Source organism: Ambystoma mexicanum, chromosome 4q (assembly GCF_040938575.1).
Source record: "Ambystoma mexicanum isolate Mex_15411 chromosome 4q, UKY_AmexF1_1, whole genome shotgun sequence".
Taxonomy (NCBI): domain Eukaryota; kingdom Metazoa; phylum Chordata; class Amphibia; order Caudata; family Ambystomatidae; genus Ambystoma; species Ambystoma mexicanum.
Window position 1 is genome coordinate 1294002740 of NC_090928.1, and position 144179 is coordinate 1294146918.

The following is a 144179-nucleotide window of genomic DNA, read 5'->3' on the forward strand; positions in this document are numbered from 1 at the left end:
CAGCATATTGTCATATGCTGACAAGTCTTTGATGATTTCCAAGACAGATAGGCAAGCGAAAATAGCTGGAGTTTGTCTTAGAGATTTGTAATGAAAGGAAGTTAAAAATAAATCGTTCTGGAATAACGGTGATGGTCACAAGATGAAGGCATAATATATAGGTATTGCAGGTGATTTGTTTCAGGGGGTATATTTTTTTACGATTATCTGGGAATAAGGTTCCACAATGAAGGCAAATGTCACCCAATGCAACAAAAACAATTTGGACACTAAAAAAGACGTTCTGTATTCTCGGTACACTGCGCTGCCACCTTGGAAAAGGCTCCCATTAACAGCCCTAAACGTTTACAAAGCCCAAGATTAACCTGCTGCCCTTTATGACAGCGAACTCTGGGGCTTTGCAAAATCAAACCCTTTAGCAGTAGTGGAAAACATATTTGTTAATCAAATGTCTACCGCTACAATCCCACTGGTGATGGAGCCGGGATAAAGATCAATTAGCGTTGCATTTTCTTGCAAACCAATATTGTACTTTCTGCATCTTATACATTTGAAAACTTGAGCCCGGATACAAACAGATATGTGGGACGTCATACTTGCGCGCGGGGAATACTTCAAGCACATTGCTACTGCTCTGGCTAAGAAAGAACTGAGAAATGCATTGAAGAAAGATGCTAACATTGCAGAGGACATCTTAAGGAGCATTAGGAGCAAGTTAGATATCTTGGGTCTGGAGACCCTAATGCTGGGCTCAGTGAACCATACAAGGTTCCCAAGTAATAACCAAAATATCCCAAACCCCAATCCAGTAATCCAGTTGAATGTGGAAATGTCATTCTCCCGATTCCCATGAAAATGACTGGCTCCCAAGCTATCCTAAACATTGGCATGTAAGGAGGCAAGCTATCATGCAACACCGGCTCGCCCATCCATCTAGGGCTGGGCCCGAGAAGCACGTGCGCCCAGATAGAGACAGCTGAGCGACCGCGCATGCGCAGTGCAAGGCCCTCCCTTCCCTCCGTGCATCTCCCACAGGCCGGCGACGCGCAACCGCTGGAGGACGTTCTCAGGAGACGTGGCGTGCATGCTCCAAGTCACGTGATGAGAGCACGCTTGCCAGGGTCCGTTTCTCGAATAGAGGTGGGCCTAGTTGGTGCAGAGTCGGCTGCAAGCTGCGATAGTGTGTATGGAGGAGTGGTGTGGGAAATGGGGCTTTTCGGTGTCTGTGGATAAAAGTGTGAGTATGGTTTTCTCGAGGAAAAGGGTGCAGCAGGAGTTAGAATTGGTTTTGAAATGTGTGAGGGTGAAGAGCGTAGAAGAGTTTCGGTACTTGGGGGTGATTCTGGATAGGAAGTTGAACTGGAATTTGCAGCTGGATGGTGCGGTTGATAAGTGTAAACGTAGGTTGAATTTGTTGCGGGCGGTGTCTGGGAAAGAGTGGGGTGCGCAGCAGAAGTGTTTACGAATGTTGTATAAGGGGTTGATTTTGAGTGTGATGGATTTTGGATGTCAGGTGGCAGTGGGTTTCACAGCGAATCCGAAGTTGTGGTTGGATAGGGTGCAGGCGAGGGCATTGAGGGTGTGTTCGGGTGTGATGAGGTCCTCTCCAGTGAATGCGGTGCAGGTGCTTGTGGGGGAGATGCCGTTGGGGTTGAGTAGGGATGCGTTGAATATGAGGTGGTGGGTGAAGTGCAGTGCGAACAGTGTGGCTCATCCGGTGCGTGAATGTTTGAAGTATAATTGGAGGTTTGACTACTATAGGGACCGGTGGAGGAGGAAGGGGGGCACTTTGGGATTTCATATGTGGGAGAAGGGGTGAAGTGGGGTGTAGGCAAGTTGTTGGCTGTGACGGGTATGGATTTGGTGAGATGGCCGATGTGCATGATGGGGTCTCCAAAGGTGTGTTTAGAGTTGGCGAGTGTGGTGTCGAAGAAGCGAGGTTTGCGGGGTGAGATCAAGGCTTTGGGTCAGGCGTATGTGGCAGGGAAGGAAGGATGCAAGGTGTTCACGGACGGTTCCAAAGATCCTGTGTCTGGGAGAGTGGGTATGGCTTATTATTTGGAAAACACTGGGGAGTATGAAGTTGGGCGACTGACGAATGATGTGTCTATTTGTACGGCTGAGTTGGTGGCGATTGCATTGGCAATTGATAGGGTGTGCGAGTTGGGGTATGAGAAGGTGGTAGTGTTCTCGGATTCATTGAGTGGGTTGCAGGCGATTGTGGCAGGGGATGGTGATAGGAAGGATGTGATTTTGGATATCAGGAGGAAGATTGATCAGTGTGTGCGTGGGGGAATGGATTTGGAGTTGGCGTGGGTCCCCAGTCACAGTGGCATTTTGGGTAATGAGTTGGTGGATCTGGCGGCGGGTGAAGGTATGAAGAGGGGAACGGTTGATGTGAGGTTGCCTTTGAGTGTGGATGAGGTGAAGGCTGTGGTGGTGAGACGGGTCATGGATGAGTGGCAGGAGAGGTGGGTGAGTGGGGTGAAGGGCAGGTGGATGTTTGGTGTCCGTGGGAAAGTGTCGGTGAAGGTGGATGCGGGGAGTCTGGAATGGAGGAGTGGGAGGAGATGATGCTGAATCGGTTGAGGATAGGGCATGTGGGGCTGAATGACTGTCTGCATCGAGTGGGGAAGCGTGAATCAAGGGACTGTGCGGTGTGTGGGGTGCCTGAGACTGTGGGACATTTTTTGCTTAGGTGTGAGAGACATGTTGAGGAGAGAGAATTGATGAGGGTTCGGTTGACTGCGCTAGGTGTGGCTGAGCGGAGTGGGAGGACTTTGCTGGGAGGTGACGGGGTGAGAGGCAGGAGGAGGAGCAGTGTGATGTAGGATTTTGTGAGGCAGACGGGGCGGTGGGAGGAGTTGTGAGTTTATGTAAGCTAAGTATTGATTGGTGGGTCTGGTGCACATCATCCTTTAGGATGGGGAAGCGCCTGCGTGGGTCCACCCATGCCTCCGATAATTGAAAGAAAGAAAGAAAGAAAGGTGGGCCTACCGTCGCATAACCCCTCGCAGGCTCTTCAGTTGCTCTGGGGCTGAGGAGAAAAGACAGAGCCGGAGACTTCGGTGCAAAAGTCTCCTCAGTGCCACAGGTGTCGCTGGTGAGTGCTGTGCCACGCGGAGGGGCACTGCCATAACAAGGCCTTTATATTTAGGGTGACCAGAATTCAAAAGTGAAAAACCGGTACAGGGTAACTGACATAAAAGTAGGACTAACCCTTGAAAGTGGCTGTCAAGGCGCTATACTTCAGTAGAGGCTGGAGGAGAAGGGGTGTAAGTGTTACTGTTCACATAAGCACATGCTATAATGAATTTATCAACAACTAACACGATCTTAAGTTGTAAAATGCAGCATTTCTTCTGTGTGAGATTGTGCATTCCCGCCTGGCAGCTACGAAGACCTACGGCCAAAAACAGGGACCACTGCACTTTCCAATGGAAACATAATCTTCAGACTGGGACGGAGCACCAAAAACCGGGACCACTGCACTTTCCAATGGGAACATAATCTTGAGAAAGGGGGACAGAGCCCCAAAAATCGGGACCACTGCACTTTCCAATGGAAACATAATCTTCAGAAAGGGGGACAGAGCCCCAAAAACCAGGACCGCTGTACTTTCCAATGGGAACATAATCTTGAGAAAGGGGGACAGAGCACCAAAAACCGGGACCACTGCACTTTCCAATGGGAACATAATCTTCAGAAAGGGGGACAGAGCACCAAAAACCGGGACCACTGCACTTTCCAATGGAAACATAATCTTGAGAAAGGGGGACAGAGCACCAAAAACCGGGACTGCTGCACTTTCCAATGGGAATTTAATCTTGAGAAAGGGGGACAGTGCACCAAAAACCGGGACCGCTGCACTTTTCAATGGGAACATAATCTTCAGACAGGGGGATAGAGCACCAAAAACCGTGACCGCTGCACTTTCCAATGGGAACATAATCTTGACAAAGGGGGACAGAGCACCAGAAACCGGGACCGCTGCACTTTCCAATGGGAATATAATCTTGAGAAAGGGGGACCGTGCACCAAAAACCGGGACCGCTGCACTTTTCAATGGGAACATAATCTTCAGACAGGGGGATAGAGCAACAAAAACCGGGACCGCTGCAGTTTCCAATGGGAACATAATCTTGAGAAAGGGAGACAGAGCTCCAAAAAACGGGACCACTGCACTTTCCAATGGGAACATAATCTTCAGACAGGGGGACAGAGCACCAAAAACCAGGACCACTGCAGTTTCCAATGAGAACATAATCTTCAGAAAGGGGGACAGAGCACCAAAAACCGGGACCACTGCAGTTTCCAATGGGAACATAATCTTCAGAAAGGGGGACAGAGCACCAAAAACCGGGACCACTGCAGTTTCCAATGAGAACAAAATCTTCAGAAAGGGGGCAGAGCACCAAAAACCGGGAGCACAGCAGTTTCCAATGAGATCATAATCTTGAGAAAGGGGGACAGAGCACCAAAAACCGGGACCACTGCAGTTTCCAATGGAAACATAATCTTGAGAAAGGGGGACAGAGCACCAAAAACCGGGACCACTGCACTTTCCAATGGGAACATAATCTTCAGAAAGGGGGACAGAGCACCAAAAACCCCGACCACTGCACTTTCCAATGAGAACATAATTGTTGAGAAAGGGGGACAGAGCACCAAAAACCTGGATCACTGCAGTTTCCAATGGAAACATAACCGTTGAGAAAGGGGGACATCACCAAAAACTGGGACTGTTGCACTTTCCAATGGGAACATAATCTTCAGAAAGGGGGGCAGAGCACCAAAAACCGGGACCGCTGCAGTTTCCAATGGGAACATAATCTTCAGAAAGGGGGACAGAGCACCAAAAACCGGGACCGCTGCACTTTCCAATGGGAACATAATCTTCAGAAAGGGGGACAGAACATAACCGTTGAGAAAGGGGGACAGAGCACCAAAAACCTGGATCACTGCAGTTTCCAATGGAAACATAATCGTTGAGAAAGGGGGACATCACCAAAAACTGGGACTGCTGCACTTTCCAATGGGAACATAATCTTCAGAAAGGGGGGCAGAGCACCAAAAACCGGGACCGCTGCAGTTTCCAATGGGAACATAATCTTCAGAAAGGGGGACAGAGCACCAAAAACCGGGACCGATGCACTTTCCAATGGGAACATAATCTTCAGAAAGGGGGACAGAGCACCAAAAACCAGGACCGCTGCACTTTCCAATGGGAACATAATCTTGAGAAAGGGGGACAGAGCACCAAAAACCGGGACCGCTGCACTTTCCATGGGAACATAATCTTCAGAAAGGGGGACAGAGCACCAAAAAGCGGGACCGCAGCACTTTCCAATGGGAACATAATCTTCAGAAAGGGGGACAGAGCACCAAAAAGCGAGACCGCTGCAGTTTCCAATGGGAACATAATCTTGAGAAAGGGGTACAGAGCACCAAAAACCGGAACCGCTGCACTTTCCAATGGGAACATAATCTTCAGAAAGAGGGACAGAGCACCAAAAACCCCGACCACTGCACTTTCCAATGAGAACATAATCGTTGAGAAAGGGGGACAGAGCACCAAAAACCTGGATCACTGCAGTTTCCAATGGAAACATAACCGTTGAGAAAGGGGGACATCACCAAAAACTGGGACTGCTGCACTTTCCAATGGGAACATAATCTTCAGAAAGGGGGGCAGAGCACCAAAAACCGGGACAGCTGCAGTTTCCAATGGGAACATACTCTTCAGAAAGGGGGACAGAGCACCAAAAACCGGGACCGCTGCACTTTCCAATGGGAACATAATCTTCAGAAAGGGGGACAGAGCATAACCGTTGAGAAAGGGGGACAGAGCACCAAAAACCTGGATCACTGCAGTTTCCAATGGAAACATAACCGTTGAGAAAGGGGGACATCACCAAAAACTGGGACTGCTGCACTTTCCAATGGGAACATAATCTTCAGAAAGGGGGGCAGAGCACCAAAAACCGGGACCGCTGCAGTTTCCAATGGGAACATAATCTTCAGAAAGGGGGACAGAGCACCAAAAACCGGGACCGCTGCACTTTCCAATGGGAACATAATCTTCAGAAAGGGGGACAGAGCACCAAAAACCAGGACCGCTGCACTTTCCAATGGGAACATAATCTTGAGAAAGGGAGACAGAGCACCAAAAACCGGGACCGCTGCACTTTCCATGGGAACATAATCTTCAGAAAGGGGGACAGAGCACCAAAAAGCGGGACCGCAGCACTTTCCAATGGGAACATAATCTTCAGAAAGGGGGACAGAGCACCAAAAAGCGAGACCGCTGCAGTTTCCAATGGGAACATAATCTTGAGAAAGTGGTACAGAGCACCAAAAACCGGAACCGCTGCACTTTCCAATGGGAACATAATCTTCAGACAGGGGGACAGAGCACCAAAAACCGGAACCGCTGCACTTTCCAATGGGAACATAATCTTCAGACAGGGGGACAGAGCACCAAAAACCGGGACCACTGCACTTTCCAATGGGAACATAATCTTCAGCCAGGGGGACAGAGAAACAAAAACCGGGACCGCTGCATTTTCCAATGGGAACATAATCTTGAGAAAGGGGGACAGAGCACCAAAAACCGGGACCGCTGCACTTTCCAATGGGAATTTAATCTTGAGAAAGGGGACAGTGCACCAAAAACCGGGACCGCTGCACTTTTCAATGGGAACATAATCTTCAGACAGGGGGATAGAGCACCAAAAACCGTGACCGCTGCACTTTCCAATGGGAACATAATCTTGACAAAGGGGGACAGAGCACCAGAAACCGGGACCGCTGCACTTTCCAATGGGAATATAATCTTGAGAAAGGGGGACAGTGCACCAAAAACCGGGACCGCTGCACTTTTCAATGGGAACATAATCTTCAGACAGGGGGATAGAGCAACAAAAACCGGGACCGCTGCAGTTTCCAATGGGAACATAATCTTGAGAAAGGGAGACAGAGCTCCAAAAAACGGGACCACTGCACTTTCCAATGGGAACATAATCTTCAGACAGGGGGACAGAGCACCAAAAACCGGGACCACTGCAGTTTCCAATGAGAACATAATCTTCAGAAAGGGGGACAGAGCACCAAAAGCCGGGACCACTGCAGTTTCCAATGGAAACATAATCTTGAGAAAGGGGGACAGAGCACCAAAAACCGGGACCACTGCAGTTTCCAATGGGAACATAATCTTCAGAAATGGGGACAGAGCACCAAAAACCGGGACCACTGCAGTTTCCAATGAGAACAAAATCTTCAGAAAGGGGGGCAGAGCACCAAAAACCGGGACCACAGCAGTTTCCAATGAGATCATAATCTTGAGAAAGGGGGACAGAGCACCAAAAACCGGGACCACTGCAGTTTCCAATGGAAACATAATCTTGAGAAAGGGGGACAGAGCACCAAAAACCGGGACCACTGCAGTTTCCAATGGAAACATAATCTTGGGAAAGGGGGACAAAGCACCAAAAACCGGGACCACTGCAGTTTCCAATGGGATCATAATCTTGAGAAAGGGGGACAGAGCACCAAAAACCTGGACCACTGCAGTTTCCAATCGAAACATAATCTTGAGAAAGGGGGATAGAGCACCAAAAACCGGGACCACTGGACCACTGCAGTTTCCAGTGGAAACATAATCTTGAGTAAGGGGGACAGAGCACCAAAAAACGGGACCACCGCAGTTTCCAATGGGAACATAATCTTGAGAAAGGGGGACAGAGCACCAAAAACCAGGACCGCTGCACTTTCCAATGGGAACATAATCTTGAGAAAGGGGGACAGAGCACCAAAAACCGGGACCGCTGCACTTTCCATGGGAACATAATCTTCAGAAAGGGGGAAAGAGCACCAAAAAGCGGGACCGCAGCACTTTCCAATGGGAACATAATCTTCAGAAAGGGGGACAGAGCACCAAAAAGCGAGACCGCTGCAGTTTCCAATGGGAACATAATCTTGAGAAAGGGGTACAGAGCACAAAAACCGGAACCGCTGCACTTTCCAATGGGAACATAATCTTCAGAAAGAGGGACAGAGCACCAAAAACCCCGACCACTGCACTTTCCAATGAGAACATAATCGTTGAGAAAGGGGGACAGAGCACCAAAAACCTGGATCACTGCAGTTTCCAATGGAAACATACTCTTCAGAAAGGGGGACAGAGCACCAAAAACCGAGACCGCTGCACTTTCCAATGGGAACATAATCTTCAGAAAGGGGGACAGAGCATAACCGTTGAGAAAGGGGGACAGAGCACCAAAAACCTGGATCACTGCAGTTTCCAATGGAAACATAACCGTTGAGAAAGGGGGACATCACCAAAAACTGGGACTGCTGCACTTTCCAATGGGAACATAATCTTCAGAAAGGGGGGCAGAGCACCAAAAACCGGGACCGCTGCAGTTTCCAATGGGAACATAATCTTCAGAAAGGGGGACAGAGCACCAAAAACCGGGGCCGCTGCACTTTCCAATGGGAACATAATCTTCAGAAAGGGGGACAGAGCACCAAAAACCAGGACCGCTGCACTTTCCAATGGGAACATAATCTTGAGAAAGGGAGACAGAGCACCAAAAACCGGGACCGCTGCACTTTCCATGGGAACATAATCTTCAGAAAGGGGGACAGAGCACCAAAAAGCGGGACCGCAGTACTTTCCAATGGGAACATAATCTTCAGAAAGGGGGACAGAGCACCAAAAAGCGAGACCGCTGCAGTTTCCAATGGGAACATAATCTTGAGAAAGTGGTACAGAGCACCAAAAACCGGAACCGCTGCACTTTCCAATGGGAACATAATCTTCAGAAAGGGGGACAGAGCACCAAAAACCGGAACCGCTGCACTTTCCAATGGGAACATAATCTTCAGACAGGGGGACAGAGCACCAAAAACCGGGACCACTGCACTTTCCAATGGGAACATAATCTTCAGCCAGGGGGACAGAGAAACAAAAACCGGGACCGCTGCATTTTCCAATGGGAACATAATCTTGAGAAAGGGGGACAGAGCACCAAAAACCGGGACCGCTGCACTTTCCAATGGGAATTTAATCTTGAGAAAGGGGGACAGTGCACCAAAAACCGGGACCGCTGCACTTTTCAATGGGAACATAATCTTCAGACAGGGGGATAGAGCACCAAAAACCGTGACCGCTGCACTTTCCAATGGGAACATAATCTTGACAAAGGGGGACAGAGCACCAGAAACCGGGACCGCTGCACTTTCCAATGGGAATATAATCTTGAGAAAGGGGGACAGTGCACCAAAAACCGGGACCGCTGCACTTTTCAATGGGAACATAATCTTCAGACAGGGGGATAGAGCAACAAAAACCGGGACCGCTGCAGTTTCCAATGGGAACATAATCTTGAGAAAGGGAGACAGAGCTCCAAAAAACGGGACCACTGCACTTTCCAATGGGAACATAATCTTCAGACAGGGGGACAGAGCACCAAAAACCGGGACCACTGCAGTTTCCAATGAGAACATAATCTTCAGAAAGGGGGACAGAGCACCAAAAAGCGGGACCGCAGCACTTTCCAATGGGAACATAATCTTCAGAAAGGGGGACAGAGCACCAAAAAGCGAGACCGCTGCAGTTTCCAATGGGAACATAATCTTGAGAAAGGGGTACAGAGCACCAAAAACCGGAACCGCTGCACTTTCCAATGGGAACATAATCTTCAGAAAGAGGGACAGAGCACCAAAAACCCCGACCACTGCACTTTCCAATGAGAACATAATCGTTGAGAAAGGGGGACAGAGCACCAAAAACCTGGATCACTGCAGTTTCCAATGGAAACATAACCGTTGAGAAAGGGGGACATCACCAAAAACTGGGACTGCTGCACTTTCCAATGGGAACATAATCTTCAGAAAGGGGGGCAGAGCACCAAAAACCGGGACAGCTGCAGTTTCCAATGGGAACATACTCTTCAGAAAGGGGGACAGAGCACCAAAAACCGGGACCGCTGCACTTTCCAATGGGAACATAATCTTCAGAAAGGGGGACAGAGCATAACCGTTGAGAAAGGGGGACAGAGCACCAAAAACCTGGATCACTGCAGTTTCCAATGGAAACATAACCGTTGAGAAAGGGGGACATCACCAAAAACTGGGACTGCTGCACTTTCCAATGGGAACATAATCTTCAGAAAGGGGGGCAGAGCACCAAAAACCGGGACCGCTGCAGTTTCCAATGGGAACATAATCTTCAGAAAGGGGGACAGAGCACCAAAAACCGGGACCGCTGCACTTTCCAATGGGAACATAATCTTCAGAAAGGGGAACAGAGCACCAAAAACCGGAACCGCTGCACTTTCCAATGGGAACATAATCTTCAGACAGGGGGACAGAGCACCAAAAACCGGGACCGCTGCACTTTCCAATGGGAACATAATCTTCAGACAGGGGGACAGAGCACCAAAAACCGGGACCACTGCACTTTCCAATGGGAACATAATCTTCAGCCAGGGGACAGAGAAACAAAAACCGGGACCGCTGCATTTTCCAATGGGAACATAATCTTGAGAAAGGGGGACAGAGCACCAAAAACCGGGACCGCTGCACTTTCCAATGGGAATTTAATCTTGAGAAAGGGGACAGTGCACCAAAAACCGGGACCGCTGCACTTTTCAATGGGAACATAATCTTCAGACAGGGGGATAGAGCACCAAAAACTGTGACCGCTGCACTTTCCAATGGGAACATAATCTTGACAAAGGGGGACAGAGCACCAGAAACCGGGACCGCTGCACTTTCCAATGGGAATATAATCTCTAGAAAGGGGGACAGTGCACCAAAAACCGGGACCGCTGCACTTTTCAATGGGAACATAATCTTCAGACAGGGGGATAGAGCAACAAAAACCGGGACCGCTGCAGTTTCCAATGGGAACATAATCTTGAGAAAGGGAGACAGAGCTCCAAAAAACGGGACCACTGCACTTTCCAATGGGAACATAATCTTCAGACAGGGGGACAGAGCACCAAAAACCGGGACCACTGCAGTTTCCAATGAGAACATAATCTTCAGAAAGGGGGACAGAGCACCAAAAGCCGGGACCACTGCAGTTTCCAATGGAAACATAATCTTGAGAAAGGGGGACAGAGCACCAAAAACCGGGACCACTGCAGTTTCCAATGGGAACATAATCTTCAGAAATGGGGACAGAGCACCAAAAACCGGGACCACTGCAGTTTCCAATGAGAACAAAATCTTCAGAAAGGGGGGCAGAGCACCAAAAACCGGGACCACAGCAGTTTCCAATGAGATCATAATCTTGAGAAAGGGGGACAGAGCACCAAAAACCGGGACCACTGCAGTTTCCAATGGAAACATAATCTTGAGAAAGGGGGACAGAGCACCAAAAACCGGGACCACTGCAGTTTCCAATGGAAACATAATCTTGAGAAAGGGGGACAAAGCACCAAAAACCGGGACCACTGCAGTTTCCAATGGGATCATAATCTTGAGAAAGGGGGACAGAGCACCAAAAACCTGGACCACTGCAGTTTCCAATCGAAACATAATCTTGAGAAAGGGGGATAGAGCACCAAAAACCGGGACCACTGGACCACTGCAGTTTCCAGTGGAAACATAATCTTGAGTAAGGGGGACAGAGCACCAAAAAACGGGACCACCGCAGTTTCCAATGGGAACATAATCTTGAGAAAGGGGGACAGAGCACCAAAAACCAGGACCGCTGCACTTTCCAATGGGAACATAATCTTGAGAAAGGGGGACAGAGCACCAAAAACCGGGACCGCTGCACTTTCCATGGGAACATAATCTTCAGAAAGGGGGACAGAGCACCAAAAAGCGGGACCGCAGCACTTTCCAATGGGAACATAATCTTCAGAAAGGGGGACAGAGCACCAAAAAGCGAGACCGCTGCAGTTTCCAATGGGAACATAATCTTGAGAAAGGGGGAAAGAGCACAAAAACCGGAACCGCTGCACTTTCCAATGGGAACATAATCTTCAGAAAGAGGGACAGAGCACCAAAAACCCAGACCACTGCAGTTTCCAATGGAAACATAACCGTTGAGAAAGGGGGACATCACCAAAAACTGGGACTGCTGCACTTTCCAATGGGAACATAATCTTCAGAAAGGGGGGCAGAGCACCAAAAACCGGGACAGCTGCAGTTTCCAATGGGAACATACTCTTCAGAAAGGGGGACAGAGCACCAAAAACCGGGACCACTGCACTTTCCAATGGGAACATAATCTTCAGAAAGGGGGACAGAGCACCAAAAACCGGGACCACTGCACTTTCCAATGGAAACATAATCTTGAGAAAGGGGGACAGAGCACCAAAAACCGGGACCGCTGCACTTTCCAATGGGAATTTAATCTTGAGAAAGGGGGACAGTGCACCAAAAACCGGGACCGCTGCACTTTTCAATGGGAACATAATCTTCAGACAGGGGGATAGAGCACCAAAAACCGTGACCGCTGCACTTTCCAATGGGAACATAATCTTGACAAAGGGGGACAGAGCACCAGAAACCGGGACCGCTGCACTTTCCAATGGGAATATAATCTTGAGAAAGGGGGACCGTGCACCAAAAACCGGGACCGCTGCACTTTTCAATGGGAACATAATCTTCAGACAGGGGGATAGAGCAACAAAAACCGGGACCGCTGCAGTTTCCAATGGCAACATAATCTTGAGAAAGGGAGACAGAGCTCCAAAAAACGGGACCACTGCACTTTCCAATGGGAACATAATCTTCAGACAGGGGGACAGAGCACCAAAAACCGGGACCACTGCAGTTTCCAATGAGAACATAATCTTCAGAAAGGGGGACAGAGCACCAAAAACCAGGACCGCTGCACTTTCCAATGGGAACATAATCTTGAGAAAGGGGGACAGAGCACCAAAAACCGGGACCGCTGCACTTTCCATGGGAACATAATCTTCAGAAAGGGGGACAGAGCACCAAAAAGCGGGACCGCAGCACTTTCCAATGGGAACATAATCTTCAGAAAGGGGGACAGAGCACCAAAAAGCGAGACCGCTGCAGTTTCCAATGGGAACATAATCTTGAGAAAGGGGTACAGAGCACAAAAACCGGAACCACTGCACTTTCCAATGAGAACATAATCGTTGAGAAAGGGGGACAGAGCACCAAAAACCTGGATCACTGCAGTTTCCAATGGAAACATAACCGTTGAGAAAGGGGGACATCACCAAAAACTGGGACTGCTGCACTTTCCAATGGGAACATAATCTTCAGAAAGGGGGGCAGAGCACCAAAAACCGGGACAGCTGCAGTTTCCAATGGGAACATACTCTTCAGAAAGGGGGACAGAGCACCAAAAACCGGGACCACTGCACTTTCCAATGGGAACATAATCTTCAGAAAGGGGGACAGAGCACCAAAAACCGGGACCACTGCACTTTCCAATGGAAACATAATCTTGAGAAAGGGGGACAGAGCACCAAAAACCGGGACCGCTGCACTTTCCAATGGGAATTTAATCTTGAGAAAGGGGGACAGTGCACCAAAAACCGGGACCGCTGCACTTTTCAATGGGAACATAATCTTCAGACAGGGGGATAGAGCACCAAAAACCGTGACCGCTGCACTTTCCAATGGGAACATAATCTTGACAAAGGGGGACAGAGCACCAGAAACCGGGACCGCTGCACTTTCCAATGGGAATATAATCTTGAGAAAGGGGGACCGTGCACCAAAAACCGGGACCGCTGCACTTTTCAATGGGAACATAATCTTCAGACAGGGGGATAGAGCAACAAAAACCGGGACCGCTGCAGTTTCCAATGGCAACATAATCTTGAGAAAGGGAGACAGAGCTCCAAAAAACGGGACCACTGCACTTTCCAATGGGAACATAATCTTCAGACAGGGGGACAGAGCACCAAAAACCGGGACCACTGCAGTTTCCAATGAGAACATAATCTTCAGAAAGGGGGACAGAGCACCAAAAGCCGGGACCACTGCAGTTTCCAAGGGAAACATAATCTTGAGAAAGGGGGACAGAGCACCAAAAACCGGGACCACTGCAGTTTCCAATGGGAACATAATCTTCAGAAAGGGGGACAGAGCACCAAAAACCGGGACCACTGCAGTTTCCAATGAGAACAAAATCTTCAGAAAGGGGGCAGAGCACCAAAAACCGGGAGCACAGCAGTTTCCAATGAGATCATAATCTTGAGAAAGGGGGACAGAGCACCAAAAACCGGGACCACTGCAGTTTCCAATGGAAACATAATCTTGAGAAAGGGGGACAGAGCACCAAAAACCAGGACCACTGCACTTTCCAATGGGAACATAATCTTCAGAAAGGGGGACAGAGCACCAAAAACCGGGACCACTGCACTTTCCAATGGAAACATAATCTTGAGAAAGGGGGACAGAGCACCAAAAACCGGGACCGCTGCACTTTCCAATGGGAACATAATCTTCAGAAAGGGGGACAGAGCACCAAAAACCCTGACCACTGCACTTTCAAATGAGAACATAATTGTTGAGAAAGGGGGACAGAGCACCAAAAACCTGGATCACTGCAGTTTCCAATGGAAACATAACCGTTGAGAAAGGGGGACATCACCAAAAACTGGGACTGTTGCACTTTCCAATGGGAACATAATCTTCAGAAAGGGGGGCAGAGCACCAAAAACCGGGACCGCTGCAGTTTCCAATGGGAACATAATCTTCAGAAAGGGGGACAGAGCACCAAAAACCGGGACCGCTGCACTTTCCAATGGGAACATAATCTTCAGAAAGGGGGACAGAACATAACCGTTGAGAAAGGGGGACAGAGCACCAAAAACCTGGATCACTGCAGTTTCCAATGGAAACATAATCGTTGAGAAAGGGGGACATCACCAAAAACTGGGACTGCTGCACTTTCCAATGGGAACATAATCTTCAGAAAAGGGGGCAGAGCACCAAAAACCGGGACCGCTGCAGTTTCCAATGGGAACATAATCTTCAGAAAGGGGGACAGAGCACCAAAAACCGGGACCGATGCACTTTCCAATGGGAACATAATCTTCAGAAAGGGGGACAGAGCACCAAAAACCAGGACCGCTGCACTTTCCAATGGGAACATAATCTTGAGAAAGGGGGACAGAGCACCAAAAACCGGGACCGCTGCACTTTCCATGGGAACATAATCTTCAGAAAGGGGGACAGAGCACCAAAAAGCGGGACCGCAGCACTTTCCAATGGGAACATAATCTTCAGAAAGGGGGACAGAGCACCAAAAAGCGAGACCGCTGCAGTTTCCAATGGGAACATAATCTTGAGAAAGGGGTACAGAGCACCAAAAACCGGAACCGCTGCACTTTCCAATGGGAACATAATCTTCAGAAAGAGCGACAGAGCACCAAAAACCCCGACCACTGCACTTTCCAATGAGAACATAATCGTTGAGAAAGGGGGACAGAGCACCAAAACCCTGGATCACTGCAGTTTCCAATGGAAACATAACCGTTGAGAAAGGGGGACATCACCAAAAACTGGGACTGCTGCACTTTCCAATGGGAACATAATCTTCAGAAAGGGGGGCAGAGCACCAAAAACCGGGACAGCTGTAGTTTCCAATGGGAACATACTCTTCAGAAAGGGGGACAGAGCACCAAAAACCGGGACCGCTGCACTTTCCAATGGGAACATAATCTTCAGAAAGGGGGACAGAGCATAACCGTTGAGAAAGGGGGACAGAGCACCAAAAACCTGGATCACTGCAGTTTCCAATGGAAACATAACCGTTGAGAAAGGGGGACATCACCAAAAACTGGGACTGCTGCACTTTCCAATGGGAACATAATCTTCAGAAAGGGGGGCAGAGCACCAAAAACCGGGACCGCTGCAGTTTCCAATGGGAACATAATCTTCAGAAAGGGGGACAGAGCACCAAAAACCGGGACCGCTGCACTTTCCAATGGGAACATAATCTTCAGAAAGGGGGACAGAGCACCAAAAACCAGGACCGCTGCACTTTCCAATGGGAACATAATCTTGAGAAAGGGAGACAGAGCACCAAAAACCGGGACCGCTGCACTTTCCATGGGAACATAATCTTCAGAAAGGGGGACAGAGCACCAAAAAGCGGGACCGCAGCACTTTCCAATGGGAACATAATCTTCAGAAAGGGGGACAGAGCACCAAAAAGCGAGACCGATGCAGTTTCCAATGGGAACATAATCTTGAGAAAGTGGTACAGAGCACCAAAAACCGGAACCGCTGCACTTTCCAATGGGAACATAATCTTCAGACAGGGGGACAGAGCACCAAAAACCGGAACCGCTGCACTTTCCAATGGGAACATAATCTTCAGACAGGGGGACAGAGCACCAAAAACCGGGACCACTGCACTTTCCAATGGGAACATAATCTTCAGCCAGGGGGACAGAGAAACAAAAACCGGGACCGCTGCATTTTCCAATGGGAACATAATCTTGAGAAAGGGGGACAGAGCACCAAAAACCGGGACCGCTGCACTTTCCAATGGGAATTTAATCTTGAGAAAGGGGACAGTGCACCAAAAACCGGGACCGCTGCACTTTTCAATGGGAACATAATCTTCAGACAGGGGGATAGAGCACCAAAAACCGTGACCGCTGCACTTTCCAATGGGAACATAATCTTGACAAAGGGGGACAGAGCACCAGAAACCGGGACCGCTGCACTTTCCAATGGGAATATAATCTTGAGAAAGGGGGACAGTGCACCAAAAACCGGGACCGCTGCACTTTTCAATGGGAACATAATCTTCAGACAGGGGGATAGAGCAACAAAAACCGGGACCGCTGCAGTTTCCAATGGGAACATAATCTTGAGAAAGGGAGACAGAGCTCCAAAAAACGGGACCACTGCACTTTCCAATGGGAACATAATCTTCAGACAGGGGGACAGAGCACCAAAAACCGGGACCACTGCAGTTTCCAATGAGAACATAATCTTCAGAAAGGGGGACAGAGCACCAAAAGCCGGGACCACTGCAGTTTCCAATGGAAACATAATCTTAAGAAAGGGGGACAGAGCACCAAAAACCGGGACCACTGCAGTTTCCAATGGGAACATAATCTTCAGAAATGGGGACAGAGCACCAAAAACCGGGACCACTGCAGTTTCCAATGAGAACAAAATCTTCAGAAAGGGGGGCAGAGCACCAAAAACCGGGACCACAGCAGTTTCCAATGAGATCATAATCTTGAGAAAGGGGGACAGAGCACCAAAAACCGGGACCACTGCAGTTTCCAATGGAAACATAATCTTGAGAAAGGGGGACAGAGCACCAAAAACCGGGACCACTGCAGTTTCCAATGGAAACATAATCTTGGGAAAGGGGGACAAAGCACCAAAAACCGGGACCACTGCAGTTTCCAATGGGATCATAATCTTGAGAAAGGGGGACAGAGCACCAAAAACCTGGACCACTGCAGTTTCCAATCGAAACATAATCTTGAGAAAGGGGGATAGAGCACCAAAAACCGGGACCACTGGACCACTGCAGTTTCCAGTGGAAACATAATCTTGAGTAAGGGGGACAGAGCACCAAAAAACGGGACCACCGCAGTTTCCAATGGGAACATAATCTTGAGAAAGGGGGACAGAGCACCAAAAACCAGGACCGCTGCACTTTCCAATGGGAACATAATCTTGAGAAAGGGGGACAGAGCACCAAAAACCGGGACCGCTGCACTTTCCATGGGAACATAATCTTCAGAAAGGGGGACAGAGCACCAAAAAGCGGGACCGCAGCACTTTCCAATGGGAACATAATCTTCAGAAAGGGGGACAGAGCACCAAAAAGCGAGACCGCTGCAGTTTCCAATGGGAACATAATCTTGAGAAAGGGGTACAGAGCACAAAAACCGGAACCGCTGCACTTTACAATGGGAACATAATCTTCAGAAAGAGGGACAGAGCACCAAAAACCCCGACCACTGCACTTTCCAATGAGAACATAATCGTTGAGAAAGGGGGACAGAGCACCAAAAACCTGGATCACTGCAGTTTCCAATGGAAACATAACCGTTGAGAAAGGGGGACATCACCAAAAACTGGGACTGCTGCACTTTCCAATGGGAACATAATCTTCAGAAAGGGGGGCAGAGCACCAAAAACCGGGACAGCTGCAGTTTCCAATGGGAACATACTCTTCAGAAAGGGGGACAGAGCACCAAAAACCGGGACCGCTGCACTTTCCAATGGGAACATAATCTTCAGAAAGGGGGACAGAGCATAACCGTTGAGAAAGGGGGACAGAGCACCAAAAACCTGGATCACTGCAGTTTCCAATGGAAACATAACCGTTGAGAAAGGGGGACATCACCAAAAACTGGGACTGCTGCACTTTCCAATGGGAACATAATCTTCAGAAAGGGGGGCAGAGCACCAAAAACCGGGACCGCTGCAGTTTCCAATGGGAACATAATCTTCAGAAAGGGGGACAGAGCACCAAAAACCGGGGCCGCTGCACTTTCCAATGGGAACATAATCTTCAGAAAGGGGGACAGAGCACCAAAAACCAGGACCGCTGCACTTTCCAATGGGAACATAATCTTGAGAAAGGGAGACAGAGCACCAAAAACCGGGACCGCTGCACTTTCCATGGGAACATAATCTTCAGAAAGGGGGACAGAGCACCAAAAAGCGGGACCGCTGCACTTTCCAATGGGAACATAATCTTGAGAAAGGGAGACAGAGCACCAAAAACCGGGACCGCTGCACTTTCCAATGGGAACATAATCTTCAGAAAGGGGGACAGAGCACCAAAAAGCGAGACCGCTGCAGTTTCCAATGGGAACATAATCTTGAGAAAGTGGTACAGAGCACCAAAAACCGGAACCGCTGCACTTTCCAATGGGAACATAATCTTCAGACAGGGGGACAGAGCACCAAAAACCGGAACCGCTGCACTTTCCAATGGGAACATAATCTTCAGACAGGGGGACAGAGCACCAAAAACCGGGACCACTGCACTTTCCAATGGGAACATAATCTTCAGCCAGGGGGACAGAGAAACAAAAACCGGGACCGCTGCATTTTCCAATGGGAACATAATCTTGAGAAAGGGGGACAGAGCACCAAAAACCGGGACCGCTGCACTTTCCAATGGGAATTTAATCTTGAGAAAGGGGGACAGTGCACCAAAAACCGGGACCGCTGCACTTTTCAATGGGAACATAATCTTCAGACAGGGGGATAGAGCACCAAAAACCGTGACCGCTGCACTTTCCAATGGGAACATAATCTTGACAAAGGGGGACAGAGCACCAGAAACCGGGACCGCTGCACTTTCCAATGGGAATATAATCTTGAGAAAGGGGGACAGTGCACCAAAAACCGGGACCGCTGCACTTTTCAATGGGAACATAATCTTCAGACAGGGGGATAGAGCAACAAAAACCGGGACCGCTGCAGTTTCCAATGGGAACATAATCTTGAGAAAGGGAGACAGAGCTCCAAAAAACGGGACCACTGCACTTTCCAATGGGAACATAATCTTCAGACAGGGGGACAGAGCACCAAAAACCGGGACCACTGCAGTTTCCAATGAGAACATAATCTTCAGAAAGGGGGACAGAGCACCAAAAAGCGGGACCGCAGCACTTTCCAATGGGAACATAATCTTCAGAAAGGGGGACAGAGCACCAAAAAGCGAGACCGCTGCAGTTTCCAATGGGAACATAATCTTGAGAAAGGGGTACAGAGCACCAAAAACCGGAACCGCTGCACTTTCCAATGGGAACATAATCTTCAGAAAGAGGGACAGAGCACCAAAAACCCCGACCACTGCACTTTCCAATGAGAACATAATCGTTGAGAAAGGGGGACAGAGCACCAAAAACCTGGATCACTGCAGTTTCCAATGGAAACATAACCGTTGAGAAAGGGGGACATCACCAAAAACTGGGACTGCTGCACTTTCCAATGGGAACATAATCTTCAGAAAGGGGGGCAGAGCACCAAAAACCGGGACAGCTGCAGTTTCCAATGGGAACATACTCTTCAGAAAGGGGGACAGAGCACCAAAAACCGGGACCGCTGCACTTTCCAATGGGAACATAATCTTCAGAAAGGGGGACAGAGCACCAAAAACCGGAACCGCTGCACTTTCCAATGGGAACATAATCTTCAGACAGGGGGACAGAGCACCAAAAACCGGGACCGCTGCACTTTCCAATGGGAACATAATCTTCAGACAGGGGGACAGAGCACCAAAAACCGGGACCACTGCACTTTCCAATGGGAACATAATCTTCAGCCAGGGGGACAGAGAAACAAAAACCGGGACCGCTGCATTTTCCAATGGGAACATAATCTTGAGAAAGGGGGACAGAGCACCAAAAACCGGGACTGCTGCACTTTCCAATAGGAATTTAATCTTGAGAAAGGGGACAGTGCACCAAAAACCGGGACCGCTGCACTTTTCAATGGGAACATAATCTTCCGACAGGGGGATAGAGCACCAAAAACTGTGACCGCTGCACTTTCCAATGGGAACATAATCTTGACAAAGGGGGACAGAGCACCAGAAACCGGGACCGCTGCACTTTCCAATGGGAATATAATCTTGAGAAAGGGGGACAGTGCACCAAAAACCGGGACCGCTGCACTTTTCAATGGGAACATAATCTTCAGACAGGGGGATAGAGCAACAAAAACCGGGACCGCTGCAGTTTCCAATGGGAACATAATCTTGAGAAAGGGAGACAGAGCTCCAAAAAACGGGACCACTGCACTTTCCAATGGGAACATAATCTTCAGACAGGGGGACAGAGCACCAAAAACCGGGACCACTGCAGTTTCCAATGAGAACATAATCTTCAGAAAGGGGGACAGAGCACCAAAAGCCGGGACCACTGCAGTTTCCAATGGAAACATAATCTTGAGAAAGGGGGACAGAGCACCAAAAACCGGGACCACTGCAGTTTCCAATGGGAACATAATCTTCAGAAATGGGGACAGAGCACCAAAAACCGGGACCACTGCAGTTTCCAATGAGAACAAAATCTTCAGAAAGGGGGGCAGAGCACCAAAAACCGGGACCACAGCAGTTTCCAATGAGATCATAATCTTGAGAAAGGGGGACAGAGCACCAAAAACCGGGACCACTGCAGTTTCCAATGGAAACATAATCTTGAGAAAGGGGGACAGAGCACCAAAAACCGGGACCACTGCAGTTTCCAATGGAAACATAATCTTGGGAAAGGGGGACAAAGCACCAAAAACCGGGACCACTGCAGTTTCCAATGGGATCATAATCTTGAGAAAGGGGGACAGAGCACCAAAAACCTGGACCACTGCAGTTTCCAATCGAAACATAATCTTGAGAAAGGGGGATAGAGCACCAAAAACCGGGACCACTGGACCACTGCAGTTTGCAGTGGAAACATAATCTTGAGTAAGGGGGACAGAGCACCAAAAAACGGGACCACCGCAGTTTCCAATGGGAACATAATCTTGAGAAAGGGGGACAGAGCACCAAAAACCAGGACCGCTGCACTTTCCAATGGGAACATAATCTTGAGAAAGGGGGACAGAGCACCAAAAACCGGGACCGCTGCACTTTCCATGGGAACATAATCTTCAGAAAGGGGGACAGAGCACCAAAAAGCGGGACCGCAGCACTTTCCAATGGGAACATAATCTTGAGAAAGGGAGACAGAGCTCCAAAAAACGGGACCACTGCACTTTCCAATGGGAACATAATCTTCAGACAGGGGGACAGAGCACCAAAAACCGGGACCACTGCAGTTTCCAATGAGAACATAATCTTCAGAAAGGGGGACAGAGCACCAAAAGCCGGGACCACTGCAGTTTCCAATGGAAACATAATCTTGAGAAAGGGGGACAGAGCACCAAAAACCGGGACCACTGCAGTTTCCAATGGGAACATAATCTTCAGAAATGGGGACAGAGCACCAAAAACCGGGACCACTGCAGTTTCCAATGAGAACAAAATCTTCAGAAAGGGGGGCAGAGCACCAAAAACCGGGACCACAGCAGTTTCCAATGAGATCATAATCTTGAGAAAGGGGGACAGAGCACCAAAAACCGGGACCACTGCAGTTTCCAATGGAAACATAATCTTGAGAAAGGGGGACAGAGCACCAAAAACCGGGACCACTGCAGTTTCCAATGGAAACATAATCTTGGGAAAGGGGGACAAAGCACCAAAAACCGGGACCACTGCAGTTTCCAATGGGATCATAATCTTGAGAAAGGGGGACAGAGCACCAAAAACCTGGACCACTGCAGTTTCCAATCGAAACATAATCTTGAGAAAGGGGGATAGAGCACCAAAAACCGGGACCACTGGACCACTGCAGTTTCCAGTGGAAACATAATCTTGAGTAAGGGGGACAGAGCACCAAAAAACGGGACCACCGCAGTTTCCAATGGGAACATAATCTTGAGAAAGGGGGACAGAGCACCAAAAACCAGGACCGCTGCACTTTCCAATGGGAACATAATCTTGAGAAAGGGGGACAGAGCACCAAAAACCGGGACCGCTGCACTTTCCATGGGAACATAATCTTCAGAAAGGGGGACAGAGCACCAAAAAGCGGGACCGCAGCACTTTCCAATGGGAACATAATCTTCAGGAAGGGGGACAGAGCACCAAAAAGCGAGACCGCTGCAGTTTCCAATGGGAACATAATCTTGAGAAAGGGGTACAGAGCACAAAAACCAGAACCGCTGCACTTTCCAATGGGAACATAATCTTCAGAAAGAGGGACAGAGCACCAAAAACCCCGACCACTGCACTTTCCAATGAGAACATAATCGTTGAGAAAGGGGGACAGAGCACCAAAAACCTGGATCACTGCAGTTTCCAATGGAAACATAACCGTTGAGAAAGGGGGACATCACCAAAAACTGGGACTGCTGCACTTTCCAATGGGAACATAATCTTCAGAAAGGGGGGCAGAGCACCAAAAACCGGGACAGCTGCAGTTTCCAATGGGAACATACTCTTCAGAAAGGGGGACAGAGCACCAAAAACCGGGACCGCTGCACTTTCCAATGGGAACATAATCTTCAGAAAGGGGGACAGAGCATAACCGTTGAGAAAGGGGGACAGAGCACCAAAAACCTGGATCACTGCAGTTTCCAATGGAAACATAACCGTTGAGAAAGGGGGACATCACCAAAAACTGGGACTGCTGCACTTTCCAATGGGAACATAATCTTCAGAAAGGGGGGCAGAGCACCAAAAACCGGGACCGCTGCAGTTTCCAATGGGAACATAATCTTCAGAAAGGGGGACAGAGCACCAAAAACCGGGGCCGCTGCACTTTCCAATGGGAACATAATCTTCAGAAAGGGGGACAGAGCACCAAAAACCAGGACCGCTGCACTTTCCAATGGGAACATAATCTTGAGAAAGGGAGACAGAGCACCAAAAACCGGGACCGCTGCACTTTCCATGGGAACATAATCTTCAGAAAGGGGGACAGAGCACCAAAAAGCGGGACCGCAGCACTTTCCAATGGGAACATAATCTTCAGAAAGGGGGACAGAGCACCAAAAAGCGAGACCGCTGCAGTTTCCAATGGGAACATAATCTTGAGAAAGTGGTACAGAGCACCAAAAACCGGAACCGCTGCACTTTCCAATGGGAACATAATCTTCAGACAGGGGGACAGAGCACCAAAAACCGGAACCGCTGCACTTTCCAATGGGAACATAATCTTCAGACAGGGGGACAGAGAAACAAAAACCGGGACCGCTGCATTTTCCAAAGGGAACATAATCTTGAGAAAGGGGGACAGAGCACCAAAAACCGGGACCGCTGCACTTTCCAATGGGAATTTAATCTTGAGAAAGGGGGACAGTGCACCAAAAACCGGGACCGCTGCACTTTTCAATGGGAACATAATCTTCAGACAGGGGGATAGAGCACCAAAAACCGTGACCGCTGCACTTTCCAATGGGAACATAATCTTGACAAAGGGGGACAGAGCACCAGAAACCGGGACCGCTGCACTTTCCAATGGGAATATAATCTTGAGAAAGGGGGACAGTGCACCAAAAACCGGGACCGCTGCACTTTTCAATGGGAACATAATCTTCAGACAGGGGGATAGAGCAACAAAAACCGGGACCGCTGCAGTTTCCAATGGGAACATAATCTTGAGAAAGGGAGACAGAGCTCCAAAAAACGGGACCACTGCACTTTCCAATGGGAACATAATCTTCAGACAGGGGGACAGAGCACCAAAAACCGGGACCACTGCAGTTTCCAATGAGAACATAATCTTCAGAAAGGGGGACAGAGCACCAAAAAGCGGGACCGCAGCACTTTCCAATGGGAACATAATCTTCAGAAAGGGGGACAGAGCACCAAAAAGAGAGACCGCTGCAGTTTCCAATGGGAACATAATCTTGAGAAAGGGGTACAGAGCACCAAAAACCGGAACCGCTGCACTTTCCAATGGGAACATAATCTTCAGAAAGAGGGACAGAGCACCAAAAACCCCGACCACTGCACTTTCCAATGAGAACATAATCGTTGAGAAAGGGGGACAGAGCACCAAAAACCTGGATCACTGCAGTTTCCAATGGAAACATAACCGTTGAGAAAGGGGGACATCACCAAAAACTGGGACTGCTGCACTTTCCAATGGGAACATAATCTTCAGAAAGGGGGGCAGAGCACCAAAAACCGGGACAGCTGCAGTTTCCAATGGGAACATACTCTTCAGAAAGGGGGACAGAGCACCAAAAACCGGGACCGCTGCACTTTCCAATGGGAACATAATCTTCAGAAAGGGGGACAGAGCATAACCGTTGAGAAAGGGGGACAGAGCACCAAAAACCTGGATCACTGCAGTTTCCAATGGAAACATAACCGTTGAGAAAGGGGGACATCACCAAAAACTGGGACTGCTGCACTTTCCAATGGGAACATAATCTTCAGAAAGGGGGGCAGAGCACCAAAAACCGGGACCGCTGCAGTTTCCAATGGGAACATAATCTTCAGAAAGGGGGACAGAGCACCAAAAACCGGGACCGCTGCACTTTCCAATGGGAACATAATCTTCAGAAAGGGGGACAGAGCACCAAAAACCGGAACCGCTGCACTTTCCAATGGGAACATAATCTTCAGACAGGGGGACAGAGCACCAAAAACCGGGACCGCTGCACTTTCCAATGGGAACATAATCTTCAGACAGGGGGACAGAGCACCAAAAACCGGGACCACTGCACTTTCCAATGGGAACATAATCTTCAGCCAGGGGGACAGAGAAACAAAAACCGGGACCGCTGCATTTTCCAATGGGAACATAATCTTGAGAAAGGGGGACAGAGCACCAAAAACCGGGACCGCTGCACTTTCCAATAGGAATTTAATCTTGAGAAAGGGGACAGTGCACCAAAAACCGGGACCGCTGCACTTTTCAATGGGAACATAATCTTCCGACAGGGGGATAGAGCACCAAAAACTGTGACCGCTGCACTTTCCAATGGGAACATAATCTTGACAAAGGGGGACAGAGCACCAGAAACCGGGACCGCTGCACTTTCCAATGGGAATATAATCTTGAGAAAGGGGGACAGTGCACCAAAAACCGGGACCGCTGCACTTTTCAATGGGAACATAATCTTCAGACAGGTGAATAGAGCAACAAAAACCGGGACCGCTGCAGTTTCCAATGGGAACATAATCTTGAGAAAGGGAGACAGAGCTCCAAAAAACGGGACCACTGCACTTTCCAATGGGAACATAATCTTCAGACAGGGGGACAGAGCACCAAAAACCGGGACCACTGCAGTTTCCAATGAGAACATAATCTTCAGAAAGGGGGACAGAGCACCAAAAGCCGGGACCACTGCAGTTTCCAATGGAAACATAATCTTGAGAAAGGGGGACAGAGCACCAAAAACCGGGACCACTGCAGTTTCCAATGGGAACATAATCTTCAGAAATGGGGACAGAGCACCAAAAACCGGGACCACTGCAGTTTCCAATGAGAACAAAATCTTCAGAAAGGGGGGCAGAGCACCAAAAACCGGGACCACAGCAGTTTCCAATGAGATCATAATCTTGAGAAAGGGGGACAGGGCACCAAAAACCGGGACCACTGCAGTTTCCAATGGAAACATAATCTTGAGAAAGGGGGACAGAGCACCAAAAACCGGGACCACTGCAGTTTCCAATGGAAACATAATCTTGGGAAAGGGGGACAAAGCACCAAAAACCGGGACCACTGCAGTTTCCAATGGGATCATAATCTTGAGAAAGGGGGACAGAGCACCAAAAACCTGGACCACTGCAGTTTCCAATCGAAACATAATCTTGAGAAAGGGGGATAGAGCACCAAAAACCGGGACCACTGGACCACTGCAGTTTCCAGTGGAAACATAATCTTGAGTAAGGGGGACAGAGCACAAAAAACGGGACCACCGCAGTTTCCAATGGGAACATAATCTTGAGAAAGGGGGACAGAGCACCAAAAACCAGGACCGCTGCACTTTCTAATGGGAACATAATCTTGAGAAAGGGGGACAGAGCACCAAAAACCGGGACCGCTGCACTTTCCATGGGAACATAATCTTCAGAAAGGGGGACAGAGCACCAAAAAGCGGGACCGCAGCACTTTCCAATGGGAACATAATCTTCAGAAAGGGGGACAGAGCACCAAAAAGCGAGACCGCTGCAGTTTCCAATGGGAACATAATCTTGAGAAAGGGGTACAGAGCACAAAAACCGGAACCGCTGCACTTTCCAATGGGAACATAATCTTCAGAAAGAGGGACAGAGCACCAAAAACCCCGACCACTGCACTTTCCAATGAGAACATAATCGTTGAGAAAGGGGGACATCACCAAAAACTGGGACTGCTGCACTTTCCAATGGGAACATAATCTTCAGAAAGGGGGGCAGAGCACCAAAAACCGGGACCGCTGCAGTTTCCAATGGGAACATAATCTTCAGAGAGGGGGACAGAGCACCAAAAACCGGGGCCGCTGCACTTTCCAATGGGAACATAATCTTCAGAAAGGGGGACAGAGCACCAAAAACCAGGACCGCTGCACTTTCCAATGGGAACATAATCTTGAGAAAGGGAGACAGAGCACCAAAAACCGGGACCGCTGCACTTTCCATGGGAACATAATCTTCAGAAAGGGGGACAGAGCACCAAAAAGCGGGACCGCAGCACTTTCCAATGGGAACATAATCTTCAGAAAGGGGGACAGAGCACCAAAAAGCGAGACCGCTGCAGTTTCCAATGGGAACATAATCTTGAGAAAGTGGTACAGAGCACCAAAAACCGGAACCGCTGCACTTTCCAATGGGAACATAATCTTCAGACAGGGGGACAGAGCACCAAAAACCGGAACCGCTGCACTTTCCAATGGGAACATAATCTTCAGACAGGGGGACAGAGAAACAAAAACCGGGACCGCTGCATTTTCCAAAGGGAACATAATCTTGAGAAAGGGGGACAGAGCACCAAAAACCGGGACCGCTGCACTTTCCAATGGGAATTTAATCTTGAGAAAGGGGGACAGTGCACCAAAAACCGGGACCGCTGCACTTTTCAATGGGAACATAATCTTCAGACAGGGGGATAGAGCACCAAAAACCGTGACCGCTGCACTTTCCAATGGGAACATAATCTTGACAAAGGGGGACAGAGCACCAGAAACCGGGACCGCTGCACTTTCCAATGGGAATATAATCTTGAGAAAGGGGGACAGTGCACCAAAAACCGGGACCGCTGCACTTTTCAATGGGAACATAATCTTCAGACAGGGGGATAGAGCAACAAAAACCGGGACCGCTGCAGTTTCCAATGGGAACATAATCTTGAGAAAGGGAGACAGAGCTCCAAAAAACGGGACCACTGCACTTTCCAATGGGAACATAATCTTCAGACAGGGGGACAGAGCACCAAAAACCGGGACCACTGCAGTTTCCAATGAGAACATAATCTTCAGAAAGGGGGACAGAGCACCAAAAAGCGGGACCGCAGCACTTTCCAATGGGAACATAATCTTCAGAAAGGGGGACAGAGCACCAAAAAGAGAGACCGCTGCAGTTTCCAATGGGAACATAATCTTGAGAAAGGGGTACAGAGCACCAAAAACCGGAACCGCTGCACTTTCCAATGGGAACATAATCTTCAGAAAGAGGGACAGAGCACCAAAAACCCCGACCACTGCACTTTCCAATGAGAACATAATCGTTGAGAAAGGGGGACAGAGCACCAAAAACCTGGATCACTGCAGTTTCCAATGGAAACATAACCGTTGAGAAAGGGGGACATCACCAAAAACTGGGACTGCTGCACTTTCCAATGGGAACATAATCTTCAGAAAGGGGGGCAGAGCACCAAAAACCGGGACAGCTGCAGTTTCCAATGGGAACATACTCTTCAGAAAGGGGGACAGAGCACCAAAAACCGGGACCGCTGCACTTTCCAATGGGAACATAATCTTCAGAAAGGGGGACAGAGCATAACCGTTGAGAAAGGGGGACAGAGCACCAAAAACCTGGATCACTGCAGTTTCCAATGGAAACATAACCGTTGAGAAAGGGGGACATCACCAAAAACTGGGACTGCTGCACTTTCCAATGGGAACATAATCTTCAGAAAGGGGGGCAGAGCACCAAAAACCGGGACCGCTGCAGTTTCCAATGGGAACATAATCTTCAGAAAGGGGGACAGAGCACCAAAAACCGGGACCGCTGCACTTTCCAATGGGAACATAATCTTCAGAAAGGGGGACAGAGCACCAAAAACCGGAACCGCTGCACTTTCCAATGGGAACATAATCTTCAGACAGGGGGACAGAGCACCAAAAACCGGGACCGCTGCACTTTCCAATGGGAACATAATCTTCAGACAGGGGGACAGAGCACCAAAAACCGGGACCACTGCACTTTCCAATGGGAACATAATCTTCAGCCAGGGGGACAGAGAAACAAAAACCGGGACCGCTGCATTTTCCAATGGGAACATAATCTTGAGAAAGGGGGACAGAGCACCAAAAACCGGGACCGCTGCACTTTCCAATAGGAATTTAATCTTGAGAAAGGGGACAGTGCACCAAAAACCGGGACCGCTGCACTTTTCAATGGGAACATAATCTTCCGACAGGGGGATAGAGCACCAAAAACTGTGACCGCTGCACTTTCCAATGGGAACATAATCTTGACAAAGGGGGACAGAGCACCAGAAACCGGGACCGCTGCACTTTCCAATGGGAATATAATCTTGAGAAAGGGGGACAGTGCACCAAAAACCGGGACCGCTGCACTTTTCAATGGGAACATAATCTTCAGACAGGTGAATAGAGCAACAAAAACCGGGACCGCTGCAGTTTCCAATGGGAACATAATCTTGAGAAAGGGAGACAGAGCTCCAAAAAACGGGACCACTGCACTTTCCAATGGGAACATAATCTTCAGACAGGGGGACAGAGCACCAAAAACCGGGACCACTGCAGTTTCCAATGAGAACATAATCTTCAGAAAGGGGGACAGAGCACCAAAAGCCGGGACCACTGCAGTTTCCAATGGAAACATAATCTTGAGAAAGGGGGACAGAGCACCAAAAACCGGGACCACTGCAGTTTCCAATGGGAACATAATCTTCAGAAATGGGGACAGAGCACCAAAAACCGGGACCACTGCAGTTTCCAATGAGAACAAAATCTTCAGAAAGGGGGGCAGAGCACCAAAAACCGGGACCACAGCAGTTTCCAATGAGATCATAATCTTGAGAAAGGGGGACAGGGCACCAAAAACCGGGACCACTGCAGTTTCCAATGGAAACATAATCTTGAGAAAGGGGGACAGAGCACCAAAAACCGGGACCACTGCAGTTTCCAATGGAAACATAATCTTGGGAAAGGGGGACAAAGCACCAAAAACCGGGACCACTGCAGTTTCCAATGGGATCATAATCTTGAGAAAGGGGGACAGAGCACCAAAAACCTGGACCACTGCAGTTTCCAATCGAAACATAATCTTGAGAAAGGGGGATAGAGCACCAAAAACCGGGACCACTGGACCACTGCAGTTTCCAGTGGAAACATAATCTTGAGTAAGGGGGACAGAGCACAAAAAACGGGACCACCGCAGTTTCCAATGGGAACATAATCTTGAGAAAGGGGGACAGAGCACCAAAAACCAGGACCGCTGCACTTTCTAATGGGAACATAATCTTGAGAAAGGGGGACAGAGCACCAAAAACCGGGACCGCTGCACTTTCCATGGGAACATAATCTTCAGAAAGGGGGACAGAGCACCAAAAAGCGGGACCGCAGCACTTTCCAATGGGAACATAATCTTCAGAAAGGGGGACAGAGCACCAAAAAGCGAGACCGCTGCAGTTTCCAATGGGAACATAATCTTGAGAAAGGGGTACAGAGCACAAAAACCGGAACCGCTGCACTTTCCAATGGGAACATAATCTTCAGAAAGAGGGACAGAGCACCAAAAACCCCGACCACTGCACTTTCCAATGAGAACATAATCGTTGAGAAAGGGGGACAGAGCACCAAAAACCTGGATCACTGCAGTTTCCAATGGAAACATAACCGTTGAGAAAGGGGGACATCACCAAAAACTGGGACTGCTGCACTTTCCAATGGGAACATAATCTTCAGAAAGGGGGGCAGAGCACCAAAAACCGGGACAGCTGCAGTTTCCAATGGGAACATACTCTTCAGAAAAGGGGACAGAGCACCAAAAACCGGGACCGCTGCACTTTCCAATGGGAACATAATCTTCAGAAAGGGGGACAGAGCATAACCGTTGAGAAAGGGGGACAGAGCACCAAAAACCTGGATCACTGCAGTTTCCAATGGAAACATAACCGTTGAGAAAGGGGGACATCACCAAAAACTGGGACTGCTGCACTTTCCAATGGGAACATAATCTTCAGAAAGGGGGGCAGAGCACCAAAAACCGGGACCGCTGCAGTTTCCAATGGGAACATAATCTTCAGAAAGGGGGACAGAGCACCAAAAACCGGGACCGCTGCACTTTCCAATGGGAACATAATCTTCAGAAAGGGGGACAGAGCACCAAAAACCAGGACCGCTGCACTTTCCAATGGGAACATAATCTTGAGAAAGGGAGACAGAGCACCAAAAACCGGGACCGCTGCACTTTCCATGGGAACATAATCTTCAGAAAGGGGGACAGAGCACCAAAAAGCGGGACCGCAGCACTTTCCAATGGGAACATAATCTTCAGAAAGGGGGACAGAGCACCAAAAAGCGAGACCGCTGCAGTTTCCAATGGGAACATAATCTTGAGAAAGTGGTACAGAGCACCAAAAACCGGAACCGCTGCACTTTCCAATGGGAACATAATCTTCAGACAGGGGGACAGAGCACCAAAAACCGGAACCGCTGCACTTTCCAATGGGAACATAATCTTCAGACAGGGGGACAGAGCACCAAAAACCGGGACCACTGCACTTTCCAATGGGAACATAATCTTCAGCCAGGGGGACAGAGAAACAAAAACCGGGACCGCTGCATTTTCCAATGGGAACATAATCTTGAGAAAGGGGGACAGAGCACCAAAAACCGGGACCGCTGCACTTTCCAATGGGAATTTAATCTTGAGAAAGGGGGACAGTGCACCAAAAACCGGGACCGCTGCACTTTTCAATGGGAACATAATCTTCAGACAGGGGGATAGAGCACCAAAAACCGTGACCGCTGCACTTTCCAATGGGAACATAATCTTGACAAAGGGGGACAGAGCACCAGAAACCGGGACCGCTGCACTTTCCAATGGGAATATAATCTTGAGAAAGGGGGACAGTGCACCAAAAACCGGGACCGCTGCACTTTTCAATGGGAACATAATCTTCAGACAGGGGGACAGAGCACCAAAAACCGGGACCACTGCAGTTTCCAATGAGAACATAATCTTCAGAAAGGGGGACAGAGCACCAAAAGCCGGGACCACTGCAGTTTCCAATGGAAACATAATATCAAGCTCGGGCTGTAATGGTTCCAATTCCTGATCCCCCTGCTCCCATACCTCCTCCTCACCTGGTTTGGATTCCGGTTTTGCTCCGAACCTCTTCCTCCACAGTGTCTTTTCTTTGCTGTGCAGATAAGGCCGGCCGCGAGAGGAAGCCACCCTGAACCCGTTATTAGGAGGTCCAGGAGGGGCACTCCTTCCGCAGCAGGCCGGTCCGGGGAAAAAGCCTTATGGCATAAAAAACCCCTGTCTTGTTGGATGGTAGAGGAGTACTGCAGGAATCCGAGGGTTCCGGTGGAGTAGTTCCTTGGTCGTTCCAGCGGACGTGCACTGGGCGGTATAAAGTACGTTGAAGTCATACAGCAAATAAATGCGGAGATAAGATGGAGGAGTAGGCAGAAGAAGAGAGAGGAGCACTAGAACAACATTGGCAAGGCGGAAAGCAGGAAGGGTGGAAGGGAAGCAAGAGCTAGAGGAAAAACAGCGTGTTAACCCGAAAGCCTAAACGCGAAGGGTTGCAACGCGTCGGCTTCCGGGTTGAACGCAAAGAAATAGGCTAGCGACGGCGTACTCTGAAAAAACTAGACCGTCACAGTACGGCGGATGGGAACGTGGCGGCAATATCAATGGCGACTCATGCGCCAACGGGGCCACAACCGCCAGCTTCCTCGGTTCGTGACAGTATACCCCCCTCCCAAACCTATACCACCAGGTTTACCCGGATGGAGTCTATGGAAGCGTCGGATGAGTATAGGAGCATGAATGTGGGAGACAGGCTCCCAGGAATCCTCCGAACGAGGATAACCTTTCCAAGACACCAGATACTCCAGTCGGCCCTTTCTGTATCTGGAATCTATTATGGCCGATACCTCATACTCTTCTGGGGAGGATGGCACTAACTCTGGTATCCCTTTCTGTGTAGTAGAAGGGGTGTCCGGATCTACCGGACGAAGGAGGGAGGAATGAAATACTGGGTGTATGCGATGCATACTTTTGGGAAGCAGCAGTTTATATGACACGGGGTTAACCCTCTTAGCAATCTTGAAAGGTCCCAAATACCTAGGAGATAATTTGGATGGGTGGAGCCACCGCGGGAGGAACTTAGTAGATAGCCATACTCTATCCCCTTCCTTCCAATCGGGACAGGGGGTACGAGAACGATCCGCCTGTCCCTTGTATCTCCTTCGAGATAAAAGTAAGTTCTGCTGAGCCACCTGGTGGGCTAAGGTTATGTCAGCCAAAATGGATTCTATAGTTGGAATGGTGGAAGGGGGATTATGAACAGGAAGTATGCCACGAGGATGTAATCCATAAGTACAGAAAAAAGGGCTAAGGCCCGTGGCAGTATGTATGGCATTATTATAAGCGAATTCTGCTGTTGATAATAAGGCAACCCAGTTATCCTGCAAGCTATTAGTATAACACCTGAGATATTGTTCCAGAGAGGCATTGAGTCTTTCGGTTTGGCCATTCGTTTGAGGGTGGAAACCAGAGGAGAGGGCCCGCTCAATACCTAATCGCTGACATAAGGCCCCCCAGAAACGAGAAGTAAACTGGCTTCCCCGATCGGATATTATCTTGTCTGGCAGCCCGTGTAACCTAAATATCTCCTTGAGAAACACTTCTGCCATCACCGATGCAGATGGGACTCCTGGAAGCGGAGTGAAGTGAGCCAGTTTCGAGAAAGAATCCACCGTAACCATCAAACAAGAGAACCCCTGGGACGAAGGTAAGTCGACTATGAAGTCTGTTGAAACCTGAGACCATGGACGAACAGGCGCCTCTGATTGCACTAGCAAGCCGTAGGGTTTGTGAGTGGAATATTTACTCTTGGCACAAACCTGACAGGTACGGCAATATTTCTTAACGTCTTGAGTGAGAGAGGGCCAAAAGAAAGAACGGGATATCAGGTCAATGGTACCTCGTATGCCTCTGTGCCCAGAAATAGCATGGTCATGACCCCATATCAGGATCTTTTGTTGGAAAGGCTTGGAAGGGATGCATAATCTTCGGTCAATGAATAAAAGACCCTCAGACCATCTAGCAAGTCTCCGCAGGTTGAGAGGCAGCCTATTTTCCAGCTCCGGGGTAGTAATCGCTTTGACATCCTGGAGGAAGGAGGTAATGACTCCCACCAACCGGTTACGGGGAAACATGTACTCTAACGGTGGAGCCAACTGAGTGGCAGGTGAGTCTCTCCTGGACAGGGCATCTGCTAGACTGTTCTGGGTGCCAGGAATATATGTGATGGAGAAGTCATATTGGCTAAAAAAATGGGCCCAGCGTGCCTGTCTGGAATTGACACATTCCATGTTCCTGAGTACCTGTAAGTTCTTATGGTCGGTGCGCAGTATAACCCGATGGGCACTTCCTTGTAACAGATGTCTCCATTCTTCACACGCTGTCTTAAGGGCCAACAATTCCTTTTCTATTACTGAGTAATTTCTTTGGCTTGCTGACAGGGTCTTTGAGAGATAGGCCACAGGGTGTTCTTCTCCATCTTTGGATTGTAAAAGTACGGCTCCCAAAGCATTTGCAGAGGCATCAGCTTCTACTATAAAAGGTTGGGTCTGGTCTGGCTGAAGCAAGACAGGGGCAGTACAGAACATCTTCTTCAAACTCTGGAAAGCTAGGTTGGCTTGGTCAGTCCATGCAAAGATTCTGGCCTCTTTCTTGAGCAGAGCTGTGATTGGTAGAACAACTTGGGAAAATTTACCGATAAACTTCCTGTAAAAATTTGCCAGACCCAAAAACCTTTCTACATCCTTCTGGGAGGATGGAGCGGGCCATTCCAAGATGGCCGTCACCTTCCTGGGATCCATCGATACGAGGGAGCAGGGGGATCAGGAATCCGATAGTGTGGTAGGTCGGACTATGCGGGCTAGTTCGTCCTTGATCTCCTCCTTGAGACCACGACGAAATATGGTGTATTGAGCCCGTTCTGGCCAACCTGCTTCAGTAGCAAGTCTTTTGAAAGTTGAAATGTACGTAAGTAGATCACTAGAGCCTTGTTGGATGGTAGAGGAGTACTGCAGGAATCCGAGGGTTCCGGTGGAGTAGTTCCTTGGTCGTTCCAGCGGACGTGCACTGGGCGGTATAAAGTACGTTGAAGTCATACAGCAAATAAATGCGGAGATAAGATGGAGGAGTAGGCAGAAGAAGAGAGAGGAGCACTAGAACAACATTGGCAAGGCGGAAAGCAGGAAGGGTGGAAGGGAAGCAAGAGCTAGAGGAAAAACAGCGTGTTAACCCGAAAGCCTAAACGCGAAGGGTTGCAACGCGTCGGCTTCCGGTTTGAACGCAAAGAAATAGGCTAGCGACGGCGTACTCTGAAAAAACTAGACTGTCACAGTACGGCGGATGGGAACGTGGCGGCAATATCAATGGCGACTCATGCGCCAACGGGGCCACAACCGCCAGCTTCCTCGGTTCGTGACACATAATCTTGAGAAAGGGGGACAGAGCACCAAAAACCGGGACCACTGCAGTTTCCAATGGGAACATAATCTTCAGAAATGGGGACAGAGCACCAAAAACCGGGACCACTGCAGTTTCCAATGAGAACAAAATCTTCAGAAAGGGGGGCAGAGCACCAAAAACCGGGACCACAGCAGTTTCCAATGAGATCATAATCTTGAGAAAGGGGGACAGAGCACCAAAAACCGGGACCACTGCAGTTTCCAATGGAAACATAATCTTGAGAAAGGGGGACAGAGCACCAAAAACCGGGACCACTGCAGTTTCCAATGGAAACATAATCTTGGGAAAGGGGGACAAAGCACCAAAAACCGGGACCACTGCAGTTTCCAATGGGATCATAATCTTGAGAAAGGGGGACAGAGCACCAAAAACCTGGACCACTGCAGTTTCCAATCGAAACATAATCTTGAGAAAGGGGGATAGAGCACCAAAAACCGGGACCACTGCACTTTCCAATGGGAACATAATCTTCAGCCAGGGGGACAGAGAAACAAAAACCGGGACCGCTGCATTTTCCAATGGGAACATAATCTTGAGAAAGGGGGACAGAGCACCAAAAACCGGGACCGCTGCACTTTCCAATGGGAATTTAATCTTGAGAAAGGGGGACAGTGCACCAAAAACCGGGACCGCTGCACTTTTCAATGGGAACATAATCTTCAGACAGGGGGATAGAGCACCAAAAACCGTGACCGCTGCACTTTCCAATGGGAACATAATCTTGACAAAGGGGGACAGAGCACCAGAAACCGGGACCGCTGCACTTTCCAATGGGAATATAATCTTGAGAAAGGGGGACAGTGCACCAAAAACCGGGACCGCTGCACTTTTCAATGGGAACATAATCTTCAGACAGGGGGATAGAGCAACAAAAACCGGGACCGCTGCAGTTTCCAATGGGAACATAATCTTGAGAAAGGGAGACAGAGCTCCAAAAAACGGGACCACTGCACTTTCCAATGGGAACATAATCTTCAGACAGGGGGACAGAGCACCAAAAACCGGGACCACTGCAGTTTCCAATGAGAACATAATCTTCAGAAAGGGGGACAGAGCACCAAAAGCCGGGACCACTGCAGTTTCCAATGGAAACATAATCTTGAGAAAGGGGGACAGAGCACCAAAAACCGGGACCACTGCAGTTTCCAATGGGAACATAATCTTCAGAAATGGGGACAGAGCACCAAAAACCGGGACCACTGCAGTTTCCAATGAGAACAAAATCTTCAGAAAGGGGGGCAGAGCACCAAAAACCGGGACCACAGCAGTTTCCAATGAGATCATAATCTTGAGAAAGGGGGACAGAGCACCAAAAACCGGGACCACTGCAGTTTCCAATGGAAACATAATCTTGAGAAAGGGGGACAGAGCACCAAAAACCGGGACCACTGCAGTTTCCAATGGAAACATAATCTTGGGAAAGGGGGACAAAGCACCAAAAACCGGGACCACTGCAGTTTCCAATGGGATCATAATCTTGAGAAAGGGGGACAGAGCACCAAAAACCTGGACCACTGCAGTTTCCAATCGAAACATAATCTTGAGAAAGGGGGATAGAGCACCAAAAACCGGGACCACTGGACCACTGCAGTTTCCAGTGGAAACATAATCTTGAGTAAGGGGGACAGAGCACCAAAAAACAGGACCACCGCAGTTTCCAATGGGAACATAATCTTGACAAAGGGTGAGAGAGCACCAAAAACCGGGACCACTGCAGTTTCCAATGAGAACATAATCTTCAGAAAGGGGGACAGAGCACCAAAAGCCGGGACCACTGCAGTTTCCAATGGAAATATAATCTTGAGAAAGGGGGACAGAGCACCAAAACCGGGACCACTGCAGTTTCCAATGAGAACATAATCTTCAGAAAGGGGGACAGAGCACCAAAAACCGGGACCACTGGACCACTGCAGTTTCCAGTGGAAACATAATCTTGAGTAAGGGGGACAGAGCACCAAAAAACGGGACCACCGCAGTTTCCAATGGGAACATAATCTTGACAAAGGGTGAGAGAGCACCAAAAACCGGGACCACTGCAGTTTCCAATGGGAACATAATCTTGAGAAAGGGGGACCGAGCACCAAAAACTGGGATTGCTGCAGTTTCCATTGGAAACCTAATCTTGAGAAAGGGGGACAGAGCACCAAAAACCGGGACCACCGCAGTTTCCAATGGAAACATAATCTTGAGAAAGGGGGACAGAGCACCAAAAACCGGGACGTCTGGTCGCCCTATTCATATCCTGCGTGTCCCCGCTGGGGAGTGGCAACAGGAGGCACTTTTAGAAACTCTTCACTCTTGTGTCCAGCGCAGCTATTGGATAATGGGCTTCTCAGTTTTATCCCTTTACCACCCAACGCAATTAGGGTTAATAGAAACTCGCTCTGGCGCAATTTGCGCTGGTTTCGGAGTTGGGCGGAGGGGCTGGGGGGTCTGGTGGTAAGTCCCCATTCCCATTGGACCCAATCGGTTTGGGAGGCGGCTATTACAGCCGGCGGTAATAGCGCCATGGTCTCAGAGCTGGAAGGGAATGCCCCAGAACACAGGATTGGGCGGAGAGGTAAATGCATCAGTAAAAGTGTTTCCGCTGCGTTTTACTGCTCCACCCAACTTGTGATGAGGCCCATTGTGATTGCCAATAAATTAAAACTGCACAGGTCCGAAAACCGTACCGGTAGGTACACATTTTCCTATGTGACATGTTTAGGAAGTTCAGGACATCGAACCAGCTATGATAAGTGATGATTTAGTCTTCATTTTAAATTATAACTGTGTCTTTTCTACTTAAGAAATATTTTCATGTGTAAATTAAAGTGAATGAGCACAACCGAAATTCATTAGTCTGGGCAAGTCTATACAAGTGCACTTTGTACTTGCCAGTAACCATCTGGCTGCAGTCATTTCGATTGCATACAGGCATTGGCAAAGACAACTGTTTTTTATTTTGGGTAGACATGCAATAGGTATTTGCCAGGCAATGTCATAACGGTACTACCTAGCCATAAAATAGAAACAGCTGGAAAATGGTGTTACAATTAGGCATATGCACAAATTAATTATAGCTCAGTGGCCATAAGTTAAATATTGGTACAATATTCGTGAGCATTCAAATCGAAAGTGTGTTTTAATCAGTGCTCCATATAAGGAAGCAGGAGTATTTTACGTCCTATTTTTTTAAAGTTGGGAGTAAAATGCAAGTTAAATTCCCAATGAGAGTATTTTTTAAGCGAGTAAAAATGGTTTAACTGAAAAACAGAAATGTTTTTGTAATATGTATTTCTTTGCACCTAGTTATTCATGCACATTACGGGATACATGTTTACTTCTTAGAATCAAGCAGTTCAATGAGTTTCTTCCCGTGGTACTAGGTGAACTAGTGGTCCAAACATATCCATGGAGCTGTGAGGGTGACAGCAGGGGCACAAGATTCTACATGTCTTTTTCCTATTTATTGTTGGCAGTATATTAACAACCTGTTTTAATTTTTGGGGAGTATTTGCCAATTTTTAGAGAGTAAAAGTGGCAGATACAACCCGTGGTGCTGGTTTTAATATAAATCAAGTAAAAAACAGAAGAGGAACAAAGTGAAAGGCCAATGCATTTTGGATCATCCAGATCTTTTAAAGCCAATTTGAAGTAAAAATGCAGCACAGAATGAAGAATACTTTGAGAGCCAGACCCATGTATCAGAGTCGTATCATTTTGGTAAAGTACATAGGTTTTCTGGCTCAGAACTACAGAGTCAGATGAAGTATAGATGCAAAGATGGAACAGAAAAGTTCCCCACAGGGTGTGGTAAAGAAAGAATCATAGGTCCCAAATAGTTCTGAACATGTTAACTCCAAAAACCACCACAAAATGTCCACCCGCAGAGGCCGAATGGATAAAAGTACCACCGCTACACGCACAGGCAAAACCTACCTGTTTGCATTAAAGGAAAACAACCCGGCCTGGCGGGCGGGATGGTATCCAGTCATTCCATCAAATGACAATCCATCTAACACCAAACCATCGAATTTTTACCATCGAAATATCATTCCATAGAATGGCCATTTCATTGAATAAAATTTGATGGCTCCATCGAAATGTAATGTTAGGATTAGGGGTTAGATTAGGGTTAGGGTTGTGCTAGGGTTAGGGTTGGGGCTAGGGTTAGATTAAGGGTTACATTAGGGTTAGGGTTGGGGCTAGGGTTAGCCTAAGGGTTACATTAGGGTTGGGGCTAGGGTTAGAAAAGGATTACATTAGGGTTAGGGATGGGGCTAGGGTTAGCTTATAGGTTACATTATGGTTAGGATTAGGGTTGGGGGTTAGGGTTGGGGCTAGGGTTAGATTAAGGGTTACATTAGGGTTAGGGTTGGAACTCCCCCCCCCCCCCTTCCCCCAATATACAGAAAGACTTAAAAATGTTACAAGGTGCTGGCCAGTGCTGACATTTCAGCACTGGACAGCGTCGTGTAACGTTTAAAAGTTACATAAAAAGCATGGAAATGCTACTTTTTACATGTAAAAGTGCATTTCCATTGAAACCAGTCCATGTATATTGTCGATGGACTGGTCTCGATGGAATTGCACTTTTAGATGTAAAATATAGGTTGTCGATGCTTTGGTATGCAATGGTTTGTATTCGAATGTTTTGCTTGTCGACCCTTTTTTTTTGACATAATCACTATAAAACGGGCGGGATACCCCAAACAGGATTCTGTGTAAAACAAACAAAAAACTACGGGTCAATGTTCAATAACATAGCTTCACCACAACTCTCACAAAAAGTCTAGGTCAGAAGAAGCCTAAGGGCCCAATTCATAGAATCCAGTGCAGAAGTAGCGCAAGAGCTGCGTGCCGAGAAGGTGGGTGCGCCACGCATGCGCCAGTCGTGGCGCAAAACAGCAACTGCGCGCCACGCGTATTCATGGATTTCCCGAGGCATCTGTAGCCGTAGCGCAATGAACAGCAAGCAGCGCCAGTAACGCCCCCAACACGGCCCAGTGCACAGGAAAGAGCCAGTGAAATGCCCAATACAGCGCAAGGCCCCGTGCCATCCATGGCCCAGCACACAGCCCCCACCCCTCGTAATTGTGTGCAAAATCGGAGCGTATCCCGCTTGCGCCAGCCAAATCGCGTGGAAAGGCCCACGCGTAACCCAGTGAAATCGTGTACCCCGCTCGAGCCAGCCAGGAAAAAGCCAGTGGAATTCCCAATACGGCGCAAGGCCCCGTGCCATCCATGGCCCAGCACACATCCCCCCCTCGTAATTGTGTGAAAAATCGGAGCGTATCCCGCTTGCGCCAGTCAAATCGTGTGAAAAGGCCTGCTCGTACCCCAGCAAAATCGCGTACACCGCTCGCACCAGCCAAATAGTGTGGAAAGGCAAGCGCGTTCCTCGCTCGCACCAGCCAAATCGCGTGGAAAGGCCTGCGCGTGCTGCCATCAGCCGTGAACACACCCCGCAGGCAGCCCACACCACAAGGGCCCCCCCAACACCTGTGACCATACCCCGCAGGCAGCCCACACCACATGGGACCCCCATCACCTGTCACTATACCCCGCAGGCAGCCCACACCACAAGGCCCCACCCAACACCCGTGACCATACCCCGCAGGCAGCCCACACCACAAAGGCCCGCCCCAACACCTGTGACCATACCCCGCAGGCAGCCCACACCACATGGGACACCCCATCACCTGTACCTCCCACTGCTGAGGAGCCCACGACCAACTTCACCCTCTTGGGCCTCCCCTCAGCAGCTGCGGCCGGTGACCCAGACGCAGCACCAGTCTCCTCGCTCCCAGAAGATGACAGTGCCTGGGAGGATGACAGGGCCTTGCATCTACACCTGGTGGAGGAATCCCTGCTGCCGGGCTCCACAGCGCCATCTCCGCCCTCTTCCTCCATCGTCGGTGTGGATAGGGAAACATAGAACACATACATCAGGGTACTGGACATTAGTGTGTTTGTAACAATGCAAAAGTACAGAGTTGCCACTGTCAAAGGTCACAACCATCATCACTGTCCACTACACACAGGGAAGTGCCATTCACAAACATGCACAATCACGTCCGTCATTCACACCAGACATTCAAATCCTTGGACAAGGCACTGCCATCACATCCAAATTGTGCATGCACCTCACACGCATCATGGCACATACACATCTCACTCACACACATCACCTGACAGTCATGAAGCAGGCCATGGATCCATCGCGTGAGAGAGCACTTGAGGTGAAATTGGCAGCATGAGGCAATCACACATGCAAAAGTGAAGAGTCACAAAAATCTTGGAGTGTTCGCCACTCACACACTCACTTCTCATACACATGCACATCATGCATGTCCATGATGTTGCCGAATGCACACATGTCACACCTCTGGCATGACACAATCCACACACAGGGATGCAAACATGTGCACGTTGTGACATACATGCGCGCATCACGTATTTCCACCCAGACACCATTGATGTCGCACATGCATCAATGAACTCACATGCAGCTGTGCTTGAGACATGCACACGGACATCTGTACAGTAGGCATGCCAAACATACGAGCAGGGTGCACACACCAACCACACGTCTACATGCACATGCACTATGGTGGACAAGAACACATGGACACTTACCAGTCGACTTCGGACGGAGCTCCAACTCCAAGACTTGGGTGTGAAGTGCTGGGTCGATGCGCTCCAGGACCTTCTTTTCATCAGTGGTCAACTGGCCCCAGCGCCCGACTTGGACAGCCCCAAGCATGAGGAGGCGCTGGGCCTTGTTGAGGGTCCTGGACCTGTAGTCCTCCCAGCGCTTATAGACATGTTGGTAGTCGCGGGGTGCCACCCACTCTGCGTTGATAGCACCCATGATGTCCACCCAGATCTTCCTCCTTCCTTCCTTGTCGTCATAATGCCCCAGGACTTGCTCCACCAGGATGTCAACCTCTTTGGCACTGAAGCTGACAGCCCTCTGCCTCGCTGCCGGGGGGCTGCCACATGCCTCAGATGGTGTGGTGTCAGACATGGCAACCCCCGAGGCAGATGTGGGTGGGCAAGGAGGTCCTGAGGCTGGGCGGTGGAGTAGTGGTATGCAGTCGGGAGTCTTCAGGATCAGCAGATGTGGTCACAACAACAGGATCACTGGCAATGGCTTCAGAGCAGGCAACAAAATGTAGGACACGTTGGCAGCAGGCACACAGAGTGGGCTGGCAGCAGCAGATGGCTCTAGGAGGCAGCTCGGGGCAGTTGGAGGCAGGTAAATGGCCTTGTAGGCAGGAGCGTGGGTCTTCTGTGTTCTTCGCGTTAGCGTGTAATTGGAGGAAAGGCCCTAAGCACGTAAGTTACGTGATGCGTGCTGGACGTTGGGCATTGCTGTTCAGTATCGGGTTAAAGGTCTGTGTAGGACAACAGTGCACTGTATCTGCTTTTTGTGGGGACGGACGCGTGAACTTTACTTCTTTGTGGGTTCGCAAGCAAGTCCTTCACTACTGTGTTAGTGCGTACTTCTTGTTTTGGCGGGGGAGTTGCTCACGCACACATGTACATGTTTTTTTTCTTTCTACGAGGCAGACAGTGAGTCGCACACACGTTTTACATTCTGTGGTTTCCCATGTGTGTCGCGTACCCCATTTTTGGGCTCATAGTAGCCTACGTGTTCCTCGCGTACACATTTTTTGTGTTGCTGGGTGCCACAGCATACTGCGGGACATTTTTTCATCACATGTGGGCTACCAAGAGGTCGCATACACGTTGGTTTTTGTTATTGGGGTGCCTGAGCGTTGTGCGACCTGTCCATTTTCCACCAGGGGTCACACTGAGCCTTGCTGGGGCACGCATGTTTGTTTAACATCACGTACCCTGCCCACTCACTCCAATTACCCAGGTCAATTGTATGCTACACCCCCCATTGCACCAATCCATCTGTGCCATGACTTTGAAGGGAAAAAGTGGGAAGCGAGGAAAAGGTGGCCGATGGGGCCGAGGTGCTGGAGCTGGCAGAGGTGGACGAGGGATCCGGGGTCCCCAGGTCCATGTAGGGAGGGACATGGCCCCCTCTCTACCGGGTCCGGTAGCTGCAGGGGCAGCTGCAGCACCGGCCACCCAGGCTCATGGTCCTCCTGCCATGCCTGTAATGGCCCGGGCCCGGCCCAGGGAGACCATGGGGCACATATCCATGTCACCAAGGCCAAGAGGCGTGGGCTGCAGGCACCTGCCACCAACTCCAGCAAACCAGGGCAAGCAATTCCATCTGGTGGCCTGACCAGCCAGGGTCCGGTAGCTGCAGGGGCAGCTGCAGCGCCAGCCACCCAGGCACAGGGTCCTCCTGCCATGCCTGTAGTGGTCCAGGCCCGGCCCAGGGAGACCAAGGGGCACATGTCCATGTCACCAGGGCCAAGAGGCGTGTGCTGCAGGGACCTGCCACCAGCGCCAGTGACCCAGGGCAAGCAATTCCATCTGCTGGCCTGACCAGCCCGGGTCCGGTAGCTGCAGGGGCAGCTGCAGCGCCGGGAACCGAGGCTCAAAGTCCTCCTGCCATGCCTGTAGTGGTCCAGGCCCCGGCCCAGGGAGACCAAGGGGCACATGTCCATGCCACCAAGGCCAAGAGGCGTGTGCGGCAGGGACCTGCCACCAGCACACAGGGACACATGCCTGCAGGGCCACCTCCACTCACAGCATCAGTGGCTGATGCCTCGGCCCCGGCCACCAGTGCTCCAGCCCCTACTGACCCAAGTGGTCCCAGCCACACATGGACTGCACAACCCTGCAGGAAGGTTAAGCGGCCAGTAGGCAAACAGGCTCAGTCCCGAGGCACGGCACAGGGGACTCGTACACTGAGGAAGAGGAGCTTCAGTGATGCGGAGATCAAGATCCTCTTGGACTACGGCCGGGAACACGAGACTGACATGCTTGTGCGAGCAGGTAGCACTCATACGCGTGCCCAGCGTATGGCCCACTGGCAGTGTGTCGCCGATCGCATCTGCGCACTGGGCATTGAGAGGTGCACAGCTTCTGAGGCAGTGAAGCGCTGGAATGACCTCCGGTGCCGAGCCAAAGGTGAGCTGGGTGCCAACTACTCCTCCACTCTGGTGACTGGAGGTGGACCAGCAGTGCAGGAAGAAGTACTCACTTCACATGAGGACATTGCTAGTCAGATGATTGATGCAGAGCTGATCCAGGGCTTGGGGGACCTTCCAAATTATGAGGCAATGTCTGGTGAGTGGTGATGGGTGTGTGTCAAGGACATGTGTATGTTGCGTCATGGCCATGTGTTGATTGTCTGGCAGTTCTGCATGCATTCACATGACTACCATGGGTGTACAATGTCATGGTGGTCTGACACGTACTTGTTGTCCTGCAGCCTACACATGCACAATGTACTGCACTTCCTGACAATGGACATCTGCCCACCTTCTCAATCCTCCAGTTACACCCTCTGTCCGGGACCTCTTGGCCCTCTTCCTGATCAAACCCGTGATGTCTGATGGGCTGTGACCATATGCCACTCAACATTGTCCCGCTCTCTGCTCATCTCTGACGTCTCTGAATGTTCCCCCTGCCAGCGGAATTTCCGCTGGGGTGGCCTCCCTTTCCCCACGGCAGCCCGCAGTCTCCAGGGGACTGGTCATACATGTGGTGTGGTACTGCAAAGCAAAATATATGTGCTCCTACTCGCTGTGCTCGGCAACTCACCCTGAGCTGGACTGTGTGGGTTGTTCTCTTGTCTTGGGGGCAGGTGTTGCATCTCCATACGACTGTGCTATTGGTATTGGGTCACAGAGGGTACGGCTGTTGATTTCCTTCACGGTGCAATGTCCACAGGGACATTTGAGAGCTATGGGCACACTTACTTCAAATCCATCTTCCGCATTGGCTTACCTATCATGGACCGTTATCATGCCTTCACTGTTCACTCAGGGTCAATCACTTCTCACATTGCAATCAGTTGGTGGTGAGGGTCTCTCTTGACAGTGGTCTGCCTCTGGTACGGGTTCCGTGCCTGATTTGGACTGGAGGTGATCCTTTTCCAGGTCCGGTGCCGCTTATGGTGATTTGACATGTGTTGTGCTGTCACTACTCCTCATCCCTGCTGACGTCCACGATAAATGATGGAATGCACTAGTCACCTGCCCAAACTCTGCCCTCAGGCACAGGCCTCTGAGCAGACAGTTTTACATGTGCACTGCATCAAGCCATATACCACACTCGGTGGAGGTGGGATGTACACCTACAACCCTCTTCACGCTATTGACACATGTTGTATGCACTTCCGCTTGCACCTGGCCACTACATTTCCATGGGTTGTCAGCGTGTTGTGTTTAATTTGTGTGACGTTCCCCTGTGGTGCACGGGCCACTCCCACTTACATCACTGGGATCACCTCCAACGTGCATTTTGACTTGACTGGTGTCGATGTGACATGGACTCATGGGACGTGTGTCCACATTCAACATTTCACTACAGCCTTGCATCTTGCCACCTTGTGGGACTTGTGTGTATGGAGTTTTTGTGTTACATGTCATGTCGTGTCACATCCCTAATTCATGGCTTTGTGACAGTGGTATGCATGTTACTTCTGATGCATTTAGCAGATGAAGGCAAGGCTATGGTACGTGGCATATGTGTGTTTACATCATGGTGTATGGACTATGCCATTCAGGTGCTCCATGGTTGGAGCAGGTGCTGGGCACCATGCACCAAATGTGTTTTTGCCCTTCCCACACATGTCCATGTCTTCTTTCATGCTGTCCATCACTTGCATTGACACTGCGTACGTGTTTGAGATTGTGACAGGGCAGGCTGATGTCTTGCATGTCGACATTGTGGTGGCTATGTATATGGTCTACGCTATTTCCATGACTAATCATGTGTTTTTCTGTCTATGTGCAGGTGATGAGGCACTGGAGGCAGAGGAGGAGGAAGAGGAGGTGGAGGCGGTACAGGATAGTGAACAACGACCAACCACCAGTGGAGGACGTGGGGTGGTAGCCCATGACAATCCACTGGTTTTGCAAGCCATCCTAGACATGACTCCGTCTGAGTCGGCCTCTGAAGATGCCCATGGCTCCGGTGGTGAAACAGACATGGATGCCTCTGTGATGTCACAGGTGAGTGCATGGAGTGTGGATGCTGTTGCATCCCAAGCATTTGAAGGGGGGGGACCCCTCACAGGGCCAGTCTGTGTTGGTGCGTCCGTCTGTGGTGGTTACAGCTGCAGGGCCACGCTCCACAGTCTTGACTCCTGAGCCTGGGCCAGCTGATCAGGAGAGGGATGCAGTTCTGCAGCCACAGGCAGCACCATCACATGAAGGGCCAGGTTCCCTTGGCCGGGGTGGGCGTGGGGTCCGCCAACGCCGTGGCCGTGCATCAACTGGCTTTACTGTGTGGGAGCAGTCCATGTATGCTGTTGCACAACAACAGGCTGCTTCACAAGAAATGTTGGCTCAGGGCATGGATAGAGTGGCCAATTTCATGATCCCCCCGCTAGACAGGTGGAGCACCAGCAGCAGGCATTGCGGTCCACATGCCGCTCACACAGGCTGAACGTGCTGGCCAGCAACAGGAGCCGACGGGCGGACCTGAGGGATCTGCACGCATCCTTGTCTGCAGAGGGTCGGGTCCACAGGGAAGCCCTGAGGACAACATAGGTCCCTCAGGACAACACTGGCTGCAATTGAGGCATCCAGCAGTAGGCGGTCTGAAGAGCAGTCAGTTGCAACTGATTACTCGTGCAATCAAGGAGGAACTGCGTGCATCCCGTGAGGTTTTGCATGGAGACCTCCGAGCCATCAGGTTGCAGCTGCAGGCATCTCAATCCCGCATGGCCACTGCCATCGAGGACCAGACCAGGGCCATACGTGGTGTACCTCCCTCGCCACTTCCACATTCAGATGCACCACCAGAGTATGACGACAGCAGAGACAGGTATCCTGATCCCTGATAGCTGTGTGGGCCATTAACCCATTGAGGGATTTCTTTTTCACGCATCATCCACACATGTGGGTGTTGGTGTGCACCCTCCACCTCCTCCCTCCTGGGTGCCCCCTCCCTCCCCAAGTCCCACATGGGCAATTTTGATTTTTCTCTTTTTTCTTTTTTTTCTTTGTGTCTATTGTGCATTTATGTGACAGTGTGTTGCTTTGTGTGGCATCCAAAGGCATCCACTGTGGTTTTCAGCTGGACCCATGCAGGCTTATCTCTTGTCTTGTGTTGGTAACCTCCTTGTTTGTGCCTTGGGGTCCAGACATATGTGCGCCTCCTGCTTCCCCTTTCCATGGGCTTGCAAGGAGTGCATTGTGTGAAAGTAACTTACACATTGGCAATGGGCTTCCATGATATATGTAGGCAGTCTCAAGTCCAACATGTGTATACACCCCTAGTGGGAATCATGATTGTTTGTCCCTTTTGGTTTGTGCATTTAGTCCCATACTTTGTTGGTGTGTTAACTTCATTTATTTGCTTGTCTGTCTTCATTGGTGTTGGCCTTACGGCTGTATATAATTTGATGATGATCCCTTTGGTTGTCTGGAACACACGTATGTCCAAGGGTGACATGCGCAAGTCGCTGCACATTGTAGCACGAGTGCAGTTGTGTCTGGTCACGGGAGGAGGTCTTCACTGTTGGGTGCTGTGTGTCAATTGTTGTTCCTGTGTACATTGTTGGGTTTAGTTGACATGGTGGGTTGATTCATGGACTTGGCCCGTTGATTGTTGATCACTTTGTGGCAGTGGTGTTATGTGTTGGCCATTTGATTCTCTGCTTGGGAATTGCATGCCATGGAACGTTGCATGGGACAGGTGACATGAATTGTGTGAGGGTTTGGTGACATACCAGCATTTAGATGGTTGCTTTGGCATGGTGGTTGTTGGAAGCTCCTTCTTCCATGAGTCCCTTTTATACACACCAGATTGTGTTGCTTTTAGTGCTAGGGAATGCACACAATGTGGCACTTCCAAGGCTACATTCTCAGGGTGGTAAGACTTGGACAGATGTTTGTCCCTTTGTCATCATTGATTGTGGCCTGGCATGTGCCAGGGCTGTTTTCACTCTGCAGGGGTTGGATTTTAGGTGAGAAATTGTGCCACAAGCTAGGTGCCCTTTCCCCTCACATGCGCAAGGGCCGTGCATGTGGTTGGGGATGTGGGGCCACCACCATGTCCACCGGTACGCCCTGCCATGTTGCAACATTGTGCAGGACACATGCTGGTGGTGGTGCATATAGTAGCTGTCCACCAGAGTGGTCAAGGGAGCAAAAGCATGACTTTAGCACTCCGAATGTGCACTCCACTATGGCCCTAATTGCAATATGGGCTGTGTTGTATCTTACCTGGGGTGGTGTGGTGGGGTTCCGTATTGGCGTCGTCATGTAGGTGCTGAGAGAGTAGGCTCTGTCCCCTGTGGAGGTGAGATGGGTTGAGATGGGTTGTCTGTGATGTGGTTTAGTCTGCTTGAGACATGCATGCAATTGGCGGGCCATTTGTACTCACCAATGAGCCATGTGTTGCCATGCCTCCCAGCTTCCAGGGCCCGGTGTAGGGGTAACATTCTGAATATGAAGCTATCATGGGTGGACCCTGGATAGTTTGCATATACAGAGGTGATGATTCCCTTGGCATCACATGCAACCTGCACCTTGATGGAATGCCAGTGCTTGCAATTGCGATAGATGTGCTCTGTGGCCCTAGGTGGACGTAGGGCCACATGGGCGCAATCAATGGCACCAAGCACTTTGGGAAAGTGTGCCATCCCATTGAAGCCCTGGACCATGGCCTGTTTTTCTGCAGGTGTTCTGGGCATCTATATGTGCCTGCGGACTGAGGGGCTTGCAGTTATGATTGCCAACACCTGGTGTAGGCATCGTGACTGCGTGGCCTGTGAAACCACCCCAACGATGGTTCTATTATATTATACTATATAAAATGTCCGCTGAAATGACCCAGTGGCCATAAAATGCTGTCCATTGAGCACCTTTTCCAAAGGGCTCAGTGCTTGGGAGCACATGTGAGGTCATCCTCCCACTCAGTGACCAGGTCTAGGGTGATATGAGGTGGAAACCTATACTTGCCATAGACCTGGTCCTCAGGCATCCCAAAAAGGCTGGTCGTCTGTAAAAAAATGCGGGGCCTAGCTATCCTCCTCCTCCTGGGGTGTCCCACGATAACTGCTGCGAGGAATGGTACATTCATCATAGCTGTATACACGCGTTAGTGTTCGCGCGTGCTTTTTATGCATTGTTTTAGGTGCGCAGTGACGCTTACGCCTGGCGGGCATGTTTCCGGATTAGCGCGTCCTTTCCTGCGTGCAGGAGAGCCCAGTTCAATTCCATGAATACGTGTTGTTAGTGCGCGTGTGGGCGTTGCTAGTATTTTACGGTGGTACTTCCCACATTTACGCGTGTTGGTCCCCATTCCACGTGTTCCGCCTCCATTTTAGGTGTGTGCGCTGGACGGTGTGCGCCTCTTGCGCAAGGCGTTCGTGTTGTCGCAGTGACGTGTTGGACCTGTGCGGATTCAATGCAGGTCTCAGGCAAGCCAAGCGCAATGTATTCCATGAATCGGAAAACGGGCACTTGCGCGCGTTTTGCACGCAACAGCCACGTATTCGGCGCAGTTTTATTCCATGAATCAGGCCCTAAATGTGAGTTCACAAACAACACAAAGAGCATTTAAAAAAACTAGAATCTGTATTTGAAGCGTTCACGGTAGAAACTGATGTAACCAGGTTTCCCGGGCACGGTGACCACAAGCGCATCTGAGGTCATGCTGTGTTTAAAAGACAGAGTGCACATCCGGTACGAATACAAAAGAATGTGCGTTTGCACTGTAGTGTTCATACAATTCACGGAATTGCTAGTTTCACCATGACACTAATTCGAGGGATGACGTTTTATTTTAAGTTTTAAGATTGAGGCTAAACTATTTGCCAAGGATCACATGCTTTGACTGAACCGGAAATTCAGGGATTGTACCCACTCTGAAATTGAGGTGCTTGACCACATGCCTTCCAATGTTCACTTGGTACAAATATTTAAGTTTTGAATTTCGAGGTTATAAAAATACGGTTTTCATGTACATCCTTATCGAAATATGTTAAGCCAAAAGAATATCCTCCTGAATGGAAAACTGTTATGAATGAACCTGTGTATGGTGAAAGGACGTGAGTCTTTGCTTTGCTTGAGTGATGTCATGTGTGGAATGTTGTTTGGTGTGAGTGTTCAACCCTAGGCAGTTGGAAACCATGTAGCCTTGGTGGGAGCCAGTGGGCTTCCTCCCTGCTCCTATTCTTGTCCTGTTATCATGTGCTCAATGTTACCTAAATAAAGCATGAAGTACTGCCTTAACATAACAAACTGGCGACCAGCTGGTCTTTATCCAGGCCCTGGACGAGAAGGAGAGCAACCCATCTTGTAATGGACACTGAGGTTAATGAGCAGTTGTAGAGTGATAGTGATAGATTGTAGGTTTTTATTAAAGATTTATTTTTAATTCTCAAATCAGCAATGTCCTCTGGTTCCTCCCCAGGAATAACCATCACAGAATTAATGTCCAGATTTAGCGATTGTAAACGTTTCCTGGAGCTCTTTCTAACCTTTTTACTTAATGGAGCCTTCCTGTTGCCCTATTTGGGTGATAAGGTCGGCAAATTCTTAGATTGACTAGATGCTTCAACTTTCGTTATAATTGATGCTGTAGGCATATATTCCAGAGATAATTGACAGTTCTCCAAACACTCTGGATTTTCTTCTTGGCCAATTGTATGAGATGCCAAAATGGATGATTGCTCAAACAAAACAGGACATTGTTGAACATTCTTTGTCCTTTACTCCCTACTAGGCACCCCTATATTCATTGGCCCCATCCACACTGCGGGTTCTCGAATATCCCATCTTTGCATAATTGTTGTTTAATTTCTATTAACAGATGTATATGTTATTTACTCTCCGAAAAAACGTCATAGTCTAACAGATGATTGCAATACTAAGTTTATTTTCGCTAAAGAGTGGGTATCAAGTTCGCCGATCAGACTCACCAAAGGAGTGACTATAGTTACTTCTCTCTGGGCTGCAGGTCTGAGGCTGGGTGTAGTTTCTCTTTGAGCCTCCCTGGAGCAGACACAGCCCTTGGGAGGGAATACTCCCTCTGAATCCTAACTTGGGGGTAGAAAAGGAAGGTCTTTTCTGGGCTGATTTAGTTCCCTTAGAAACCAACCCTTTTTGGGTCTGCCAGCAGCACAGACTATAGTTACTCAGCGTCTCTTCGCGGTTGGAGCAAGCTTCATTAGCACCAGGCGTTGCCCAAGACCTTTTTAAACTCTGAGATAGAGAACTATCCTGGCGCCCAGAGTATTTATCTAACCCTGTTCTTCCAGATGTTAGGTTGAGCCTCCATCTTTCCTCTCCTCATACAGCACTCTTATCCTCTTCCTCTGCATAGAAACAAGTCCTAGCTGATGACATAGTTAGTACTGGTCCTGAACTGTACCTTCCAGAAAGGTGTAAGGGACCCTAGGTAGGAGAGGGGGGATTAGTTGTAATACATGAAAAACCTTCAAGTCCCAGTAATCTACAACCTGTCTAGAAATACACACCTGGCAGTAAGAATATGAAGTATACACTATTTGCTACAATAAACCGCACAGGCAGTCCCTCTGCGGAGTGTGAGAACGAGGCTGATCAGTGGCGTGCAAGGCCCACGTTCCTCTTTTGGTTCTGTGTTCGCGCCTTTCTACGCGCATATTTGCTGCATCTCTGAACCACTCTGGGTGGCTCAGAGGGACTTGCACTTCTCCTGTAACCGCGCCCTGCCCGAGCACTGCCGTGGCACCGAGGTATGTAAAGCAAAACCGACCCCTGTGAAGCCAGGCGCTCTGTGTGTGCCATGTTCCTTCCACTGCTGCCATCTGCCAGAGATCCCACGGGTGGGAAGCGCCAGGTGAGAAGAGGGGTACCGGCTATCCGTACATGCTACTTAAATGCACCTAATGAACCAAACCGAGTTGGGGTGAATAGATACGGGTCCAGGGAGTGTCCTCTGAGTAGAGGAGCTGGGCAGCAGGTGTGTCCTCTCTGCCTTTGGACTTTCTCAATGGTGACGGATTCTCTTGCAGAATGGATCTGGTTAGATCCCATTCGTGGTGGATTTGCTTTGCCCACAGTGTGGGGAATAGAAGATCCATGTATGTAGATGCCCTGTTGATATACCTTGGAGAACCCGATGTTTTATTGCCCGTGGTGATGAACACCATCGAGGCGTTTGCGATCCCTAGTGGCCTGCAAATGAATTGGGCAAAGTTGATTTGTTTTGTTGCATAGGCACATCATGGTGCTGGCTTGTTCAGGATGAAGTTTACGTTATTTAGCTATGTATGATTCCTGATAAAGGGTGTGGCACTTTTTAGGAATGTATTGCTTCAGCCATGGTGGGGCAATGTTGCACTCTCAGAACCGCAGAAAGTCCCAGGCTAGGCTATATTCACTTTAGGTGATGCCCTTTAAGGAGGCTTTCCCTTGGGGAGAAGGGGGCTATTTCAATACTTTCAGGTCTGACATGCACTCTATTCCAAGATGAGGGGATTTCGACCTCCCAGCTTCCTCCCTATTAGAGAGAGAGAGAATTGATTGAACGCAGAACAGCATGTCCACATTCTATACAATGGTTTCCAGTGGCACTACTTTGCCTCTGCAACTGCGTGTTAAGGCTGAGGAGGATTAGATGGAGGACCTGCGTGCTCCTCTTGTGCAGGGACTCTGGTCGATACTGCCTACGTATGTATGCAGTGTGCAAACTTTGCACTAGCCTTTGGCTAGTGATAACACTCTTTGTGAATAGAAAGTGGTATGTTATGTGTATGTATAGAAATGAGGCGGCAAGCTACTTTTTTATGGCTGGTTAGTAGCTTCAACTTGAACGCTCGACCCCTGATGCATGTGTGTATGGAATTCATAAAGCACAAACCAAACTAGGAAGCAACAGAGCACTTTACATAGGGGATGCCCCCAGGGCTTACAGTTTGATGCAAGGGTGTGTGACGGGCCAGAAAAGAGAAGCGGACAAAAAGTTATAATTTTCTCATTGACAGACATTTTTATTAAACAGAAATGTGTTGGATAAACTCTTCTCTGATCCTACCCCAAAGAAGTCTAATCTGACCCTCACACAAGAAACAAATAACTAAGGGGTGCAAGGAACTGTCTAAGACTTATGTTTAGTAACATAAATCCAACAGAAAGTTTTTCCATGGAGAAACCCTTTGTTCAAGAGGGTGGTTCCCTTCCCGTGGATATTTAAGTCGAATGGCAAAAGTGTCTCTTTCGAACAACAGTTTCTTGGTATCATAAAGTGTCTCTTTACAAAGATGAATCCAACACTTCCTTGGTTTCTTTGTACTGGTTTCACAGAGTTACTAGATTCACAAAGATTTTATTCATATAATAAATTCTACAATAAGCTTTCTTTAACTTCTCTTGTACTTCAGCAGATTATCTGGTGTACTCCTCTACCAGAATCCTTTTGTGAGCTCTTCAGATCTCCTGGTACACTCTCCTGCCAGGTATCCTGTCACAGTGTTAAGTCTTTGAATTACTCCAAGTGCCTGGTGCATCTACTTACCAGGACTACTTTCATATGCTTCTTAATTTCCTTGGTATACTTCCCTGCAGGCACTTTGTAACATGGTTAAACGTTGCTCTACAATCTTGGGTGGAACTCCTGCTATACTCTCCTGCCAGGGATCCCTTTTGTGAGTTCTTCAGATCCCCTGGTGTACTCCCCTGCTGGGTATCTTCCCACAGCTTTATACTTTTCTTTACAGATTTGGTGGATTGCCTGGTATAGTCCTGCCAGGAATCCTCCTATGGGTTCTGCAGATTCCCTGGTATACTTCCCTGTGAAGTATTTCACCCCAGTTTTGAAGTTATTATATGGTTTCAAAATGCCTGGTATATTTGGTTACCAGGACAACTTTTTATAGACTTATTAGATCCCCTGGTATACATCCCTGCCAGGTATCTTGGCACAATGTTAGAGACTTTCTGCAACTTTGGTGGATTGCCTGGTATACTCCTTTGCCAGAAATCCGTCTCTGGGGTCCAGCAGATCCCCAGGTATACTTCCTTTCCAGGTATATTTCCACAAATGTCAACTGCCTGGTGTATTCCTGGTCCCCATCAAGTTTAGGCGGAATCACCAGGTTTTCTTAGCACCTCCGATGCGGTTCGCGTATTGGTGGGATGATCCTTCATTCTTCAGCTTGGAGTGTGCGCACGTCCCTCTAGCTGACCGCGTGGCTCCGTGGTTACAGGTTGGCCTGCCTCTATTCGGTCCAGAATAAGAATTGATGTATTGTCGAGCAGGCCGCCACCTGGGAGCTTCTGCTTTGCTCCCAATGCTTTCGGAACCTGACATGCTCGTCCGCGCTGTCACTTCCACAGCACTGGCAGCCTTCTTGGATCCTGTTTGCTTTGCTTGCATCGGTGAGCCTCCAACTGGGACCTGACGTCCTCTCCTGCACTATCTCCTCCAAAAGTGCGGCTTCTGTTTTTTAAAGGTCCCGCATACTTCAGGGTTTGGAAAACAACTCGTTTTCTTGTTGTTCTTTAAGCTTTTGTCGATCTGTATCAAATTCTTCCTCCTTCGTCTCAGTACTTGAAGCTATATGGGAGCAGAAGTCCATATATGTTATTGGATTTCTGAAGTGATGTTGTTCAAATGTTTTAGACAGAGAAATGTCAGAAGCAGGAGATGTTATATGTGTGATGTGTGTGTTTGAGGAATACATTGAATTTTTGTCCAGTGACATAAAGAAAGGGGTTTCTGGCTTTTACAATAAGGGTTGATTTGTGAGTTGAGAGCAAGCCATCAAGAACTTGACGCGAATACTGTGGTCTTGTCTGATGGAGTTACTACCTCCTTCCGAAAGCTGTCTCCTCTCATGTGATCCTCCCTCATTCCCACCCCCAGGGTCAGGTAGCGGCTGCCGTGCCCTGGCCACATGGGAGGAGGCCACTGCTGTGGAATCGGATTCATCACAGTTATTAGAGCTAGGATGAGTAGGGGAATCGGGGTAGGAGGACAACTCCAAGTGGCAGCTATCCTTGATTGATAAGGGTTTTTTTGAAGAGTGGGAGGGGGGTTCTTCAGGTCTTTCCTGAATAGTAGGAAGGAGGAGGACAGTCTTATCTGCATTGGTTGCTTGTTCCAGAGACCTGGTGCTTCATAGCAGAAAAATACCTGTTTAAATAATAAAATACAAAGCTGTTGTGTCTTTAGGGGGTATGCTGGCCTCTGTGTTTCTTGGTCAAGCAGAGTGGTGTTTCATTTGCGATTGCTATTCTAGGATTTGCAAGCAGTCTAGAATATGCCAGTGCAGCTCCTTGAGAGTGGGGGTGATGTGGTCAAGCAGAGTGGTGTTTCAGTTGCGATTGCTATTCTAGGTCATGCAAGCAGTCTAAAATATGCCAGTGCAGCTCCTTGAGAGTGGGGGTGATGTGGTCAAGCAGAGTGGTGTTTCAGTTGCGATTGCTATTCTAGGTCATGCAAGCAGTCTAGAATATGCCAGTGCAGCTCCTTGAGAGTGGGGGTGATGTGGTCAAGCAGAGTGGTGTTTCAGTTGCGATTGCTATTCTAGGTCATGCAAGCAGTCTAGAATATGCCAGTGCAGCTCCTTGAGAGTGGGGGTGATGTGGTCAAGCAGAGTGGTGTTTCAGTTGCGATTGCTATTCTAGGTCATGCAAGCAGTCTAGAATATGCCAGTGCAGCTCCTTGAGAGTGGGGGTGATGTGGTCAAGCAGAGTGGTGTTTCAGTTGCGATTGCTATTCTAGGATTTGCAAGCAGTCTAGAATATGCCAGTGCAGCTCCTTGAGAGTGGGGGTGATGTGGTCAAGCAGAGTGGTGTTTCAGTTGCGATTGCTATTCTAGGTCATGCAAGCAGTCTAGAATATGCCAGTGCAGCTCCTTGAGAGTGGGGGTGATGTGGTCAAGCAGAGTGGTGTTTCAGTTGCGATTGCTATTCTAGGTCATGCAAGCAGTCTAGAATATGCCAGTGCAGCTCCTTGAGAGTGGGGGTGATGTGGTCAAGCAGAGTGGTGTTTCAGTTGCGATTGCTATTCTAGGTCATGCAAGCAGTCTAGAATATGCCAGTGCAGCTCCTTGAGAGTGGGGGTGATGTGGCAAGCAGAGTGGTGTTTCAGTTGCGATTGCTATTCTAGGTCATGCAAGCAGTCTAGAATATGCCAGTGCAGCTCCTTGAGAGTGGGGGTGATGTGGTCAAGCAGAGTGGTGTTTCAGTTGCGATTGCTATTCTAGGTCATGCAAGCAGTCTAGAATATGCCAGTGCAGCTCCTTGAGAGTGGGGGTGATGTGGTCAAGCAGAGTGGTGTTTCAGTTGCGATTGCTATTCTAGGTCATGCAAGCAGTCTAGAATATGCCAGTGCAGCTCCTTGAGAGTGGGGGTGATGTGGTCAAGCAGAGTGGTGTTTCAGTTGCGATTGCTATTCTAGGTCATGCAAGCAGTCTAGAATATGCCAGTGCAGCTCCTTGAGAGTGGGGGTGATGTGGTCAAGCAGAGTGGTGTTTCAGTTGCGATTGCTATTCTAGGTCATGCAAGCAGTCTAGAATATGCCAGTGCAGCTCCTTGAGAGTGGGGGTGATGTGGTCAAGCAGAGTGGTGTTTCAGTTGCGATTGCTATTCTAGGTCATGCAAGCAGTCTAGAATATGCCAGTGCAGCTCCTTGAGAGTGGGGGTGATGTGGTCAAGCAGAGTGGTGTTTCAGTTGCGATTGCTATTCTAGGTCATGCAAGCAGTCTAGACTATGCCAGTGCAGCTCCTTGAGAGTGGGGGTGATGTGGTCAAGCAGAGTGGTGTTTCAGTTGCGATTGCTATTCTAGGTCATGCAAGCAGTCTAGAATATGCCAGTGCAGCTCCTTGAGAGTGGGGGTGATGTGGTCAAGCAGAGTGGTGTTTCAGTTGCGATTGCTATTCTAGGTCATGCAAGCAGTCTAGAATATGCCAGTGCAGCTCCTTGAGAGTGGGGGTGATGTGGTCAAGCAGAGTGGTGTTTCAGTTGCGATTGCTATTCTAGGTCATGCAAGCAGTCTAGAATATTCCAGTAGAGCTCCTTGAGAGTGGGGGTGATGTGGTCAAGCAGAGTGGTGTTTCAGTTGCGATTGCTATTCTAGGTCATGCAAGCAGTCTAGACTATGCCAGTGCAGCTCCTTGAGAGTGGGGGTGATGTGGTCAAGCAGAGTGGTGTTTCAGTTGCGATTGCTATTCTAGGTCATGCAAGCAGTCTAGAATATGCCAGTGCAGCTCCTTGAGAGTGGGGGTGATGTGGTCAAGCAGAGTGGTGTTTCAGTTGCGATTGCTATTCTAGGATTTGCAAGCAGTCTAGAATATGCCAGTGCAGCTCCTTGAGAGTGGGGGTGATGTGGTCAAGCAGAGTGGTGTTTCAGTTGCGATTGCTATTCTAGGTCATGCAAGCAGTCTAGAATATGCCAGTGCAGCTCCTTGAGAGTGGGGGTGATGTGGTCAAGCAGAGTGGTGTTTCAGTTGCGATTGCTATTCTAGGTCATGCAAGCAGTCTAGAATATGCCAGTGCAGCTCCTTGAGAGTGGGGGTGATGTGGTCAAGCAGAGTGGTGTTTCAGTTGCGATTGCTATTCTAGGTCATGCAAGCAGTCTAGAATATGCCAGTGCAGCTCCTTGAGAGTGGGGGTGATGTGGCAAGCAGAGTGGTGTTTCAGTTGCGATTGCTATTCTAGGTCATGCAAGCAGTCTAGAATATGCCAGTGCAGCTCCTTGAGAGTGGGGGTGATGTGGTCAAGCAGAGTGGTGTTTCAGTTGCGATTGCTATTCTAGGTCATGCAAGCAGTCTAGAATATGCCAGTGCAGCTCCTTGAGAGTGGGGGTGATGTGGTCAAGCAGAGTGGTGTTTCAGTTGCGATTGCTATTCTAGGTCATGCAAGCAGTCTAGAATATGCCAGTGCAGCTCCTTGAGAGTGGGGGTGATGTGGTCAAGCAGAGTGGTGTTTCAGTTGCGATTGCTATTCTAGGTCATGCAAGCAGTCTAGAATATGCCAGTGCAGCTCCTTGAGAGTGGGGGTGATGTGGTCAAGCAGAGTGGTGTTTCAGTTGCGATTGCTATTCTAGGTCATGCAAGCAGTCTAGACTATGCCAGTGCAGCTCCTTGAGAGTGGGGGTGATGTGGTCAAGCAGAGTGGTGTTTCAGTTGCGATTGCTATTCTAGGTCATGCAAGCAGTCTAGACTATGCCAGTGCAGCTCCTTGAGAGTGGGGGTGATGTGGTCAAGCAGAGTGGTGTTTCAGTTGCGATTGATATTCTAGGTCATGCAAGCAGTCTAGAATATGCCAGTGCAGCTCTTTGAGAGCGGGAGGGCGATGTGGTTACATTTTCTTCTTTCTGTGATGGGGCGTGCTGCAGCTTGCTTGTCAGTTTACAGGGTGCCAAAGGTGTTATCTGGTACTCCTGCAAGTAGGTTGTGGGTGTTGCCCAGGGCATCACAAGCTGTTCTGAAACTCTGGGCAGCGATGAAAGGCTTGACCTTGCGGAGGAGTGCAAGCTTGTACCATGTCTCTTGGGTCTTTTTGGTGCTTTCTTTTAGAGGTCCTATTCGATAGTAAAGCAGAGAGATCCTGCACTGGGTGAGAGGGGAGGCGTTGCTCCATCAGCCAGTTCTGGACTTTGGCATGCTTGGTGGGGTTTTCTAGGAGAATCAGTTTGGTTTTACATAGGAGTTGGTATGCTCCAGATTTATTAATAAAGCTGAGGAGGAGTGAGGGCTCAATTTGCCCAAGATTTGGGGTCGATTAGGTACTTTAGATCTGGTTTGGTCCTGATCCCGACTATTATAGGACTGGAAGGAAATTCTGGATGAAAATCATCAGGGCCCCGGCGCAGGGCCTAGCCATTGTGCCGAATGTGGTCTTCCTTTGGTCTAGGTAAGGTTAACCTGCTCCATGTATGACAGAATGTCAGTCATAGTCAAATTGATAGCGGCATAGAGGAACGTTGCTAAGTGATGGAGAGTCGTGGACATACAGAAGGCCCAGGTTTGGCGTTCATGGACTGGTTTTAAAATAAGGGGATGCGTATTGAAACATGGCAAAATATGAGGACAGTGGCAGATGGCATATTTGGAAGCTCTCCTGGGCAGTACGGGTACACTCCACATTCCGCTTGAGTTAATGCCCCCCCCCTTGATCCTCGCCTACGAATTTAATCATTTCCTATTTTACCATTGGGAGCGGGGCGTGGGATAGGAGTGGAATGGAAGTTATTGTGTGTTCATTTTGTGGAAAAAACAATAAAGCTGTCAATAAAAATGAAAATAGGAATTTTTATTTGCAAGATACAGCAATATCAAAGACTTCCAATGTTAGCTAATGGATGGGTGCACACGGTTTAACTCCTACTACCAGCTTCCCTGTGTGGCTGTTTTCTGGCTTCTTTGGCACCTCACAGGTTTGAAATCTAAAACTGAATTGCAAGTAATTGTGCTTGGTGTGCACCTGAACTACACATTCCAAGTTATTCTGCGTGACTGGAAGCTTGAGCTGAGCCTGGCACCTCGAAGATGTATGGTCCAGTGCTCCACTGTCTGAGCTGATTGTTCTCCATGTGAAAGTCAGAGCACAAGTTACAAGGCATTCAAAAGGAGCAATGCTTCCTATTGGGAGGCGGGTCTCATTCTGTAAGAGAAATGCTCTTTGCGAGGTAGTCGCTGGCGCTCACATTACTTGTGCCAAGAAGAACACATGGCCCACTTGATCCAGCAAGCCCCAAACATACCACCATTGCTCTGCATTTGCTCTGCATTCTGAAGAGTGCAGCGCCTTTCCTGCCTTTTCCTCATCAAAGAGCTCTGATGCACCATGAACTCTGTCGCTTTTACAGTATTGCAGTCACAATGCCCTGTGATCGCCATCTATTCTGCCACCTGCTCCAGGAGCAAAGCACAATAGGAAAGCTTGCTCAATGGAGCCAGGGGTGCCCAGAACCCATGCTTGAAGAAAAGAGGGTATGCTGCTGCTTAGTGCTTTTCAGGGTATACCTAAAGTAGGGAGTTGATCGAACTCCCCACTCGTTTCGTGTTAGGGAATTAAGCCAGCAGGGGGGTTTGCAACCTTTGACTCCCCAGATGTTAGACTACAGCTCCTGTAGACCCTACCCATCACAGTCCATGGTGAGAGATCATGGGAGACGTAGTCCAAAGCATCTGGTGAACCGCAGGTTGTGGAACCCTGTCCTGGTGGATTGAAGAGGTGGGAGTCCGAAGGTTTGCTGTCCCCCCACTCCCCACCATAGAGACACCAAAATATAGTGGGTATTTCCCTGCAGAATACAAATCCGTAAAACTCCATTGGACAATGTGCCTTGCAGAAATAGGGGAGATGGCAGGATATGGCAAGACATGCATATGCAGATCAAGTATATGAGTTTGCAAAATCTGGGATTTCAAGAACTTCAGATTACTCTGAGAAAGCTCACCGAGGTGCGGCATGCCGTCATACAGGCGAGAGCTTCTAAAGCACCAGTCACGAGTTCCAGAGGAACAGAGGTGCAGCCGATCTCTAATCTGGAGAGAAATCCAAAATGGCACTGCACACTGCAGGTACATTGAAAAGCTTGCAGGCTCACACCAACAACCGTACAAATATAAAGGATGTAGAGCAATGCCGAGGCCATACCAATAGCCAATAATCACCCCTACAATAATTAAATTAGCTTGTAGAATGCAAACCTGGATAGCCAAGCCCCAAGGGGAAGCGTACAAGGGAGCTGGAACTGGTGTTTGAGGGACTCCTGGTAGTGGAGGGTGATTGCCTATGATGTAGTTGTGACCACAAGCCCCTTATCTCCACCTCTTGCGAGGCTCTGAAAAATTGACCCCTAATCATCGGTCATTCATGTCTAAAACATCCTAGGCAGTGTCCCTGTGCCAAAGGACACGCAGGCCTAGGCTCGGGTGTTACGAACATGATTAAACATATACACTGAGGGAATGAAGGTTCTTGACTCACTCAGAGATAACATTCTGACTTGTTGCATTTAAATATACACTTGACAAAAGAGTTACCATTTCAATGCATTTTAATATGATCCCCTATCTTCTGAGGGTTCCTCTCCTCATTAAACAAGCCAGAGCAAAAGCAGATATAACATATTGTACCTATTACCAAGATTGTCATGTAAGCAAAGAGCAGGTTGAATATTCAAGTAATGGAACAAGTGGTGTTTAGTTCAAAAGCACGGGAGACGCATATCTCCTGCTAAGCTACACAGTACTACACGCCTCTCGTACTTTACGGCAGCAGGGGAATCAATGAGTTACTCGCATCCTAGAGAGGAAATGGAATCAACCGGCATCTGCTCCTTTGGACCTGGCTGTGTGTGTCTCTTCTCCCCAGCCCCCCCTCTGCAAGTCTGCTGATCTTTTATGTGTGCGCCCTCTGCTGTGCTAGGTCATATATTTATTAACAGTAAAATGGCTGCCCGGCACGTGTGGATTTGCCACTTCCTTTATCAGAGGTAGAAATCTGTAACATTACAGAAACAGAATCCCGTTCTTCTGCTAGCTATGTTAGAAGATGTTCTGCATCAAAAGGTGAAATCTCCTTAACTGTTACCAACCGCTTCTCACTGCAAGCTATGAGACCCGGGTTTGTACATTTGGAAAGTGCCCATTGAAAACCTTTTGCGTCAACTGGCGACTTCCTGTTCTTGAGTGTATCAGAAAACAATTAGCCGTGCAATGCTAAAAGAACGCTTGTGGTTTGCCGGCTGGCTGAGACAGCAAACGCACCATTTCCTTATTCTTAGCTAAGCTGGAGAACGTACAAACGCTTTGCAAGTTTGGGGCCCTGTCCCACCCCTGCTTGGCTATAGCACTAAAACAACATAGCACACATTGGGCCTCACTCCGACCCTGGCGGTAGCCGTTCCCTTATTAAGGCACGGCTGCCGCTGGTTATTATTTTTTGCAGGGTCCCAGAAAAGGGCAATAACCTGGTCATGCCGACCTTGGCGGACCCGGTAATTGCCCTTTTCTGGGAAAAATGAATCCCCATTCCCATTTGTGCCCCTTGGGCTCAATGGGAATTGGCCGGATGCTAACAACGGCTCTGTTAATGATGGGTCCCGCAGCAGTCCTCGTAATAGGGCAGCCCGTAATGAACGGGGCCGGTCCCGTACTGGTACCGTTCATTACGTGGCCGCCTGCCCATTGTGTGCACCCTTAAAGTGTTTGCCCCATACGGACAGTGCACAGGTTGTATGGGTTATGAAGACTGTCATAAATTGAGTTCCAAGATGTGGAGACGACTCCTGGAGGAGGAAAACTTGCCTGTTGGCGAAGTTAGGGAGCCACTCTCACCAAATCTGTAATCCAGCTGTTCCAGCTAAGAAACCTTGGCTCAAGTTAAGGAAAGCCATGGAGAAAGCCATCTTGACCCTGCAACCCGGGAAGAAGGAGCTGTCAAGCTTCTTGACCCTACCTGGAGCTACCCAGATGGCTAAAGTCCGAGGCACTAAAAGGTATAAGGCAAGGCATAAATTAGTTTTGCAAAATTGATTAGTTGAGATTGCTAATTTCTATTTTGGATTAGCAATCTAATTTTTTATTTATTTTGTATTTATTTTACTTCTACAACTGTTACAATATTTTACATAAAATTCACATTTAAATTATTTAAATTAATTACAATACAAACATATATAGACAATTCAAAGTAGTAAAGTACTATAGTGTTATATACATTTTCCAATACAGACATTTCCGATAATTTAATGGCATCACGCCATCAAGTTCTAATTAGCACTTCAGAATAAGAGCAATGTAGCCTGGTTAATGTGGAGCTATAAACTGTAAACTAACCGCATCCCATGATCTCGGACATGAGGCAGCATTACTTCTACATGAGCAAATGTAATACTTGAATATTTTATTAAATTAAGTGCACAGTTTTGATTGTATCATACTGATATACATACCGGCCGTAGGTAGACATGTATATCGACGCTAAAGCCGGGAACTCGGTGAGAACATGCCTTACTGTCTCAAAGTTATTACTGCATTTGCAAATAAGACAGAACCGCTGCTTCATAGACAGTTGCCATTGGGCACCACATATTGCCCTAACTGGGAGCTGGTTTGCCCTCATCAGCAGTAGAAATGTATGCACCGCTTGATTTGGACATCGAAGGAGATAGGTTTGTGGGAGGAAGTATGAGTGGATAGTTCCCTCGATTTGGGGGTAATTATGAAGTAAACTCATGTGTTTATAATTGCTTTCCCAATCGCATTTTTACAGCTTTTTTAACTGCAAATTTGATGTATTTATATCGGCCAGAGCGAGCCACATATCTTGACCATTGTAGTTGAGTATACAGCTCTATACGCAAATCATGATACATAGTAGAAGAATTGGACTCCTTCAGATTATTGATGGTATTACCTATGGTTCTTAACATTTGGCATTCTGGGTGAGTAATTGCCTTCAGGGAAAGTAAACCTCTCCGCAGCAGGATGGTGGCTTTAAGTGATAGGCCAAGTTCGACCCTCACATATTGGATTGGGCATGATGAAGGAAGGCAGAGAACAGTTCGCCAGAAATATCCTTCCACCCTATCCAACAAGGATAGATTTCTAATAGAGAGAAAGCCTATGGACCATAAACTATCACAGGGATAAGCCGCTGGGTATATAACATCATAATCCCTAATATACATCATTAGTACACTTGTATAGACTTACTTTCAACCAGGGCTGACACAAGGCATGTGTCCCCTGTAAGGCAGCACAGTGCCCGATGGCCTTGCAGCCCTACTTTGCCACTAGAGCTATGATGAATAGATGCCTTTACTAAAATGTCACTGGGCACCACTACCCTATGAATTCAGCCGGAATTCCCACTAGGACCTTGTCCACATTTAACACTTGCTCTGCGTTTGGCAGATCATTTAAGTGGGAAGCTCCTTTGAAACTGCCTCACCTTTTAATGATGTGTCCATGGCACATACAAATAATGTCATTCTGTTTTGGGAAACCTCACACATCCTTCACATAATAGGTAATAGCAAGCGGCAGTATCGCCAGTAGGTGACCCTTACATACAGTGCAGGGTTTGAAATGGCTGGGAACTATTTAGCTGCTCCTTCTGTCCCTGAGGAGCCTGAGTAGCCTGGCACCAACAGCAACCAGGAGCTACTTCTGGCTCTTACAGAAACCCTACCTATAGCCTCCTCCCAGGTGGCCAGGGGAAGGCAGCCACTACCTGATCCTAACCCTGGGGGTGGTATTAGCAGGGTAGATCACCTGGGAGAAGAAGAGTCCCAAGGGAGTAGGAGGGCTCCATCGGAGAGAGGCAGTATTTGTCTTCCTCTGATACAGATATTTCCATGATACCAGAATATCTTATGGTTTGTTGTCAAAGTGAGACTTCCCTTTTCAAAACTACCCACTTTGGTAATAGTAAGAACTGTTATGATCAACATGGGAGAGTTATATATAGCAGAGCCTTAATACCTTGGCTTCCGATAATTATGATTTTCACTTACGTTTGAGCTATGAAGTTAAGGACCATCTGTTTCCTCCTCTAAAATCTTTCCCTAAAGTTGTATTTAATAAACAGAGGGAACTAAATAAGGTTGGACTTGAAATTTGTGATATAAAAAGTAATCAGAGCATTGGGGACTTCAAAGCCCACATTTCCATACGTACTGGGATGAGGAAGAGGAGCTCCGACGTGCCTAACTGCAACATGCAGTCTAGTGGTTCCAATGGCCCACACCTGAGCGGGACTTTTGAATATTTAAGGCTCCCTCAGATGCAGGCCATTAGAACAGAAAGGTCTAGTAGCAGAAGAAGTGTGCAACTGCCGTTGCAGCAGCAGAAACTGAAAACTGAAGATGCCGCTGCCACTGCTATTGCTGAGGTGGGTGCCGGCCCTGAGAGGGTCTTTGAGGCAGAGGTCACGCAGCCGGAAGCAGTGTTTTTGTAAGCTGTCACCTACGAGAGAGAAGCTCTCATTGTTTCGCACCTTGTTTCGGGAGCAGGCCACAGGAGTACGATCACAGCTGCCAGAGGTTCAGGAAACAAGAATAGAAGCGGCAGCGGATCGAGCGGACACGTGGAGAGAGACCAGGGAGTTATCTGTTCCTAGGTAACCAAGGGATGCTCCGTAATCGATCGCTGACTGCTAACATAGATTTTGAATACTGAACTGATGTAAGAAAGTCGCATTGGCTTTGTATGAACTTTAAAGGAAGGCAAAAGAAGAAATGTTACAACTACTGTTGCCAAGACAAGGAGGGGGCAATATTAAACCAAGTTAGGCCCCCGCAATGCCTAAGTTAAGAGGGGGCAATACTGAGGACAACGTATAACCATCATGTGAAGAGGGGCTAAAACCTTAGAGAGTATAACCAGCATTGCCTAAGTAAAGAGACCACAATATTGCATTAAGATTGTGACCTTTTATTCCCAGAGTGAAGAAGAGGCAATAGTTGAGCCAAACTCCAACAAGCATTGTCAAAGCCAAAAGGCAAATACATAAAGAGACCCTGTAAGTAGTTATTTGGTGTGCAAGTGGAAAGTCAAAATTTGCAGCAGTGGAGCCGTCCTTGCGAAATGTGTTGTGGAGGAGAGGAAAGAAACCTGCATTGCCCAAGGCAGATAAATCAATGAACAAACGGCATCAATGTGTACTGTGTATTTAACAAAGAAGTTGTTGATCTCAATGTGATTGGAAGTCAATGTTGTTGAAGCAAGCCTCACCACAGGCTATTAGTAGTAGTGTTAGGAGTTTTGTTCCTGGTAAGCAAGTATACTAGGAAAGGAAATGCTGGTGGCAGTTCTGGCAGATTAGTGAACCAGGAAGGAGACATTGAAGTACTATTGTGGTTATGTAGGAAAGGAAGTGGCAAAGCCACAATTGTGCTGGATGAACTGTGGTAAAAATCATCCTGACAAAACATTGTTATAAATCATGAACTTTGTGGAAGTATTTTGTTTTCCAAGACGAAGTGATATTGAGATATTGACTATCAGTTGGAAATGTACTAGCTGAGACTAGAACTTTTGGAGCAAGAAGAACTTTATGAACAGAACTTGGTTACAAAAAGGAACCTTTCTAATTTTGAACTTTGGTTGGAAATCATGCTTTGAACTTGGGGAACGGGATCCAACCGAGGTTCTAAGGATATATAGTTATTAGGTTTATGTTGAACATAACTTTTTTGTGAAACCTGAAATGCAATGTTCTACCTTTTGTCTTTAATGTATGTACAAGTGTGAGGGACAAACAGATTCCTTTTATTAGTGTTTTCCTTTAGCTCTGTTTTTATAGACAGGGAAATCCTATTTCGGTTGGCCATAGCAAGGAGTTTATCACACCCTTATGAGTTAATACAGTGGCTAATTTGAAAAACCTTTACCATGTTGGCTGATAGGCATTTCTGACCCCTCACACTCCAGAGGCCAACTGGTACCATACGAACATGCCTGTGTGGCATTAGCTTTCTGTAGTTGGGAACATGTATAATGCAATATTTAAAGCATGGATTGTATATAATGGACACAAAGCTAAAATGTGCATCTCATGAAAGTGAGATTTCTGTCAGGCTATGTACTTGCCCCTGGTTCTCTAGGGGTAGCTCCTGCCTAGTAGGCGGTGCCAATAGCCAGGAGCTAGTGGTAGCTCCTGCTCATGAAATCCGAATATCAACCTCTGCAGTGACTTTCATTGTTTGCTGAAGTCTTTAACGGATGCTACCCATACCCAGAGGAAGTGTTTTAGCTTTACATTAGTTTGCATTCTGGTACTTGCAGTTTTCCATCCATTCAAGAATGGGAAAATAAAGCTACATCCATGCTCTGTGTGATTAGGTATTTCTATATGGGTTTATTTATTTGTGCTGTTGGTTAAATCGCTATAAAACGTTGTTTGTGAACACCCATTTCTACCAACTACAGCTGGGGAGATAGTACCATGGTTGCAGACTGGTCTCAAATCCTAGTTCCACTTAACTAAAGTGTACGATCCTGGGCACCTCATTTTATTTCACACTGCGTTACCTGCCAGAATTCGTAGTCCCCATTAACCGATCACTTTGCACCATTCATATGAAGCCTTCCTCATGACATTGGTTCATAGATGATGATTGGTGAACTCGATACATTGCGTATCAGGTATTTATTGCTTGGCTAACTTGCGGCAATGTCTTTTTAATTTTAACTTTCTATGATCGCCATAGAATATCAGACACCTTGTAATGTCCCTCTCTGTGATATATAATATAGTTATTAAAATGTATACCACACAACGCTGCCATTTTCATTGTCTCCAGGTGTCCAGGCAGATCTGTAAAGGAAGGAGGTTTGGTGAGGCTTAGTGAGATTGAGAGGGAAAAAGCAAAAGAGAGGTTTGATGTGCTGTTGGTAGCTTCAGTTAAGAAACACGGTCACTGTGCGCTGGTTTGTTTTTAGTTGGTAGACGTTATGTGTTTGGTGCATGAGGTGTTAATTGCTGGCTGCTCCTAAGTTACCTCTTCTTGTAAATAACATACCCTTTGAGAATCTTATTGATTCGTTTCGGAACCTTTACCAATGATGCTCCTAACTCATTGGCACTCCTACGTCTTACGTTAAAAAAGAAAGCAAGCCACAATCAAACTTTTGTGCAGGCTATGTTGATCCATCGAGTTAGTATTATTCTGTGGTGATTTGCAGTAGACTGCTTTATTTCTTTGGGTGGCCCTGTGTTAGTTGTTTTCGGTGCTTCTGTTGTGATGTGCTGGCGGGTTCCCTTCAATTGGCCTTCCTATTTAACTCAGTGAGTTAAAGAGCCATGTTTTTAACAATTATCTGAACTTTAGGTGATCTTCTGTTGTTTGTATTTCCTTTGAGAGCCAGTTCAAAGTCTTACCACTATGCAGGAGACTGCTCTTACCCCAAATGTACGCTTTGAGTATTGTTTAGGTTCGAGGCGAATTTCGTTGTTGGACCTTAATGTTTGTTTTGGATTGGTGATGGACATTTTTCCATCTGAATTCTGCTCCTTGGCCGTGGATTGCGCTCTGTTGTGAGGAACTCATGGTGGCAACCGTAAAGACAGACATAGTTCAAGTGTGTTTATTAGACTGTACATACAGGTTGGAAAAATGCCTAAGCTGAAGCTAAATCTAAATCTAAGATGGGACCAAGCTACGAACATCAAATAATAATAATGCAGTCCTAGTGGCGGCTGACCAAATAAAAGGGCCTATACAAAAAAACGATTGCCAATCCTTGCAACTAAATAGAAAAAGAGTGTGGGATATGATTCACAAGAAAGAAAGAAGTATTCACAAATGATAATTCAGGATGTGGTAGCCGGGGGTCTCCCTTCCCCACGTTTTGAGCACGGGACAAGGCAAGACTCATGAGCACAGCACACTCTTGTGCTTTCCGAGCACGAGACGACAGTTCCGTTTTCAGCTATCAGGACCTTCAGTGGTTAAGTCTCTTTTCTACAAAAAGTCTCTTGCCTCCGAGGACCTGATCTTCTCAAAATAACAAACAAAAAATTATTTTCCAAATGTATGTTGGGGGATGACTTTTCACGCCTGGGTCCCGTTCTTCCAGGCTCTGACCCTTCTCGAATGTCAGCCTCCCTCCATCGGGTTCACTACGGCTTTTTCTCAAAACAATTTCACCTGTAGCATTCACAAGCCTTAATGTCTTTTTATACATTTCACTGTCGACATCCCTCTGTACGGTTCACTCTTGTCAACACACTGTTCATTGGGACTTCAAGCTTCGCCCCAGTCTATCGGCATCCCTCTGTCACGTTCACTCTTGCCAACTAATGTCAATCACACAGTTCTTTCTCTTTTCTCAATATGCAGGATTAATTTCCCTTAGCTTTTCAATTACAGGCAGGTCAAAGACTTTTGACTGTACAGGGGTTTTTGCTAGACACCTGTATGACCACTTTGACCTTTTGACCTTTTCCTTCCGGCTCTCCTAGGGCCTTCAGGTACCAGTAGTTTCAACAAACGTGGGATCAAGTCTCTCTAATGAGCACCCACGTGGTGCCGGACCCTTTGCAGATGGTTTTCCCTTTGTTAACAGTTCTTTGAACTTTCCTTAATTTGTGACTTTCATTCAAAACAGTTTGGTGTCTTATCAGCTTTCCCCTCGACTCACCGTCTGTGATGAACCGCTTGGCTTTTCTTGTCTTGTGAGTCAAGGTCGGTACCACGGTAGCAAGCGTCTCTCTCTGTTCTGATTATCAGTGTAGGTGTGCTCTGTGTGTACCTTTGACATCCGCTGCAACACACGCTGGCTATTGTTCGCGGTCTTACGATTCCTTCCATGGAGGCTTTGCGGGTCTGGGTCAGAAAGGGAAAGGTCGCTTCTCTCCTTGCCATCCTTTTTGTTCTTGCCGCTTTTCTCCTCCTCTTGAACTGCCATGCTTGGATAGCTGTCTTGTCATGCGGTATACCTTGCTCATAGTGTGCTGTACCTTTTTATCCCTGTGGGGAAGTGAAAGGGCCGTCAGGTGTGTGTGGTTCTGGTCAATTGCCTGACTCTGCTTGACTCTTGTGTTGGGACATGTCAGGTAAATGTCTCTAGTGGTAGTCCTTTGTCTTTCGTGGTGTAAGAAAGTGTTCATGTCGGAAAAGGGCAGCAGGGGGGTAGAGTGTCTGAGTATCCTATGTGGTAGGCTGGGGAAAAGCTGTTATAAGAAGGGGGATACCACGTCTCACCCGTCGGTGTCCTGCTTCCATTCCCTGAGGACGCCTCATCCAGTTGATCCTCCCTCACTGGTCCCCCCCCAGGAACTGGATACAATAGCGATGGCCGTGTCGTGGCCACCTGGATGACAGATCCCTGGGGACCAGTCAGGGAGACACCGTCAGGTTTCTCACACTGTGTTATGCAGAGCGTTTTGAAGAAAATGTATTTTTTGACTGGTAGCCAATGTAGTGTTCTCTCTTAGTGAGTCTGAGGTGGAGTCTTGCTTCTACATTCCATTTTTGTTGTAGTTTGTTTTATAAGGTATTCCAGCATTCCAAGATAGACTACGCCAACAGCATCTATTCTTGACATGACTAGAGACATTTCTGTGAGTGTTCTTTGTGGAAAGGTGAAGAAGGGAAGTGTCCGCTTGATTCCATAGGAGGAAGCAGCATTTCTTTACTACAGCATTCACTTGCGGTTCGAGTGTTAAGTCGTTGTCCATTAATGTTCCAGGATTTGTGATCACTTTGGATGGCTCCGGTGGGTTTCCCAATTCAGTAGGCCATTGAATGTGGCAATGGTTCGATGGGTCTTTGGGTGCAATCATTATTTCTGTTTTGTCTGGATTGAGTTGATTGCTGTTGATTCTCATCCAATGGTTTATTTATATGAGGCAGTTGATAAGGGTTGGGTTCTGTTATTTGCTAGTGTTGATTTTGTAGTTGATTTGTGTAGTTGGCGGCGTAGTTGTAGCAGGTGAGGCCGTGTCTTTTGATGATGGGGATCACGTAGATGCTGAATAGTAGTGGTGAGTGGGATTTGCTTTGTGGGACTTGGAAAGTTGTTGTTGTGGGAGTTGAGTTGAAGGGTGTTAGTCAAGTTGTTTCTGTTCTTTCGGTCATGAAGGATTCTATCCAGAATAATGCTGTGTTGCCAATTCCTGTATCTTCGAGACTTTAATGTCGTGGTGGACTGTATCGGAGGCTACTGGTAGATCAAGTAATATCAGTGCTGATTTGAAGTTGGAATCTGTGTTGGTTTTTCAGGTCATCCGAGAACGATAGAAATGCTGTTACCATTCCTCTCATGGGTCTGATGCAGACTTGTGCCTGGTCTATTGTCTGTTTTCTGTATGTTATGTTTGTAGATGTAGCTTTCTAGGAGTTTCACCGGGTATGGGATGTTTGAGATTGGTCGGTAGTTGGTTAGGTCTTCGTGTTTCCCAATAATCCTTAAGAGTGACTTGATGTATGCCGATTTGAAGGTTGGTGGCACAGTTACTGTTGCTAGTGAATGGTTGAAGAGGTTGAGGAAATATTCTATGTCAAGACAGGAGGCAAGCATTATGCTTTACTTTCTTTAATTCTGCAATTCACAGCATTTCACATTTTAAAGTTTGAACTGAACACTATTTCGTTTTGGTTTGTTTCATCTCTCAAATCAAACGAAAAGAAAACAATTCAAGGGTTTAGGGCTTTTGAAGAACTACAAATCCCCAGAAGTCTCTAGTCCAAGGTAGTTCTGGAGTCCTCTGAGTCCACCTATCAGAGCCCAGGCCTTCCTATGTGTCGCTTCCTGCACGGGTCCTATCCTCTTTCTTTAGTTGCAGCTCACAAGATAGGTCATTTGAATTGCTCTATTCGTATTATATTAATGCAGTAGTTTAGTGTGATGTTTTCCTCACATTAATACTGTAATGTTGGAAGAACAAAGAAATATCGAGGCTGAGTACCACAAAGGAAATACACCAATCACGGGCTAAAAAGATTCACAGATCTTTTATTATTGTACAGTTCACAAAGCAAAATAGATAGCTATCTGGCTCCCAGCACTTCGCAGTGTTTACCAGCAGACAAGGAGAGGTGAGGGAGAGATGAACATCTAAACATTTGTGCTTTTATACAATTTGTGTAATATTGTCCAGCCTCTCTTCACGTTAATAATTCATGGTCTAGAGTTCGTGCCTAGTTCACATACAGATTATATAATATTATGCGAAGGATTACATAGGTTTGCATTTCCATGAAGACACAATGGTGATGTATGTTTTCAAATCCCGCGGTAAACCTTGTTCCAAGTTACTTCTCAATGTAGTTCAGACAAAGCATACTCTCAAAGCTTGTTCTTCATTGTCCCAATGTTTATACAAGGATGAGGCTTGTGAGCGCAGACAACACTTGAATGACAGTTCATATGATGCACAAGGTCTCTTTGCTCAGTCTAAACAGTCGGCTCTCGGACAACTTAAACATTAACAGAACTCAAAGGTCGGAAGGCTTGGCTGCAAGTCGAAAACATACTCCACCATTTTAGAACGTAGAACACACAAGTGGAAATCAAAATGGTGGATGAATCTTAAAATGGTGGCGAAGTTGACCCAAAAATCGAAACTTTGTAACGTGGTTTTCTGTGTAGTGCAAATAGGCTTAGGCCAATATAAATACTAAGGAGGCACTATATAATTACCGTTTAACAAACCCTCCTTTTGGCCTAAGCCAAGAGCCTTACTAGAAGTATTCGCTTTACTCGTAACTCCCTGTTTCAATGTCCGTAAATCCTGATACTCCTACGTCCCGCCCCCTTTCCTCCATACTTATGGGACATCTCTCCATCCTGTGAGACGGGACCGGAGCGCTTTGTAAAAGCATCCAAAATGTATTTTTTTAAAATGTTTTGTCCTTCCTCTGTTTCTATGCGGGGCCCAGCACGCGGCCGTAGTCCCACCCATCTCGGCTCCGCCCCACGCATCGCCCATCAGTCCTTTTCTCCGCTCGTTCGGGACTGGATGCGTTTGTATCTGCGGAAGATCTTCTTCCCTTTTTTCCTCCTCTCTGGCTCTCGCTAGCGATCGTTGACTAGTCTGTCTATGTCGTTCAAACTAGACTTTCCAGATTGTTCATCGTGTCACTGATGCTTCGCAAGGGCGGATCCCCATCCTCTTTGTCTAGAGTGTTTGGGTCTGGATCACCGTTGGGACTCCTGTTTTTATTGCGATTCCATTTCGATCTGGGCACTTCAATGTCGGTTGGAGCGGTGGGAGGAGGTGTTTTTACATACTCCTCCTTCGCATTTTCAAGCATTTATCGACGAGAAGAAGAAACGCCCGGTAAGTTCTTTACTTTTCAGAGCACCCCGGCTGGGAGATACCTTTCTGGGCTCTTCCCGAGCCGGAAGGAGTGTCAGCCGCTCTGTCACGGGGATTGCCCCGAGGTGCCTTCTGGGCCTAATAATTGCACCAGAGTTTTCTCCGAGGGTCTCTGTAAGGGGCCTGTGGATACCGGAGTATGCTCCGAGGCCCCTCCTGAGGGGGCTGCTTGTAGACCCAGTTCTACTGAGTCATGGGGTACCAGAGCTTGCTCTGAGGCCTCGTTATCGGCTTCCCTCAAAGTACCATGGTGCGCCCGAGGCCTTGGCTGGGCTTGGTGTTACTGAACGGATGTTCGAGGCCCACACTAGTAAGGCTGTTACCGGACCTGGGTCTGAGGTCCCTCATACAGAGGCTAAAGTAACCAACATTTCTGAGAGGCCTGTCAAGACCTCATCGGTGAAAGTTGTTTCTCACCGTTCCCACTCTTGTGGCGATGCCAGAACTGAGGGGGCAAGAAGTTAAAGTTCTTCCTTTACCGGCAGTGCCGAGGTCCTTCCTGTGAAGGCTTGTTTGGCTATTGCTATGTCGCAGAAACATTCCAGGCCTCATAGTACCGGCTCAGCCGAGGTTCCTTGTGGTTCCTTGTGTAAGGGCTAAAATGAAGACCCCTGATCCACAGACGGGGAACCCTGCCTCACTCTCACACGTGTCGCAGTTCCCCTCATGTGATAGCAAAATTGCGGCCGTTCCCGGCACGACCATGGTGGCCATTTTCGGCGCTACCCCTACGACTACGCCATCGGCCTCAGGTGTAGGAGTTGGTTCTATGGGTGAACATAAGATTCCTTGTGCACGTCTGTTTCGTGCAGTCTACGATTGGAACGCACGGATGCTCCTTCTGCACAATATCTCATTGCCTGTGGGTTCGGCACCTTTAATTTTTGTGGGCACTTCGGGAGATGGGCCGGCTTGGCAGCCCTCTCTGTTTCCTCCTTGGAATTATCCTCCTCATGAGAGGCCTCCTCCGGTAGCCCCAAAACCGTCTCTGGAGGTACGCCTTTTTCGGCAAATTTAAGACGCTCATGCGTACCGATCCCATGAGAGAGTATTTCAAGGGTCTTTTCAGGGAAATATGCCCGCCTGAGCCTCTGGCTCCACCCCCCCTCCAGTGGTCCCGCCGGCACCGCCCTTGCCTACGGTGCCTTCACCAACCCTTCCGCCCTTGCCTCCTTTGTCCCCCATGGACAAGCCGGTGCCCGACACGGTTCAGCAGGATCCTGACTTGTCGGATGATGCGCAGGGTGATAAGGACAGCGAAGACCAGCCCCGCTCTATAAGAGCTTTCCATGACCGGGTACTGAACATGATGAGCCTGTTGGATGTTCCAGTGCCCGAGGCACCCGCTCTGCAGGAGGGTGTGCTGTCGGAGCTGTTCACTCTGTCTCATTTGGAGCATACCGGCCTGTTCTTGGAGAAAGACGTTTTGGCCGAGGTCTGTAGGGTCTGGGAAAAGCCACACTCTGGACTTTTCGTCAATAAGAAAATTGACGCACGATACCGGTTGCATTCTTCGGAAGAAGTGGCCCTATCGTCTTGTCCGCCCCCCTCCTCCACGGTGGTGGCTGCGGCCACTTTGCAATCCAGGCCTGTAGCATCCTCTTCCATGACGGCTACTCAGGTCCTGGGGAAAGAGGACAAGCTCCTCGACTCCCTTGGGAGGAAGATTTTCGCTAACTCGGCCTTGCCGCTCCGGCGGCCAATGCAGAACTAGTGTTAGCGGGGGCAAATATGAAGATGTGGAAAGGTCTGGGGGAGTTCGAGGAATTCATTCCAGTCGAGAAGCTGGAGGACTTTAAGGCAGGATTGTCCGATGCCAGGTTCTTGGCCCAGGATCTTCTGGAGGCCACGGCTCATCACGTCGGCACTTCGGCTCGGGGCCTTATGCTGGGAGTTGATACCTCTCGACAGGCGTGGTTGCATGCCACCAAGTTCTCAAAGGAGGTGCACGACAAGGTGTTGGACCTGCCGTTTGACGGTAAGGAGCTTTTCCATTCCACAATGGATGTTGAACTGACTAAAACAAAGGACAGCACCCAGACAGCTAAGTCCTTGTCCGTCCTGGTTAAAACTCCTTTTAGAAGCCAGAGACCGTTGTCGCAAAGCCGGCCTTCCTCTGGTTTCAGAAGGTTTCTAGATCGGAAATCCTGCAGAGTGGTTACCCCTTCTCTCGCTCCTCAGCCTCCTCTTCCGGTGCAAGTGGTAACACCACTGAAAAACCTGCCAAATGAGGGTTCTCCGCGTTCGCATGAGACCTCGGTGGGAGGACGCATAGCGTCTCATTGGGAGGCGTGGCAGACCATCACCGAGGACAGTTGGGTCTTGTCAGTCGCTTGGGCGGGCTTCCGCTTACCCTTTCCCCCTACCCCACCCTTCAACCCTCCTTTCCAGCAGTCGGGGTCGTCCTCCCTAAAAGCCGAGGTTCAGAAACTGCTGGAACTCAGAGCTGTGGAACCCGTTCCCCTTGGGGAGCGAGAGGAGGGCTTCTACTCCCGGCTGTTTATGGTGCCCAAACCCAACCAGGCTGGCCTGCGCACCATCCTAGACCTTTCCCAGTTCAATCTTTTCCTACCCCCAAGAGAAATTCAAGCTGATCATGCCCAGCCAGATACAGTCCTCCTTGCAGATGGGCAATTGGCACAGCGTGGTGGACCTTCAGGATGCGTATATGCATATCCTGATCTGGAATCCACACAGGGGATATCTCCGTTTCCCTGTGGGAGAGGAGCCCTTTCAGTTTCGGGTGCTTCCTTTTGGCCTCAGCTTGGCGCTGCGTGTCTTCACGAAGATGATGTCGGTGATCACGGCCTATCTTCGTCTGCAGGGTATTCATGTGTATCCATATTTGGACGACTGGCTCTTACGCAGCCCTTGCCCGTTGAAAGCAGCGTGCAATCTTCAGTCTCTCCTTCAGCTCCTGTTCCATCTTGGGCTGTCGGTGAACTGGTGGAATTCTTCCATGACGGTCTCGCAGGACTTGATTTTCCTGGGTTTTCGCTGGAACACGATCAACTGCAGAGTGTACCTGACCGGGGACAGAATGGCGGATCTGTTGGCCACGTGTCAGATGTTTGCGCATGTCGGCCTGGTGGTTCCAGAGGCTTCTGGCCCTCAAGGCCTCATGTGTGTTGGCTCTTCCTCATGCTCATCTCAAGATGAGGCGGACTCAGATGGCTCTTCGGAGTTCTTGGCGGCAGGCTGTGGATCCGGACTCCAAGTTGATAATGATTACAGTTTCCATGAAAGCGGACCTGGAGTGGTGGTCGTCTCTCAGCAATCTGTCGGTGGGGCAGGGTTTCAGGACCCAGCCACCATGGTAACGGTCACAACGGACTCCTCCCTTCTAGGGTGGGGTGCGACATTGGATCTCCTTCAGGTCTCGGATCTTTGGTCGACTCAGGACAAGCTCCTCCACATAAATCATCTGGAGCTTCTGGCGATCTTCCTATCACTCAAGGCGTTCAGACCGATCATTGCCAACAAAGTGGTCCGTATCCACACGGACAATGCAGTGTCAATGTATTACATCAACAAGCAGGGCGGCACCAAGTCTCCCCTTCTCGTGGACCTGTCCATCCAGATTTGGGAGTGGGCGGTTCGTCGTGGTGTCTGGCTAGTAGCAGTACACATTCCGGGCCAGCTGAATGTCACGGCAGATGCCCTCAGTCGGCGGACGATGGTCAGCTACGAGTGGGAGTTGAAGGCGGAGATCCTCTCATGGATTTTCCTGCGTTGGGGCACTCCGGAAGTGGACCTCTTCGCGACAGCGGTAAACAAGAAGCTTCCTCTGTGTGCCTCCAGAAAAGGGCTGGGAGCCTGCTCTCTGGGGGATGCTCTCGAGATTCCATGGCACAACATGAGAGCTTATGCCTTCCCGCCTCTGCCTCTAATTCACCGGACGATTTGCAAGTTGAAGAGCTCGGTGAACTGTTCTCTTCTACTCATAGCCCCGTGGTGGCCGGCCAGGTTTTGGTTCTCAGAACTTCAACACCTGTCTGTGTATCCACAGATCAGGTTAACGGTGTGTCCCGATCTTCTTCACCAGGGGGATCAACAGCTATGGCACCCCTCCCCACAATCGTTCAGCTTGGCGGCATGGTGCCTGAGTTCAGGTCTTTAGAACAGTTCAACCTGTCTGCCGATAATATGCGTATTAATCAGGCAGCCAGGAAACCCTCGACTAGGTCTTAGTACAGAAGCAAATGGCTCAGGTTCTGTCATTGGTGTTTACAAAAACAACTGGACCCAAGGCCGGCTACGATTGACACTGTGCTATCCTTTGTATCCCACCTAGCAGAGTCGGGAATTCATGTTCTGTCTTGCAGAACTTATCTTTCGCTGGTATCTGTGGCACAGCGAGTACAGCGCTCGCTTTGACATCTGTGCAGAGCTTGCTAACGCAGGTTCGAATCCTGGCGGGGCCAAACTCAGCCTTTCATCCTTCTGAGGTCGATAAATGAGCACCACGCACCGTGGGTAATAATAAGCAACGCGCAGATACCTGAGGGTTCGTAGCGCTATATAAATGCCTAATTATTATTATTATTATTATCTGCCTATCTATCTACGGACCAATGCTCTTACTCTCTGTCTAATCCAGTGGTTTAGAGGCATTTCGCAGGTTTGACACGCCCTTATCCCCCGGTTCGTAATCCGCACCAGTCGTGGGATCTAAATGTGGTCCTTATGGCGTTATGCCATAAACCCTTCGCACCATTGGCCACGGTGGACCTCAAGCACCTGTCGTGGAAGGTGTCCTTTTTGGTTGCCGTTACCTCAGCGAGGCGTGTGATTGAGCTCCAGGCTTTGTCGGTGGAGCACCCCTTCTTGGTTTTTCACAAGGATAAGGTGGTCCTATGGACAAACCCTTCTAAGTCAATCAATCTCCCTGCCGGTCTTCTTCCCGAACCCTGCTTCAGAAGCGGAAAGGGTTCTTCACTGCTTGGACGTTAGAAGGGCTCATAAGTTCTATCTGGACAGAACTTCCAAATTTAGATGCTCTTCTCAATTGTTAGTGACCTTTGGTAATCCACAAGGTATGCAGGCCTCTAAGGCGACTATCTCCAGATGGATCGCGGCCTGTATTACGGAGTCTTACACCGTCCAAGGATGCAGCCTCCTAAAGGTATTCATGCACACTTGGTGCGGGGCAAGGCAGCTGCAGTTGCCTTTCAGAAATACGTCCCCTGGGAGACCTTCCCAAAGGCGGCTACTTGGGCCTCCTCATCGGCTTTTTGTAAGCATTATTGTCTAGACCTGAGCTCCAGATCTGATGTTCAGCATGGCCAGGCTGTGCTGAAGAACCTTTTTCAGTAAGGGGTTAGGAGTGCTTGGGAATCTCCCATAAGTATGTAGGAAAGGGGACGGGACGTAGCAGTATTACCAGATTACTCACCGTAGTGACCACCTTACTCCTAGTCCATAGTCCCCTTTCCTCCATATGTCGGCCTGCCGTCTCCTCTAATAAGGTTCCTATGTTATTGCTTAAAGGTCTCTGACCTGGCAATAGAAAAGGACTGATGGGTGATGCGTGGGGCGGAGCCGAGCTGGGCGGGGCTATGGCCTCGTGCTGGGCCCCGCGTAGAAAGAGAGGAGGGACAAAACATTTTTTTTTAATTTTTTTATGGATGCTTTTACAAAGCGCTCCGGTCCCATCCCACAGGACGGAGCAATGTCCCATAAGTATGGAGGAAAGGGGACTATGGACTAGGAGTAATGTGGTCACTACGGTCAGTAACCTGGTAAATCACATTCATCAGATATATCAATTGCCATCAAATCTTTGACAGTAATATCCTTCATTACAAAAACATTAGTCATCTTCTCAGGTGTATTTTCAGTCCTAATGTTCCTACAGTTTGCGCACAACATCCCCCTAACATCGAACATATGACAGGAAGACATTGTATCCAACAACAACAGAACAACAGAATACCAAGGACTACCATTGAAACTGAAAAGAGTTTCCATCCCCAAGACTGTAAAAAGCCCCAGAACCAAGTACTAAGATCCCAGTTTCCCTCGGGAACATATACTTCTGTACTTAGGATGTGCAGATTTTGTATTGCCCTGAATATGGTCGGGGAGAAGTCAGGAACGAAAACACAACAAGCAGATCCCACCAATTTACACACTCCACCACACTCAGCCAGGATGACGTCTAACACCTTCCAGTTCTGTAGAGCCACTAATCCTTCCCAACCATTCCTTTTTATGCAGAAGGAGACAGAATTGGGGCTGATAGTATAGTATAGGAAGGAGGCATAGCATCCCGTTTGCTTACAGGAGCCATCTTGAAGGAAATTAGCGATTGGAAAGGTCTAGAAAGTCTATCGGAAGGCCTAATAGAAGCAACATTAAGCTTGCTCCTATTTGCCTCAGGACTCGCCTTTCAAATTCATTTAAATTAGTCCTGTCAAAGTTCCCTGAGATGCTATCATTCCAACGACCAAAGAATAATGCCCTTAGAGAGGCATAGCATGCAGTAGTTAGAAGCAAAGGATGAATATACCAGCCCAAACCTTTTTCCCTGTGTTGTGGCAAATGCAAACAGATCCAGCAATTAGTTCTAGTCAAAATCGCATGAGTCGCATTCATGATTAACAAAAGTGTATTGTTGTGATAACTCTGTCTGTGTTGGGAATCCCTAGGAGATAGAGTGTGCAGATGCACGAAAGGAGAAGACATAGTGGAAACACTCTCAGTAGGTATAAAAGTTTCAAGTGGACTCACCCCCTCATTGTACCAAAACCCAAGAGCAATTATTACTGCCAGACCAGTTAACATAATTACAAAGAAACAATACGTCCTCAAGGACCATGTATTTTTCTGTCCAATGTCTTTGTTAGCCACACAATTGATTGGTTTCTCCGTACGAGTAGAGATAGCGACAGACTTTGTTCCTCAATCTTTCCCAAAAAGTTTCTGCGATAGACACCGCAGTTCGTTTGCTGGTGATCTCCTGACCGCGTGATCTTGAATGAAGATAGCTTTTACTGGTCCCAGCCGTGCTCTGCTGTAAGTCTAGTGCTGTGGACGCAGATCGTACCTTAAGACTCCAGGCACTGCGTGATCTGCGTACAGTGTGTCGTTGCTTCCTGATAGAAGTGTTGAAACAGAGGCAAGGTCGTTCAAGGGTGCAGAAAGATCGGAAGAAGAATTCAGAGACAAAGCAGCAGTCTCCCCAGGCCCATCGGGCTCAGGAAGAGTCTCCGAAATACCCTTGATGTTGTTCAAGACCGATTGATCACCAGAAGCAGAGCAAGTAGTTTCCTTCTTTTCTTCTCCGTCGTGTGGCAAAGGGAAAGGTATCCTCTTGATTTGTGTAGCGTGTATCCAGTGTTGTCGGCCAGCTACTCGTACAGCAGTCTGTGTGGCTAACAGGACCTGAAACGGCCCTCTCCAGCGCGGTGCGAGGCTGGATGCTCTCTCAAATGACTTCGTGAGCACCCAGTCACCGGGTCGAATTCTGTGACCTGGCCCCTCGTATTTAACTGGGAGGGCTTCTCGCACCTGTTGATAAATCAAATACAAGTTTTGAGTTAACTGGTCACAGTATTCAGAAAAAAGCAAAAGCTCTTCATCTTTTAATGCTCTGGGTCTCGGCAGGTTCCAAATGTTAGCTGGCCTCCGGATTATGATTTCGTAGGGGGAGAGTCCAGTTCTAGTCTGTGGGGTGGTCCGCATGGACAGTAGCGCTATAGGTAAGGCGTCTGGCCATTTCAAATTACTGCTCGCACAAATCTTGGCAATTCTGTTCTTCAAGATACCATTATGGCATTCTACAAGTCCAGCGCTCTGAGCGTGTCTAGCTGAATGGAACCGTTTATCGATCTGTAATCCTGTGCATACTTGCAGAATAACAGCAGCGATAAAATGTGGACCATTATCCGACCAGATGACCCGCGGCAAACCAAACCTAGGAAAATATTCCTTAAGCATGGTTTTCGCCGTTGTCATTGCTGTAGCATCTTTCACAGGGAAGGCTTCAACCCACTTGCTAAAGGCACAAATGACTACCAAGACATATTTGTAGTTATTACAGCGCTCCATCTCGATGAAGTCAAAATGAATCACTTCAAAGGGCACAGAGGGGGGACCAAAACTACCCCTCGGTGTCGTCATACCCTCCCCCGCATTATGCTGTAAGCAAACCATATAATTCTGGACAAAACGCTCAGCAGTTTTTGAGATGTTGACATTCACCCAGACAGATTCTAGCATTTTACAGATTTTCCTAGCACATATGTGAGTGGGACCATGAGCCATTGTGATCATAGCGATGACATATGCATCGGGTAGCATCCATCTTCCCTTTGAACTGTCTACCCAACACCCTTCCTCATCCAACCTTGCCAAACCCTCAGCCCAGTGTTTAAGCTCGTCTAAAGTGGGATCAGCTTGAATATTCTTTATCGAGTCAATCCCTTCATCTACTGTACAAGTGTTTGTGGCTTCCTTTGTAACATACATTTCTGAATATAAATCAGTAGCCGTCTGTTTAGCTATCCTGTCAGCAAAAGCGTTCCCTTTCCCTCCATCATCTACTACTTTCTGATGTGCCGTGCACTTCATGATTGCTAGTTGAGTAGGAAGCGCAAGTGCTGAGAGTAGCTGAACTATCAAGGTGCCATGTTGGGTTTTTGTTCCGTGTGAGGTCAAGAAACCTCGTTCTGCCCATAATCTACCGAAGTTGTGAACCACCCCAAAGGCATACTGGCTGTCAGTAGATATATTCACTCTAAACCCTTTGGAAAGTTCAGAAGCTCGAGTTAGTGCAATAATCTCTGCGGCCTGAGTTATGCGAAATTCTCTTGGTTTCCACGATCGTGCTTAATGTAGTGATGGCATAAGCAGCAGTGGATGTACCACCCAGAAGTTTGAAGTAGGAGCCATCGCAAAAGAGCTCCCCTTGTGGATCATTCAGAGGTGTATCTTTTAAATCAATCCTGCCTTTAGTTTCTTGCTCTGTACTATAAAGGCAGTCATGTGACATTTCGTCATTGCAAGCAATATCTTGCGGAAGAGGTAACAATTCAGCCGGATTCAATACGCAACAACTTTTAATTTGGATAGGCGGTGCAAATAGGATCAGTTCATATCTTGTTAATCGTGCGGAAGTAAGGTGTTGTGTTTGCGTTCTACTTAATAGAGCGTCTACAGAGTGAGGTACCATCAGGGTTAAAGTATGGCCTAAAACCATGCCCTCACTCTGCTTTACAGACGCAGCAGCAGCAGCAGCGACAGCTCTCAAACATCTCGGCAAAGCACCTGCAACAGGATCAAGTGTGGAGGAAAAATAACCGCACAGTCTATTCTTCCCCCCATGTTCCTGCATTAACACAGCCAAAGCACATCAATCATGTTCATGCACATACAACACGAAGGCCTTATCATAATTTGGTGTGCCCAAAACTGGTGCTGAACATAGTGCATTCTTGAGCAGATCAAAAGCTTCTTGGTGTTCCAAGTTCCACGGTAGTGGCAAAGAAATGCCCTTCTTTGTCAATGCCAACATTGGTTTTATCACTAGTGAGAAGTTGGGGATCCACTGTCTGCAGTAAGAAGCCATTCCTATCAAGGCGCTGACTTTCTTCTGTGTATTTGGGACAGAAATGTTCTTATTTTGTTCAGGTGTCAATCTTCTTCCCTCCTTTGACAGGAGATAGCCTAAATAGGCAACCTCCTGTCGACAATACTGAACATTTTTCAATGAAGCTTTATGCCCATGCTTTGCTAGATGAATACGCAATAACACAGTGCCTTCCTTGCAAGCGCTTTCTGAGACTGCAGCTAATAGAAGGTCGTCGAAATACTGCAGCAGTGTAAAAGTATAAGGCAACTCAAGTGTATCGAGCTGCTCTTTCAAAGCCCTACTATAAATGCTCGGACTCTCCGTGTACCCTTGTGGTGCACGGGTGAAAGTAAGCGAGAGTCCCCCAAGAGTGAGCGCGAACAAATATCTACTATCCACGTGTATGGGAATGCTAAAGAAGGCATTCTTAAGATCCACCACACTGAAATGAGTAGCAGAAGCTGGAATCATTGTTAGTATCGTCGTTACATCAGGCACAATTGGAAATTGTGGAGCAACAATCTTATTGATAGCATGCAAATCGATAATGAAACGGAATGGGATCGCATTATCCCCTTTCTTATACACCGGTAAAATCGGGCTATTGCACAAACTTCCTGCAATTCCTTTGATTGCTCCACGATGTACAAAATCGGAAACTATACACTTCAAAGCTTGCTCACCATCAACTGAAATCTTATATTGTGGAATTCGTGGCAACTTAACTTCTGGTTTCAAAACAATTTTAACAGGTTCAATTTGCAAAATACTGACATCATTGTCGTCAACTGCCCATAAACATGCCGGAACTTCACTAAATTCTGGCGGCAAAGGTCTAGTCAGAAATTGGAAGGCAGAAGATTGCTGAGGTGAAATCGTCAAATGCACTCCATCCATAGAACAATGAATTACTGCATGTAATTCCTTCAACAGATTCAACCCCAACAAATTCTCTCCACAGTTTGTTGTCAGAAGAAACGGACAGTAATCCATGAATGGACCCAGTCAAATCGGTACCGGCAGAGAAACCGGACTAACCACTGGCATACCAGAAAACCCTACAGAAATGTTTTTCTGCCCTGACAGTAGAATGTCTGGATCCCGTGAATGATCAATGGAACACATCTGTGTTCCTGAGTCTATCAAAAATAGATGCTTCCTATTCCCCACCATCATCTCAACGTAGGGACCTTTCTGATTAACGGGAATAGGCGTCAGCTCCAGACCCTGCTTTGGGCTGTCCTAACGAAACAATATATCATCGAAGACAAGATCTTCAGAAAGATAGGCAGTTGAAGGATTATCAAAAATATTTCTGCTATCTACTCTAGATTATCTTGCGAAAAAGACTGAGAATTTTGATCAAACTGGCTCCTACCAGGACCCCATACCCCACGGCGGCCTCTGGATTCTCAAACCATGACACCATATGTGTTATTCGACCTTTGCGGGAGGATCGGGCATTGTGCTTGCCAATGACCCTCTTGTCTGCAATAAGCACATTGGTTCGCGTGTACAGGACCCAACAGCATATTACTTTGTGGAACGAATTGACCTCGAAACTGTGTACTTCCACCTCTAGGCCCTCTGACCATCTGTTACAATAATACTTTGGTTTTTAAATCTCCCCTTTTCTTTTCGATCCTTTCTTTTTCATTATTGACTCTAGTCTCGTAATACTGAGCCATATGCAATACTTCGGACTGTGATCTAGCTTGCCAGGCACTCTCGGAAGTCATAATTTGGGACTGGATATCAGGCAACAATCCACGCACAAACTTATCCACAAACAATCTTTTTCCTGACTCAGTGCTTAAATCCTGTCCGCTAAAATCTGAGAATACTTGTTCGAACCGATTAAAGAATTCGGTAGCACCTTCAGATTTCCTTGGGTACAAGCAGTGAGTTTGTCCCAAACAATCCATCTATATCACCCAGAGTAAAAACTGACAAATGCAGGACAGATTCTATTCCTTTATAAAACCCTGTTGGATTTTTCCTAATGTCTGGAATCAACTGTCTAATAGTATTCGCTTCCTGTCTTGAGAACGGGACGTGAACAAACTGTGATACGCAATGAGCTTCAATATCGATGGCTGCTGCACCCGTTGCAGCATTAGCCGGAATCTCACCTTTGGGAACAAATGTCGTAGGAACCTCTCTAATAGGCAACTGCGAAGTAGGCAACTCCGAACGTTTACTAAGCAACAGAGCCAAACCGAGCGCTAAAGTGGTGGAAGCAGTATGAGACGCAAAAGCTCTCTTGTAAATATTCAATAATTCTGCGGGACAACAACCTTTTTCTTTATACATTCATCCTGCAGGTATTCTACCATTACCTGTAACACTTTCCTCTGCATTTCTGCAGTATACTGACTATACGTATCATATACTTCTATGGGAGATATTGACATATCTGAAATCCATCTAAGCGCATCCCTTGTGCAGATTTGCGTTTCTCCACTCATTGACTTGCAAGGAGGAAGGAACCATTTCTGCACGTAAAAAGCGTCTAAACCATCCCCATCTACTTCATCATTCTGTAACCGTTCTAACTCCCTTCTAAATTCAAAAACCCACTCGACATGCACTTTTACTTTCTCTGCAGTATCCCTTGAATAAGCTAAAACATTCAAATCCCTCAACCCTTGTGGGACATCTGTGTCCGTCAATCTATTCCACATTACAGCCAAATGTATCCCCATCCCCTCAATAAAGACATTCTGATCGGGAATACGTTCTAGATTAAGGAGTGTAGCTAAGACAGTAGATTGTTCACCTTTCTCTATACATCGCTTAGCCCATGCATTCAAATTTCTCCTCGTCTCTTTGGAGACTGTGTTCCATGTTGCAACTTTATATTCAGCACTCGCCCCTTTATCAGCTATAAGCAGAGCAGAACCGCTTGGAAAAGAGAGAGTAGACAAATCCTGTACAACAGGTAGTGGAGATACTACTTCAGGCAATAAGACGGATTTACTGGAACAGTAACAGTCGGTAAAGGTGGAGGTACAGGCGGAGGAACAACAACAGGAAGAGGAGCAATAACTGGCGGCGGAGGAGCAACAGGAAGAACAGGAATTGTTACGGGGAGGAACGACAGCAGGAAGAGGTAAAACAACAGGAAGAGGTACATAAGGAGGTGGTGCAGTGGCACCAGGCCTATGTTCATTTAAGAGTTTATCAATTAGCTCATCTGAGGCATGAAAATCTTTAGACGGATATATTTTCTGTATACCAAGTTGAAAAGCCCTATCCATGTTTCTAACAGACTCTGACTGTTTTTGTTGATTGTACAATAATGCCTTTTCTGAATTTGACATGTGACGATGTGCATGCTTCTGTTTACTCTTAAATTGCTGCATAGCTTAATTTTTCCAATTTTGTATTACCTCAAATGCTGCAGGTCTAGCTTTTTTCTTTAACAGTATGGATTCTAAATACTCTATTCGGGCAATCTCAAAACTACCATTGACTGGCCACTGAAGTTCGGGAGCATGTCTAGTTTGTCTGTGCCAAATATCGTTGAATACTATACTACCAATGCCATACTTACAGTACATAGTGGTGCCGGACGGCCAAATTCCAAAGATTGTCTGTCTCTGCGGAATAACGCCCTGAAACAGGCAGACTATTTCTCAGGCATGTCAGATTACTGGTGTTACCTGGCATCGATTGTGCTCACCGTCCAGGGATCGGATCGTGCAGTACTGTTGAGGTGTCGCGTGTCATTCAAAAAGGGGCCCCCTTTCTCTCACCGTCCAAACCCGGTACCATAGCCGCGTCAACTCTTCAACGAGGTGGCATCAATTTTGAGGGTCCTTATTCTGGCGCCATCTGAAAGAACAAAGAAATATCGAGGCTGAATACCACAACGAAAATACACCAATCACAGGCTAAAAAGATTCACAGATCTTTTATTATTGTACAGATCACAAAGCAAAACAGATAGAGCTATCTGTCTCCCAAAACCTCGCAGTGTGTACCAGCCGACAAGGAGAGGTGAGAGAGAGATGAACATCTAAACATTTGTGCTTTTATACAATTTGTGTAATATTGTCCAGCCTCTCTTCACGTTAATAATTCATGTTCTAGAGTTCGTGCCTAGTTCACACACAGATTATACAATATTATGCGAAGGATTACATAGTTTTGCATTTCCATGAAGACACAATGGTGATGTATGTTTCCAAATCCCGCGGTAAGCCTTGTTCCAAGTTACTTCTCAATGTAGTTCAGCCAAAGCATACGCTTGAGGCTTGTTCTTCATTGTCCCAATGTTTATACAAGGATGAGGCTTGTGAGCGCAGACAACACTTGAATGACAGTTCATATGAAGCAGAAGGTCTCTTTGCTCAGTCTAATCAGTCGGCTCTCGGACAACCTAAACATTAACAGAACTCAAAGGTCGGAAGACTTGGCTGCAAGTCGAAAACATAGTCCATTTAGAACGTAGAACACACGAGTGGAAATCAAAATGGTGGATGAATCGTAAAATGGCGGCAAAGTTAACCCAAAAATCGGAACTTTGCAATGCGATTTTCCGTGTAGCGCGACTAAGCTTAGGCCAATATAAATACTAAGGAGGCACTATATAATTACCGTTTAACAATGTATCTTATGGTGGTTTATTTCCTCATTTTTAACCTTTCAAACATTCTTAAATACGTGTAATTACAGCGTAATACGCCCGTTTTTCTCATAAGTTAGTGGCACTCGCCAAAACAAGCTACTAGAGCTAGCAGGCCCTCTAGCAAAGATAATGGAGCTAGCTGAGAGTGACAAAGACACCGGATGCCCAAGTACTCGGTAGCTGGGCTCAGCGTGCAGTTTGCCTTCTAGGCAACACCAACTCTATCAGAGAGAAGAAGAGGGTTGATGCTCAAAATCGACAGTAAACTTCGTGACCTAGCTTCCTACGAAGCGGGAGCAGGAGCAAAAGGAATGCTCTTCTGAGAAGCCTTCGCCAAGTATATGTCCCAATTTGTGGGCACATACTCGGCGTTTGAGATAGCGCAGAGCTCCATAAGGAAAGTATTTCCAGGATGTTTTTTGCAGGGACCGGTCGACACCGGGGTCGATCGTCCGGTTTGTTCAACATGCAACGAAGACCCCAGGGACCTCAAGCCCAATATTGGTAAAGCAGGCAACAGGATGCTTTCTTCGCAGCCAGATTGTGTTTCCCTAGAGGATGCCTGGGAAGAGGCGCCTACAGTCAGCAGAGTGCAGCAGGTGGTGAGTACCCAGAGCGCAAGCTTGCAGAGAGTGGGGGGAGAACGCTATTATTTTTGCGAAAATGACGAGAACTGTCCAGCGATGCCTGGATGCTGCAAGCAGTAGCAGGTCTCTATGTAGAGTTCACAGTAGAACCTACCCAGAATCGGAACCCCATCCAGCGCTTATGCCTCAGGAAGAGTTAGCACTCCTACAAGAGGAACTGCGCAAGCTAACAAACAAGGGCGCAATAGAGCACGACTCACAAGGAGGTCCAGGTTTTATCAGAAATATGTTCTTAGTTCACAGGAAGGAGAAGATAAGGCCAGTGATAAATCTGAAAAGTCTGAATGAATGGCTAACATACAGACATTTCAAGATGGAAGGTATTCACCTCTTCCGGGACCTCCTCCGGACAGGGCACTGGTTAGCACGCCTAGACCTCAAGGACACCTATCTCACGATTCCGATAGCAGTGTGACACAGGAGGTTCCTCAGTTTTCTGTGGAACTGGACGATTTGGCGATTCAGATGCCTCCCAGTCCCCTGGGCACTCACCAAAATCATGAGACCGGTAGCAGTGGCCACAAGGGAGAGAAGAATCAGGATCATCATCATCATCTTCCTAGATGATATCCTCATCCTAGCTCAGAACAAGGCCACTCTTCGAGAGCAAGCGAGCTGGGTGTGCACATTAGTGTCCTCCTTCTGGTTTCTCATAAATACAGACAAATCAGAATTGCAGCCCGCTCAAAGAATATAGTTCCTGGGGTTTGTAATAGACACCAGAAAAGCATCTCTCGGGCTCCCGACCCACAAAGTCAAGGCCATCAAAAAAGAGCTCAGGTCAATCATAGCGTAGAAGGTCAATCATAGCGAAGAAGAATATTTTGCTTTGTAGTCTAGCCAGAGTAGTAGATCTTCTAGCAGCATCGATCCAAGCGATCTTTTCTGGGGCCCCTGCACTACAGAGACCTTCAGAGACTCAAAATCAGACAGCTCCAGGGAGGAATAGGATGCCATCAGATAATTACCCTAGACCAGGAAGCCCTAGCAAAGCTTCAGTGGTAGCTCCAGAACATGGAAGCCTGAAATTGCTGTGCTATTTTCGGTGACACTGCGGATATAGTGATGGTATCAGACGTAAGAAGAGCCGGCTGGGGGGTCAGGTGCTGAGAAACAGAAACAGGCGGGAAATGGTCTGCAGAAGAACTAAAGTTACACATAAATTGTGTAGAACTACTAACAGGGTCCTCTGCAGTACGCACCTTCCCCAAAGACAAGGCAAATTGTTGCATCCTGCTCAGGATGGACAACATTTCAGCAGTTCGATATATAAACAGACTATGTGGGACCAGATCGAAGATGCTAGCCTAGCTAGCGAAGGACTTCTTGCACCACTGCCTTCAACACCACATATTGGTAAAAGCAGAGTAATTGCCAGAGGAACAGAAGGTGGTAGCAGACGCGAACTCTCGATATCTCGTAGACTCCAGTGATTGGAAGCTACACCCAAGAGTATTTACTCGCTTATAGGAGATTTGGGGTCCATTAGACATCAATCTCTTTGCGTCCAGATTGAACGCACAGACTCCTAGATAGTTCATTTGGAGAATCGACCCAGGGGCAGTAGGGACAGACGCATTCCTGCACCATTGGGCCGGAGCAGTCCATTAAGCCTTCCCACCATTCATCGTGCTCACAAGGATTCTAGCGAAAGTCCAGAGGGAAATAGCAGTATCAGTATCAATAGTCCCGTTGTGGAAGTCCCAGGCCTGTTTTCCGGTAGCAATGGAAATTTCGTCAGATTTTCTGAGGATGATTCCCTTCAGCCAGGACCTTCTTCTCAGCCCGAGCTGCCAAATACACCCTCTGATCGGAGAAGGGAGTCTTCTCTCTTCCAGATCTTCCACAAAAGGTTTAAAGCATCTTCGCCCCCATATGTTAGGATTGGCACCACTTTTTGTTTGTAGAATAGTAAGAGGGGAATCGCAGAGAACTTCCCATACCTTGCTTGTGGAATGACACCTTGAGTTGCCAGCCTTTTGGTTTTATTTTGATGTTCCAACAGCCAAGGTTTTTCTCCCAGGGTTGTGTTGAATCTAATCCCCAAGTATCGGATTTAATCTACCCGTTGGAGCTGTTCATGCCCTACTTTCCACTGGAAATTATTTCCTCTTTTCCCTGTATTAAATCCAAATAAGACAATTTTTAATTTCTCAATATTTATTGTGAAATCATTTGCATTCATGTATTGTTGAAGTGAATCCAACAGTCGTTGCAGTCCAATTTGAGTTTGGGCCATCAGCACTAGATCATCCCCATAAATTGACGTTAGAGCTTGGTTAGTTGCAGCCAATAGACAACCTTGTTTTATGCCTCTCTCATCTTTATTGCTCTTGAAAGTTGACCTTCATTATTTATGCACATTGTTGTATTAGTATGAAGTGCCTTGATCGCTTGAAGCAAATCAGATGGACAACCCCAAGTGCTCAGTTTGTCCCCATAATCTTGCATGGTTTATGCGGTCAAATGCTTGTTTTAAGTCGGTAAATGCCAAAAACAAATTTGATTTGTGTTATAGCACTTGCAGCTCGAAAACGTTGAGTAGAAAGAGACTGAGATCCGTCCTGACGCCTTTTGTGAAACCCTTTTGTCTTGGGTCGATGATATTTGCTTTGTTTGCCCATCTAGTCGGGTTTTATTTGTACGTTTGAAGCAAATAGTTTACCAATTACGTCCAATAACGCAATTGGTCTATAGTTAGCTGGATTCGCTCTGTCTCCTCTCTTAAAAATCGGTACAACAATAGCAGTTGTCCATGTCGTTGTTAACTCACCACAGCTGATAATATGGTCGACTAGAGAAGCAATGGAAATGGTCCAATTATCGGGCTCTTCTTTTAAGATGTTATTTTTGAGCCCGTCTGTGTCTGCTGCATTAGACGTCTTTAACTTTTTTATTGCATCTTTAATATCATCATCGCTGACGTGAATATTCTTCACTTTTATTGAGTTTTTTGTCAACTTCTCATTAGAGTCCGTCACTTTTGCAAATACTTTAGAATAGTAGTCAACCCAGCATTGTTCAGATACCCCGCTACTTAAAATAGGCTTGTTGGTTTAGGGTTATTTTTTTAATTATTGACCATGTGTCTTTAGTATTCGGGTTGCAGATCACTTGCAATGTCACTTCTGCATGCTCGGGTGACACTGCATTTTAAAGCTGATTAGCCAATTCTTATACCGTTGATTTCTTTTTTTCAGCTCAGCTGTCACATTGCAGCTACTGGATTTTTGTATCTATTTAATGTCTGCTCAAATACATTGGCCCTCATTACAACCCAGGCGTTAAGGGGTTAAAGGCGCCGTAAAAGGTGGCGGCGCCGTTAAACCCTTAACGCCTGATTACGAGGTCCCTTTGCGGGTGGCACTTTAACGCCTGCCTTTAGCAGGCGTTAAAAAACCAACCCGCAAAGGGACCTTGGTGCTAAGTACGGTACCGCAATTTGCGGCACCATACTTAGCGCCTTCCCCATTCCCATTGAGCCCTATGGGGCAAAAACGGGAATGGGGAAGGGCCATGGCGGCATGGGGAATTACCGCCCCGCCAACCTCGGAATGGGGCGGTAATTCCCCATTCCGCCATGGCGGAGTCGGTAAGTTACTGGCATGGACCATGGCGCTATTAGCACCATGGTCCAATGCCTGGGTCGTAATGAGGGCCATTTTCCACAGCTCAATTACATTGAGACTAAATTGGTGCTTTGGTTGCAGAAGAGGACTTTTGAGACCCGCATTTACCACCTGAAAACATGCAAGCAGAGCAGTATAGCATAAACCAAGTTTCTGGGATTCACGTAACGCAAGGTTTTTCTCAGTGATTGAGTGAAGATCTTTTTGAGTCATTTTTATATGGTTTCCACCTTTATTGGACATGATGTTATTCCCAGGTTGATGTAACAGATGCCGTGCATGGTTCAATTTCTAATTAAGGATCAGGGCATCGTGATCACTACTTGTTTGTTTGATGATTTCAAGTTTTTCGATGTTATTGGCAAACTTTATTGAAGACCATATATAATCAATTGTGGATGCTGAGTTTTTGCCTCTCCATGTTACTTTTCCTGGAACATCTCCGGCTATTTGGCCGTTCAGCAGGTAGGAATTACGGGTTTCCAATTCTTGCATCCACATTTGACCTCTGGACGATGTCTTACTTGAACTTGTTAACAATGCTGTGAATGGTTTGCCCTCAGTATCCAGGCATCTCACGTTTAAATCTCCACAGATTATAAAGTGTGGATCCGGTAACATTGAGTACACCTCATCAAAAACACCCGCTATAGTATGAAGGAATTTAGCTGAGGAAATCAGTGCTGGATTCCAATAGATATGTATTACCACTGTATGAGAGAGGAAGTGCTCTCTATCATAAGTATGTTTCAGTATTGTCCTTTGAATAAAAGGGTTTGGATTAATGGTATTCATTACTTGCAGACATTGGGCCTCAAAACGAGTTTGGCGGTAGCCGTGCCTGTAACACTGGCACGGCAGCCGCCAAACCTGTGATGTTAAGGATATCAATCGGGCATCACACACTGGACCAGGACACTTGGTCTTAGCCTGGTATGTGGTGCTCAATAGGAATGCTTTTCATTTTTATTTCAATGAATTCAAATTGAGCCGATACCCGACCCCTCTCACACTCCCTTTTACCAATATCCTGGGTCATAATGGACCATGACCAGGCCGGTTGGTGAAATACAATATTTATTTATTTTTAGAATTCACAAAAATAACACAAATTGTAATCTTAGGTAGCAATCACCAATGGGGTGATAATGACAATGGAAATGGAAGCAATGGACCTGGTTAACCTTCTAGTAGAACATTTCCAAAGCACAATTGAATAGGAGCACTTTTTGAATTAGGATAGATAGCACCCGAGTTAAGGTTTCCTCCTGCAACATTCCCTCAACCCACAAATAACCAGATAGAGTGGATAGAACGAAGCAGCAGGTAGTCAGGGATAAGAGGCAGCGAACAGAATCGAAATCCTTCCCTCACAAAATGAGAGGGAATGTAAACCCTTTGTAATAGCATAAAATGGCACTCGGAAATTGACAAATAAATAATTAATGCACGGTTAAATCTTTGAGACAAATATGACTTCTCATGACAACAGTAATGCATAAACCCCAGCAATCACAAGGCAAGGGATCAACAAGAAGCATACAATTCAAAAACAAGTGGGAAATTAGAACATGCTGCAGCCGAATGACACGTTGGAAAGCTGCAATTTTCGCAATTGCCGTTTAAAATGACACAAACGAATTTGAGGAAAAACGGGTGAAATACTTGAATTCTCAATGCGGTTTTTGGGCAGGTATATATATATATATATATCACAGGGACAATATACAGGTGAAAATAGGTCTCTAGCTGGTGAATTGAGAGAGATTTTGAAGGTAGAGTGAAGTTCGTTTTTAGGAAAATAGGATAGTGAAAAAGAGAAAATCAGTTTTTAAAAGTGAAAGGCAAATTTTACTCAAACTAGATTTAATGGCTAAGAAAAGAGGAACACCACCGGTGAATATCAAAGTTACGCTACCGTTGTAACCCTTCACGCAGTCTACCCCTTTTCTTTAGGGATAGTTAATTTATTTAAACAAAATATCGCTAATGACTCATGATCTATGCAGAACAAAAGGAAAATAGAAAAGTGGCGCTAACGCTGGGAAATTCAATGACAGGGTGCACAGAGAATTCTAACAGTTTTAACAAGTTACATGGGTAGGGATAGGATTGCTTAGAGAGTGGAGCAACGACAAACGGGTCAAGATGGGGTAGACTATGTGCTATGGGATGTGGGATACTCGCAGTCCACGCTTGGGTTTGGGAACTTTAGAACAGTCAACAGGGTTCTTGTCACTGCACCGCTCGGGTCACCAGGTAGCAGACTCTCCTGGCAAAAGACAGCTCGGCAAAGGTCTGGTCACCGGATGGCAAGTACAGCTGGGCAATTCGGGTCACTGCATGGCACAGGTAGTGGACACGCCGGTCTGGTCTCAGGATGCTGAGGTACCACAGCCTTACCCCTGTTTAATGAGATTTTAGTTGGATTTTCTTAATCTAGGCCTTTGCTGAAGTAGAGTCAGCTATGCTTTGGCCTGGCAGTGAAATCTGGTCAGCTTTGCTTTGGCCTTGTAGTGGAATCTGGAGTCTGGCAGGATGAATGTGGAAGATCAGGAACGCAGGTGCTGGAAATTCAGGAGAGAGTCTGTCTGGAGCTCTGTCAACCACTCTTATTTAGATCATGGTGACATCACAGAATTAATGGTGGGCAGAACTGAGCTAGGCCTACCTCTAAGAAGCGGATAGGACAATCAGTGTTGGTTGTGTTATGCTCACCTGGCTCCCACAGAGGCGTCGATCTGAACTGGACAGCTGCGGTCTCCACCAATGTGATGCGTAGGGCCGAGATGACGGACTGGACTGGCCCACCTAGCTTCGTTTGCTTGGCCCGTAGGAATATTCTTCTGATGGTTTGAAAAGATGAGCTCTCCATCCTGCATGGAGCGCAGGGGCGCGTTGATAACCAGTTGCTTCACTGGCTCGAAGGAATTGGTGAGTTCCAGAACAATATTGACTCCGAAAAGTATGTAGTTCGTAAGAGTTCACATGTCTGACTTTCACTCTTGTCCGATTCCTTGCAGTTTGCAGCTTAACCCCAGCGAAAAGTTCCTCGTGGTAGCTGACGAAGTTCAGGTAGGATTTGGCTTATCCTACACAGTTCAATAAAATAAGGCCAGAATGTAACCTGTTGCTTGCTCCCTTATTCAGGTGTGGAGAGAAAATATGAAGTTCGGGAATAATGCCTCTGGCGGTAAAATTAGGTAAGTCTATTGTGGTGAGAAGAGTTCCCCTTGTTTGTTCCTTCATCTCGCCTTGTTGTCCTTTTGTTCCCCTTAGGGGCCAGGGTACGGCGAGGATGCAATGGAGACTGCGCCGACCCGTGAAGAGGAATAGTACCCCCGGCGGTAATCAGGTAAGTCTATGGGGGTAGTTACTATTGCCTCTGTTTATTCCCTTGGCTCACCTTTGCTGTTCTTGTGTTCCCCTTAGGTGCCAGAGTGCGGCGGGAACGTGCAGAAGGATGCGGTGGATCATGAGGATGCTGCAAAGGCTGGTGAGTTCAGCGCGGCGCTGCAGCAGGCGAGGCGGCGCGCGTAAAATGCTTCTTTCTTCCAGCTCAAAGGCGCGGTGGATCCGGAATTCAGGTAAGGATCGAAGGTTTTGCTCTTATTCTAACCTCTTCTCCTTCTGTTCCTCCCTTTTTCTAGGAGCTGCAGACTTGAGGCGGGCGTGGAAGAAGACTGGATGCAGGCTTGCAGACACGGTGAGCGTTATGCTGCTGGATGCAGAATAACGCGAAGCATGTGCTGCTCTTCGGGCGTGGTTTAAATAGCCTCCAAAGTAGTCCCAGGTAAGTATTTCTGCCCAGCCCCACCCGAGTAAAAAATAGTCCCTAAGTAAAATAGTCCCTTCCAAGCCTCATTAGGCTTGGAGCTCTGCAGCATGGTCTGCATCAGGTAAGCTTGCAGCATGGTCTGCATCAGGTAAGTTCTACTCTATGAGCCTGGCGCCATAGGCACCAGGACTGACTCTCCATATGAGCCTGGCGCCGTAGGCGCCAGGACCGCACCCAAACAGCCCCTAGCAGGGGTTTTTGGGCTTGCTCAAAATAACTTGATGCCTGCTTCCGGGGTTGCTGGACCTGGTCTGGTTCCCTAGGGGTAGGCATCATGACAGGTTGCCACCTTGAGGAGGCGGCCCAGTTTATGAGGTTGCATTTTATGAGGTAAAAAGCCATCCCACAGTCCTTTTTGCCAAAAATCAGTCATAACCTAACTTACACATTTATACATTTGTGGCACTTTAACAAATCACATGGGCTGATTACATATTGTATGTAGAGCATAGCAGTCCAATCCTCACGGTTGTGGGACCTTGTTTCGCCCTTCTACCAGTTCTGCATGCTTTTCAGTGAGAATTATGTTACTTAAAATTCTATAACTTTACACATGTGTATAGATTATTATTAGGCATATAAGTATTAAAATTCGCAATGGCATCATCGATACTTTCCTTATAATACCCAATTCTCTGCCATTTGTATTCCCCATGTATCAGTGAAGTCTATGACGTCTTAAATTAAAGCCCATAAAATCACATTTAAACGGTTAACTTTTCACATTTTTGCAAAGTCCTGCTTAAAAGATAAGTCTTACAAGTTTTATTTGTAAAATAGTCTTTGGAAACAAATGTTCAGTATTGTGCCCCATTTATGGGCACAGCTTTCAGGCCATCCCCCTAAGTCCAGGGTTTTCACAGAGATTTCCGTTGAAGCTTCTGGTAAAAGTCACAAGGAAGTGTGATTTTCCACTTCACACATCTGTGTCCTAGAAGTTCCACTGTAAGAGGCCCCTGTCCTGACCAAGGTCCAATGAGTATGTGAACTTTCTTTGTCCTGGTCATTCAAAGTTTTCCAACCTAGCAATTATCACTTTCGTGTCCTGGAAGTTTATGGTGGCTCCATTTGGGGGAAGCCTAAGCTTAGCCAGCAGGGAAAAACCTGTTCTGGAGATTGCAAAATTCAGCCAATGCAGTTTCATTCCTTTTATTTGTTTTTCTTTTGTCTTGGATCAAAACAAACCTGTTGGATTAAACATCCCCTATATATTCCACAGCAACAAATCCCTTTACATTGCTAGGCACAGACACATTTTTGTTCAACATGGTACTTTTTAAAACAGGCTTTTTTTCTGGTTTGCACAAGCCCATTTTGACCAATGGTAAATGTTGCTGGGATTTCTCTTCCATCTACTTCCCAATATTATTCTGTAGCTGTAGCCAGCTTCTTTTACACAACAGTCTGTACAAGGCAAATGTGTCCTTAAATTGACATGTGCACAGAAAGCTCAAATTCTTTTTCAAGCAGTGATTTTTGACATTTTGTAGCAAAAGTTTAAGCGTTTTTCCGTGCAGCTCAAGTGAAGCTTTTGTTGATTTTCACAGATTTGGCTGGCACTGCCATTCGGGAATAAGGCTCTTTTCTGATGGAGCACAATTTGAATATGGCTGGGCATGACAGGGTCTTTTTGATTAAAGGTAGTGTGATGAAGGACAGGGTAACATAACATCAGAGCTGCATCATTTTAAAGGTGAAATATTCCCTTTTTCAATAGGAACTTTGGGTTTACAGCAAAGCAGCGCTGCTTTTTCACTCCATTTCTTTAAGACAAACAAGAACACACCCTAGTAGACTTTCTTGGGGTGCTTCCTGTTCCATTTTGCCCAATGGCGCTTGGCAGAACAGTGCAGCCCTCCTTTTGTCGCTGCAAAATGCAGTTTTGGTGTGAGGCAATGGTACTCACAGGAGCAAGCGCAGCCATTTTGCTGTTTCTGCTGAAAAACAGTTTGATGATGTGGGGAAGTACTGCTGAGTGGGTAAATATATCCTACAGTGATTATTCCGGCACCCCGCCATGGGGACGAACAGGGATATTCCGAGCTTGGAGGACCCGGTCCGTCCCCATTGCCGGATGCCGGTAATAAGGGGATCCCCATCCCCATTAGCTTCCAATAATGTGTGTTTAATTAGTTGAGATTTCACATGAAGAATTACCCAGTCACTTCTTTCTTCATCGACATACTCAACTATAGCAATATCATCTGAGGTCATGATTTGCAGTTCAGGCCCACCGTGCAACAAGAACATTACATTCCTCCTATTTAGATTGACTTCATTACGTGGACTCAGGATATTTTCCAGTTTCTCAACTACCTTCATTCTGCCACCTGCTGACCTTGTTATGTTCTGCGTCGGCACTGCAATATGCTTTTCCCTCTCACGGGGTCCTTTTGGATTTAAATCGTTAAATGTTAAAGCTCTGTTGTTCAATTTTTTGCGTGATTTTATTGCCTTTGATTGTAAAGCTTCACATCGCTCAGACAGCGTTAGGAAGGCTGAAGCACTTTCTCTTTGATTTGCATTGTGAGCCTCAATTCTTCGTTTCGGTTTACTCCTAGTTTTGGCAGCTGATGATATACGACTCAGCCCACTAGTGGTCATCTTTGATTCTGGTAGGGGCTCAGAGAGACTTTCCTCTGATTCGTCTGGATCCTCTAAATATTGTGGTAGATTATCAATTAGATCAATATCGTCTAGGTTACAGTCCTCAGTTATCGATCGAATTTCATCAAATTCTTGCGATTTGATCAATAGCGAGGTGTTGATTCGTTTTGAACCTTGTATGGTGACACTGGTACATTTCTCAGACGTGATTCCTCTGTTTTTGTGTCCAATCTGTAGCTCACAGATCTCACTGTTAGAGCGTACAGGCAGTGTTGTCAGGTTTCTGAGAAATGCTTGCGATCCATTCGATTTGAATTTGGGATTTTTTTCAAATATTCTGGGTTCTTTTGGCTGTTAATGCAGCTGTTCCTGTGGCCCTACCACTGGGCATCGATATATGTTTTAAAGTTTGTTTTTTGAATATGGGAAACATTTTCTCGTTCTGTCTTGTTTGCCGTTCTTGTCGGCTAATGTTTAAGGTTTTATTGCTTAAGTCGCAGCCGCTGGCTGTCGGCTGTATGCCACAATTGGATATCATTCTGTTTTGTAGTGGACTTTTTTCCCTCACTAGTGGCAACTTTCTGACTTTTGGATGCATCTGCCGAAGTACCCTTACTAAGAGACGAGTGACCCATGTGCGCTTTCCCTTGTGGGATTCGCCCTGCTGTTAGCTCCCGTTGTCTTATATTGGAGTCTGGCTGTCTGACCTGAATGTCATCTTTTTTCAGGGTTTCCATAGCACCAATTGGTTCACCATTTATGGATGTGTTTGTGGGAATGTTTACAGTTGCATCCTGATGATGTTTTCTATTCCATTTTAATGGCGTTGAGTAGCGCCGCCATCGCAGTAACTTTTTCAGTGTGGTCACCACTTGCTATGTCACACAAGCGTGCCTGCCAATTCGTAGAGGTTTCCGCTTCAAAGTCGAGTCTTGCTTGCACCTTATTGGTATATGTCTCAAGGTATAGCAGTTTTGTATGCATCATAGCAAGTAATGTGGCATTATTTTTGATATTGTCATTGATTGTTTCATATAGTTTCAGATATGGTGTAAGCAAGATAGACAGATGTTATTGTGGATCTGGAGGCCAGCAGCCATGGATAACTGGATCTTATCTTTGGAATGGTCATTTGTCAGGTGCCATTGTAACTCACTCGCATCAACTGAGGCACTTGATTCACTTGTTGCTTCATGCATCTGATTGGATAACTGTTGATTTTCCAGCATAAGTGTTCACAGTGCCGAAACATTTTCCGTGACCTGTGTTTTATGCTTGGTCTGTTTCTCTTCTGTCCCGTGGAAGTTGAAGATGTTGTTTTCCACAGCTCTATTTGGAGTAGAATGTTGTTACGTTACGTTACTTTATTTATAATGTGCATCCATGAACCCTAAGGCGTGAGGGCGCAAACAAGACAAAACGAAAAAAAAAATAGGTCCTGGCTGTTAGGGAGAATTCTCTTCAAAGGCTAATTTCCCTTACCTAAAGAGTCCCCCAGCAGCTTTGCTGGATTTGAGGGGTTTATTTTTTTCTCCTGCTAAGAGTGAGACTCTTTTTCCTACTCTTAGGCAGATTGCTAGTGTGTGTTTTAGGCTATCTTGTGTGCTTATGGTCTATGGGGTTTTTCTCACCCTCATAGGAATCATCTTTTTAACATGTGTGGTACACAGCACTCTCCGTGCCGTACCCCAGGGGTGTCGTAGCGACCCTCAAACATAGACTCCATACCCTGGGACTGACTACTGTCTCCCAGGGCATGTTAAGTCCCCATTGACTTTACTAGTCAATAATTATGAACTAAACCAGTACAACCCATCTTAATATGGAAGTGCTGGAAAGGGTTAATAGTTTTTCCCTAATGTTCATTTTCGAGGGGGTACTGTACAGTCCCTCTCTCAAAAGTTTCTGGCTGGTGGCAGTGGTTACTACCATAAATATTCGACCGCAAATATTTCCCTATGGGATTTTCCCATTGTTTGAGGTTACCACTTTTACTGACAGCCTCTAACATACCGCCGGTTTATTTTAATATTAACTTTAATCCAGTGTATTTTTCTGTAGCCAGAACGTGAATAATATTCCCTTCTCGTGTCTTTCTTTGAAATCCTAACCCAGGTTGGGGATGCTTTGTTCGTCCTTTTGGCAGGCTTCTGCACAGAAGCCCTCCTCTCGGCGCCACTTAGTCTGGGGTAGACAGGATGTGTGGGAGGGGGAATAGGCACCCTGGACAGGGTTGTATACGCAACCCAAGTCGCACTCTGCCCTGACAGGCTGGGGGGTTCTCCCGCCAGGAGAGCCACCCCACTGTGTGAGTGACAGCTAGGCTGTATGAATGGGGGTCTTGCTGCATAAAAGCAGGGTCCTGAGTACTAGAGGATAAGGCGTCACCACTGGAACTAGAAACCCGAAGAGGAGAGAAGCTGAAGACATCTGCAACGACTGAACCACCAGTAAAGCCCTGCCGCAGATCCTCACCACTTTTCTCCAACGGCTCGAGAAGATCTTCGCCTGCAAGAGTCTTCTTCCCTTGAGCTGGTAGGGCCAACCAGTTCACCAATCGCCTTCCATGACCTGCCTTGGTCGAATCGCCAGTGCCTCGCACTCGGAGACGGGATAGCCAGGCACCCGTCCACCACGACCGCGATTTAAAGGATCATACGCTTTATTTGTTTTTGGCAGCACCGCAGCTGGCTTCATCCCTGGGCAGTGCAGTAACTCGAACCTTCCTCCACGACGAGAGCCTCTCTTCCTCTGTTGGATATCCCGAACGGCAGGAACTGCCAGGAACTACCGCCACTGCAGGAGCCTCTTCCACTTTCAAGGTACATTGTTCTGCCACGACTCCCGTTTCGTTGGGTATTGCTAAAGGTGTTTTAAATCCTTTACTTACCTACTGGGTTGGCCGCCCCTATCGTCTAATATTATCTCTTACCTTCTGCCACCGCCTTTTTCAAATCGTTAAACAAAGACTTGACTGCAGCTACAAGAACATTTTGATCCTGGGCACATTGCCCTGTACCACTGACTCTGGCACAGGCCTATTGACTCTGGCTAAATCTGTTGCAACTGCCTTCTCCAGATTGCTTTCACCTAGAAATGTGTTGGTGCTCCTAACTCTTATAACCACCTTTTTCCTTCCCCTTTTTAATATTGTGAAGTGCCATTTTGCTCGGTTCTCACCTAAGTATTGCATATGCTGCCTTGCCTAACTTGTTTGCAATCTACTTGGTAAGTGTTGCTGGTGTGTTAAAGAGTCTAAACCTATATAAATTGTCCTTTCCCTCCCTTTTGAGAAATAGTTAGAGTGCCATTTCTGCTTGGTTTACACTGTGCCGTTTCGCTCAGTTTTCACTCTTGCTCAAACTTGTCTACAATTTAAATAGGCAGTTGTGTATACTTTTCTTGACTGTTTTTAACTTGCTTTAATGATAGCAATTTGTGTGTGAACATCAGAGTGTGTAAAATAAATATATATATATTCTTTTTGATACAAAGCTTTGGTCAGTGTTTCCTTGTTCCATAGTATTGTAGTCCTATTGTGTAAACCCTGAATACTTTTTTTTAATTATTATTTGGTTAGTTGTTAAACAACTTTTCAAATATTTACAACCAGCAATAAAAGATACAAAAAAATACAACATTTATCTACAAAGCATCATACCAATTGTTAAATTTTTCGTTTTGACAGAAGAACTAAAAAAACACATCACAACTGTCACAAATATTAACATAGGCATTCACACAACTTGACCATCTTGATCAACATGAACTCATATGTCACAAAATGAATAAAACGACAAAGGACATAAGATAACCAAAATAATCCTTTTAAAAATATACACATTGTGTGAATGCCATCTAGTGGCTAAATTCACGTCCCTAATTACCTATGATGTCATTACACTTATTGATGCCTTTATTATTTTGGCTCAAAGTCTGGTACTGCAACTTCCAGAAAGTGCACAATCGCGACCTTTACAGCCAATGTGGGGCTTGTGAACACTAATTTCCAGATAGTGTTCATATCCATCTCAGAGGATGCCATAAAAATATTTTGAAATCAATTCGCTCGAAGCAAACTTAGGCCAGGACGTGCTACGATCAAATGTTTCAAGGTTTCTCTTTGCTGTTTATCTGCACAATGCCGACAGTAATTTGGGTTTGGTGTAATTTGATTTCTCCTCTGCAATATCTCTCGTGTATGTCATAAGTTGAATCTAAATCTCATAATTTGCCGTCGTATGTGAGGAGATGGACATTTGATAAGATAATCAGCCATCACACTAAGTTTTTTTGCCCCAAAGACTAAGATGTCAAAGTCCTTATACAACTGACAGGCTGCTAAATTCCTAATCCAGTCATATTCATAAATTTATTTTTATTGCTAGATCTGGATTTGTTACCGATGTCTCGATACTCACTGTGGCATCAGCCATTTCATTATGTAGTAATGTACACCAATCTCTTGCAAATCCAGTTACATTGGAGAGCAAATACTGTGCTACAATGCCCAATACATTCCTGGTGTTAAGTCCTAACAAACTCTTCCTAAGAAAAGCACACATCGTCCACACAGCCTGCGCATAAAGTGATGCTGCGCCCAACTCAAAGCGTATCATAGGCAGAGGAGTGCAATTTGGTAACTGTAGCACTTGCCTCCAGTATTTGGCCTCAATCTTATCCCAGCATGACTGCATTTGGGCTTTTCCCCCTTCCACTCCATATAATAATATAGGGACCACCTTCATTTTATAGAAGGAAAATGCATGTTTGAGTGAGAATTTTCCAAATCTGGCAACAAGGATCTTAGTTTGCGACCTCAGAGTCTGCAATTTCGATTGTAGTGCCCAGTTTTCAATCTTCATTTTAGTGGATTGGGTAAAAATGATGCCCAAATATTTGTACTGTTCTACCACCTCAAGTGCCTTCTCTTGAATTGTCCAAGTATAGGTCTTTATCTTACGCTTGACAGAATTGTGGCATACTAAGATTTGAGATTTTGCTGGATATATTTGTACATGATTTTCCAATGTGTACTGATTCAGTTTATTTAACATTTGTTGTAGACCCAATGGCGTTTGTGACAGTAATACCAAGTCATCTGCATAAAGAAGATAACTGACTTTACTGTTACCCAATTTTGGGGGGTCACAACAGATGTTTAGGAAAATATCTCCCATATCAGATATGAACAAATTAAACAGACTCGAGGCCAAAGGCACCCCTGTTTCAGTCCTCTCATGGTCGAAATTGGTGCAGAGAGTGTACCTTCATAGGTTAGTCGTACCATCATTGTTGTCCCTACATGCAATAACATCAAAGGGATGATTAATAAGGACTTTGGGCAATTACGCTTTTCTAGCTTTTTGTAGAGCAGCGCTCGATCTACAGAATCGAACGCTGCCTTGAAATCAATAAACGCCAGATAAAGAGGCTGCCCCCTCTCAGCACAGTGATTCATAACCAAATTTAAACACATTATATTTGGCATTGTTCCCAAACCAGCTACAAATCCAAGCATTAAATTTCGTCAACAACAGTCTGCCAAAAATTTTGCTTGGCGATACCCCTTCTTGAATATGGGCACAGTGATAGAATGCGTCCATGTTTTTGGTATAACTTGGGCTGCATTAACAGCCGAAAAGATGGTATACAATTTCGATGTCCAGCTCTCAGGGTGGAGTTTTAAGATATGGTTTGAGAGGCCGTCTGGTCCAGCTGCTTTGGAATTAGATGCTGTTTTTATTAATAGAGATATATCTTCTTGATCAATCACAAACTGGTCATCCAGAACATTCGCATCAAAACATTTTGCACCCTGAGGAACTGAATATAGCTCACGGAAATGCTGTCCCCAGGCTTGTTCCGTCACAGCATTTGCCTGAGCAGCAATTTGTGAAACCCCTGTGGCAGAATTGATTACAGACCACATTTTTGCAGTATTCTTTGTCGCCAAAATAGATAACATAGCAGCACCATCATTTTGATGCAACTTTACACAATGAGATTTTGCCCAATTGTTGTATCTCATCTTGATTTTTTTTATAAGTAGACTTCTGATGTCCGGGGGATACCTACAAGCTTGTCTCAATGCGGCCTTGTTTTTCGGCCTTCTTTAGTTTTGTAACCAAGTCAAAACTATGTCTATGTTTACTTTTTGACTGATAATTCAGTTGTGGGTTCCGAAATAGTTGCATAGTGTTGCTATGTTGCAAGGCCATATTATCTACATCAGTAGGATTTTTCCGTATCGAATTGACCATATATTGATTAAATTTATATAAGGTATCCTCCGACCGTCAGAGTCTATTGAGTCCCTGGTTCACCAGTAGAACACCACTTTGTTGACCAATATGAACACACTTTCTCAGTTCTTTCTGCCTCCATTTCATTATTAGAATTCCGTGATCACTCTGTTCAACATCATGAACCACAAAACTCTCGACGTTTGAGAGCAGATTGTCACTCACGAAAATGTAATTGATAATTTATTCCAATTGGCCATTGTGCCAGGTTGCCCTCGGGGGGGGGGGCAATCTTCTTTAAACCTGCCATTTAGCATATATAAATGATGAGATTTGGTAAACATATTCCATCTATATGCTCTGGCCCCACTTGGTAAGTTTTTCTTGGTGTTAAGATTGATATTTAAGTCACCAGCCACTATTAAGTGGGAGACTGCATTGTCCTTGGCAACCAAATCAAGAACTGATGTTATATCATCAAAAAAAACATTATCATCTATAGCGGCCACATTCCAATAGATGTTAAGGACCGCATTGCTAGTTCCCTCAACTTTGACCTTGACCAAAAGCATATGCTTATTTGGGCATGCCCATAGTTCTGATGATACTCCCTTATGAATTTTTATGGCTGTGAGTAGGCCGGAAGAAGGTCTGCCCAAAGAAGGTCTATAGGCAGCATTGACATGTATATCAAAGCCATTCCACACTGGTGAATCTATGAGCCAGGTCTCTTGTAAAAGAATTAAATCATGCATTCCGAGTTGGTTAGGGTCATTATTAAGGAGGTGAGTAAACCCTCTGGTGTTCCAACTCAACAGAGTGAGCTGATCCTGGCAGTCTACAGGATTTAGTTACAGTTGTTCATGGGCACATTTACATTGGCAGATACCGCCCTTTGGAATTTCAGCATGTCTACCCCGCTCAGCAGACTTTCCTGAATGTGTTGCTAATTGTGATTGAGCACTATCTGAGGGTGCGTTTTGTAGTGGTGTTTTCTACTATAAGCTCAAATCCCAAAATGAATAAATGTACTTTAGTTGACCAAATCAGATTTTGCACCACCCGAGAATTTAACCACAAGCTCACGCTGTTGAGATTCTCATCTCTCACAAATTCAACATATTCAATGTCAGCTGATTGGATGTCCTCCAGCTGCGATATTTCTGAGAATATGGTCATGACAGATTTCCTATTTAGATCATATTGTTTATGGGGTGCTGCTCTACAGGCCAAGATTAGGGAGTACAATGCCGGTCTTTTTTCCCCCTGCGGCTTTGGTGGATGTGTTATTGTAGTCGGATTATTACCATTGTTGTGTTTCGGTAACTCATTTTTTGTTTTTGCCTGTATTTGCTTTAAGACTGTCTCTATCAACTGCATCATTTCCGTTGCCTTGTCACAATCCTGTGGAGCAGAAACTCTAGATGTTACTTGTGAATACAAACTTTCTCTGGGATTTAGGTCATTTCCCGTTACTGAGGAGCTTAGAGGACATTGGCTAAAGGGAAAGTGCACTTGAGTGTTCCTCCCACCAAATTGCACATGATCCATATTTTTCGGAGCCTTTTGCTGTACCTCAGGCCTAACCTCAAGCTCATTCAGTGTACTTTGAACCAATGAGCCTGTTGTAGTCCCCTTATTTGGCCCTGCGGGAGCTGGTGCATATTATGCAGACATATATGCATCAACTGCCGTTCTAATTTCCCGTCTGTATGCCTGAATGGCTTCTTCATTTCTCATGTTCGCCAAATTAATTTTGAGGACATTATCAGACTCTAATGCTGTCTCTTCACTTTTTTTTTGTGTGTACTACTGTCACAATTAAAGTCAATCAAATATGGTCACTAACCTGTTCTGATGGCAATCTCCTGGAGCAGCAAGGGAGAATCTCCCGGAGACCCCTGCCTTCCCCAAATCTCGGGGAATTTGAATACCAGAGAGGGAGAGACAGGAGCCCCAGGGAAACCCTCTGGGGAAGAAATCCCTGGGTGGTCTTGACGAGTGCTTCTGGGTAGCGATCTCTTCTTTGGCGCAAGGGTTGTAGCAGCAGAAGTGGCGTTCTCTACAGAAGAAAGAAGAGAAGGTGAGTATGAGAGTGGTAGAGTGGGAGTGTTTATTCTATTGGAAGTAGTCCTCACTTACTGGTGTAACCTTTTCACTGATCTATTCTTTAGGTGGGATATGGCGTCGGGAGAGTGGGCTCCGAAAAAAGACCTGGAGATTACGGATGAAGCACAAGGTAAGTGGTAGATAGAAATGAAGGGGAAAGATACGAGTCCTAGTTCTGTAGAAAAGGTAACTCACTGTGTTGAGAAAGAAGGCTGACCCCAGAGGGATTCTGCACGGGAAGGTGAAACCTGAACGGGAAGAGAATGCTGAGACCGGAAGTTCGGGAAAGGGGTTCTTGCGGGAAGGACGGGAGGCGCTGGAATGCTGACTGGAATGAAAGTAGAAAAGAAATGAAGGTAATATCGATGGATAGAATTTGGAATCTTTCAGAAAAGCAAATAGCGAACTTACGAAGCGTCGTACTGAGCAGAAGCGACGCACTGAAGGGAAGGTTTCTGGTCTTTTAAAGTAGTCACGTGATCGTTCGAATGAATAAGAAATAAGCCACAGGCCGCTACTGATCTTCTACAAGGGACTCGAGAGGTCTTCCGGATTGGAACTCATTGATCTTTCACATTCAGACCAGGGAACTCTATTTGCCAATATAAGTAAGAGACACTGCACATGCAATGCTCAGGGTACTGAGTTATAATTAGAATAATTGTTTTATGATGCGCTTATTACCCAAGAGGTTTATAAGCGTGGACCTGTGATTCGAACCTGTGCTGCACTGCGTCGTGTTGCTTTCAAGATGAGCGTGTTGCCCCTGAGCTATCCTCCCGGTTCACACTTCATGCACCATGTGTCTCTGTAACAGATGTAAGATCTTGGCCAATCCATGGGGTTTTCGACATTCCAGTGCCTACAAACCCCCCTCAGCTTTACAAAAACTAAAGCCATGGGCTACCCTACATCAAGTAGATAAATACATCTTATGAAGCACCCTTTACACAAGCCTGTGTGCCACAAGGGGGTTTAAGCATACACCAGTTTGCCCTTAAAGACACTGTTACCAGGCTTCAAGTTAAATGCCAAGCTATCACAAATACACATCCCTGTGAACTGTGGGACAGGTTTTGGTATTTGGGTGGGCGGGGGATTATGTGTGCCATGAATGCCATTACCAGTACCACTTTCTGTCACCAGATGCCTTCCAGTACTGCTTTATACCAGTCTCCTCTCTTTTCTATTTCAGAATCGCGACTCCCGGGATGCACAGGGGAACAACCATGAACACCCAGACCAGTACCAGGGGAACGAGGAATCAGAAACCCTGCAACTGACTCACATCCTGAAACTTCCCCACAATGTGTTTCCAGCATGCCGTCCAAGCAACCAAAAAGATTAAACAAATGCAGGTGAAATGTTGGTAGTGTGAGAGTGGTACCGGTTTGTGAGAGTGGAGCGGTGAGGGTTTTCTGAGAGTGAGGGAAGAGTGGAAGATAAGCGTAGGGACTGAAGATAGCAGGTAGAGGGGGTGGGTGCTGGGAGAGACTAAGGACAGCAGAGAGGGGTGCAAGGAAAAGGATGCAGTAGGGGGTGGGAAGCAGTGAGACTAGTAAGAGTGAGTGTATTGGGTAGGTTGAGAGAGAGGTGCAAACAGAAGGGTTTGGAGAGCAGAATATCCCTGGTTGGGCAAGCACGTTACCATATCCCTGAGCATGGTAGTGAGGAGGGTTGAGCGCATAGCCAGGACGGGTAAGAATAGCATAGTGTGGATAGGGGAGATTAGCATGGTGAGGAGGGGTGAGAGTGAGGAGGCGGGCAGGAGAGAGGGGTGATAAGATGATCAAGGCGAGGAGAGGAAGGGGAGCCATTGAGTCAGAGAACAACAGACCAGGGTGTCTGTAATTGGCACAAAGAAAACAGTTATTTCTACTGAGTAGTCTTGGGAATAGTAGGTTAGACTTCCAACTAGAAGAACCACAGAGGGAACCGATGCGCTGTAAGCGGTTTCGGAAAATAACCTTGCCTTTTCCTATCGTTATCAAAACCATCTGTGACAACTGTCATCAATTTCCACGGTCTGCACCACGAGTGATGTAAGGGTTGAGGCATTTGTGAGCAGGTCATACTCTTTACCCATCTGTTATACATCATCCATTTCAGTGCAATATGCTGTGGGCATTGCCAGCCAGATCACTCTCCTACTCCTCTGCTGTGGATTCATTCTCTAACCATCAATGCATGCAGAACCAGTGTAACTACAATGATTGCCTTGGGTCAGACCTGGGCATCTCCAGTTCCCAGTGCTGTCACTGAGGTTGGCACACCTGAAAACCTCAAAATAGCCATTGCCACCACAACTGACACATTCCATGAAGCATCAGATGAGGTGAGATAACGCTTCAAGTCCATCCTGGAGAGCACTTCATCCTGGAGAGCACTTCACCCTGGAGAGCACTTCACCCTGGAGAGCACTTCATCGTAGAGAGCACTTCATCCTGGAGAGCACAATCCTGAACATCTATTCCTTGTCTCGATTCACTACAGTTCTGGCAACCGCCACAGATCTGGTCACGCATTCAGTCTTCAACACCGGGACAGGTATCCTTGATTAATTATCAAGACTGGACGCTGCGGCCCCGGAGGTCTATATATCAGGTGGATTGAGAGCGTGCGATTATTAGAAAGGGACATTTTGGCTGTGAGTGTTTCACAGGAAGAGTAGGTGGCTGATGTGGCAAGTCTGATGGGATGGGTAGATTTGAATATAATGGCTAGTCCACCGCCTCTGGCATTTGGCCTGTCAGCTCTGAGAATTTGGTATTTATCGGGCACTGCTAGCATTAGTGTTGGTCCTGCAGCCTCGTGAAGCCAAGTTTCAGTTATGGCCAGCAGGTCCAGGTTGTCGTTGTTTAGGATGTCGGCAATTTCTGTGGCGTGGGCCACCGCTGATCTGGTGTTGATAAGGGATCCTATTAATGTCAAAGAATTATTGTGTTTAGTTATTGGACAGTTTTTCGGTGGCAAGGTATCTAGTGTTGTGAGTACTTTAGTAGAGGTTTGAACGCCGGTATAAGTGGATTGCTTGGCTTGTCGAGACAAGTTTTTTGCCTGGGTCTTGGTACGTCTATTGGCATTGTTCGGGTGGTTACTTACAGGTTCATAAAAGCTGGGCAGTCTGGACCTGAGTCTCAAGTTTCTGTCCTCTGGAGGGCTGGTTTTGATAGTAAGAGTCATTATGCTAAGTGTAGCGGTGATGAGCATTAGGGTCATGGTGACTTTGATAGGGCAGGTATGGGACATTTCTATCTAAGCCAGGGGCATCCAGTGTGCTGGCGTCTGTATATTTTTAGTTTGGGTCACAGTTGCGTGCCGTGTTATGTCTTAAATGCTAGTTTCTAGGACACTAATGACTCGGGAGTGCAGTGTGCTAGCATTGAGTACATTTGAATTGTTGAAATGCAGTGAGGATGTTCAAACATACTGGCAGCTAGATTCGATTTTAATAAAAGAGGCCTAAAACACTGGTAGCTGGCGAACACAAAAGGGCTAAGACACTAGTGACTAGGTAGAGTAAGCTGGCCGTAACAGTGACATATAGTACATTTAAATTGTAGAAATGCAATGAGGGTGGGTGTTCAAGCTGGGCATCTAGGTTCAATTTTAGCGCAGGAGGCCTAAGACACTGGTGACTAGAGAGCACAAAAGGGTTACGACCCTAGTGCCTAGAGGGTACAGTATAAAGGCATTCAATACATTAATGTTATAGGACTGCGATGGCATACAGAGTCTATGTGTGCTGGGAACTACATGTGAGCATTTCACAGTGGAAACATCAAAATATAGTGTCTCAGTTTAGATTACAAGTCAGAGGAGCACACTTGTAATGAAGTCAGATAGAACGCTGCAGACTAGAGTAGATACATCAGCGCTAACATATTTTGATTAGTACATGTGTTCAGGGGGCGCTTAGGAGCGGCGTTAAGAGGCAGAGCATGCAATTAGGTACTTCAGTGCTAATAGGTGGGCGTAATTGTGCGAGGCAAGTCAGATCAGCATATTCTGGCGTGGTCAATTGCTGAGAGTATTTGTTAGGGGGTACCTTGAGTTTTCGGTCCGACGAACAGCGTGATCGGCCAACGGCTGGGAAAGGCGTGGACAGGCTGGGACAGGTGGAGAGCCTTACTGCAGTCGGCCTTGCTGCAGGAGGCCGGCGACGCCTACCGGCTTGCGGATTGGCCGGTGATAGAGGCAGGCGAGCCAATGGTGCGAGACTACAGCCTGATGGAAGCTCAGTCCAGGAAGTAGCCGGGCTGGGGATTTCGGGCAGCCATCTTGGAATGGCGATCGTGGCTGCACATTAATATAGATTTTTCAAGGTTGCAGGGATAACGCGGATTATAGAGCGTTAAGGCATCGGTTGTAGGGAATCAGCATCACACGGGATAAAGCGCGTTTAATGGCTGAATGTTGAATGGCTCGGTACTTGTCCCAATACACATAACTTGTTGTGAGTGTCTGGAAAGAAGTGAATAGCCTGAATACCTCGTGTGCCTGATTGGCTGCCTGCCTGCATGAATGCCCGTAGTCGTGATTGGAAGCTTGAGTGCGACCCGCGGAATGAGTGGGAGATCAACGGTATATCTGGGGACCTCTCACTGCTAGGAATCGTGTTCAGAAGCTGAAGTCCACTACTACGAGTAACTGGAATGACGCTTAACCTTGAGCCCTGCTGGACGAGAAGAATTGCTGTTGCTCTCCTTCGCAATCTGAAAGCTGCTGTGCTTCAAGAACTGACCCAGAGAGGACCTGGTAAGGCGCCCTCTTCCCGAGCTATGAGGGACCATCGTGCACAGCTGATCTTTGCCTAAGCTCCCTGGTAGACAGACCTTCGACAGGCTGCCGACCCGATAGGGGGACTGCTGCGGAACTCCAAGGAGAAGCACTCGGCTGTTGTCCGCCACTGTCGCCGACCGCCGTCGCCGACCAGAGCCGCCATGCTCCCGTTGCCTAAGAACGTCATTGTTCCAAGGACGCTCTCGTCTGCATCGTCGCTGCTCTATCCTGCTGGAGAAGGCCTGACCGTCGATGCTCCGAGGAGCATCCACCGGTGGGTTTCCCACCACCCAAAGACCACAGAGACGCCGACGACTCGAAGCCCTTGCTGAGCCACAGTTCTTCAACTCTTTGCGGTCCAGAACTATCGACACCAAGGTGCCCCGCATGCCTCTTCCCTGCAGGACGTTTACACTTCCACGTCAACGAGCACCGCTAGGAACGACGCGGCCACTTCACCGTTGTAGCTCGACCTGTTCTCCGTTGGACGTTTGACGACCCGTGACTCCTGCCTGAAAGGGAGGACACTCAAGAAGGGTTGTCGATTTCCCTGACGTGGAACACTACAACACCAAGGTACTTTGGGGTTGCAGAACTATTGGGAAGTCTAAGGGTGAACAAAATATGGACTGGGCTTGTATATTTCTTCTACAGGTTGCCCAGGTGGAGTGATCTCCACACAGAGCTGTGTTTAATGGTAGTTACCAATATTCTGCCTATTACTCAACCATCATGCTTTCCTTCCTCTCTCTACTGCTGGTTTCCTCTTTATTTTGATCTGTGTGCCATTCTGACCGTATGCACTTTAATAAGATTGAGTAACGTTAGTGGTACCACTTTAGAATTGTACATATTTACCATTGTTGATTTTTGGAGCACAGAGTGAGTTATTGTGATCGTGTATATGACTTTGAATATTAATTATATAAAGACTGTGTTTTAACCGATACAGTGTGCGGACATTCCCTCGTGGGTGCTCGGGACTACACTGTACTTAAGAACCAGCTCGCATCACCTCCCGAGAAGCTAGGCTTTGATTGCTCGTCCATTGCTACTGTAATAGAGAATCTTGGCAGGGGTCTCTGTGCCTCCCCTCTACCATATAGAGAGCGGAAGTGCAGACACCCCCTCCGGTCTTTACAATGGGGAATTCCATTTTTCTGGCACTTGACTTTCCAGACCGGCTTTGTTAGAATCCCCCACTGTTACCGGCAAAACAGGCGCCGGAAAAATTTGCGAGCCAGGTGGTGCCGTTTTTTACCAGAAATTGTGTCCTAAATAATGTGGGCCTCATTGCAAGTCCGGCAGTAGCCCTGCTGTTAATAACGGTGCTTGCGCTTCCGTGTTGTTCTGCTTACTGTGGTCGCTGTGCCCGGTAGGGTCCATCTTGCCAGGCACAGCAACTCCGGCAAGCAGACCCGTAGTGTGCAGGTGTGGTAACAACGTTGTTAGCGGACCGGCACACTTGTAATGAGGCCCAATATATCAGCAGGAAGCAGAAACATAACCAAGTCAAGGATTAATGTGATTTTAAATTTGCCAAACCAACAACAATCTGCCAATCCTTTTTATGAACAACTGGCACTTGTCGCCAATGGATATTACATTCTGCAAGGGTAGTTAAACCACTAAAATGTGACCCATTTAAACACCCGCAAACCATTAAACTAGAAAAAGTGGAAAATGCATTTAGCGAAATAAAAACAGTACCAGTAAGTGCACCTGCTCTTGGGTTGCCTGATTGTAAAATGCCATTTACACTGCAATGTCTTGAAAAAGATTATTATTCTGAGGCAGTTCTAACATGGAGGTAAGCATTGCTCAAAAGAATATTACAGTACAGCATTAGACCATGTTAGCAGTCTGTAGCCTCAGTTGCTTTTGTAATGCAAAACCCATAAAATATAGTATAGGAATGGTACCTTGTTGTAGCAGTGTCACATGCAGTTAATGCACTTTTGTTTAAAATTAGAACTTTTTCTGCATCTGAGCTAACAAAAGTTTAATTGGGCGAATGTGACCCTCACACGTTGTTCATTGTTAAATCCAGCTTTTATTATTACCCTGTCCGACAGACGGTGAGCCACACGACTACAGCAGTGCTCCCTAGACCCTGAAAAGAACAGTAAGAAACCCCATTACAAAATCCAAATGAGGAAGGCTGTTTGGACAGGTCGTCTTCGAGGAATGAAAAAGAGGAATTACAATTGTCCTATGCAATGACTGTTTACAGTAATTGGATGTGGTCAGCTTCCAGGTGTGTTTGTCTCAAATAGCAGAGTTAGATGCTTTAACACATGTTTATACTATAGCAAAAAAACAGAAAGTAAATCTATGTACAAAGATTATCGATAAGCATTTGGAATAGTATATCTTTATGGAAGACTGTAGAAAGCAAGAGGGTTTCTAACTACTGCAGGAGCCCATATTAAAAGCATACATTATCTAAATACTCTTTTAGAGTTGATAATGTTCCCCAAAAATGTAGCAGTTCTAAAGTGTGCTGCACACCTGAACCCTGCAATTGGCATCGATTGAGGGAATGCACTTCTTGACAAAATAGCGAGGGAGGCTGCCCAATCCCCTGAAACCTTGGCAGAAAAGATTATGCCACAATGGCAAGTGCACCTTTGTGAAAGGGCTGGGTACCCCTACACAACCAAGAACTGGGGAGTCACAAATAACAAATAAAAGAGGGTTGATCTGGTAGGGATCAATTCTTTGATTTCTTGAAATATCACATGAAATGTAGATAAACTTGGATAACCTCCATTTACCTTTTCAAAATAATTACAGGTTTATTGACCACAATTGTAGGCTCATTTCCCACAGTTACAGATTGACACAAAGTACAAAATTCAAAACACATTACATTTGTGAAGTGTGCCGTGCATGTCCCAACCATAGGGTGAAAACAGATTTGCAAAAAGGTTTAAAAGCAGATTAAAACATTTTATATACAGAGAAGATCAAAACAAGGCAAGTTTACAAAATGATTATGAAAAGACAATTCTGTTCAAAAGAGAGGGGTCATTTCAGGACAAAGAGCCAACAGTTCATTTATTAATAAAGAAAGAAATCGCATTCATTTGTCCGCTTTCCCAAAACCAACAACCATCCACCTAGGGTAAACCCTTTAAGAACCCAAACCCCAGTGCCATGGGAAACTGCATCTCCAAGTATCCCTGCCTTTCTTTTACATACCAAAATACTCCCAGTCATTCTCCTTCACGTCCCTATAATTATTATTTTCCGAACATCCAGTCTTCCTTGACAAAACACTACCATTCCCCCAATCCCCTCTGTTCAGTTCACGATCGCGGCCATCCCTGTTTGCTTCATAAACCCTTCATAAACCCTACCAATCTTGTCCCTCTGTCATTTTCCAAGTCGAATGTGACCGATAACTACAGCTCCCACAAACCCTGCAAAAGCCATCCTTCTGAGATCACCACAAACCCCTCCAGTACAAAGGTTACATTCCCAAACAACACCTTTTCCCCATCCTACCCTGTAGGACACTCAGAAACTCTAACCCCTCTGTTTCCAATACAAACGCCTATTTACACTGTGATAAAAACCAGACTAATGTTAAAACTGTTTACCTGACATGTCCCTACCCAAGGGTCAGGCAGAGTCAGGCATTTAACCCGAATCATAAACACCTGACGGCCCTTTCCTTTCCCCACAGGGATAAAAGGTGGAGCACGGCATCACACTACAAGCAAGGCAGAATGCACAAAGTGAGAGCTAACTCGGCACAGCAGTTCAAGAGAAGGAGAAAGACAGCGCGAGTTGAGAGGATACGAAGGGGAGAAGTGACCTTGCCCTTATCGACAGAGGCCCGTGAAGTCTCAAGAGAAGGAATCGTAAGGCCGCGGACAATAGCCACTGCGTATTGCAGCAGATGTCAACGGTGCCAGGGCACCTCCTCCGCTGGCAGCCAAGCCGGGGAAAAACTCATGGCCCAATGGTACTGGCCTTTACTCTAAAGACAAGAAACAAAAACAGTTCATCACAGCCGGTGAGTCGAGGTGAGAGCCGATAAAGAAACCGAATTGTGTTGAACAAAAGTAGTAGTTGAACCTTAAATGAGCAAATAACTATTAATATGAGGAAAGGTGAAAACCAGCATAACAGAACCAAACACCACGTGGGTGTCCACTTGAAAAATGCTAGGCGATTACCCTGCTGTTGAACTACAGTATCCAGAAGGCCAGAGGAAAAGGCGGAAGGGGTCTACATGGTCATAATGGGGTCTTGTCAAATTCCCTGTACAGTCAAAAGTCTTTGGCTGGTAGATGATTGGAAAACAAAGGGAAACAAATCCTGCATGCTATCAAAAGTACCTGAACATTGTTTTGGCAAGAGTGTACCAGGCGGAGGGATGCTAACAGGAGGGGACGAAACCTGAAGTCCCATGAACATTGTGTTGAAAGGGGTCTGATTCCGAATTCACCACCCAAATAAAGAGACATTTCTTTTTTATGTGAATACAGGATGTATTGTAAGGCCAGGGGAGGAAAGGAAGTGGATTGTCCCCCTTGGCATTGGGATCTAAGCCCGTCAAAGGGAGAACCTAAAAGACAAGCCGTTGTGAACCCGAAGGAGGGAAGCTGGTAATTGAAAAGGGGTTCGAACCCTAAGGAGGAAGATCCAGGGGTGGAAAGTCACCACCCAAAGTTCACTAAGAAAGGAATTGTTGAGTAAAATTGTGAGGGGTCTCCTCCCAGAAGAGGGGGGCTCAGGGGGGAAGCTGTCACCCACAATCATACGTGGAACAGAACTTTGTGTTTGTTTGTTGAAAATATCAGGCCCTCGAAGGCAAGAGACTTTTTATTCCTATAAGAACCTGATAGCTGGAGCAGAACTGTCGTGCTGTGCTCAGGGGTGTAAAGCAACTGTAGGGGGGTGTCTATACTCCTGTACTCTATATGGCAGAGGAGAGGCACAGAGGACCCCAGCCAAGATTCTCTATTACGGTAGCAATGGTCGAGCAATCAAGGCCTAGCTTCTCAGGAGGTGATGCGGGCTGGTTCTTAAGTACAGTGTAGTCCCCAAGCACCCACAAAGGAATGTCCACACACTATGTTAGTTAAAACACAGCTCTTTATATAAATAAGGTTCAATGTTATATACACGATCACGATAATACACTTTGCGCTCCGACAATTCTAAAATGGTAAATATATACAGTTCTAGGTAGTACCACGATTACGCTGATTCCATTAAAATGCATCAACTGTACTCAGTTCAAATAGCATATGAATCAACACAGCAAAATTATATCAACCATAGACTTAGGAGGAAGACAAGTTGGTTAGACAATTGGCAGAATACTGGCCCCTACCAACCAGACACGGTTCTGTGTGAGGATCCCCCCACCTGGGCAACCTGTAAAAGAAGATACACTACAAGCCCAGTCCATCTTTTGTCTAGTAGAGTCTTATCTTCTTCCATAGTTCTGCAACCCAAATGTACCTTGTGTTGTAAAGTTCTTCATCGGGAATCGATGGGCCCTTCTTCAGTGCACTCCCTTTCAGGCAGGAGCCATGGGCCGTCGAACTTCCAAGATGAAGAAAAGGTGAAAGTTGTCGTTGAGGCAGCAGCTTTGGTACTTGCGGTTCTCGTTGACGATCGGTCGAAAACGTCCTGCAACAGGGGTGGCGTATGGTGCACCTCGACGACGATGGTTCGTTGCTGCAAAGAGGTAGTGAAGAACTTTGGCCCAGCAAGGGCATCGAGTCGTCGGCGTCTGGCGTTGGTGAATGGGACGTGACCACAGTTGGCTTCAGTAGCTTCGTCGGCATCTCTGAGATCTTCATGTGGCGGGAAACCCACCGGCGGATTCTCCAGGTCGTCGACGGCCTTCACTTTCTCCGGCAGGACGAAAGGGGTCGACGACCATGCACAAGGGAGTCCTTGGATCAAAATGTTCTTAGGCAAAGAGAGCTCAGCGGCTCTGTTCAGTGACGGTGGACGGCTGTCCGGTGATTCTCTTTGTTCTCCTCAGCGGTCCCCTTCTCTGGTCGGCAGCCTTTCGTAGGTCTGTCTACCAGTGAGCTTTGGCAAAGATCAGCTGGTGCACGATGGTCCCTCGTAGCTTGGGAAGAGGTCTACTAGCCAGGTCCTCTCTTGGATCAGTTCTTGAAGACACAGCAGCTTTCACATTACAAGGAAGGGAACAGTGGTTCACCTTCTTCTTCCGGCTCGGCTTCGACAGCTAGCATCAAGTATCAACTTCAGCTTCTGAATCATTTCTAGCAGTGAGAGGCCCCCAGATATACTGTTGATCTCCCATTCACTGTGCTGGGTCACACTCAGGCAACTAATCACTCAGAAGGGCATTCAGGCAGTCAGTCAGGCAGCCAATCAGGCGCACAGTGCATTCAGGCCAATCTTCTCCATCCAGACACTCACAACACAGAATGTGGATTTGGACAAGCACTCTGCCATTCAGCACTACACACTGCATTCATACCAGTTTTGGGCAGGGCTGTCTCAGTCATTGTGTCAAACACCAGATACCAGACACCCATAACACAGAATGCATATTCGTCACACACTCCATTCACCCTGGTCCCACCCCACGGGCATACCTACAACATACAGTCATTGGGAAGGCTCCAGCCAGTCTCGCCTGGGCTTCCTCACACTACCATATAGGAAACATCCACCCAACAACCAGTCAGGGGGAAGGGACAGAGTAAGGGCTTCCCGGGACTTCCCGGGACTTCAGGAAAAAGGTAACAGGTGATGGAAAGCAAGACGCCACAGGGGCCATCTTGTCTCCATCAGGAATCCACCGATTCCAATGACAGGGCCTGGGCATCCCAAAATGGAGGACACTCAGGGCACCTGTCAATTCAGCACGGAGCTGTCACCAGCTCGTACTCTGCTATGTGGACCACACACAGGTGCCCAAAAACATACATTACGAGTACAGGGTCGTACTCCCACCCATGGGTGCCATAAGGGTATCCCAAGGGTCTGTTCACCAAACTAAATACAGGAAGAGCCACACAGCCAGGAGTCCCACATGAACTCCTGCGCGGAAAACAAGTCAGAACGCGTGATAAAAAGCAATAAAGGACAAGGATTCAGAGGCCCTGTACCTCCGATACATTTCCAGCATCACAGAGAGACCCACCTTGTCCCGTGCTGAAAACATGCGGTCTCCTTTCCCCATCACATCCTGACTTATTATTTGTGAACACTTCTTTATTTAGTATAGGCCTATAGGCCTTTTTACTTTGACAAGACGGCACGAGGACGGTATTGCATACTTTTACTGACACCCATTTTTACGACGGGTGTTTTTATGTGGGAGCTTTTTCCAAAAAATCCATTGACATTTTTTGGGGGGTGGGAAAGGACAAATAAAGGGATGGGAAAGGGGGTTGGAAATAAAAAAAATAGTTACATTTTAAAATAATTTGACGTTTTTCAGAAAAACTCCAGTAGCAAAACACCCGTCGTAAAAACGGGTGTCGGTAATAATGACTGCCTTATTTTTTGTTTGATGGTCGATGCTTGCTCCCCATCTTAGATTTAGGTTTAGGTTAGGCGGTTTCCCAACCTGCATATAGTTTAAATAAACACCCTTAAACTGCGATCACTTGTGTCTGTCTTTACTGTTGCCACCATGAGTTCCTCACACTGTAGGTATCGAATGTAAAATAGAGCTAAGTCAATTATTTTATCAGTAGAAAGCTGATTAAATTGTTACCAATGTGGCAGAGAAACGAAAGGGGCTCACCAGCCAAATGTCCCATGTTCTGCTGCACTTGAGTCGAAGATTGAGATATATAACCTCCTATGCTATCTACAAATATAGTGTAAACATTCTATCAAAAGACTATATTGCTTTAAAAGAATTGCTAAATGTACAACAGTATAGCCTGTAGTCTAGAATGATGTCAATAGTGCAATACCGACCAGCTCTTACTTCTTGGTTTAGCACGTGCAGTGGGTTGAGGGTAGAAATAGCTACAAGAGACTGGCATAACTTGATATTAATGCATGTCAGAGAAAGAAAGTTTGGCATTGCCTAAATAGATTCCATGTGGCTATTATTCTTCCTTGACTCAGTTGCTCGGGACTAGTTTAAAAAGCCTGGGATGTACAGATGCTGATAATTGGCGAGCTCGGGAAAAGTAGTGGTTGTTGTTTTAGCTTATTATTTTAGTTTGTTTTGTTGGTGTATCTTAACATGTAAGGAGGAGGCCCAGGAGGGGTGTGTATGGTGTGCATGTGTGGCCGGATTGAGCAAGTGAAGAAGCTCTATTGGGGAATAGTGGCTGGGGGGAAGTGAATAGATGATTTTTCTGGGAACTCATTGATGGTACTGACATGTACTTAGGACAAGACTGAGCTGTATAGGCTTTAAATGTTCTAAACAAAGCCCTGTTTTGATGTGGCGCAGTAGCATAGGCATTGCCCCGATACAAGACACCCGCCAGATACGAACATGGGGACAGACACACCCTTGGACCATATATGTAAGGCCTTGCCCTTGTATTGTGAGAAGATTAAGAAGCATCACAATCAATGGGTGACCAAGACTAGAGGAGGGGGAATGCCCCATGCCTGGCCAGAGCAAGGGTCTTTTGACTAATGTGCACTGAAACACGTCCACCTTCCTGACAGCAAAGTAAAAGGGGAGACGGTTACAAAATATACAATAAGTATTAAACCTCTGGAAAATGTTTGAAGGAACAGAGGACGCGTAGGGAGGAGGGCTGACGCATGACAGTAACATGGAGAAAGGAGCAGGAGAAGGCGAGAAGAATGGGGAGACTAAAAAGGGGATATATCCACTAGCCACTCACCCAGCAGAAGGGTATACCAACCCGACATGTGTCAGTAGGCACTATGGTGGCCACACCAGGACCGGACAAGCCCCACCATATGTCTCACCGCCAGAGGTTACTGCCCACACTGGGGTTAGCGCAAGCGACCTAAAGGTAGCACTGGCGTCAACACGCACTGAACTGGCCAGGTTACGGGCAGCATGCGAAGCGACTAGGGTGGGAGAAACCCCAATGTTGCCTGCATGGACACCACCACAGCCACCCGGTGACGAGTGAAAGTCAGGTGACTTCCTATTCAGAATAGGCAGTGCGCCTATAAGAAACATCCGCGTAGAGCGGGACAGGGTAACAGACAGCTTGGGTTACGAGAATGTAGGGTCCTGAAGTGGGGACGAGGAATATTGGAGTGATTTTGATGACACAGAACCAGAAGAAGGAGAGGGAGGGACCTAACAGGCACCCCAGACCACACCGAGACTAGAGTGTCTATGGGACAGAATATTAAGAGAGAGGTTTGGCAGAATAGCGTTAGCATGGAAAAAAGGAAGTGCAGCTAAAGACGGGAAAGGAAAACTGAAAATGCAAAGGCCACTTATACACAAAGGTGCAAGGCGACCTCACTATGTACCATGGGCACAAATTGACAAAAATAACCTCCTTAAGGGGCTCCCCCAACTCACGGCCAGGGCTGGGAAATGGATCTATGCATTCAAAAATAATACAGCAGCGGTACCCTTAGCAATAGGGGATATCAAGAGTTTGTAGGTAGCCGCAGTTGAGGATCAGGCAGAGATGGTGTGGATTAAAGCAGGTTACCCGGGAGTAACACGTTCAACAAGATTAGAGCACGAGTATGGGATGCGCTGCGATGCACGTTCCCAGACACCCCAGATTTACAATCACTAATGCAGTGCACAATGGGGGATGGGGAAGATGCTGTGCAGTCTATTCTTAGGGTTCAAGAAATGTGGGGAGCAGAATCAGGCAGTGCCTGTAATCAATCAACATTGCTATTTTATTTTATAGTAAAAAGAGGACTGACCAAAGAAGTGCAGAAAGCACTTGACAAGATAGCTAGGGTTGAAGCAAAAGGGTGGCCTGAAATTCAAAGCATTATAGTTCACCACTGTACAATCCAAAGGCGACAGAGAGAGGAAGCGAAACTAGTTCAAAATAAACTAGTAAAAGTGGCCGCAGTATCGACAGGGCTGCCCTCAGAACAGACGGGGGCGGAATAGCGGCCTTGTGGGCTGAAGGAGGACAAGGGCAGTGGGGAGGAAACCAGCAATTCTTAGGACCCCAGTGGCAAGGATTACAGCAGCGAGAACGAGGTGGGTTCCGAGGGCCTAGAGGAGGGGGATTTGGAGGACCAGGACCAAGAGATGGGGGACCTGGGCAGTCCTGGACATGCAGGAGATTGAGTGTTGCAGCCGACAGAGGGGAACTACATCTAGAACCAGCAGAATGATGATTATCCCCACCCAGGTAGCCCCCACCGGCCTCCTCCCATGATTACTTCAATACCACTAGAGATCCATCAGGCTTACAGGCAGCTACCCCACAAATCCCTGGCCCCTATCATCCACCACAGCAGCGGCAAGCGGTGCAGCCATACCAGCCCTGCCTTAACCAACAGCCAGCAGAGAACAGACATGCTTTTGGTACTGCACCTAACGGCGCAGTGGCCCCATTTCAAGGGGCAGCAGTAGTGGGGAAAACCCTTTCTCGTTCCCTGGGACAGACACATACCTTGACTAGCCACAGAGAACACTTGTGTGTCCTGTCATGTCAATGACTCTAAATCCAGAAGATGAACTGTTGGTTGGGGTAGAGATAGGGAACAAACAATTCATCTTTATGGTGGACTCAAGAGCAGAGAAGTTGTGAATCAACGAAGGTGCTTCCCGCTATCAGGAAAGACTCTCGACATGCAGGGATTCTCTGGGGCTGTTTTAACGGTTTCTTACAAGGTTGTGCGAGCACCCCTCTTATATTCTGAAAGTTCTCCTGTCAACTTTCTCAGTAGGAACCTGCTTAGCAATTTGAACATGAGGATCCCATTCACAGACCATGATATCGTTTGCGTCACACTAGGCGTGTGCTGCCTAAAAGCAATGCTTGTGATACATGCCGTGGCAAGTGGTGTGGCAGTGGGAGGTATCATTTTTAATACTTTAATTTGCATATTTATAGCGCTACGTACCCTCAGGCATCTGAGCACTGCTTAGCTTATTATTATCATTACATTTCGATAAGACAACAATTGTCATTGTTGTGATTCAATGCATTTCAAATAAACTGACAAAATCAGCTTTCTTGTAGACCAAAGATGATTTATTTGTAGCCCAACGCGTTTCAAGAGAAATCTCTTCTCCAGGGGCATATAAGCAAATTTCCAATCCTTTCTAGAAAAAATTATTAAGATAATGTACATTAGTGAAGGCTCTAAACAATACTAAGTAACAAAAACATTTTCAACGTCATTCACAGTGTTTGTAAAAAGTAATCAAATATCCTTCTATTAGAACAACATTTTAATCACAAGTCCAACATTATAAGCGTGTTTTCATGTTTTCTGCATGTTTCCATGTTTGGAACCTCTTTCCTAGGTTTTTGTGATCAGAACTATTTGTGTTCCAAATCGTACCAGAATTCCCAAAGATAAAGGTGATCAAGTGCACTTACTCCTAAATTAATCTTTCCAGATTATCCCTAAGGGGAAGATTGTGTAATGTACACTAGTCATGTTGTCTGTAAGTATAGAGATAAAGAAGTATAGATTGTGACTGTTCCTCCAAATGGAAGTAAAATTACTTCAAGGAAAAACATGAGTGATTCAGCCTACTAAAATTAAGTGATGTTGAAGGCTTACCTTAAAAGAATAGATAATAGCGCACATGTGCCGTCTAAGCAATGGGGTTTCAGAATCCAACTGGTGAGTTTGGGTGCAGAATACTGCTAGAAACCTGATTAAAAGATTCAAGTGTTGAATCAAATCTTAATCAATTGCTTGAAAAAACTAAGTTGGGGTAAAAAAGGAAATCTTACCAAAAAGGTGTAGCGTCAATGGTTAAGTCTTGACACAGCTTTTGAGTCCTTTATACAAACAAACGGGGACGGTACCGTTTCTGATGCAGGGAAGGTGATAAAGTAGACCCTCTTGCTTCTAGTGAACCCCAGGGGTGAAGAGAATCCTCGTGAGAAGGGCGAAGCTCAAAGTATTATTTAAAAAAAGGGGGTTCAATCCATCCTCTGATTGCTTACTTGGCTAAAGCTTTAGTAGGGTAGACCAGGATGTTCAGGAAGCTCCACTGATTCCCATCAAAGGACGGATTCCATATTGAATCAAAGGGCCTAAATGGCCGCTCTATATTGTGTCTCATACCTATGAGGTCATTGCGTCAAAGTGCGCGTCGACATCATGATATAAACAAAGTGACATCACCGCACGCATTCGCGCCGCAACGTCATAACGTAAGTAGGATTTCTACTGAACCTTAAAAATGGTTTAAGTCTAATCAGGCAAGTTTAAAGAGATGTTTTCTAAAGACATAGGAACAATAATGCCTTGGATTTTCCATGTCAGCAGCAATGTAAAAAAAAGTAGTTTTTTTAAGCGGGCGGCGGGAAAATAAATTAGCCTGATTCAAATGCTCAAATATATTGGTTGTACACTGAAAATGAAACACAATGTGTGTGTTGATAACTATGAGGATCTTATAAATGGTGGTTCCCATTTGGTTTGAAAAAGAAGTGTAACACTTATCACAAGTGTCCCTACAGTATTGCATGCCCGTTCCACTATCTCAAGAAGTGCAATTCGTCATAAGTTTAGACACATAGAATCTACCACAGTTTCTAACAAGAACTAGAGATCACAATCTGTTTGCTCTCATGTACGGGTTATGATATGATATTTTATTTGTAACGCGCTCATACACAAGTGTTTCAGAGTGCGACAAAGCAAGGGAGGGGGACAGGGGAGAACACATCATCGATCTTACTAGGCCCAGTGACATTGAGAACGCGCAAGTACATGGGAAAAGGGAAAGGGGAGAAAGTGCATGGACGGGGGAGAGAGGAGAGTGCGGAGCAGAAGAGAAAAGATAAATAATAATAAATACAAATAGATAGATAATAGAGGCAATAAACAGAGGTAGTGCAGCCAGCAAGTGACAAGTGCAGTGTTTACGGCAGCAGACTGGGTAAGTCTAAATAAGTGCAGAAAAGGAATAACAAGGGGGAGGGTGAGCGACTGTATGGGTACAGATACAGTCCCCATTTCAAGGGGTAGCCAGGTGGCAGTGCAGGAGGGTGGCAGGCTGAGCAGGTACCTGGGCCCAGGGGACAGAGGGTGGCCAGGTGCACAGTGCCAAGAGAGAGCAGATCAGCAGGGGAGAGAGGGAGCGAAGGCAGAAGCAAAGAGGAAGGTCTTGAGGTGCTTCCGGAACCGGAGATGGTTCTCCTCATGTTTTAGAGTGGCGGGGAGGCTATTCCAGATGGAGACCCCAGCCGAAGACAGAGATCTACCCCCAGCTCGTTTCTTTGAAAAACGACTGACCCTGAGGGAGTTAGAGGTAGAGGAACGAAGATATCGAGAGGGGAGGTATTTGCGGAGGGAATAGCTGAAGGTATTTTGGATGCAGGCCCAGAAAGCCTTGTGGACAATGCAGAGGGTTTTTGATTTAATCCTTGCATCCACTGGGAGCCAATGGAGAGAACCCAGGGCTTGAGGCCAAGGACAAGTCTCGCAGTCCTGTCCTGTTCTGGATTAGTTGCAGAGGCGGAGAGTAGCGGCAGGTAGATTTAAGAAGAGGCTGTTACAATAGTCCAACCTGGAGAGAACCAGAGTTTGGGAGACAGTGAGCTTCTGAGGGAAGGAGAGGAAAGGCAGAGTACCTCTGAGGAGGTGCAGTAGGAAGTTTGACTTTTAAGTGACCTCAGAGATGTGGGAGGAGAAGGAAAGTGTGGAGTCAAAGATGACCCCAAGGTTCTTAGCCTCGCAGGTGGGGGTAGGAGGAGGGCCAAGAGAGGCCGGCCAGTGAGTGAGGGGAAAGGATGGTGGAGGTGTGCCGATGAGGAGGATCTCTGTCTTGCTGGCATTCAGATAGAGGTCATTTGCGACACACCAATCTTGAATGGCAGTTAGACACTCAGAGATGAGAGAAGAGGAGGAGGTGGCCGAGGGCAGCCTGAAAATGAGTTGAGTGTCATCAGTGTAGCACTGGAAATTGGAGCAGAAACTGGCAATGCAGTGGGCGAGGGTTGCCAGGTATTGGTTGAAAAACCAGGGCGAGAGGTTAGACCCCTGGGGATTGCCAAAGGTAGAGAGGAAGAGAGATGTTAGGAAGGACCCAAGTTGGACCTGGGAGAGTCGATCAGAGCGGAAAGAGGTCAGCCAGGCCAGAGCCTGATCAGTGATACCCAGGTTATCACGGAGACAGTTGAGCAGGATGGAGTGGTTGACCGTGTCGAAGGCAGAGGAGAAATCGAGTAGGATGAGGACAGAGGGAATGTTAGGGTCAAGGTTGGAGAGCAGATCTTCACGGATGTTCAGGAGAGCAGTTTCCGTGCTTCTGGCCGCTCTGAAGCCAGACTGGTGTTCATGGAGAAAGCCAACAGAATTGGAATGAAGGTTAAGCTGAGAGATGGCCAGCTTTTCCAGGAGTTTGTCCAGGAAGGGAGTAATGGAAATAGGGTGATAGTGAAGGCGAGCGTCCCCAAATAGCACGACCCTCCCCACAATGAGAGGCAATAATGGAATCTCCCAAAATGGGAATAAGGCTAGGACCAAGTGCGGGTGAGCTTAATGGAAGTTTTATCTAGGTCAAATAGGGGATGCAAAGAACTCTGCAAACTCCAAGAGCGCTCTGTCTGACAATCGCAAAGACAGGCGTTTATATTTACAAAAAGTGTCATAAGAACCTACACACTATAGGGGGCACATGTTCATGGGGATTGGGTGGTGTCGACTAACTATATGTGCAGCTGTGATGCGTCGCTTCGTGGTTGGTGGACAACGCCGGGTGCCAACGTGGGGTGGGCAGGTCAGCTGGGCTCATCCAGGAGGTGCTGCCAGGCCAGGTGTGGTCAGTGTCATTGATGGACGTCTTTCTAGGCTTTCTGCCCTAATGGCCACGCACACCCCATTCATTCAATACTGCAATGTCAGTTGTCCTGTAAATCCTACAATAGGTTATTCTACAGGTTAATACAACACAGGAGGAATGCGCATTATGTGGGGTACTTTGGCGATACATCAATACAGGTATGCTGTTATCCTGTTGACTAGGTATCATAGGCCACGGGGTCGGGTCTCAGGGCACGGGGTCAGATGTCCGAGCTTTGGGCCTCGTTAGAAGTAATGACGGATGCTTTTACACAATGTTGGCGCAATATTAGGTGTCTTATTTTACAAGCGCCATTAATCTGGGGTGAACTGGTGCGTCGTGGGACCTAAGAGGGGGCACCTCTGGCCTTTGGTAATGGCCAGGTTTTACTGCTGGGCTGTAAATAATTCAGGTGGCTGGCCGTGGCCATGTGAGCTGCGGGGGAACATGAATGCTTGAAGCGGCTCCAGCCAAATTGGGGGAGGTGAGGCGGTGTAGCTCGGGCCTTTGCTTTCTCTGGCAGGCTTCAATGGGAAGGGAGGGGAAGTGACCTTGGATATGCCCACGATGATACTCTTCTCGTATGCTGCAAATTATATTGAAGACAAAGGGATTCGTATAATGTTTATTGATTTTCTAAAGGGTTACACGTCTACATTCTTTACACCTTTACCAACATTTCTATTAATCACTACAGGGTGAGTATTTGCAAAAATAGCAGCTCTTGCATTATATGGTAAACATGATACGTGAGGTAGCATTAGGGTTGGTGGAGCACGCAGGAACAACAGACCACTATGGTTGACAGCAGTAATACATGTTAAACTCGTACATTCACATTTGATTGCATTCTATGTATCTCTTTAAGCAATTTACATGAGCTCACAATACTGTCGCGCTTGTGTTCCTTTGCACTCTAGCAGCATCAGGTTAGTCATGGCATAAGGACTTGGTATCACTCTCTTTACATTACCCCTAGAGAAGCACGTAGTAGGAGGCCAGGGGCACTGGGTGTTTGCACATAACTGAGGAGGTTTGGATATCGTGACCATTTTGTCATATAATAACACATTCTTCTATTCTTACAGTGTTTGTAGATTTTGACAAGGGGGTCGTGCAGAAGTAATATCATTGTGATGCTATATATATTATATATATATATATATATATATATATATATATATGTATATCTATGTATATATATATATATAAACAGTTTCCTGGTATAGGATTGAGGCTTTTGTTTCATCGGGGACGATTTACAGTTATTTTCCAAGCCAGCCCTGCTACCCGGGTCACGCTGAGGATAATGATGCATTGCGGAAGGTGAAAGATACAGTGTTTGCTCTAACACTAGCTCATGTCTGACGGTTTGTGGGAACGGGCTTTCAGCGGATCTGCCAGGGAGCGGAGGCAACAGGGGCAGGCGAGGACTCTCTGAAGGTGGGGGCCGTGCTGGAGCGCATGAGGAATCATGTCTTAAGATGGCGTTCTGGTTTTCAAAATGGTTTCCAGGACCTAGCCTAATACAGTACGTTTGGTCAATGTGTCAGCCATTGGTCCACCCACCACCTGGGCCCTGGTGGCAGAGGGTCCTTTGACGAGTCATGGACGTCACAAGGAGGGGACTGCAGGGGAGGGGGGTCTCTTGGCCCTGTCCCCCCATACATTTCCCCCCTTTCGTTACTTAAGTAACGAATACTGTAACTCCCCCAACCTCTGGCGTTCCTTTTCATCAGCCACCGCTTCGTCCCACGCCGGGTGCCCTTTATGGGCATCCAAGCCCTACACACCCCCCTCAGGCTTTCCCCCCTTCTAGCATATTCGTCTAAGTCAGATATATACAATCCCTGTCCCCCTCCAAATCCACCCACACCTCCTCATACCATTCGCGTTCCCGGGCCTCTCTAATTGTTGTGTGCCATAATCTGTCCACTATATCCCCACTGTGGTATATTGGCACCATCTGGTATTTGGGCCCACCCTCTTCACCTGTTTGCACCTGAGCTTCCTGCATAGCTTGTACTGTACCTCGATCATTGCCCGTTGTCACCATCATCAATGTACCATTTGGTACTGCGTTTGCACAACATCGAAGGCCCATCTGGCACACACACAAAATTTGAAGTAAAAACACTACTGTGGGCATTAGTAGTTTGACATTCATTCCCAACCATGATGGGACCCAGGGGAAGAGGTTGTCGAACCACGTGCTTGCTTCTGCCCCACCTTCGGTGTTCATTCTTTCTCCTAGGTTATGCACTGCTGCGATCACGGACAATGTACCATTATCTGCGTCTTCAGAAGGTACAAAAGTGCAACATGCACTTCCGATTTTTCGGCAAACTCCTCCGTCCATCGCTGTTAATAGGTCTAAGACATACTTATTTTGCATTGTCATTAGCCGCAGGGCTCTCAGCTCTACCTTGATCACGTTGAAACCTTCTTCAGTGTCATTTTCTAACTGGATCAGCTTCCAGTGGGTTATTTGTTGCAACTTAGCATTTGCCCGTGCCTGGATACTTAGAAGGAGTGAGGCAATGAAAGTCTCTGCAGAGCTAAACAATCGATATCTGTCTGGGATCTGCTCCAGTAGTTCTGAAGATGCTTTGGATATGTAATTTGATGATCTTCTGTTTCGGGACAGCATTTCTTCCTTATTGCCAGAGGACAGAACATACATTTGCGGCTCTTCCGTCGGTTGGGCCTTGCTTTCACGACGAGCATCTTGCACTTTCCTGCTGTAACGCTCACCTGATTCTCGCAGAGGCGCCGGTCTTGACTGGGCGACTACCGTATCTTCAAAGGTGATGTGTAGCACCCAGTTGGCTCTTTGGGCTGGACCTCTGCACTGTATGCCTGACGTGTAGAGTAAGATGTCTGCAGATAGAAAATATGGGGTTAATGAACTGGGGTTATTGGGGTGTCCCTATCTCTTTCCTCTTCTCCTCTCCTGTAGACCCCCAAAGGTTAACGCTCGCACCTTAGGTAAGTGAATGCCGAGCTCTCCATCTGCCTCGGGGCAGGGTGCTGTAACCAGTTTCTTCACTGGATAGGTAGCGCAGGCCTCTTGACTTCAGAGGACTGCTGTCCGTCGTTTACTGCACGAACGGTAAGTTTCGAGTCATTCAAATGTCTTTAAAGTCTTTAGTAATGATGTCTCTTGTTTTGCAGGGTTCCGGCGATGGCGGATGACGGGCTGAAGTGAGTTGAAGATGGAGCCCGTGTGATGAATAGAAGCGCCTGGAAGCACGTAAGTAAGCGCTTGTTGCCTGCTTCACTATGCGCTCTAACTGTCTTTTTATTTTGCAGGTACGAGTTCGGAGCGGCTGCAGGGTGCCGGAATACCCACTGGATTAGATGTGGAAAGGAGTAATGGCACGTGAGTATTAAAGTTCCCCAATGTCTTTAATTGCACCTTGTTTTGTCTTTCAGATGCGGGATGCAGCGCCGAAGGCCTCCGGAGCGTGCGAAGAGTAGGTAAGCCTTTGCCTTTCAGATGCCGGAATGCTAACCTGTTCTTTCTTGTCTTTATAGGTGTTGCTGAAGACTGGATTCAGGATGGTAAGCCTTTGCCTTTCAGATGCCGGAATGCTAACCTGTTCTTTCTGGTCTTTATAGGTGTTGCTGAAGACTGGATTCAGGATGGTAAGCCTTTTTCCTTAGGCCCAGGACCGGATGCAGAAGACACGATGAGCGTTCTGCTGCAGAGGTTGCAGAATAACGCAAAGCAAGATTCATCCACCGGGTGTGGTTTAAATAGCCTCCTGTAGTGCTTAGGTGTCTCCTTCCACAGCCACGCCTAAGTAAGAAAAGAGTTCCTGGTAAGAAGAGAGTTCCTGCCTTCCAGAAGAGTTCCAGTGTTCTGAATCTAGGGAGTGGCTCCAGCCCCACCCAACAGGAAAAGTAGTTCCAAACAGAAGAGGATCAGAGGCTCAACTGGCAGGCAAGTAAGCAGCATGGTCTGCTGAAGGTAAGTCCACCCAAGCATTATGAGCCCGGCGCTTCCAGCGCTGGGACTGGGCATATTTATGAGCCTGGTGCCACTGGCGCCAGGACTGGGTCCAAAAGGTCCCAATTGGGACTGGTTGGCACTCGGAACCTGGGTTATGGATCTGCTTCCAAGGGAGTTGGGAAAACCCTGACCTTTTGGAAGCAGAGATCATGACAGTACCCCCCCTCAAGGCCCCTCCCAAACCGGGCTTCTCCGGGGGTTTTGGCTTGTCAGGAAATGTTCGGTGAAATCTTTTGATTAGACGAGGAGCGTGGACATATTCAGCAGGTTCCCAGGATCTCTCTTGGGGGCCGTAGCCTTTCCAGTCAATTAGGTAGAATAGTTTAGATTTGGAGATCTTGGAGTCCAGAATGCTTTTGACTTCAAACTCGAGTTCTCCATCCACTAGGATAGGTTTTGGAGATTTGGTTAGTCGGGTTTGAGGTTGCACGGGTTTTAATAGAGAGACGTGGAAGACCGGATGTATCTTCATGTGCGGGGGCAAGTCCAACTTGACCGCTACTGGGTTTACTATGGTAGTGATGGAATAGGGACCAAGGTATCTTGGGTTGAATGTGCGTGGCCCTTTTAGAGATAGATATTTGGTGGATAACCAGACTTGATCCCCTACTTGATAGTGAGGGGCTTCCTTCCGATGTTGATCTGCTCCTTTCTTGTATTGTTCTTTAGCCCTTTGAAGGTGAGAAACAGCTTCCTTAAAGGCTTGGGTGATTGTAGAATGCAGGTAGTCTACTGCTGGTGTTTCAAGATCTTGGAGGGGATCCAACTCCGAGGTTGGAGGGTGACTGCCGTACAAAAGAAAAAACGGGGTTTTCCCAGTTCCCGAATGGACAGAGTTATTGTAGGCATACTCGGCTATCCAAAGGATATCTTTCCAAGTTTTTTCAGTTTGTTGCAGCATGCAGCGTAAATACTGTTCCAGAGTTTGATTGGTCCTCTCGGTTTGTCCGTCGGTCTGAGGGTGGTGACTGGTCGATAGTCTCACATCAATTTGAGCCGACCGACAGCAACTTCGCCAAAAATGAGAAATAAATTGACTACCTCGATCCGAAATTAGAACCGAAGGAAAACCGTGCAGTCGGACGATGTTTTCGAGAAATTCTCGGGCCAGAGTTGCTGCTGTTGGCAAGCCTTTGAGCGGAATGAAATGCGCCATCTTGGAGAATAAGTCCACGATTACTAGAATCGTATTGTATCCGGAGCATGGAGGTAGATCGGTGATGAAGTCCATAGAAAGCGTATGCCAAGGGCGAGGTGGGATGTCAATAGGGCGTAAGAGGCCTGCTGGTCTTTCCTTTTGACTCTTGTTTTGGGCGCATACTCCACAGGACATTATAAAGTCTCTGATATCTTTTTTCCAAGACGGCCACCAGAAGTAGCGCTTGATCTTTTCTGAGGTCTTGGCTATACCGGGATGACCTTCCATTAAAGAGTCGTGATAACAAGAGATTACTTTTTTCTGTAAATCTGTGCTGGGTAGGTATAATCGTTCTTGGAAATACAATAAGTTGTCCTTTACTGCAAAGTCCTTTCCCTGCAGATGCCAATTCTGTATGTCTGCTGGAGTTACAAGTTGCCTGGCTTTATCCTTAACTTCCTCTATGGATTCTGTGGCGATTACACCCAGAATTCTTTGTTCGGGAATGATTGGTACAGGTTTAGGGTTGACCAAGTGTTCTTCCACTCCCATCCGAGAAAGGGCATCGGCTTTACCGTTCTTTGTACCAGGTCGATAGGTAATTATGAAGTCAAACTCGGCAAAGAATAATGCCCAACGGAGTTGTCTAGAGGATTGGGCTTTTGCGGTCTTCAAATATTGCAGGTTTCGGTGATCCGTAATCACAGTAACGGTGTGTCGGGCCCCCAGCAGATAATGCCGCGAAGCCTTAAAGGCAGACTTGATAGCCAGAAGTTCCTTGTCAGTAATCGTGTAATTGATTTCAGGAGGCGAGAATTTGCGGGACCAAAATGCCACGGGATGCAACTGATTGGTTACCGGGTCCTTTTGTGATAGAACTGCCCCCATGGCAAGGCTTGAAGCATCAGTTTCCACGATGTAGGGGAGTTCGGGGCGAGGGTGTTTTAAAATTGGTGCAGAGATAAATTTAGTCTTCAAATCCTGGAAACCTTGTTCCGCCTCGGTAGACCATTCAAAACGTTTGTTTTTCTTTAACAAGGCAGTGATGGGCTGGACTATTCGAGAGAATTCGGGGATAAACCTGCGGTAAAAGTTAGCGAAGCCTAACATGCTTTGCACACCTTTTACGGAGGATGGTGATGGCCATTTGAGAACTGCATCGACCTTCTTTGAATCCATACGCACTTCGCCAGGTGATAATATGAATCCCAAGAATTCAACTTCAGTCACGTTGAAAACACATTTTTCCAACTTAGCGAAAAGTTTGTGTTGACGCAATCTTTCGAGGACCATTTTCACGTGTTTCCGATGTTCAGATTCCGATGAAGAATAAACGAGGATGTCGTCAATGTAAACAACAACACATACATCTATGAGCTCTCTGAGGACATCGTTCATAAAATATTGAAAGGCGGCCGGGGCATTGCAAAGTCCGAAGGGCATGACCTGATATTCAAATAGCCCATACTTGGTGCGGAAGGCCGTCTTCCATTCATCGCCCTCTTTTACTCGTACCAAGTGGTAAGCTCCTCTAAGATCAAGCTTTGTATATATGCATGCTTTTCTGACTTGGTCCAGGAGTTCAGGGATCAAAGGTAACGGATATCTATTCTTAACGGTGATCTGGTTCAGGGAGCGATAATCGATACAAGTTCTAAGGTCTCCTTCCTTTTTTGGAACGAAGAACAAAGCTGAAGAAGCAGGGGACTTGGAAGGACGAATAAACCCATTTGCCAGGTATTGATCCAGGTATTGTCGAAGGTGAAGGTTCTCAGGCTCGGTGAGGGCATAAATTCTACTACAAGGAGGAGTAGATCCAGGTATCAGGTCTATCTGGCAGTCATAAGACCTATGAGGAGGTAGAGAGTTAGCCTGATCCTTCCGGAAAACATCTTGGTATTCTAGGTATTCGGGAGGTAACTGGGGAGTCTCTGAAGAAATTGCGGCCAGTGCAACACCAGGTGGAGGGTGACAAGTAGAGACACATTCTGGAAACTGGACCGTTCTTGCTCGCCAATCGATCAGAGGATTGTGTTTCTCTAACCAAGGTATTCCTAGAATAATCTGAAACTGAGGGGCCTTGATCACATCGAACACGATCTTCTCATGGTGTCCATCTTGACTTACTAGCGTCACCTCTTGAGTGGTATGCGTTACTGGCCCGGAGGCTATCTCCGTACCATCCACCGTAGTAATGACGTCCTTTACAGCCTTGGGACAAAGAGTTAGATTCATCCTCAAAACCATTTCATGATCCACATAATTGCCGATGGCACCGCTGTCGACGTAAGCTTCAATTGCATGTAATCGATCCGGATTATCAGGGCTAATGAGGACCATAGGTATCACAAAATGCGAGGTCACGGAACTGGTTTTCACGCTCGGCAAGAGGACCTCTATTCTTGTCGGGCGAGGTCGTTTCCCTGCTCAGAGTTTGTAACTTTGGTAACTGCAGCTCCTACTGCCTTCTTGGCAGGTTTCACCGGACAGTCTCGAAGAAAGTGCCCTGAGTTTCCGCAATATAGGCATAATTGCAACTGTTTCCTCCTTTCCCGCTCCCTTTGTGTTAGAGGACCTTTCAGACCCCCTATTTGCATGGGTTCCCCGGAGTCTACTCCTTTGGAAGGAGTTGGCGGTTTGGAAAATACTCGAGCATCAAACTTGGAACGATCGGCCTTCCTGTTCTGCAGCCTGTGATCTATTTGAACGACCAAGTCTATATAATCCGAACAGTCTTGTGGGGGATTCACTACTTGGGCTAAAACGTCTTTGAGCTCTCCACGTAGACCTCTATAAAACAGCGTAATCCTTTTGTCCTCAGGCCATTGAGTCTCCACTATTAGTCTATTGAAAGATGCAATATAAGCCAAAAGGTCTTGATTACCCTGTCGCAACGAAAGAAGCTCATTGTCCAAGGCCTGCCCCTGTGAATGTCTTGCGAACAGTTTTTCCATACTAAGCTGAAAGGCTTGAAAATCATGGAGAACCGGATCATCTTGATTAACTAGAGGGATCGACCAGTCTGCCGCATTGCCACTAAGGTACGAAAGTACAAAAGCTACTTTTGCTTGATCAGTTGGAAAGGCTGCTGGCCGGCATAAGAAGTGCAACCGGCACTGATTGATAAATACTGCAAACCTCTTTGGGTCACCAGAAAATCGTTCGGGCGGAGCCAGAGGTACATTCCCAGGTAGGTTGATCTGCACTGGATTCATAGAGGATGTTGAAGGAAGATTTGCCCCTGATGCGGGTAACGGGGTCTGTCCGGCTTGTGACTGTAGCACTTGTCTAGCAAGATTGTCTGTTCTCTCCTTGGAAATAATTAGTTCCCTTCTTAGAGCATTCGTTTCCTGACGAGCTGCATGCACTTCTGCCCTTAGTTCCCCAAGTAACCGGGCTAGGGGGTCAGTATCCGAGGTTTCCATAGCGCCTGGGCGAGAGTTTTGCGGTAGGCTTTGCGTTCTGTAACGCTCACCTGATTCTCGCAGAGGCGCCGGTCTTGACTGGGCGACTACCGTATCTTCAAAGGTGATGTGTAGCACCCAGTTGGCTCTTTGGGCTGGACCTCTGCACTGTATGCCTGACGTGTAGAGTAAGATGTCTGCAGATAGAAAATATGGGGTTAATGAACTGGGGTTATTGGGGTGTCCCTATCTCTTTCCTCTTCTCCTCTCCTGTAGACCCCCAAAGGTTCACGCTCTCACCTTAGGTAAGTGAATGCCGAGCTCTCCATCTGCCTCGGGGCAGGGTGCTGTAACCAGTTTCTTCACTGGATAGGTAGCGCAGGCCTCTTGACTTCAGAGGACTGCTGTCCGTCGTTTACTGCACGAACTGTAAGTTTCGAGTCATTCAAATGTCTTTAAAGTCTTTAGTAATGATGTCTCTTGTTTTGCAGGGTTCCGGCGATGGCGGATGACGGGCTGAAGTGAGTTGAAGATGGAGCCCGTGTGATGAATAGAAGCGCCTGGAAGCACGTAAGTAAGCGCTTGTTGCCTGCTTCACTATGCGCTCTAACTGTCTTTTTATTTTGCAGGTACGAGTTCGGAGCGGCTGCAGGGTGCCGGAATACCCACTGGATTAGATGTGGGAAGGAGTAATGGCACGTGAGTATTAAAGTTCCCCAATGTCTTTAAACGCACCTTGTTTTGTCTTTCAGATGCGGGATGCAGCGCCGAAGGCCTCCGGAGCGTGCGAAGAGTAGGTAAGCCTTTGCCTTTCAGATGCCGGAATGCTAACCTGTTCTTTCTGGTCTTTATAGGTGTTGCTGAAGACTGGATTCAGGATGGTAAGCCTTTTTCCTTAGGCCCAGGACCGGATGCAGAAGACACGATGAGCGTTCTGCTGCAGAGGTTGCAGAATAACGCAAAGCAAGATTCATCCACCGGGTGTGGTTTAAATAGCCTCCTGTAGTGCTTAGGTGTCTCCTTCCACAGCCACGCCTAAGTAAGAAAAGATATGCTCCTTCCAGACTGGCGTACACGTTTTTTCGATCCACTGCAGCTTTTCAGGTGACACTCCTCGTAGCGCCTCAGCTTTAAGTAAATAATGTCCCTTTTATTATAAAAAATGGTTCTTTCAGGCATATTACTCCTTCCACTTTCGGGTAGCATGTTTTCTCATTCTGCAGCATGCTAAAAGTTATTTTGTGTGTCTGGAAGGTGTTCTTAATTCTGCACAGCAGGAGATGAAGGAGACATTGGGCATTTATAAGAGGCAATTCTTTTGGTAGCAGCACCTTGGGTGTTTCCGAGGCATGGGGGATAAGGGAACAGACATAGCAACTCTCATTTGTTGTTTGCTTGGCAGTTGTGCTCATGTCCGCATGCCATTTATTAGTCTGGTGAGGGTGTCTTGGGTCTTCCATTTTATCTAAACCCAGACCATAATACTCGTCATACTTCCTACTCCCCACCTCCCTTTTCCTTCTATTATTTCTAAGGTATCTCCCAGCTTCACGGGCGAAGTGTAATCTAGACCCCCCTTTTACCACATCTTTTCGTTCTCTTCTTTTATTCTATGATGTAATGTACTGTCTGCTGTAGGGGCAGGGTAGTGGGGGTATTGTAAAGCCATGACATGACAGAAGGGTGGCGGTCATTTAAGCTGTGGGCATTGTAGTCAGAGACATTTGGCAGGGGAGTTATGCTAACAGTCATTTCAACACTGCTTTCCTTGGAGGGGTTGATTGTTTTGGGCGGTTTCTTGTTATAGTCCCATACAAGCTGGAATCCGTTCCATACCAAAAAATCACCTTCTTTTACCCTTTCAGTTGTTCTGGTTTCATTTGTCAAATTACTTCCGTTCCCCCCTTCCCCCTCATTCAGCTCGACAGAGATGAATGCTATGAACCAATAAGTGCTTATGCCAAACATTATCGCAAAGAATAATACGATGCACACAGATAGTCCACATTCATACGAATATCTACAACGTTTTACTATAGCATCTCTACATCTAGACATTCTATTGCTATCCGTTGCGGGCTGCCTGTTTGTTGCCATGGTTGTTCCTATTTAAGACATAAAAGTGCATTAAGTACATACATGTAAACATTTCTTTTTGTACTGCATCTACCAGAGCATTATAGGGAGAGAGAGAGAGAGGGAGGGGGTGGGACGGGCACAGAGAGAAAGAGAGAGAGAGAGAGAGAGAGAGAGAGAGAGAGAGAGAGAGACATTTTCTCATTTATATTTGATCACTTTTTTCATATTTCATTTCAATCATTAATGTTACTCAATTATCTTTTTCTTTTACCTGTAAGTCAATTTGTTCATTAGCATATTAATATACTGTTTGCACTTCCTTTTGCCTGTACTCATTCATTCAACATTTTCATTGTTGTTGTTTGCTGTTGTCTGTGCCTCCTCATTTACTTCCTCCTGTACATTATTGTACGCCCTCCGTACATCTGTTAAATGTATCCAGTACCGGAGTCCTTTGACCTTGACTGCGGTGGGTGTACAAAAAACTACCTCGCATGGGCCATGGAACCTTGGGGCATCCCACCTACGTACAAAACTTCTAACATAAATGAAATCTCCTGGCATCAGTTGTCCTTGGGGGTTCTGTCCCACAAACGACACAGCTGTGTTCCCTTCTTCCCTTGTAAATGGCGGTGAGAGTTGTCTTGAGATTGCGCGCGCTGCCCCAGTCAGTTTTTTCAGGTAATCAGTAAACTCATCTCCTAATATCGTGGCGCTTCTGTGTGCATCTGAGTGTCTGCACAGCGGGGAATGTGCTATGTGCATTCGTCGTCTGGTCACAATCTCGTGCGGGGACAAGTGGTGGTCCTTACTTGGCTGATTCCTCAGCTCGAAAAGTGCAAGGGGTAAACAATACACCCAGTTTTTTCTGAGTGAAAAACATAGTTTAGACAACCTTCCTTTTAACAGGCCATTGATCTTCTCGACAACGCCATTACTTTGAGGGTGATAAATCGAGCAAAGCTTATGTTTAATCCCCAACAATGCAGTTACTTCTTTGAACAGCTCGTTTACAAAATGAGTGCCGTTGTCTGAGCGAATCACGTCGCAAATTCCCCAGCGCGGGAACACCTCTCTCACTAGGAACTTTGCGGCGCATTTAGCATCAGGGCGTGCACATGGACCAGCCTCGACCCACCTAGAGAATGGACATACAACTACTATCATGTAGCGTGCCCCATTACACCTTTCCCCCATGTCTGCGTAATCAATATGCAGTTCTTGGAAGGGCCCTGTAGGTTTTGGAATTGTCCCTCTGAGGGTCCGTAAGGTCATCCCAGAATTGTATATCTGGCAGGTTGTGCACTCCATTGCTAATCTTGATATATGTTCTTGGAGCCCAGGCACAAACCAATCTTCCTGTATCTCTGCTGCTATATGTTGTTTGGCATTGTGTGCTGGAAAGTGTAATTGCTGGTACGCTATCTCCATCAGTTTAATGGGCATCACCACTTTACCTGTGTTATTTTGGCGCCATAATAAGTCTGTTGCCGACTGGCTGCAACCCCTTTTTTCCCCACAAGGCTTTTTCCTCATTACTCGCTCCTTCCTGCAACTCTAGTATTTGCGATATGGGCATGGCATTGTACCCTTCTGGTAGTTCCTCACTTGCTTGTTGTTGCAATAGGTATTCACCTGCAGTTTCTTTTTGAAAATATGACGCCTCCTTGGTGGCAGCGTCCGCTGCCGCGTTTCCCAAAGATACAATATCTGTATTAGACGTATGGGCTTGGCACTTGACGATTGCCACCATTGTAGGTTCTTTCAGTGCCTCAATTAATTCCTTTAACAGTTCGGCATGTTGTACTGGAGTCCCATCTGCCCTGCGAAACCCTCTCCGCCCCCATCGGGCCAGACCACCGTGTACGGTGGTAGTCATGTAGGCTGAATCTGTGTATATCGTTACTGTGCATCCCTTGGCTGCACGTAATGCTTCAATTAGGGCGATAAGTGTGATGGCAGGCGATATTGTACTAGCACCTCGTACTCACCTTCTTCTAATCTCACTACCGCCATTCCCAAATGTTTTTCCCCTGTATCCATGTCAATTGATGCTGATCCATCTACAAAGTACACCTCTCCTTCCGTTAGGGCATTTTTACTTACCACCGTGCCCTCTCCCTGTTCTCCTGTGTATGTTGCACAATCGTGCTCTTGCATGTCTTCTAATGTACATGGTTCTGTGATGAATGTTGCTGGGTTTACTGTTCTGCACCTTACTATGTGGATGTTGGCGCTGGACAATATTATCTCGTAGGCCGTTGCCCTCTGTGTAGTCAGTGTGCTTTTTGATCTCTCCAGTATTGCGAAAAGGGAGTGTTCCACAAATAATGTAACGGAGCACCCCATTACTATAGTGGCTCTTTTTTCAATAGCGAACGCGGCGGCAGCGAGAGTCTGCTTGCACGCGAAGTGACCTTGCATTACTGCATCTAGCGTGCCACTGTAGTAAGCCAATGGCTTGTGTCCCATGGGTGTCTTTTGTGTCAATACAGCTGTCATAAGGGTTTCTTTGCAGTGGGAGAACAGGTAAAATTCGCGCTCATAGTCCGACTTGGCGAGTACTGGAGCACTTGAAATTAACTGTTTCAGTGACGCAAAGGAGTCACTCATTTCTTTTGACCATTTTATTTCTCTGTTCTCCCGCTGGGCCTCTTTGAGTGCTTGTAGTAAGGGCCTGGTGTATTCTGCGTAATCTAGTATCCATGCTCTACAATAGTTGCACATTCCTAGAAATGTTTGCTTCTCTTTTACCGTTTTTGGCTCTCTTACTGATGTGATCGCTTCTACCCTGTCAGGTATTATCTTTTGGCCATCCTTTGATATCAGCTGTCCCAGGTATAATACTTCTGGTTGACAGTATTGTAGTTTCCCTCTGTCCACTTTGTAGCCTTTGTGGGCCAGCAGTGTTAAGAGGGTAACTGAGTCCTTCCTGCACTCATCCTCATTCCGTGCGCAAATGAGCAGGTCATCTACGTACTGAATGATTGTACTCTCAGCTGTCAGGTTTCCCAAGCCTTCGTGGAGGATGCGATTGAATATGCTGGGACTCTCACAGTAACCCTGTGGCAACCTGCAATGTTCATATCTTTTCCCCCCTAGTGTAAATGCTGTCAAGTATCTGCTTTCTTCTGCCAAGGGAATGGAGAAAAATGCATTTTTCAAATCCACTACTGTGAAATGTGATGCCGTTTTTTGGGATACTGCAGAGTATCGATGCAGGGTTCAGGACCAAAGGAAATTCTTTTTGTATGACGTCATTTTGTGGGCGTAGGTCCTGGATCATCCTCCATGCCCCTCCCTTTGCTTTCTTCATCGGGTAAATGCAAGTATTACATGGGGCATTTGAGGGTATTATTATTCCCTGGGCCAATAAGGCACTTATCGTTTCCTTTATCCCTTCCTCATCTTCGCGGGACAATGGGTACTGTTTGACTCGGGGCAGGATTGCTCCTGGTTTAAGCTTTATTGTGACTGGGGTAACTCCGTGCAACAACCCTACATCATGGGGGCCTGTAGTCCACAAGTTGCTTGGCACTAGTTTCATGTCGTCATCAAAAAAGGGAGGTGGTGCTCCCACCACTGCCATCAACTGTACGGGCACTTGTCTCACTTGTATCAAGATATCACATGGTATTGCTATCTCTATTATTATTTCACCGTCACTTTCTGAGTCAGAAAAGAGGTCCTCATCTGATAGATCTCGTAAGGCAATGTCAGCATTGATGCACAACACAGTGCACCATTCACATCCATCTATGTCCATGCCAATTGCTGCAATTCTTTTGGCTATCTGTACCGCATGCAAATCTAGAGATATCACTGAACCAGGTGCAATGTCTGGGCGTACTATTGGGCGGAAGATTAATTCTGATGGCACCCGCCATTCTAGGTTTTTTAGCTCAGGTACTACTCGGGCTAGTGTTTTCAATCCTTCAATGAACACATTTCGATTTACCGGCATGCCACATATCTCTGGTGCTGTTGCTCGCGCATGTACCACCAGCATTACATGCAACGGGCATATTCCTGGGTGGAGCAAACTATTCCTCTTTCTGTGAATGATATAGTCATATTGCGCTTGCTGAGAAGGTCCCTTCCGAGCAAGTTGATCGGTGACTGTTCATAATAGAGTAGGGGTGTCCTCACTGTTTTAACCCCCACTGTCACATCCAAATCTTCTGTGTAAGGAACTTCAACGACAGCCCCAGAGAACCCCTGCGTCTCCAACCCACGCTTAGATAGTGGAAACCGGCCTTCACGTATGCATGATTTTTCGGCTCCCAAATCCACCATAAATAGGAATTGCTTGTCTCCTATCTGCGCCCCCACTAATGGTTCCTCCGCTGCATTGTAGGTGGTAGATAGAACGGGACATGCAAGTGTTCCCTGTGGGCTGTCCTATGCTGGTTGCCACATGGCTCCCCCTTGACCAAAGACATTGCCTGACACTACTGCCACACCGCTGTAGGGGGCTGGGGCAGGTGCCCCGTTTGCAACTGTTGCGAAAGGGTTTCCTGGTGTGTATTGCATAGGTTCGTCGTTCTGTGGGTGGCCATGTGCTCTATTGTGTTGAACTGGTCTTTGGTCTACATACCCTTGCTCTTGTTGCCTCTGCTGTCTTCCCATAGGATGGCCGTATGGGCTTCCCGGGTGGGGGGTTACCGTATTGCTCCATTTCCTGAAATCCGTTGTTTGGTCTGTTCCTGCATTCTCGGGAGAAGTGTCCCCACCTCCCGCAATTCCAGCAGCTCCCTTTTGCACCTCTGGGACCTTGCCCCCCATATCCTCCATTACCACCGTATCCCTGCCCACCCCCTCTGCGACCCCTGTACCCACCTCGTCCTCCTCGAGGGGCCCAATCTTGCCACTGCGGACCTCCGTACGGCTCCTGTCCGTTCCACTGTGGTTGCCCCCCTCCTGCCCAATTTGCTGCCATCCTCCCCTGTATTGCTACCAGCCCCTCCTCCTCCTCTTCTCCCTCCCTGTTATGTGGGAGTGTGGCTACTGCTGCAGCGACCTTCACCAGTTTTGTTTGTACTAACTTGGCCTCATCTGCCAATCTTTTTTGTGCTATTTCTTTCTCACGCGCTTTTATTCTTTTGCAGTGGTGGACTATTATACTCTGTCTTTCGGGCCACCCCTTCACCTCTATTCCTGCAATTTTGTCAAGTGCTTTTTGTACCTCTTTTGGGAGCCCCCTCTTTATTATGAAGTAGAATAATGATGTTGATTGATACCAGGGCGTGCCCGTTTCTGCTCTCCATATCTCCTGTACCCGGAAAATGTAATCCATAGCATCTTCTCCATCATTCATCGTGCATTGCATGACTGACTGCAAATCTGGGGTATCTGGAAATGTTTCTCTTAATGCGTCCCACACTTGTGCATGCACTGTGTTGAAGGAGGCACCATCATGACGGTCACAGTCTAGTGTTATCCCCGGGAAACCAGCTTTTACCCACACTCTATCTGCTTGGCCCCCAACTGCTGATACTAGCAGGCTTTTCACATCACCTACCACCAAGGGGACTCCAGCTGTCTGCTTCTCGAATGCATATATCCACTTACTTTCCCCTCCCGACAGTGGTGGTAACAGCTTTAACAAATTGGCCTTATCCATCTGGGCCCAGGGTATGTAATTTGGTCTCCCTCCTCCCCTGTGAATTAATGGGAGTTGTAAATTCCCCTTTGTTACTTTGCTTGTACTCACCTTCGTTCCTTTCTTTCCTAGTGGAGCCATTCTCCCCAATCTATTCCTTAATCGTCCTGTCCATTCCTCATTCATTGTTCTCCCTAAAGATGCACCATCCATCCTCCCACTTTCTGCTCCCATTGCCGCACTTAATCTCCCACCTTCATCTTCATCGTCCTCCACATCACAACACAAGTCCTCTCTTCCCCCTGTGACCATCATTTCATCATCAGCATGTTCACTCACCTCATTTAGTTCTATTATTCGCGTGGGCTCTTCTTGTATTCTGAACAATATTTCCCCCTTCTTCCATCCCTCCTCAATTGGCTTGTCATGACCCTGTGCCCTTGGTGTTTGCTCTGACCGGGCAACATTAGTCCCACTCTGTTCACAAATGTTTTTAATTCTTGATAATTCTTCTCTCGCTAATGAGAGCCTGGAATCTAAATCCTCTGTTAGTTTTTCTATATCTCCTGTGGGTGTACTTATCTGTCCACGCTGTCTATGGCTCTCATACGGCGGGGGTGCAGTCGGGCCATGGGTCGTTGTAGCTGCAGTCGGGGGCACATATATGGGGTCACTATACCCCTCTGCGGGCACTGGTTTATTAATTATGGGGTACAATCGTGTTACTTCACCTAGTTTTTCCTCCTCTATCATCTTTTTATCGTCTTTGGGTATCAGTAATGGGTTATCGGTGGTGGATGGCAAATTGGTCCCTAACTCCTTCTTTTTGAGAGGGGGCACTTCTTCAAACAATCTCCAGAGATCTAATATTTCTTTCCTATTGTGGAATTGCTTCCCCTTATATTTCATAAAAATGCAGGCAGCTACCATATCTAGAACATTTTTGTCGAACGATCCTCCTTCTGGCCATATTTGGGGCAGTCCTTCTCCCTTTAGCTCTGTGACCCACTGATCGTGGTATTTTCTGATGCGTTCAGCATACCCAGGTAAACTCTTACAAATATGGGCCAGGGGTGTTTCTGCCCCCATGGTATGTGCTTGGCTTATATATCACTATATATATATACATACGTTTAAAAACCTGTGCCTTTCCAAGACTTGAGCAATATGGAAGTGGGTGTGTCCAGCTTATAGCTTAAATAACTTAGGGGGCACATACAAGAGCAACCCCCCTTTTGCACAGTGCAAATATTTTCAGCACAAATATTCAAAAGAAGCAGCTTAATTCATTGGGCTTACCACCTTAGTATGTCTCCTGGTCACACTTACCATGACCACACCATAATCATAAACATTTTACCATTCACTAAAATCATCATAACCTGGCTACATTTTGACACATATATGCATATACAATGATAGTCAACACTCTATTGATAGTTAACCCTTAATCTTTTCCTCCTTCCCTAGTTGGCCCCTTCTTTCTTTGTTTGGTATGAGGTCCCCCTTTTGCTTGAATCTTTTTTATTTTTTACTCAGTATTAACCTATTTTTATTCATAGACCCAGAAAGAATGAAAGAATAGCAGTTACTAATATACCAGACACCTTTATCTTATTCTCCACTTGTTCAT